Here is a 141,685-nt window from a genome sequence, read left to right as displayed (position 1 = left end):
GAAGCTTTAGTGGACCGCGTTAATCATCTGACGATAAGTTTGGAGGGCTGCCTGCAAGAAGTGAACCTTCTGCACCAAAGGTTAAACCTTCTTGCTTCCCCGCCTTTGGTTCCGGTGATAACACACAGGGCGTGGAATGTAGTACCCGAGGTTATCATCCCAGCAGAATGGCACGCCTTGCACCAAGTACCGCAACCAAGGGTAGTGCAAGGAGTCCCGGTAAGCGCTCCTCCTCAAGATACCGACGAGAATGAGGCTACCTTCTACCTCCCAAGGGAGATAGAAGAATGGCTTTGAGTGAAAACCGAGGAGCCATGGGCTGGAGAATGTTTCTACATCGGGAAGCTATTCCCGAAATTTTCCTAAATAAGTAGAACCTTTATGATAACCTTATGTACCCCTTAGTTAATTAACTATCTTTATGTAATCTCTCTATTAGCAATGTTATGATGGTTTTTATGATTTATGGACTCGTGGTGGTAATGGATGAAAAAGGGAACGAGAAAAATGGAACCATGCAGAAGAACAGAACAAACCGACAAAAATCTCCATAACAGAAGGCTCCACACGGGCCGTGCCCAACCAACACGGCCCCGTGCTGAGCCCCCTGCAGGAAATCACCCAGTTCAGGTAACTGGACACGGGCCGTGTTCAGCGGACACGCCCCCGTGTCCAGGCTTCTGTTTCACTTCTATAATTTTTGTTACTGGCACTTGACCACGGGGCCGTGCCCGGTCAACACGGGGCCGTGTCCAGAGTGCCAGTAACACAAATCTTTGTTTTTAAACACACTTTTACATATTCTAATCAACCAAAAACTTTATTTTTGGACACATTGAGGACAATGGGTAATTTAAGTGTGGGGGGGATGCTAAAACCTTGAAATTTTGCAAAATCCTAAAACAAGCCTTACACAAAACTCTATTGGAACCGCTAAACACCCCAAATTTTTTCAAAAACTTTTTCATTTTTTTTATTTTTATTTACTTGTCTTAGTTTAAGTTGGGAATAACAAGTTCTAAAAAGGTTATATTTTTACAAATTTACAACCGATAGCGTCGTGATAAAAAGAGCTAACATAAGAAAATTATGAAACGGTATAACAAGTCTAACTAAAATTCGATTATATATGCTTGGTCACATTAAAAACCCATTCCCACAAAAGTGAGTTTTGAGCCTTTATTGAGCATAAAAATATACATATTTAGATTAAATGCTCATTTTTCGTTTCTTGTGTGAATAGCCGCTCGGTCTTTACAAATCTAGAACTTGCCACGACGATACATTCCCGGTCCTTACCAGCTTAAACCCAAGTAAGTAAATGATGGAGGCATTAGGACTAACTATTTTTCTTTCAAAACCATTATTTTTCATTTTTTTTACTTACCCAAAATCCCCCTAGAAAAACCCCTTTGAGCCTAAACCTTTCATTTCATTACCCCCAAAACAATTTTTTTTACCCACCAAAAACCTTTTTCATTTTTTTTCACCCTTATTTCAGTAACAAGCTCGGATTTTCATAAACATACCCTCTACGTGACGGAAAAAAAAAATATGAATAATGAAGTCAAAAACAAACAAAAGCTACAAAAGCTTGTTTGGAGAAATACTTCAAAAATAAATGTCACTAAAAATAAGGTATTTTATGAAAACCGACACTTGTTACGATTTTCGCCCTTTTTACTAACCACTAACCAACCACCCACCTTTAAACCCGAGCCTTCACCCCAAAAGTCCTCTTGATATTTACAAAGGTAAAAAGTTAAAAAGGAGGAGGATTGATCGCTTGGCAAGCCTATGGAAAACGTAAATCCGTGCCGCTCTTGAGCGATTCACTTAAATATACACCTTCGGCCGAGTGTTGAGTGATCTCCCGTGAGGTATGTGAACTTGTATATAAATGGAATTTTGATAAGGCATGTTATGCCAAAATAAGTAGTTTATCTTATGAAAAGTTCAAAATAAATCATAACGAATAGGATTGTAAATAAAATAAAAATAAAACCTATAAAAACCTTGGATTCTCGACACTCTAGGACAAGCTAAAAAACTTCTCTTCTACCTATTCCATTTGGGAGTGTAAGCCACATTAAAAGAGTTTTGCTTGAGGACAAGCAAAAGTTCAAGTGTGGGGGTATTTGATGTGTGTAAAATGCAACATATAAAACACATCAATTAAGGCATAAAACTAACCCTTTTTAAGTACTAATGTTGGAAAAAGAGTGTTTTTGTCTTCCTTTTGTATTTTCAGGATGAAATGAGCTCAAAATCACAAAAGAAGCAAAAAGACCACTAATTCTACCATAAATACAAGAAAAGGAACAAAAGTGGACTGCCCGGACCCTCAACGGCACCTCCCAAAACAAAGAGAAGAAAACAGAGTCTGAACACGCCCCGTGTCCAGCGAACACGGGGGCGTGCCCAGGAAGCAGCAGAAAAGACAAACCAGTAGAAGCTTCCATTGCTCACCACGGGGCCGTGCCCAGCGGGCACGGGGGCGTGTTGAAAGTACAGCAGGCGCATTAATTGTAATTCGCAATTACAATTAATGAAGAGAGAGAGTGTCAGACGGGCACGGGGCCGTGTCCAGCGGACACGGGGCCGTGTCCAGCGTTCTGTCCAGCCTATAAATAGAGGAGCTTGGTTTCATTCTCCCTCATCCCTTGGCACACCACCTCTCTCACACCTCATCCACCACCCACCACCACCATAACACCATCATCCACCACCATCATCCATTGTCCATCGTAGAGTGTGTGAGTCGTCTCGGGATCCAAGATTGATCGTAAGAGTTCTTGACAATCAAGGCCATGTTTGCCTAAGTCTCTTACATCACTTGGTGAAGACAAGTGTTTAGTATAATACTTTTTATTTTTAATCTTTTGCACTTTTTATTTGGTTTTGTATTAATGACTTTAATAACTAGTTACTTATGTTGAAGGTGATCTTTCCTTATCGTTTGTCCGTGGTGTCTTGGCATTATTTTACTGTCTATATAAAATAAAAGATTTTCACCATTCATATCTCCACGGTCTATATGGAGGTATGTTGGCTACCTGGTCGGGGGTTAAGGGAACGGTTTGGTAAAGGTCTTGCCCTTGTTCAGCGTTTAGAGGTCCTGCTTGGGACCTGGGTCAAATTTAGTAGGATTTCCTTCAATGCCCATAGGTATTGGATGGCGGGGATCCAAACTCTTTGACCCCCTCATAAGTTAACTACTATTAATACTATAACCCGGCTATTTAGGACTGTATCCCTGCTGACTCAGACTACTTAGCCGAGGGTAACGTCACCGCCAAAAGCGGGGCCTACCATAATTTGCATTAATAACTTAATTCATTATCTTTCAATAATCCGACCCTTTAGGATTGTATCCTTGCTGACTCAAACTACTGGGTTGAGGGTAACGTCGCCTTCAAAAGAGGGGCCTACTACAATAACTAAGATAATCTCTTAAACAAGTGCAAAAGTGCGAAAATAATCAAAGGTCATACTAATACACGTGTCGGATCCAAGTGATTCATCTTGTCTATCTGTTTTTATTTTATTTTATTTTTCAGCATTTAGTTAGTTTTTATTTTTCTTAGTTTAAAACATTTTTCTAACTTTTTGATTTGATTAGACGTTGAGGATAAACCGGTATTAAAAGCTCTTGTGTCCTTGGACGACCTCGGTATCTTACCAACACTATACTACGTCCACGATGGGTGCACTTGCCCATATGTGTGTTTAGTGTTAGTAAATATCGTGTTTTATAAATTTAAAACTTGGCTAAAAGTGTAAAAAGGGCTTAAATATATATCTAAAATATAACACACTTCACGCACATCAGCAGTGGTGGTATAATCAAAACTAAGTATTTTGTTTATTCTAAAGAGGGACATAAGCCTCTGTGTATTGATGATCATTCGAAGTCAAAAAAGCAATTCAAAACAAGGAACAGGGGGACTATTAGGACCGGATGCAAAGCTCAACTTATGCTTTGCACTGTGGAGGTAGATTATATACAGTAAAGAGATTTGTTGATGGTCATAATCATAAGTTTGTATGTCAAAATGACATTCACATGCTCCCAGCTTACAGACAATTGTCAGATGTCCAGGAGGAGATGGTATGGGAACTTGGCACTTTAAACCTTGGTCCTGTCAAAGCTTTCCACATAATGAGGAAACGTTATGGTGGTTTTGAGAACGTTGGTGCCACGGTTGATGATTGCAAAAATTTTAGGAAGCGAATAAACAGCTATATAGGAGAATATGACGCTGACATGGTAATAAATAGGATGACTGACAAAAAAAACTATTTAGCTGATTATTCGTTTGAATACTCTGTTGATGATGGCAAACGGTTAACTGGTTTGTTCTGGGCTGATGGTTTATGCAAGCTTAACTATATTGAATTTGGGGATGTGATATCGTTCGATGCAACTTTCAAGACAAACAGGTAAGTGTTTCAAGACAAACATGTTTGTTACTTATTTTCGCATGTTTGTTTGTTAATGCAATTTTAATATCGCATTTGTAAACAAACAGAATGTGATGAATATGTCGCATGCCATACTTCTGGTTTCGCATGTGATTTTTAATAATTCGCACATACTAAATGTTGTTTCGCATGTGTTGTTTCAGGTACAAGATGGTGTTTGTTCCGTTCACTGGCATTGACAACCACTGTCGAAATGTAACAGTTTCAGCTGGGTTGCTGGCATCGGAGAGTATTGAATCATACAAATGGCTTCTGAATTCATTTTTAAAGTCATTTGGTCGGCAACCAAATGTTGTAGTGACGGATCAAGACCCTGCTATGAAACAGGCTATTGAGGAGGTTTTCCCTATTAGCAGACACGGATTGTGCATGTGGCACATAATGAAAAAAGTGGCAGATAAGGTATTTCATGCAATATTTTTATTTTAATTTTTTTTTGTTATAGGCTGATATAAAAAGCATTTATTGTTATAGGTTGGACACGAGTTGTGTAATAATGATGAGTTTAAAAGGAGGATGTGCGACATTGTTTGGACTGATTCGATTGAGCCCGAAGAATTTGAGAGACAATGGAAATTGGTGATGACTGAGTTCGGTCTCACTGAAAACAAATGGATTGATGATATGTTTGGGATGAGATCGATGTGGATTCCGGCTTTTTACCGGCATGAGCCAATGTCGGGTCTTATGAGAACAACTTCAAGATCAGAGAGTGAGAACCATTTTTTTTTGCCAGGTTGCTAATTCACAACTCACACTCGTAGAGTTTATGAATCATTTTGAAGGTGCAATGGATGTACAAAGGTTCAGTCATAGAAAAAATGATCATATTTCAAGATATACTGAGCCAGCTGATTGGAGTCAAACTACCTTGGAAAAAGATGCTGCTAAGATCTACACCAGGTCTATATTTTTTTATCAGCAAGTAGAGATACATGGAACAATTTCCGAATGTTTGCCGATGGACACCAAAGTTGAAGGTCCACGTATCAGAATATTGTTGAAGGACTTTAAAGCACATGGCGATGGTTTATTGGAGGTATTTTACATGTTTTTTAGACTTGCGATTTTGTTACATTACATATGCGATTTTAGTTTATTTATTTACATAATTTTTTTAGACATGCGAAATCGTTATGATTCACATGCGATTTTAATTTTATTCACTTACATGATGGTTTAGGCATGCGAAATTGTTATTTTTATATATGCGATTTTAAATTTTATTAATTTTTTTTGGTTATTTCTAGGTGTGGTTCAAGAATCTTGAAAATGATGTAACTGCAGAGTGTAGCTGTTTGCGTTTTGAGCAGTATGGGCTTCTATGCAAACACATATATTTTCTTTTCAAGATGTTTGGTGTTAAAGAAATTCCAAACAAATATGTTATGAAGAGATGGACGAAGGATGTGGTGCCCAATGAGTTAAATGTGAAGTACAATCTAAATATCGGTGGTAAGGATGTGCAAAACAAGGCTAAACGGATTGCTCGTGAAATCATTCACACAGGGGAGTATTTGGTTAGTAATTTGATTTCCGACATTGATCAACTTGTCTTAGTGAGGGATCAAATGATGCAGCTTAAAGAGAGAGTTGATCAGAGTCGCATAACCAAGCAACTTGATCCAAAATTTGACCGATTTTCAAAGTTGATTGGTTATCAACAACCAGTAACTAATGCTCCCCCTACAGTTCGTGTGCCGGCTGGTATAAGAAACAAAGGCCGTGGCTCGCATAAAAGGATTAAATCTAAGAAGGAACAAATGATCAGCCGCAAAGGGAAAAGGTCAAGGACATGTAGCGTATGCAATGAAAAAGGTCATGACATTCGGACTTGCGGCGAGCTTAAAGCCAAACAACAAGGTAAATAGGGAAAAAAGAAGATGAAGGGTGTCCAGATTGAAGATGGTTTGAGAGACAAAGACAATGAGGGTGAAGACGACGAAGAGGAAGATGACTTTGAAGATTACAGTAGTGAAGATGGATCTGAAGAAGAAGATCAGTGGGAAGAGGCGTCTGAAGAAGACGATGATGAGTAATTTTTTTTAAATGTAAATGCGAATTTATACGAAACACATGCGATTTTATATTCATTTGTGTATATCATTTTTCACATGCGATTTTAGTAGTATAAACATGCGATTTTATATGCATCAGTTTATATTTAGTTTATATCATTTTTCACATGCGATTTCACTTTTAATACATGCGATTTTGAGTTATCTTGTTGTTTTTTTTTGTGGCAAAGATCTCTAATTCATTCATGCGATTTTAAATTATAATAAAGCATAAGATTTTGTTCAAAACATATATCCAAAATACAAAATAGTTGTTATTGTCAAACACAACTACAACCATAAAACGATTAAACAGAAATTTAGTTACTTGAAGCAAAGATTTTGTCACGTTCAGTAGAGCTGAACTTCATCTTCTCCTTCACAGTGTTTAGAGCATCTGTCAGGAAGGAGAAGACTAAGTCATCAGCTCGAGATTGCTTTTTTATGTGATCCAAAGCTTTGTCTCTAAAGCTTGATGGTGGTTCTTGAAGTATCTTTTCCCATACTGCTTGATTGTTCTTGATTTGTTCAAGAATTTTGCCCTGAACATCAAGAACCAGATGAGAAGAGGTGACATCAGTGCTTATTTCCGTCAACGTGCGAGTTGACAATAGCTCTTTGATTGCAATGTTTTTGATTTTTTCTATATCTTCAGATGCCATTTTTGTTTGGTCTGTGTTTTTGTGTGTGTTTTAATTGGTCTTCTATGTCTTAATATGGAAGGTAGTTATCTAGATTTTTTATATTAATATAGTAAATTTATTATATAGGTAGGGTGGTAAGTTCAGTAGTATTTATTGTAAAATTCATCATTACATGTCAAATTATAGTCACATCGTTAATAAATTAAGTTTTTTTATATAAAATAATATTATTTTTAGTTTTTAAGATTGGTAGTTTGTTTTTTTTTTTTTTTTTTTGCATTTTTATTACAAAGTAATTTTTAGAGTTTTTTTTTGCAGCGTTCTTATTCAAAATCGCACTTGATTCGAAAGAAATTCGCAAACTGTAAGAGACCAACATATAAATATCCTTTTTTTCTGAAATCGCATGTGTAAAATAACTGAAATCGCACACTATATGAAGAGTTTTTTGAAAAGTTTTTTGAAATCGCATGTGCATTATCATGAATTCGCAAACTATATGAAATATCATAGAATACTTAACTTTTTTACTGAAATCGCATTTGCATATCATGAATTCGCAAACTATATGAAATTTCAAAGAATTTCCTTTTTTACTGAATTCGCATTTGCATTGTTGATGATTTTGCACATGATTTGACATTCTGCATCATCTTCTTCCATAGTCAGTCCTTCCAGAATTTCTAAATTAATCAGAAGTTCATTTTCTCAGACGAATTTGTGAATATCAATCGATCGATTTGGTGAATAGGAATCGATCGATTTTTGATTAATTGTTATAATTTCGTTTCTGGTTTTGATTTTAGGATTTGTTGTTATGATTTTTGAGGTTTTGTTTTGCCGTTTATCAGGTGTTTTGATCTTAAATTTGACGATTTTAACCTTGGCGGTCTCTTTTTTTATTAATCCTAATTTGATAAATTTAATTGTTACACACGCGCTTTAAATGAGATGATCGGACGGTTGTTGTTGTAGCGTACGTAATGTACGATTAGTGTATTTGTATGTTAACCGGGCTCTATATATGTATATATTTATATATATACTAGTCATTTACCCGCGCGATGCGGCGGGGGTGACGATTTACAATAGGATACTCATTTACCGTTAGTTTATCGGTCCTCTTGTGTTAGTTTTCTTATTCGTGATATTTTGACACTCTTTTCTGTTAGTTTATCGATTCTTTGGTTATATACTTTTGTCAATTTTTAAGATGTTAGTTTATATGGTATTATTTTACATCAAAATGTCAAATAATCAAGTTTTACAACAAGAACAAGAAGATATAAAAGATCATAAAAAGACAAAATGAAGAGTTATATTTAGTTACTCAGGATCCAATTTAGCATACTAAAAGTGTTCCATTGGATCTATGTATACCAACAAAGAGTCCAAAATTGACTTTTGAAGGTCAAATGAGTTATTTTATAACTTCAAATTCAACAGGAACTACTTTCTTTGAAAAATAAATTATAAAACTGATAACACCATACAACTGCACATAATGTATTAATATAGCTTCGTTTTTTACATCATAGAGATAAACATTTCAACGTCAAAATCAAACTTTGACTTGTACCGAGTTGACCAAATGAAATATGCCCAAAAGTGGCATGCTTTTGAGTGTTATTACCTCAGACACTCGTCTTTTTATGGCAGTTACAAGGCATTGGTCACCCTTTGTCTTCCGCTTCTGAGTTCACAGGGAAACCATCGGTATGTCTGATACAATATTCCTACAAGTAACAAAATGGTTAAAACTATAACAAAAAAGATTCAAACGTTGCAAATCGCAAACCTGTTTTAGCCAACTATTTTGCTCAACTGACCGGTCTGACGAAAAAACATAACCCGAATCGATCCATTTATTCATATATGGGTCAAAATTTCCTGCTTTAGCTCATATGGAAGAAAGCTCACTTCACAAAAGCCACCATATCTTCTATTTCCGGATAAATCGCATTGTTGACCTCTCGTATTAACGAATTCACGAATTCCCCTTGAGTCTCAACATCCTCTTTTATCTAAAAATTACATAAAATATCAATATTCAGACATTTCTACTTTGATTGTTTAACATTTTCATTATTTAGATCCTGGTTCGGTCTGATTCGATCGACTTTCGAATTGTTTCGGTGTGTCATTTGAGAATTTCGGACAGTTTTGGTTTATTCCGGTGTGAGTTTGATGTGTTCGAACAGTAAAAAATATAATAAAAAAGGTTTTCTGTTGTGTTCAAATATCTATCCGAAACAAACCGAAAATGATACGATTACACTGAAACTCGTACGATTTCGATTGTCATTACGCCTGCAAACGCAACAGCAAACGGCTGCGTTTTTACACACGTTTGCAGCGGAGAACGGGTGCAAAAACACAACCGTTTGCAGCCATTTATCGGCGCGTTAATGGCTGCAAACGCAGCAGCAAACAGGTGTAAAAATGCAGTAGTTTGTAGCCGTTTAACGGCGCATTTATGGCTGCAAATGCAGCAGCAAACGGGTGTAAAAACGCAGTTGTTTGCTGCTGCGTTTGCAGTCATAAACACGCCGTTAAACGGCTGCAAACGGCTGCGTTTTTACACCCGCTTGCTACTGTGTTGCAGGCGTTTAAATAATTATCTGCCAAATTGTCCATCACCTTCGGACCCGATGCAAAGAACCCGCTACCCAATGGAGCAAAAGGAACGATTCCGATTCCAATTCCTAATTCTCTGCAAACGATAAACAGACAGATCGATTACGGACAACATTAGCATTACAATATATCTGATTATGGGTTACCTACTTACCTGCAAGTAGGAATAACCTCTTCTTCTGCATCTCTTTCTCCACAAAGACCACTCCAGCAGTACGGCTGTGATAGGATGAACAACATGCGCTCTTCTAATGGTTGATGGACCTACCAGAATAAGGAGGTGTGCCAGAAAATTGCAGAGGTCGATAGAGGCTCCCTCTAGCAAAGCGATTGTTGTAGACGTAAGGATAAGCGGATTCACCAGACAATGGAGCATCATAAGACAGCATAGATGTTCCATTAAACAGGGATGCACCATACGGTGGTACACCGACATACATTGAAGCGGGTGCAGCAGACCCTGTATAAGCACCAGTTGAGGAGTAGCCCTGTGGGGTCAGCATTTGCCTTGGAGCAGATTTCTGTAATATGAACATTTGGTTAAAGGATTATCATAAACATAAAATGATATTGACCAAAACATAGAAAGAAAAAGAACATCAGCAAAAGGAAACATAGAAGTAAACGATTTTAGAAAACGGTTAATATCTATGTTGTCAAAGATGCAAGGCGCAGGCGAAGCGCATCGGCCTCGCCCGGAGTCTAGGCGCAAGGCGCAAAAAAAGCATGGGCTTTTTTAAGAAAAGCGCACATAGAGAAAAAAAATATAAAAAATATGTTATGCTTTGAAAATAAATAAGATTCCACATAAAAAAAACAATTATACATGCCATTTAAGATCATGTAGCTAATAGTTAGTAGCAAAAGTTTAGGACTTATATGTTGAACTCGTGCGTTCCCGCGCGACCTGCGGACACGAATGCAGCTCCGGAAACCCGGGCCCGTGTGAGCCAGTTTTTGCACTGTTTTACCTTTTTTCCCTGCACCTCAACCACGTTTTTTGCGGCTTGGCGCTCGCTTTTTGTGCCACAGAACCGTTTTTTCAAAAAAAAAAAAAGCCCGTTTTTGTGCCTAGGCTACCACCAGGCGCTCTAGGTGCGCCTCGTTGCGCCTAGGCGCTCGCTTTTTGCGCTTTTGACAACATAGGTTAATATATCAAGACACCTATGCATTCACCTTTTTCTCATTAAGGTCACTCACATATTGAAACTACTTTAGAGACCACACAAATATGTATACAGTTTCAATTATACCTAGTGTACGACTTTCTAAAATGTGTATAATAAATGGTGTGCAACTTACTGAATTATGATCAGCTGGTCTGGGTTGTGTACAGTTACGCATATTGCAAGTTGTCCTAAATGAAAAATTGACATTTCCACAGCTGGGATAGGTCCAGTCATCTTCTCTACGGCCGCCTGAAATAAAAAAAAAATCTCCACTAAGTACCAGAATTTATAATTCCACACTTCAATATAAAAGTTGGGTTAAAAAATCCGAAGTGGTTTTCACTCCTGCATTACACATGAAAGTATAATAAACAATGAAAAGTGTCACCTTTCACTGCAGCTGTGTGATCCTCCAGCCGGTGAAGCCATGGACTCGGTGAATTAACAGAAGCCACTGATCTGTCCCAAATGTGTAAGTGATTGTCGTTACCACCGCTAGCCAACTGTTGACCAGAAGCTGACCATTTTAACCCACAAACCTCCTGGTGGTGGCCGGAGTATGTTTCCACTATATGTGCTCTAATTCTGAAATCATGGAAAGAAGCTGCAAAGAATAAATAACTGTAATAAGTAAAAAAACCAAAGATGTATGGCTCAACACTCGAGAAATACGACAAGCAGTTAAAAACATAGATTTTGTAAGAAATATCTACCTTAAAAGCATTGGGGATTGTTGAATTCATGCGATCCAGAATAATACTTCCTCCCAGTGTTCCCACAATTCCACCAACAATGGTGATCCCTCCAAATAATATATCAGCATTGTTCTGTATAATGAAGTTCTATAGTAAAAGGACTGTACTCTTTCAAGTGCTTCTTCAAGAGAAGATGGTTCTGCGGCAAAAGTTATCCTCACCCACTTCTTTAGTCCCACTGTAAGTCCTGCAAAAACCAAAATAGCCGTGATTATTTACCAGTTTCAACTCATTTACACATGTGACTCATTTTGTGTCATATTTCATATCAAAAATATAAACAAAAGTGTTTCAAATGTTTAAACCTTCTAACTCGTTTTATATTAAAATGATGATAATTTTTGTTTAAGAATATAGGTTTTATAGTAGCCAAATGTGTTATTGGGACAGACTCGATTTGGCTATACTAAAAGTTCCCGATTTGACCCGCTACTCAACCCACCCGACCCATTTACTTATAAATGACTGTTTTGTGTCATGCTGTATACCAAACATCAGTAGGGCTGCAAAAGTACCGAGTGAACACTAACAACACCTTGTTTATGTTCGTTTGTTAAGGAAGTATACGTGTTCACGAACGATTCATGAACACTTACCTGACAATATTTTCTATTCGAGTTCGTTCATCAACGATATGGATGCGTTCGTATTCGTTTGTTAATTTTGGGTACTGAACGCAAACGGATGTTCGTGAACACAAACGACACAAGTTTAGCAAAGCACAGGGACCATCTGTGTACTTCACTCATATAAATAGACGCTATAAAGTGCGTTGAATCCAAAGCCAGTCCAACTTTTAGCAAACATGAATAATTTTAGCAAAGCATAGGGACCATCCGTGTACTTCACTCTTAAAAAAAAGACGCTATAAAGTGCATCGAATGCGCCATATCTGACCCAAATCCAAAGCCAGTCCAACTTTTAGCAAAGACGGATACTTTTAGCAAAGCACAGGGACCATCCGTGTACTTCACTCTTAAAACAAGACGCTCGTCGAATGCGCCATATTTGACCCAAATCCAAAGCCAGTCCAACTTTTAGCAAAGATGAATAATTTTAGCAAAGCACAAGGACCATCCGTGTACTTCACTCTTAAAAAAGACGCTATAAAGTGCGTCGAATGCGCCATATTTGACCCAAATCCAAAGCCAGTCCAACTTTTAGAAAAGATGAATAATTTTAGCAAAGAACAGGGACCATCCGTGTACTTCACTCTTAAAAAAAGACGCTATAAAGTGCGTTGAATGCGCCGTATTTGACCCAAATCCAAAGCCAGTCCAACTTTTGGCAAAGATGAATAATTTTAGCAAAGCATAGGGACCATCAGTGTACTTCACTCTTAAAAAAAGACTCTATAAAGTGCATCGAATGCGCCATATTTGACCCAAATCCAATGCCAGTCCAACTTTTAGCAAAGATGAATAATTTTAGCAAAGCACAGGGACCATCCGTGTACTTCACTCTTAAAAAAAGACGCTATAAAGTACGTCAAATGCGCCATATTTGACTCAAATCCAAAGCCAGTCAAACTTTTAGCAAAGATGAATAAACTTTGCAAAGCACAGGGACCATCCGTGTACTTCACTCTTAAAAAAAAGACGCTATAAAGTGCGTCGAATGCGCCATATTTGACCCAAATCCAAAGCCAGTCCAGCTTTTAGCAAAGATGAATAATTTTAGCAAAGATGAATAAATTTAGCAAAGCACAGGGACCATACGTGTACTTCACTCTTAAAAAAAGACGCTATAAAGTGCGTCAAATGCGCCATATTTGACCCAAATCCAAAGCCAGTCTAACTTTTAGCAATAATGAATATTTTTAGCAAAGCACAAGGACCATCCGTGTACTTCACTCTTAAAAAAAAGACGCTATAAAGTGCTCCGAATGCGCCATATTTGACCCAAATCTAAAGCCAATCCAACTTTTAGCAAAGATGAATAATTTTAGCAAAGCACAGGGACCATCCGTGTACTTCACTCTTAAAAAAAAAGACGCTACAAAGTACGTCGAATGCGCCGTATTTGACCCAAATCCAAAGCCAGCCCAGCTTTAAATTCAAATTTATGTATCCCATGATTTTTACCTCATAACATACCGTATTCATCAAGGGGAGCATCATAATCATAGCTTATAGCAATAAACGGGCCACCTGCTGTCCGCCCAAAATTAGTTCCTCCATAATACTACCAAAAAACAGAACAAGGTTAACTTATTTGCAATATGCTAACATATATCATATAAATACAAAAATGTTTGATTTACCATATAATAGTTGATAAAAGATACACCACTCTGAATAAACTTAGCTACTGAGTATGCCAAATCTTCAGCTGGTCTATAAGGCACTGCACCTCCAAACTTAGTGAACCTGATTCATTCATTTTTAAATAAATCAACCAAATAAAAAAAAACAATAGGGTATTGCGCATTTGCATTCATCATGAATTAAATAAAAAATAAAATTACCATCTTGTCCAGGCTTCGGTCCACATCTTCGGTTTAAAATTTTTGTTGGCAGAGAAATAGTCACAATAAAAACCATTGCAGGTATTTATCTGCCAATAAAAAACCAATGAAGACTGAAATCACACATTATCAAGTAATTTATCCACCATACTGAAATTAAAACCTTGTTCACATAGATTGACAAACTGTAAATTCAATTGATAAGTACGAAACTAACACACAAATATGGGAATTTATCCACTATACTGAAATTAAAACCTCGGTCACCTCCATATACTTGACGGGAATCGCATCTGGAACTCCAACCACCGAGATATAATTCTTCTCCATGATTTTGTTGTCTCCTTCCGAGTATTCTTATTATTCTTCACCAGATCTAGTCTTCAAACCATGACCTACAAAAAACAAAAATCCATCTTAAAACACAAACGTAGGTAAATCCAGTGAATACATGAAGAAATAGTGTTCAGAATCAAAAGGACGGTGTCTGTTACCCTTGATGAATGTTGCAAAACGCCAATAAAAGCCGGAAAACGGAACCAGGAGGTCAGAATCTTCATCGATCTGTTGAAACTTCATAGATCTAGTGAAATCGTTCCTGAATAGCCAGAAAGAGAGGAGCAGATCTGGTGAAATCGTTTCTGAATCGCCAGAGAGAGAGAGAGAGGAGCAGGGAAGCGGCGTTTTGAAATCTGAAACCCTAGTTTGTCTGTCGCGTTTAGTTTAGTTTAGGGTAAAGGGTATAAGTGGAAAGTGAAGATTTTTGGTGCTTAAAAGACTTGTACATCATGCTTTAAAGGTGTTTTAAAGAAATTTCAATGACCTTAAGAAGTCCTTTGGGTATGTATATTATATATAGTATAGATATATATATATAGGGCTTGGTTAGATAAGAAACCCCTTTGTTGATGCAGATTTTGTGTCCGATGCTTGTCGAATAGAATAGTTTTATTTTATGCTGAATTTGTAATAGTTAGTGAAACGGTCAAGCGAACGTGTATAGACCCGCTCGTTTGAAGTGGTCAAACGAGAGGGTTGTTGGTTTGACTGTGTGTGTGTGTTGCTAGACAAAGTTGCTGTGTTGTTATTGGTGTCGAAGGATAAGGCATCGAAGGATTATGAATATCCTTCGATGAGCTCGAAAGATACCCATCGAAGGATGGACCTCGAAGGATATCGAAGGATATCATTCGAGGTATGTGAGTATCTTTCGAAGACTGTCTGATCGAAGGATGATGTTTCGACCAGTCAGTCTGATCCTTCGACCTGCAGTGCTTGTTTTGGTATAAATACCAACACTTTGTCATTTGCAACACAAGAGTGAGAGCACAAGTGTGTGCTAGAGAGAGAATGGAGGTCTGAGACCTCACCGGGAGAAATCACCACTTGGTTTCTCCCCGGATGTATACTTCTTTGGTATTAGTTCGGTTGTCATGTAACCGGGCCGACTTGTAATGTTTACTACCGGATTAATACAAAGTTTGTTTGTTATCATCTCTCTTATCTCTTCCATCTTTGAACATGAACATGAAAATCACGGTTTTGGATCCCGAAACCTGGACCTACAATTGGTATCAGAGCCATGGTGCCCGATTTAGTAAAACTAACCGTTTACTAAGTCACATGTGCTCTAGATCTGTGATTTTTGTGGGTTTTTGTTCAAGATGTAAAAAGGTGAAAATGAGAAAAACCCAGATCTGGACCCGGATATCCAGATCTGTGCTAAACCGGGTGTTGGGTTTTATGTTTTTCTCTAAAATACTCAAGTTTTCTTCATCAAAACAACGTGTACAAGTGTTTTCGGTCAGATCTGCAGATGAACAGTCCTCCGTGTTCTTGATGTTCTTGACAGCTTAAAATTTCGAAAGATGCTGTTTGTCCTCGAAAGATTGAACAGTTTTTCGAAGGATGAAACAAAATTCAAAATTCAAATTTTCATGCTTCGAAATGTGCGAAAGTTGGTCACCTACCACATCAACTTTTCACCAACCTGTCGTACTTTCTGTCCTTGTGTCAGAACCATCGAAAGATATCTTTCGATCTCGAAAGATCATCCTTCGAACAAGGAGATTCGAAAGATGAACAGGAGTGCTCGAAAGATCATCAGTTCTTCGAAGGATCAAAAAGACTTCGAAGGATCAAGTCTGAGGTGTACGAAGGATCAGCCATGTCCAACTTCGAAAGGTGTTCGAAAGATCTGTGACATGTGCTCGAAAGATGCTCGAAAGATATGTGACATGTGCTCGAAAGACTTCGAAAGATCATCTTTCGAAGCTATCTTGGTGTTTATCTTTCGTTTGATGCAGGTGTTTCGAAGGATCCAGATGTTGTGGAATTTTATGAACTCAGACAGTGTGTTGGGGTTAATCATTTAATTCACTTGGAGTCGGGTCGGGTGTTCGCAAGGATTATTCATACCGGGCTTCAAAGTTTCAACATCAAAATTCGTACGGGATTTGGGAACACGCGGGGTGATGCAGCATGATGAACACAAGAGATGATGAAGACTTGATGTTTGAAAATGTGGGGTAGTCACGGTTACCGATGCAATGACAAACATGGTAACGTGACTATTATGGGCCAAACACAACAGTTCCGCTTGGTGGAGGGAATTGGTGAATATTTGACGACAGTTTCTTTGAAGTGGAAAGAATCTGTTAAGGTTTAGAGATTTTGCCAAAGAAATGGGGGGATAAAAATTTTTTCATTTGTTGAATTTCTTCGGTAAAATTCTAAACGCAATCTCAGGTGGTAGAGTTTATGATCTTCTGGTGATTCAAACGGTTCAGCGTGGAATGTTTTGCACAGACACTTGAAGATCAAGACTTGATGCAGTTGTTTAAGAATGGAACCTTTATCATATGCCGGTTGGAGTTTTGGAAGATCAGCGGAAGATCGGTCAATTGATCCTTTTGAGGAAATTGCACAACACTCAACACGGATACGCGTACTTTGAGGGGGAAATCTTATACAATAAGCATCAGGATGCTACTTACCTGGATCATCGGTCAAGGGGGAATTTGTCTACACAGAGAAGATGAATACTTGGCTGAAGATTGATTGCAATTGCATTTTCAGCATTCGACAGCAACGGACAAGGGGGAATTTGTTGATGCAGATTTTGTGTCCGATGCTTGTCGAATAGAATAGTTTTATTTTATGCTGAATTTGTAATAGTTAGTGAAACGGTCAAGCGAACGTGTATAGACCCGCTCGTTTGAAGTGGTCAAACGAGAGGGTTGTTGGTTTGACTGTGTGTGTGTGTTGCTAGACAAAGTTGCTGTGTTGTTATTGGTGTCGAAGGATAAGGCATCGAAGGATTATGAATATCCTTCGATGAGCTCGAAAGATACCCATCGAAGGATGGACCTCGAAGGATATCGAAGGATATCATTCGAGGTATGTGAGTATCTTTCGAAGACTGTCTGATCGAAGGATGATGTTTCGACCAGTCAGTCTGATCCTTCGACCTGCAGTGCTTGTTTTGGTATAAATACCAACACTTTGTCATTTGCAACACAAGAGTGAGAGCACAAGTGTGTGCTAGAGAGAGAATGGAGGTCTGAGACCTCACCGGGAGAAATCACCACTTGGTTTCTCCCCGGATGTATACTTCTTTGGTATTAGTTCGGTTGTCATGTAACCGGGCCGACTTGTAATGTTTACTACCGGATTAATACAAAGTTTGTTTGTTATCATCTCTCTTATCTCTTCCATCTTTGAACATGAACATGAAAATCACGGTTTTGGATCCCGAAACCTGGACCTACACCCTTCTTTTTAAGAAAACTATGGAAACCCATTCTGAACCATTGATTAGCTTACATCTAAGTTGATCAAAGGCCATGATTATTTTGGTGTTAATAAAAATAAAAGGAAATACAAAAGACTGCCAACTTGTACCATCCAAGGGCATTTTCGGTAGGTAACATAAACATCAAATCACCATAAAAGCTTCTCTTTCTCTTACCTCTTTCTCTTACCTCTTTCTCTTTCCTCTTTCTCTTTCCCATTTCTTCTTCCCTGATCTTGAAGACAACCATAGCCACAACCATAAAAGCTTATCCGGACGGTTTGAAGACCCTTCTTCGTGTTCAGGTGTTGTTGATTAGAGAAACAATAACCTTTAGAGAGAGAACGATGACAAGATAAATGTTTTTAGAGAGAGAAAGTTGATGTTTTAGAGAGAGAAACAACAATCTTCATCATGTTCATCTATAATCTTTATTTTTTAGAGAGAGAGAGATTTGAATGTTCAAGTGTGTGTGAGAGAAGAAGGTTTGAAGACCCTTCTTCGTGTTCATCGGACGGGTATAGATCCGGTAAGTGTTCTTGAAATATCATTTCACACTTGATTTTTTGTTGAAATGGTTGTTAATATGTTTTTATGTGCTGAAAGTGTTTTAGTAATGGTTAATGGGGTATCCATGGTTAATGTTCATGTATTTTAAATAAATCAAAAACTTTAGGATGAAATTTTGAACGAGTTTTTTTTGTTGGTTTGGTTGCTTGTTAGGGGCTTTTGATCTTAACAGTAGCTGTTCTTATGTTGGTTTGGGTTGCTTGTTTGGGTTTATGATCTGAACAGTAAGTGTTTTTTTTTTTGGTTGCTTGATTCGCAGACACAGGCCCATAACATGTGTTAAGCCCCATGTTAGAATCTTATATAACGTGTGTTAATTTATAGAAACAAACCCATAAAGATATTCAATTGACAAGCTTGATGGATTTAAATAAATCCAAAACTTTAGGATGAGATTTTGAACGGGTTTTTTTGTTGGTTTGGGGCTTTTGATCTTAACAATAATTGTTTTTTTTTGTTGGTTTACAGAGACAGACCCATAACATGTGTTAAGCACCTGTTAGAATGATATATAATGTGTGTTGATTTACAGAAACAGATCCATAAAAGATATTGAATTGACAAGCTGGATGGATGTAGGCGACGTTAATGCGGGGACATTGAATAAGTCACATCCTTTGGGAAAGATGTCTTCGTTCATTTATAGCATGTGTTGGTGGTTCATGCTGTAACAGAACACCCTGATGTAACGTGTAATATGAAACGAGCCATTTATGGTAACACATGTACCGGTAATTTTGGAATATATAATATTGTATTCATGTATAAGCTAGTGGTTTACAAAACACCATGATGTGTATATACTGATCTAACATGTGTTACAATTTGTCTGTTCGGAACATGTAATTGCTTAACATGTGACAAGGGTGAAAACAGTCGACGGGGGCGATGAGTTTAATGGGGAGCTTAGTTAATATCGTAATCTTGTTGTAACCCCACTTGTATACATATGATAACATGTAAGCATCCATTATAACCCGACTTGTATTCATGTATATGAAAGTGGTTTGCAAAACACCATGATGTGCATATACTGACCGTAACACGTGAACAAGTTAACATGGAACATACAAGTTAATATCGTAACACCGTATACCTGAATAAAATGTGTTAAGCCTCTGTTATACCTGAATACATGAGTATAAGCTAGTGGTTTCCAAAACACCATGATGTGTATATACATACTGTAACATGTGTTAAAGTGACTGAAAATGTATAACGTGTGTTAAGCATCTATTATAACGTGTGTTAAGACTTCCATAATGGATGAATAAACTACAATAGTAACTTAACAACATACTGGCGCCTCCACCATTATAATCTTGTTGTAACCCGACTTGTATTCATGTATATGAAAGTGGTTTGCAAAACACTATGATGTGCATATACTGATAGTAAAAACGTGTACAAGTTAATATGGAACATACAAGTTAATATCGTAACACCGTATACCTGGGATAAAATGTGTTAACCCTCTGTTATAATCTTGGTTTAACCTAACATGGTGTCATGTATAAGCTATTGGTTTCCAAAACACCATGATGTGTATATACATACTGTAACATGTGTTAAGCGACTGAAATGTATAACGTGTGTTAAGCATCTATTATAACGTGTGTAAAGACTTCCACAGTGGATGAATAAACTCCAATAGTAACTTAATAACAACAGAGTAAACCTAATATAACGTGTGTTAAGCCTCTATTATAACATGTGTTAAGACTTCTAGAATGGATGCATAAACTTCAATAGTAACTGTAACAGTAAAGGTACAAATACGGGCGCCTCCAACAGAAAATGTGTTAAGTCTAGACCGTTTTAACATCGTGTACTAGAGAAAACAAGAAGAGTCTCACATTACATATTACTAGTAAACAAAAATACATAGCACTAATACGTGTTACGTTGTACATGGGTTTCATGTCACATGTAACACATGCATGTCCTGAAGTTCAAACTATAACACGTGTTAATTGTGTTGTGCTGTAACATAAACATGGTCATGATCCTTAAGCATCTGATCCACGTTTGACGAAACCAACGGACCCGAGAATTGGATCTTGTGTCCCTTGTATCCATCACCATCCTAATAACAAAAAGATAAGATAACCGTTAAGTCGTTAACCACACATAACTATTAACACATTCATAGCCAGAAAATCTAGTAGAATCACCACCTGGTAAGGTAGCTACGGGTTGTAGTAACAGGATATGTCATCTAGTAGAATCACCACCTGGTAAGGATGAAAAAAAAAAGACAAACATTTTATTGAAAATAACATCACCGAAAATCAAAGAACTCAGAAAAAAACTCAAAAGTAATGAATCTAACATCAAATCTGCTTCAAACCCATATGTTTGAAACACATATAGATCTGAAACAACTAAGAAGACCTGATTTTTGAAGAAAGAAATTGGGCACACAAAAATTTCTTCTTGGTCTTGATTTAAAATTTTTAAATAAACAAAAGAAGCTCTGATTTTAAATCTATCAAATATCATAAAAAGTATAAATTTAAACAAATTACATAAATAGCAAAAAAAACGTGTTTCTCTCACACACATTTGTGCGTATGTTCTTGGTGTCCAGATGAACAAGATGAATATTGTTGTTTCTCTCTCCAAAACATCAGTTTTCTCTCGCTAAAAACAGAATTAAAGATGTGATGAGAGCAACACCTTACTTTCTTTTCTTGAAGAGCTTCGATAATTGCTTCGATCCTCAGATTTGGTGGCTTCAATAGAAAGTAATGAGTATAAGATCTACCCGGCGACATTAACGGGTTATATGATGGATTTGTCTCAATGGACATTAATGGAGAAAGGAATAAATGAAGAAGTAAATTGTAAATGAAGATGTGCAGGACATTAATGAAGGTCTTTCTTAGAAATGAAAATGATAGATATGGAGTTAGAAAGATACATTGGGAAGATAAATGGGTAATAAATGTTGTCAAATCATAGTAGACAAAAGTCAAGTTATCTTTTAGAGTTAGGTAGTATAATGTTGAATTTACCAAAGTGCCCTCAAAAGCAAAAAGAAAGATGGAGATGGCTGGGACACGTGGCCAATTGTAGGCCTTGTAATGGGTTTTCAAAGTTTTCTCAAAATAAGGGGTTTTCTCTAGAGCATTATCCTATATATATATATATATATATATATATATATATATATATATATTTTCGGGGGGGGGGGAGGGGGGTTTGTTTTAAGGACAATATCATATAGGATTTCTTGCCCAAGCGTTTAGTTGTTATATTTTGAGATTAGTTAATACTGTTTGACATTCAACCTTCAATCCATTCACTTAGCACTATGTGGTTTCATGTAGAAAACCCACATTGGATTGTGATATTAAACATTTGAAATTGGTGATTTGTAAAGCCGAAACTTAAACATGTGTTTTAATATATAAATCATTTGATGAAACCTAACAAGTATGAATCAGAATGTGAGTATACTCACTCGACTTGACGCTTTTGGTGATTGGGACATTGGATGTGTTAATTGTTAGGAACATTTTTACGCATGTTTTATTAGGTTTTTGCATTTTATGCATTTATTCCATTTATATCATATTCTTTAGAGTAAATTGCCAAAATCGTCCCTAAGGTTTGAGTATGTTTGTCATTTTCATCCAAAACAACTTTTTTGTACCATATAGTCCTTCACTTTTGGGACTTTCTGCCATTTTCATCCAAACGTCTGACTTTTTTTGCTAAAATCGTCCCTGAGATTTGGGATTTTTTGTCATTTTCATCCAAATGTTTGATAGAAAAAATAAAGTAAATTAGATGTTTGGATGAAAATGGCAAAAAAAACCCAAAAGTGAAGGACTATATTGTAAAAAAAAAGTTTTTTTGGATGAAAATGAAAAATATGCCCAAACCTCAAGGATAATTTTGGCAATTTACTTTTTTTCTAAATACATGTTTTAGTGGAATAATATATACTTTTGTTTGTTTTTCATTATATTTATGGGTCATCATCTCTGCTCAGAACTCAGAAGTGACTCATTATGAGAAAAAGAATTGTTTCTCGTCGTTTTGGGGATTTTTGTGAACTACAAAATCAACAAGTTATGATGGGCCATGGATCAATATTGAAAGTAGGCTTCACTATAATTGGGCTTAGTTGTGAAATTAAAGTATGGGCTACAAGAAATAAAATGGATCAAGCTAGAAGTACTCAGATGGGGTTCTGTACTTCTGTTGAGAGGATGAAGGCTCGGTGGAGAATAAATAAGAAATCATTGTGTGTCTCATCTTTTTTATACATTCAACCCGGAAAAATATTAGATTATTAACAAACCTGAGTAGTTTGATATTTATTCTAATAAAGTTCTTCAAAATTTAAAACTCTAATTAGTTTTAATTTTTTATTAAAGGAAGAAATAACGGTTTGAGTTTGTCTGTAAATTTAAATTCGTTATATTCGCACAATCTGGTTAAACATTCCGAATGGCGTGAGTGCTTAAGTATTGATTATAATCGATATTTCTATTATGCAACCCGCAAACTAAGATCCGAACGACGTGAACTTAGAGTAGCAAACTGGTTCTTATCAACAATTGTGCATGGTTAGTCTTTAGATGGAATGGACGTCAGAACGGCTCAGTGTCTATTATCGATACAAGCCGTTTAACTAAAGGATCATTGCAACATAATTGTTAATGATCGTAAAGACGGATTAAATTAAGAAATTGCCATAGTGTTGGGATGTAACACTTCAACCGACGACAGAATGTGTCGCAACGTGTAGATTGTTCATAACACATGGTACTATTTAAGCGTGATAGTTATTCAATAATACTATATTAAATATTCAAGTACAAAGATAAACAAATTGTCTCATGATATAACAAAAAGTAAAGTCTTTATTAATTTTAAACTAAGTCTCATGCTTGAAAAATGTCTTAAACTGCACTACATGTATCATGTATTGTATATAAAGTGAAGTCTTTATTAATTTTAAACTAAGCTCATGCTTGAAAATGTCTTAAACTGCACTACATGTCTCATGTATAAAATGAAAGGGTAACTAAAATAGTTGGTGAGTAAAGATAGGTTTTCACAAGTTGGAATGAAAAAAGGGGGAGTGAATTTATAAAGGGGTGTGATAAATAGGGTGGAGACGCAATAGGAAGTTTATTTGGCTAGGAAGGATAGGAAGTGATCTTGACCATCCATTAAGTTAATCAAGGGCTAAGATTAAATCAGGGAAATTGAAAAGAAGAAAAGATGCGCGTGAGTTTGTTCAAGGGCATTCTAGTCAATCCAAGCTAATAGTTTCTCTCTCCTCCAATTCCCCCCCATTTTTTAAACGTTAATAACTCTTTCATACAACATTATTTTTTTATAAAAATTGCACCAAAAAAACGAGCGTTTTTTTATCTTTAAAACGAGTATACTATTGCTATATTTAAAAAAAAAAAAATTAAACCCAGTTGCGTAAAACGCAATAGAAAAATCACCAGTTACGTAAAACGCAATGAAAAAAAAAACCTAAAAAATGACATTTTTCTAAAACACAATGCACCAAAAACACAAAGAAATGACTTATTTGTAAAACGCAATGGCCAGAAACACACAGAAATGTCTTATTTGTAAAACGCAATTGCCAGAAAACACATAAAAATGTGTTTTACCTAAAACGCAATGCACCAAAAACACAAAGAAATGACTTATTCGTAAAACGCAATGGCCAGAATACACTTAAAATGTTTGTTTTCTAAAACGCAATGGAATGAAAACACATAAAAAAGTGTTTTACCTAAAACGCAATGCACCAAAAACACAAAGAAATGTCTTATATGTAAAAAGCAATGGCCAGAAAACACTTAAAAATGACTCATTCTAAAACGCAATGGACTGAAAACACCTAAAAAATGTGTTTTACCTAAAACGCAATGACTAAAAACACTTAAAAATGTGTTTTTTTCTAAAACGCAATAGCCAGAAACCACATAAAACTCTCTTATTTCTAAAACGCAATGGACACATAAAACTGTCTGTCACTGTGAACTGTCTGAATTGTCTACGATTTACTGTCTTCGAAATGAGCCAATTTCTGGAAAATTAATTTTTCTGATGCGTTTTTAGTACAGCAATTTAATCGAAAAAAAAAACCCCAGCCAGGGGCTCTGCCCCTTGGACCCCGCCAGGGGCTGCCGCCCCTGGGACCCCACTACCAGGGGCTGCCGCCCCTGGGACCCCACTACCGGGGGCTGCCGCCCCCGGACCCCCGCAAAGATCGTAAAACGCAATGACTAAATCAAAAACCCAGATCATGAAAATGAAATTAAAGAATTTCTTACATGGATCGAAGCCGATTTCTTCATCAATTGACGAAATTTGAATGATAGAAACACTTATCAACGCTCGAATCGAGTGATTATCTCCAAAATCACCGGAAAAAACGAGATTTTTTTATGAAATTAAACTGGGTTTTCTTCAAAAAAAGCTGAAGAACACGTTGATCGGGTTCTGAATCATTGATTTGTGATGAAAATCGCACTATAATGTCGTGATTATTGAGATAGAAAGTGAAGAAATAGTTGAAGATGGTGGGTTTTGAAAATGGTGGGTTTTTGAATTTACTGGGTTTTGAAAAAGGGAGAAGAAGGAGTTGGATTGACTAAAATACCCTTTCTCTTTATTTTAAAATTTGCCACATGTCATAATCCTATGGCTTCCTATCCTTCCTAGCGAAAATTAACTTCCTATTTGATCTTTTCCCGTGATAAATATACCCAAGATAAAGATTAATGTACCCAAAAGTCAAATTTAGTAATAATTTAGTAATGATTAACTACTTTATTATATTATTATAAAGTTAAAAATAATAATTATGTTTTATTATAAAGTCAAAAGTAATAATTATGTTTTTTATCTTATTTTATTTTATAATACTTTTGTTACTTTTTATATTTTGTTATAATATTATTAGTATTAATATCAATATTAATAAATAAATAATAAAGACACTTTATTATAAACACGAAAATTAAAAAGTTTATCATAAATAAATGAATCACGAGTCTCTAATAAAAAAGTAAACGTGCAAACATTAAACAATTAATCACCTAGATCGACAAAACCACTTTCACTGTTTCACGAAGATAAAGTTGGGTACATAATTCTAGACATTTACCTATACATGGTCTACCATCCAGCATCAGACATGTTAATGTTGCAAAAATTCCAATAAGGCGTGATTGTAGGCATAAAAAATCGGACTGGCCGAATTATGAAGTTGCAAACTTTTAGTGATACAATATTTAATAAATGGGTAATAAAAAATGATACAATATTTAATAAATGGATTATAAAAAAACTGAACGATAAAAATGTAAAATACATGTTTTATTAATATATTGTTTTTTAAACCAATAGAATCAGATATAAATATTGAGCTTCATTCTCAACGAGTAGAAAATCTCTAGCTCATGAAGTTAGGCTTTTTTGAAGTATGCTGTATTTTGTTATTTATATATAAGATGTATAACTAAAAAACAATAAAAATTTAACGCTTTATTAAGATTATTACAATCACATTATTATATAAAAAAATTCAGAAACAGATTTTTTTAGTATGTTTTATTAAAATGAAAGTTAATTTCAATGTTTATATAAAAAAAGTAAGTTATGTTATAGACTCAATACCATGATTAAATGAGAAATTATTAGTTTATGGAAAGATGCAAAGTTGACTTGTGGTAAAAAAGTAAAAAAAAAAAGTTGACTTTTTGGTGTATTTAACACAATCCTTTATAAAAGTGATTGAGTCTCAAAGTGGAGTCTTGAATTTTGTGTCGTAGCTATCTTGATCGGCAACTCAAGAGGCGAACGAAGGATCCAATAATATTTGCCAGTGGTGTGGCTGTAACTGGAAAAGAGAAACCATCGCCCGATAATTATAATTGGAAGGTGAGTATGATACGTGCCCACTACCCATGTTCATGCAACCCAAGATTCCTATTATAATTCTTATTTTGTTTGTTTTCTTTTTGCAAGTGTAAGGGTTAGTGGGGTTTAACCCATTAAGTCCATTATCTATATTTATTCAGTTTGTAAGCCTTTATATAAGTAAGAATGTTTATGTAGAAAGATATACAGAAAATTATTCTCAAGTATCTCTCTAAAATTTTATTAAGTTTCTTTCTATTTTCTTAGGCCAATTGATTATTGGTTGGAACCACATCAGAGTATGCAACTCTTTGTATCGCAGCCCAAACCCTATTTGACCGACTCGATTACCAGGTGGTGCTCATATCATCTGGTATCAGAGCCTAATTCCGTTTCCACTCACATTCACTTAACCTTGCAGATCTACAGGATGGGAGATGAATACTGAACCGGGCCGTTCCAACGTTTTTGTAGACCCTAAGCGGATTATGAAGTGGATGCCCTTTTGCAAAACATATAGAGATTAATAGAAAAATTAGTTGCTAAAGTTAACCTACATTTAGGGGCTGTTTGGTAGCCTCTGAATGGTCATTAAGAGGCTACCTCTTAATGGAACCATTAAGAATTTTACCAAGGAGAATGTAGAAGAATGTGACATGTGATGATTTACCATTCAGATGTTACCTCTTAACCATTCAGACTTGAGGTTACCTCTTATTCATTCAGAAGTTTTAAACCATTAATAGGTAGCATCTGAATGGTCATTAAGAGGCTACCAAACAACCCTTAGTAATTATCCCTAATTATGCCCATAAATTCTCCTCCAATCCCAACAGACCCGACACCATGAGTGATTACCGTTAGTGATAGCCAATAACCTAGAAAATCGAAAAAGCAGGTTGCTATAGGAGGTAGGAACGATGATTGCGGATCAATTTTAGGGATTTTTGTCACTAATTCACGGAATTCGGATGATGTCGAGTGGTAGATGGTTGCTAGAGACTACAGTTTTGTCTGTGGTTTAATTTTGAAACCGAGTCTTGAATTTGGGCCCTTTTTCCTAAACAATTACAGACTGCAGTTAGGGATTTTTTGCTTTTTATTTGAGTTTGATACATATACAATATATAAAACTTCACTAAAAATTGGAGGCCCTTGATTTTTTGTGGCCCTAGGCCCGTGCCTAGATTGGTAAGCCTAACGGGCCGACCCTGATACTTAACCCTCGAACAAAAAGTTCAAGCATTGCAAGAGCAACTTCAAACCTTGACCCTAGCCCGGATAACCACCCGTAAGCCGCCCGATTTTGACCAGATAATGAGTGCCATGAAGAGGAATCATATTATGAGAAAGAATGTGATAATCCGTTTGGAAGGCAACACTATAATAACATTAAGGTTGATATCCCAGGATTTGATGGATAACTAGATCCCTGTTGATTAGCTTAGAACAGTGGAACGGGTGTTCGATTACAAGCGAACTACCGAAGACAAGAAAGTTAAAGTCATAACCCTGAAACTTGGAAAATACGCCTCGACATGGTGGGAAAATGTTGCAAAACGAGAACGACATGGCAAAGACAAAGTTCAAACTTGGCGAAAGACAAATGTTTCACTTTTTTACATAAGATTTCAGATATTGTCAATGTATTTGCTATAACGCATGTAAATTCTTTTCTTTTTACGTTTTGGTACAAATTTTGCGGTTTAACGTTTTTACGTCGATTTTGGGTCTGGTTTAACGATCCCGCCCGCAACACATGGGTCTTAAATACTAGTTTTTTTCAATGTTTTTAAAACCAGTATTTTAATCGTACCGTTTTAGACTCATAAATGGTTCAATCGGTTGAACCGGGTTGTACCAGGCAGTTCAACCGTGTAAACTAATTAACTTTATAAATCCATAAAATATAATTTCAACTCAAAAAATAATCCAAAACTACATCATTCCGTAATAAAAAAAATATTCTAAAAGTTAATACATAACCAAAAGATTATACTTCAACTTAAAAAATAATCCAAAACTACATCATTCCATAATAAAAAAAATATTATAAAAGTTAATCCATAACCAAAAGATTTTACAAAAGTTCATGATTAAGTACCCATTATATAGCAATTAACAAACACTATAACAAATAAGAACATAAGTCAAAAGAAGGTAAACCTTGATGATCGGTTGAAGAACTTAATTTGAAAAATCCAATGATTTTCTATCTTTGAGTGAGGAAGAAGTTTGATCGATATGGATAGTCAATTGTGGACGTTAAGTTTTACACTTCAACTAAGAAAGTAAATAGTCACATTTTCTTAGGCACCTAAAAATTAAAAGTTCAAAATTTTGACCTTTGACCCGGTATGAACCGGTACCGGTATACCGATATAACCCAATTTATCGGCGGTACAACTTCTTTGCCGTTTCCTTAGTTTACCGGTATGATTCATAGTTATTAAAGGCGTTAAGCGCACTCAAGGCGCATAGGTCACGCCTGTGGCCTAGGCACAGGGCGCAAAAAAAGTACGGGCATGAGAAAAAAAAAGTGCACAACAAAAAAGACTTAAAATATTTTTATATAATAGAAAATTAATACTATTCTTCAAATAAAATAAAATAAAACTAAAGCTATTATATAACAGTTTATATCGTCTATTTAGTACCAAAAGTTATAAATGCTAGTTTATTAGTGTAGAAAAATAGTTTTCGTGAAATAAAAGTAGAAATCTCGTTGGAATCTTGCCATAATTTAAAGAATTTGGCCGGAAACTCATTTGAATCTAGAAATCTCGTTGGAATATGCACATGAACCATTACCGGGAGAATTAAAGCGCAATTGCCTCGACTTAAGGCGCAATTGCCTCGACTTGCTAGGAAATTAGGCCTAGGCGCAAGAGGCGATGACTTTTAACAACTACGGTATGATTCGTGCCGGCCAAACATCCTGCATCCGATCTAACCGGCCGGGATAAACCGGTTTTTAAAACATTGTTTTTTTTTTCTTAAATGACAAGGGTGCCAAGCCGAGCACCATCACATAAACAATAGACTAGTGTACTAGAACATAAACTTAAGAATTTGTGGATAGCATCTTGCTATAATTAATAAAATACTTGTAATTTCGTCTTTGGTTTTTGGTGAATGATGTAATTATGGTGCATAGCATCTTGCTATAATTAATAAAATTTTTTGTCGGCCATTACACGAAAGCGTGATGTAATTATGGTGCATAGCAACGAACTGGGCACTTAAATATGAGATATCTGGTTGACTTTAGCGCACTCAAGATTTTTGGGAACTGTGACAAAGAATAAGAAAGAAAAATGGCGACAATCGGAGGTGACATGCACGCTTTGGTGCATGGGACAAAACAAAGAAAAAGTTACGAGGCGTCTATCGGTAGATTGACCACATACTCGTGGGGTACATTTTTTGAAGGTGTTTGGCGGTAACAATGAGATGCACTAATTCCTAAAAAGATTTTTTGAAGGAGCATGTAACAATGGCTGGTTGGTTGGAACCTGGAATAAGCACATGGATGACAATTAGCTAGAGTGTGTGAGAGCCAAAGCTTTATCTACGCTTCGTGATCTCATCAAAGGAGTTGTGGGTAACGGCTCAAAGATTGCGTTTTGGCTCGACTGTTGGATATCCAACGAACCTCTCAAATATAGGTTCCCGGAGTTGTTTAGTTTGGAATCGGATAAGAGGTGTGTGGTTGCGGACCGAGTATCTAACCAAGGAAGTGGGATAACTCTTTGCTGGAACTCGAGGTCTTCGATATCCGATCCTGTCATCATTTCGAGTCTACAGCAACTTCTAACTCTTTTGGTCGATGTGCATGTCTCGGAAGTGGAGGACCGGTGGATCTGGACTTCCGATCCGTCGGGAGTGTTCTCGGTTAAGGCTGCAAAACGGATTCTCTATGCTGACGTCGATATTGAAAATAGGTTCATTTTGGACTGGTGCAAGTGGGTCCCCGCTAAAGTCAACATACACTCGTGGAGAATGGAAATGGATAAGATTCCTACTGGTGTCGCTTTAAAGAGCAGGAACGTTCAGGTTGGGGATTCTCTGTGCCCGCTGTGTGGCTCGGACGAAGAATCGGTGGAACATATTTTTATTGCTTGCTAGGTTGCTTCGGTGATATGGAACGGTATTAGCTCGTGGTGTAAGATCCCGAATATCTTCGCTTTTTCTATTAGAGACCTCCTTGGAATTTATAAGGAGATTAGAGCGTCGGATTTAAAGAAAGAAGCAGTGCAAGGTATCATCATGATTGATTGTTTGCTGGAGTTTATGGCGAGCTAGGAATAACCTCATTTATTTTTTCGAACAAAGCGATAAAAATTGATAGAATTGTGAGTGAAGTTAAAGCATTGGGTTTTCTTTGGTTCTCTAATAGATCTAGACACAAAGGGATTGATTGGGGTAAATGGAGCTCCTTTGTAAATATGTAATTTTGTAGTTGTTCTTGTTGGTCTGCTCGGTTTGGTTCGGCTTGTGTGTTAATGAAAGTTACCCTTCAAAAAAAAGCCTTATCTACGATTTCATATATAAAGTTTATCTATGATATTTGTTTTTTGAAAGGCAACATTTCATTAAAAGGACCCACAAGCAAGAAGCTCGAGGAACAAAATACAGATATAAAAACGGAAACAAACTAAAAGTTATAATAAGTCAAAACGACTCCAATCCGTTTCATTAATGCCCAGAGATTTAGAGATTTAGCCTGATGCTTAATCCATAGAAAGACCATTGCCTTGACTTCATCGATGACACCACCAGCCGAAGATTTCGACTTTTCAAAGATTTGTTTGTTCCTGACCTTCCATATCATCCAGCAAGAGATAAGAAAGATGGCATGTATGAGTAGGGCTGTTCACGAGCCGAGCCGAACCGAGCGGACCTTTGCCCGTGCTTGGCTCGTTTACAAACCGAACCGAGCGGAGCGGCTCATTTAAAATCGAGCCTCAAATCAAGCGAGCATTTTTCGAGCAGTAAATATTCCGAGCGAGCGTCAAGCGAAGCTCGAGCGATTTGGACAACCGTGTCGCCCTAATTAAATTTGTTGAGATAGATAGTGACAATGTTTGGTCTCAAGTTTTTATGTCATTAAAAACATACACATTTCGTGACATAATAGTTTTCTTATGAATTACAATGTTGTGGCCGACGAGGCGATGATCATATTGCACGAACAAATACGTTGAGAGCAAGAGCCGATCGACTAAGGGTAACAACATGAAACATTGAGGCAATGAGGAGCCTGTCATTTATCGGTTTGGTGTTTAACTTTTAGATTTGATATTAACTTTTTATTGGCGTGGTTGGGCTAGTATGTATAGATATAGTTGTAAATCTAATAGAGTGGCATATATAAAACTATAAATTTAATTTATATTCAAGTATATATGTATGTGTAATGTATGTATATATAGAAGTGTGTGTATATATATATAATTTATATTTGTGTATATATATGTGTATATACATGTTTATAGATGTATGTGTATATGTATATGTATATATATACAAATTAAAAATAAAAATTCGAGCCGAACCGAGCCGAGCGGACCTTTGCTCATGATTGGCTCGTTTACAAACCGAACCGAGCAGAGCGGCTTGTTTACAACCGAGCGTCAAATCGAACGAGCATTTTCCGAGCAATTTCCGAACGAGCGGCAATCGAGCAACAAGCAGCGAGCAATTTAAACGGCCCTATGTATGAGCTTGCTGCCTCTCTTCGAAGTCCTCTATGATATCGTATCATATATAAAGTGAATAAAATTTTTCTAAATTAATTATATTAAAGAGGACAAATATATACAATACATGAATCACACGACATCAATATATACATGAATCACAAGACACCTTGTAGTGGATAGGCAATATACAATTACGATATATGCATTGACAACATATAAACTTTTCAACAACACAAATGACACCAAACATCTAATACGAGTATTCACACGACTTATAAGCACACTTAGCCCTTTCATAGTGGGGCAGTACATCACGGCTAGGAGCTCCATGGCGCCTTATAGCGCCCAGCCACACCAGTACAGCCGACGCTACGGATTTTTTTTATTCCTCACGAAATACATAATGCCGGACAATTGTAGTTTAAAAAAATGACCGTTGAACGATCATATGAATTAAAAAAAATTTCTAAATATATATATATATATATATATACTAGTAGGGTGCCCGCGCGATGCAGCGGGAGCGACACTTTGTATTGCGGTACTCTTTTCTAGTGGTTTTCTTATTCGTATAACATTTATTGTAGTAGATATACGTCATAAGTAGGGGTGCGAACGAGCCTAGCCGAGCCCGAGCATTATTGTAGCATTAATTTATGAATGGCGACCATGTATACATCTTTAACTAAATTTGGCGAGATTTTATAATAATACTATTGGTTCACACTTCACATTACCATAGTGTGAAATGTGAAAAACCCACCTCCTACAAAGTACAAACACACTTTTTATCTTCAAATCACACATTCATCACATTTTTTGTCTTCACGTCTCACATTCATCACAAAATTTAGTATCATAATATTAATTAATCATACTCAACACTTAAAAATGAACATTTTCTCATCTTTTTAATTTTTTTCATACCAACCCAACTTTATTTTTCTAAATAAGTGTGCAAAGTATGTTTACTTATAGAAGTTTATAGTGCTTAACTATAACTATAGTAAAGCTTGCTATATATAAATAAAGGACTTAAAAATGAACATTTTCTCATCTTTTTTATTTTTTTCATACCAACCCAACTTTATTTCTAAATAAGTGTGCAAAGTCTGTTTAGTTATAGAAATTTATAGTGCTTAACTATAACTATAGTAAAGTTTGCTATATAGGATATTGCTTAGGCATAGCCAATGTTATGGATCAAATAGGTTAGATTTTATTAAATTTTCCAATACGTATTTTTTTTTTCTTTGCTCCATCTAAAAATTGATAAATAAAATATAAACAACTCATAAACCTAAAGAATGCCTTCAAGACAACAAAACACATTAGTCTTAAAGGGATTTCAAACCTTCACTAATTTTGGGTCGGCCTCCTTAGTTAACTTCCCTTCCATTTTTATAGCCAACTTCCTTTGTCTATTTTGCTTCTCCATCCGATATGGGATGCCACAAAATCCAAAGTAAATTCTTATTTCTTTCTTGGTTCTCCTTATAAATTTAGCTTAAGGGCTACAGATGTTACTGTAAAAATTAAAAACTATTGAACTGTACACTCACTTCTGGTTAAATCCCAGTTAAAAACAACATAGAATTCACCATTTTTTTTCAAAAATACACAAAACAAAAATGACAATAAAATTAAAAGTCAATTCATTTTTACCAGCAAGTTGACACCTTTGTACAAAAGTAGCTTACAAGATTTAGTTTATCAAACCACCTATTCAATAGTTACTCATATACCATATGCAAGATACTCACCTGGATCTTCATCAGAATCAAGTTCAACTTGAATGAACATTGTAAATACTATGGCGAAGTACCTCAAAAGTGGCCTTAAGGGTTTTTTTAGTGAATGGTTTGCTAGCTAAGTTTGCCTGCTTGGTGGTCGTTACCAAATCCGCTAATGGAAGTAGAATTCAGTGACAACGTTGTTCATTTATTCAGCTCATTGTGTCTTTCTTCTTACAGATTGTATGTGCACATGATACATCTTCAGGTTTAATGGCCATGTCTTCATCCTCTTCTTATAGTCTGAATGAGAACAAAACGTGACATGTCAGCATCTAAAATCATGAAGGTAATTATTATTGACATGGTCTAACTTAATATTATAAAAGTAACTGTACCAAAAACCGCTTACAACTATAGCAATAATATTGATTAGAAAGAATAGAAATTTAAAGTTCATACAAGAATTGGTTAAGAATACTTTTCCTTAACTCAATGGATGGTGTAAAGTACTTTGATATACCAGTAGCATTGGTTGCTTCATGGGCCACACATCAACTTCATTAGCGGACACACCAGGGTGACCAGATTGTGCAGCCGTATCCAAATCTTTTCGTGCTAGCTGCAAAAAAGAAAAGATTTATTACTAACAGTAAAAAGATATAAAGTATTGCATTTCTATACACATTTGAAAATATATAAATGAAACGCAAAAAAAAGAACTTACTTTTGATCTTGTCGTCATGGCTGCTAAATAAGCAAATAAACTCTCAGCTTGGGCTCCTGTTGCAATTTTCATACACACCTTTAAGCCAAAAGGAGCAGTTATCGTAACCAAATAAGAGAGTCCGTAAACCTACATGTCCAAATTTACAAACTTCTACACAAATGCACCTCATTGAAGTCGATCATTCCTCAATCCCTTCAAACACCATTTTGGAAAATAACATTATCATTTAGAAGTTGACTATAAGGTGTATCAAATGCTACCAAAAACGAAAATGCAATAAGGATATTTAAAGCCAATAGCAAGCTCAACTTTAGAACTTGAAGTCATAGAAAAGGTCACAAATCAACAAGTTCTAGATGTTACCAAACAAAAACACCATCATTTAGAAGTTGACTATAAGGGGATGGCGGCGCAATTTGTTGCTCTTCTACCTGCTATCCTTATGTAATTCGCCCTGGTGATTGGAATGAAAAAGATCTATTATTCAAAAAAAAAAAAAAAACATAATCCATTTTCTTTTTTAACCATACCGGTTTCACATTCAACTTAAAATTAACATCATAAATTACAACATAAGCACCTAAAACGATATAATCCCAAAAATAAATATTTGATTTATAATAAGATAATTTATAATACCATTTTCTCGTTGAAGCTCAATATTGAAGCCACATTCCCACAATGGTAACACTAATTTGGTGCAAACCAAACCTGCATAATTAAAACTGAAATATCATATCCCCAATTCTCACCAATAAGGATTAGAATATAATTACGTCTTAAAATTTGTAATCAACAATCACGATACATGAACGGAATATCAACTCTCCACTTCTCAACAATCATACTACATAAAACCTTGAGATTTTCTGAAATTGTCGATTTCAAAGTCACATTTCAGATCCCCTTTTCGTAGAAGTCAGAAAGACTTTCGACCTGCAGAGAATATGATTTTTTTTTCTTTTCTAAAAGATGAACTTTATTTAAACACGGAAGAACATACACAACACACTACCCCACAAAATAATCAGGGCATCAGACAACAAACAAAAACAACTTACATCAAGGAGGACATACGTGTAGAAATAAATCAGGTCGTGAGTCCCCATGATATACATGAATGAATCTGAAGAACATACGTGTGGAGATAAATTAGTAGTTAGAACCCTTGTTTGGTCAGCCTCCGTCAGCCGTTTGAACCCTAGATTGAGTTTACCAGAACTTTTATGGCGGTGATGTTTACAGAGAAAGAGATAAAGAGCAACAATTGTGGTGATTTGGGGAGTTGCTATATGTCGGTGATTCAAATTTCAAGCTTGAAGAAAACAAACTATTGTTTTCTTCTTTGATTTAATAGTGAAGAGAGAGAGAGAGAGAGAGAGAGAGAGAGAGAGAGAGAGAGAGAGAGAGAGAGAGAGAGAGAGAGAGAGAGAGAGCAGATCTGATCATAGAGAGAAAGAGATATGTGGGTTTGAAATTTGATTTTCGGGTTTTTGTTTGTCCCGCCTGTGTTTTGCATGCTTGAAAAGGTTTTAAAAAGTTTTCAAATTTGATGTGTTTTACGTTGACTTGGTATCTCTAATAATATCAGACCTTTGAATGTGGAAAAGAGGTTTATCACTTTCTCTCTCTATCCATTTCATTATGTTATTAACTTTTGAGTCTTAAAATTAAATTCATTATCCATTTCATTATGTCATTAACGTTAAAGGTTAAAATTAAATTCATTATATCTGTTTGAAATATAATTAGCCGAAGTAGTAGTCCCAAAATGTGCATATTAATATGATTTGAGCTCTATAAACCAAATAACCTAGTTTTTTGTATCGTAGTAATCATTTGTACATTAAGGCATTACTTTTTTGTACATTTTAATCCACACATCGATGTTGAATAAAACAAACATCGAAATGTCAAAAAATTAGCAGGCTGTCACAGAATCTTCGGATGTATTTAAAACATTGTAGTTTAAAAGATATGACAAAAATACATAAAATAATTATAATTTTGTTGGAGGGGGGAGTGTTACTATTAATTAATTATTAGGATTTGGTTAAAGATGAAGGAATTAAAATGTAATAAAAAATACCTGGAAAAATATAAGTTTGTTGTGAAGGGGTGAATTGTAACTAATTATCTATTATTTTGTTAAAACCTTATGGATTTAAGTGCAATAAGTTTAGGGGCTAAAAAATAAATAGTGTTTAAAAGACCAAACTACCCTCATTTTAGGGGTCTTTCTATAAATAAAAGGGGGGAAAAATTCTTATTTTTTGGGTATCTTAAAATACCCCTCTCTCATGCATTATAATATAGTATAGATATATATATATATATATATATACATATATGGGTTGAGTTCATTTCAGAACTCCTCTGAATAACTACAGAACTTTTAGAACTCCTAATAAACAATCATTTTATATATAAGTTTTTGTATTTAGGATCTTTTTATCATCTATTATATGTATTTCTTTGATTACATACATGTTAAAAGTAGTTTACATATGTTTAATTGCCAAAATTATATATATGTGATATAACTAATTACATATATGTAGAAAAACTAGTTTACATATGTGTAATTATAAAATTACATATAAAAAATGATAAAATTACTCTTAACATTTATGTAATCGTAAAAATACACAAAATAAATGATAAAATTATCCTAAACATTAAAATATATAAATAAAAAGATTGTTTATTATGAGTTCTGCGAATTTTGTAAATATTTATGGTTTTGAAATGATCATGACCCTATATATATATATATATATATATATATATATATATATAGGGGATGGTTCAAATGAAAACCACTTTTATTGTGAAAACTCGAAAACTAACTAAAAAAGCCTAAAAAAACCTAAAAAACATACAATTTTTTTTTTTTTACAATTTTTTTTAGAAAAATCGCTACTTTTTATATATGGAAAAAAATTTCAAAAAAAAAAAAATTTTTTTGGTTGTACTGCACATGTGCACTAATACGGAAAGCCTAAACCACTTAACCCACCCCCCCACCGACACCCCCTAAAAACCTAAACCCCCACCCCCCCCCCCCCAAAAAAAAAAAAAAAACCTAAACCCCCCCACCCCCACCCTCCCGAAAACCTAAAACTAAACCCTAAACATAAACCCGAAAAAAACCTAACCCCCCCCCCACCCCCACCCCCCAAAAACCTAAACCCCCCTCCCCCCCACACCCAAAAACCTAATCCTAAACCTCCAAAAAAACTAACCCTAAAAGCTAAACTAGAATCAAAAAGCTAATTTTAAGCATGTAATGCACATTGTAGTACATGTTATATTGCACATGTGCACTACTATAATAATAGTATTGAAAACAAGACGACACCATAAATCTTTTTTTGTGTCATAAAAAATATGCTCGAATATACTTGAATGAAAGATAAGAAAATTTGTGATCTTATGGTGCCATTTTTGTTTTAAAATGATAACGTATGGAGAAATGGGAAATGTTTGAAAAGTTATATATTTTTTGTTCCAATTTTACCCCTCCTTCATTAAAAGTCTTCCCCCCCTCTTTTTTAGTGGGTTTTAGTTAGTTTTCTAGTTTTCACAATAACTAGTGGTTTTCATTTGAACCTTCCCGCGCGATGCGGCGGGGTCGACATTTTGCATCACGGCACTCGTTTCTGGTAGTTTTCTTAATCGTATAATATTTATGATAACATTATTGTGGTGGATATATGTCATAAGTGTTACACATATGTAAAGTTTTGTTTTTTAATTATAAAAATTAATAATTAAAAGACAAAAAATATTCTTTTTTTATAAAAATTAATAATTAAAAGACAAAAAATAAAAGATAAGTTGTCATAATTGTAAAGTATGTTTATTTTATTGGTTAAATTATAAAGTATAATTTTATGCTTTAACATTGAGTTAATTATATAGTTAGTCCCTGTGATTTGCACAAAATAATATACTTAGTTACTAATAGTTTAAAATCACCTTCTAGAGTATTAACTTTTCATTTTATAACGTTTGGAGGTATTAACTTCTAGGGTATTAACATAGTTAGTCCATGTGGTTTGCACAAAATAACATACTTAGGTACTAATAGAATGTGATTTTAAACCTACAAATAACGTTAATACCTCCAAACGTTACAAAAATGAAAAGTTAATACCTTAAAATATGATGTTAAACTATTAGTAGCTAAGTATGTTACTTTGGGCAAACCACATGGACTAACTATGTAATTAACTTTTTAAAATTCATAACTTTTCTTAAATATACACATAGTACTCATCCAATAAACTTTAAGTTTAAAATTTTTGTTTTTATAAAAAAAAATAGTATTTGACTCGTAAGTATGTTTTAGACCTTTAACTTAAATTGTTAAATTTCGTTTTTTTACAGTTATAAAAAATTTATATTTTTATAAATTTCAAGAACTGTTTTTATAAAAAAATAGGATGTTAAGAGTTTATATCTTTATTGACTTTATATCATACTAAGTTCAGATTTTTAGTTCCTAACTAATCTTATATATATGAGTCTACTTTTAATTTATAATATCTAAAAATATGCAACACAATCTACTATGTATCTAGTCAAGTTGATAAAGAATTCTTTTGAAACTAACTATTATTATCTATAACAATACAGTTGAACTTATAATTCCTAAAAATTTGCAACACAATTTAGTATTTATCTAGTAAAGATTGTAAATTTCTGGAGTATTTTATTTATAATACTTGTTACAAAAAATGGTTTACACATGTAAAGTTCTGTTTTTAATAAAAAAAATAATAATCAAATGACAAAAAATTAAAGCTAAGTTGTTATAGTTGAAAAGTAAGTTTATTTTGTTGGTTAAATGATAAAGTTTGTAATTTTATTCTTTAAAGTTCATTACTTTTTTTAAATATCCACATGGTACTCATCCTATAAACTTTAAGTTTAAAATTTTTGTTTTTATAAAAAAAATAGTAGTTGACTAGTAAGTACGTTTTACACATTTAACTTTAATTGTTAAATTTCGTTTGTATATATATATATAAAATTTATATTTTTTATAAAATTTTGAAAACAGTTTTTATAAAAAATTAGGATGTTAAGAGTTTATATTTTTATTAACTTTAGAGTTAACTACATAGTTAGTCCCTGTGGTTTGTACAAAGTAACATACTTAGGTACTAAGAGTTTAAAATCACATTCTAGGGTATTAACTTTCCATTTTGTAACGTTTGGAGGTATTAACGTTATTTGTAGGTTTAAAATCACATTCTATTAGTACCTAAGTATGTTATTTTGTGCAAACCACATGGACTAATTATGTTAATACCCTAGAAGTTAATACCTCCAAATGTTACAAAATGAAAAGTTAATACCCTAGAATGTGATTTTAAACTATTAGTACCCAAGTTTGTTATTTTGTACAAACCACAGGGATTGCGTCGTCGACGGATAACCTAAAATATGTACCGGCATAAGACGATGTGAAACACAGAAGGAGACTCGCACAGCTCCGATGAGCACAAAACCAATACCGTCGGGACAAGAAAGACAAAGAATGTCGTAAAATAATAATAATATGAAGCCACATAACACGTGTCTACTACCGATGAGCATAAAAACAACAAAGCTTCTACCGTTTCTTGATCCTGCAAACCAGTTCGACAATCACTTTTTAGAGAATATTATTAGATTTTTTAGAGCTACTTAATACCAAACAACACATTACTTTTCCTTTAAGGGTTATGATGAGAGGCTCAGCTCTAAATTTATAATAACACCCTTGATTTTATTTACAAAAAAGATCAAGACAAAAAGTCAGAAGACTATAAAGGTCAACCGTAAGAAGTTGATTAAATTGTATTTGTACGAATTAGCAATCTTGGATAGAGGCTGAGCAACTTCTAACTGTAGTGGAATTGAAACATAAAAAGATTGGAGATCAGATAACAACCCAAAATGGGATGCACAGTTTGACTTTTTAGGTCAAACTAACATAGATACTTTTGTTTTCTTTACAACTTAGACAAATCAAACCAATTCTGAAATTGCAAGCAAATCTGACCAAAAAGGTAAGATAGGAATTACACCTTTTTAGACAGCTCAACGAAGGTGGTTAATCAAATAAGCAAAAGATAAACAAATACATACATTTGAGAGTGAGGTTGCCAAATGCTTCCATACAAACTAGGGTGTGCATGGGTCGGTTTGGTTCGGTTTTTACTATTAACCATAACCATAACCGCTAGTCGGTTATGAAGTTTTGGTGACCATAACCATAACCAAACTTCGGTTACGGTTAATCGGTTATGAAGTCGGTTATGGTTTGGTTTTGGTTAATTTTGGTTAAGTAACCAAGCAAGGTTTGAAATAAATAGGGTTGTGCACGATTTGAACTTAGCTTGATCCTATTTTATAAGATAACGGAGACTAAACTTGTTGGTTAAACTACCGATTTGGGGGTCTTTTTAATAAGGTAATTCTCAAACAAAAAAAAATATGGACATAACACCTTAGTTCTTTATCAAAATAAATGGCATCTATATCAAGATTATTTCGTTACTAACATACTTTTATCTTAGTAAAAACCCTCTATATGGTTTTGTAAAACACAAATCCATTATATAAAGTTAACATTACAAGTTCAGTTCGGTTTCGGTTATATCGGTTAACCAATGCTTCATAACCATAACCATAAGCGATTGAGCGGTTATACAAAGTTTCATAACCATAACCATTGGTTATATTGGTTATCGGTTATTAGTGGTTCGGTTATGTCGGTTATGGTTAGGTTATCGGTTATGGTGGTTAATTTGCTCACCCCTAATACAAACGGTCCTGTTGGTGCTAGCAGATTAGTAGACCTTAAATCTGGTTGATGATAACCATGTCTTACAAAATTGAGCGGGTATAACCTGTACAATAAACATACACATAATTATACCTAGAAGTTGAGAATAAACGTTTATGTTAGGATACCGATAACATATAAAGATTTAAAACATAAAAGGATATATACCATCAAAAACATAGGCCTGGATTTGGGCCCTTGTGTTGCTGAGTTTGTAGAATGCATCACTTGCCTTATCAGTTAGAGCACGATATTGTATCGAAGCTACAACATTGACAAAAACATTGTCCTGAAAAAACAATATAAAACATTTCGCGTTACAATGAGAAATGTTTTAAAGCACATCAAAGGATTACCATGGGTGTAAGATTCAAGTTAGATAGCAAACAAATAATAACATTCAACCAAGGGTGGTTTATATGACTCTTGTTCAACCAAAAAATGCATGTTATAAGTCTTTATGGTTCAGATACATGCATTATAAACTTTGAGAAATCATCATTTAACGCTAATTTACCCAAATTTAAATCATCCCCAAATTGAGCATGTATCTGACGAGGTCACGGGTCAAGTAAATTTCATATAAGAATTTGAAAAAAAGTTGAGAGGAAGGAGATTTTGTTAGAACAGAGTTTTTAAAAAGTAAAAGATTAGTTACAAATTTGTAAGATACTACACAATTTATCGAGTCTTTTTGTTATGATACGCCGATATAGAATTCCAAACAACTCACTTCTTTAAGTTAATCCTCAACAAAGATCTCAATCTTATACTTGTTCAGCAATCACTACCGCTCGACACTCAAGTAGTTATATTTGTTTAGCAAACATAAATTCACATGGAAAAATAGATTCTATCATCAACATAATTAAAGGGCAAACATAACATTCAAAGAGAAAGAAAAACCTTTGTTTTGGTCTCACACTTGACATCCAACTGCTGAACCCTAAGAGTAAGATGTCCAGCAAGCTGACTTCCGAATATCCACGACACGCAATGACAACCCGGCTCAAGAACATCATCATACTTCCCAAAAGTTTCCTTTATAGCAACAGTAGATTGATCTACTTGAACCAAACAGAGCAAGTTCCCCATGATTTCACACTAAAACCAACACAACCAAACTCATTAACATGTCTTCCTTCATAGAGTCATTTCATCAAACAACTTGGCTACACTAATCTCGCAATAAAGTCACACAATCCCAACCAAACCCACAATCCCAAATTAAAATTATAGAACCCCGAACATCACATAAAACAAAATTAATCATGTGATTGAGTGTGAAATTGAACAAACACACGTTCTTGAAAATAGAATAATGGAAGACGACCCGGGCTGATTTCGAGTCTAGTTTTCTAGTGTATTGCGTCTAGTTAGCTTTGGTTTTTTGGGTTGTTTGTTTGTTTTTTGGCCGTGAGTTGGGTTGCTTGTTTTGTGTGCCTAGGCTTGGCCTGTCAAGTCTAGTAGTGTGTGTCAAACTTTTGTCACACCCTATTCTTTGATTCTTTATAAAATTCGTCGGGGTAACCCTTTACCATAAAAAAAAAATCAACATGCAAAACCATATCATTCACAATAGGATCAAGCACAAGTTTACAGTGTAATAATCTCAGATCCAGAAAAGCAAAATTAGATGAGATCGCACATCTTTTTTACTTCTTTAGTATACAATAAACATGAATTTATTTTAGTTATTCAAATATGAATCTGATTTTTTTTCCCTAGAATCAAACACTCGATAACAAAAAAGCAAGAACATAACCCTAAACAACCAATTTAAAAAAAAACAACGCAAATTAAAGCACCAAATCAAAACATAAACCTAAAGTAACAAAACCCTCAAACCCCCAAATCAAACCATAAAACAATTGTCAAAGTGTTACATACCAAGGAAAACCAAAGCAACGATCAAAGAGGGTGTAGAGAGGAAGTAATAGAGAGAAACTTACATTGATGAGATTAGTATATTATAGGATTGATAAATCAATTGATCGGCAGGAAACATGAAGGGGAAGATGTGTATTCGGACCGTAGGGTTTGAGTGCAGGAATTGGAAAGGGCAAAGCGTGTTTCCTTTATCAGTCGATTCAAGCAAAAGCGAATGTTTCCAGAGAAAATGAGATGTAGAAGCTTCAAGCCAAAGGAACACAGAGGATAGGGTTTCGGTGTGAAGCAGTGAAGGAAAAGAATGAGGTGACAAGAATTTAGGTTTTTTAGGTGACTTATATATCCGGGTCATAAAACGGGTCGGAATGCATTAAAATGGGGATCCGCGAATGATATAAAACCCAGCTTATTTTCCAGCTAAAAATGAATCTAGGAGGCTCTAAGGTGATGCCACATCAGCCCAAATTCTTTCATTTATTATATACTAGTATTAAGCCCCTGCGTTGCAGCGGTTGTCATAAAACTGTGTTAAGTAGTAGCAATAGTATACCATTGTCAGCGACCACCAACACCGAAAAAGCTCGTAAAAAGCAAAATAAATAAAAATGGGAAAAAAATAACGTCTAGCGAAAAGTAGACGTAAAATCTTTGAATCACGCACACTCGTTACTGAGAAATTAAACCGAAACGTAAAACATAGGAAAAAATAACTAAGTCTATCCAGGACCCGCGTGTTGGACGAACTTGTCAAACGCAGAAAAATAGATGTGACGCGACGGGCCGGTCAAACGGGAAAAAATATACGAAAAAATGTTGAACCCCACACGTACGTTGCGGTGCGTTAATTCACAAAATTTAGAACGAAACGAAAAACTTGGGAAAGATGAAAAGTATGTTGGACCAAAATTGAAAATAAAAAAGAGTTGGGATTAAATTGCAAAAGATGAAAAACTTAAGGTTAAAAGTAAAAAAAAACAAAGGGTCTAAATTGCAAAATTGAAGTTATTTATTAATTTTAGATAAAGATAAGGATAAAAATAAGTGATATCTATGTATTGGTTATTAATTAATATTAAAAGAAAATTATTAAACAAATATAAATAAAATTTATAAGGTTGAAGGGGAGAATGCCATGTGTCATTATTTGGAGTCTTTTATTATAAGTTAGATAACTAGCGGTAAGACCCGTGTGCAAACACGGGTCGTTTCTTAGAAAACCATGCATAACAAATATAAATGATGATATAGTTATATTTATATAGACTTATAAATAAAATAAATAAATAAGTCACCCGGTAAATACTTAAAGTTTAGAGTATAAAACTTAAAGTTTAGATTGTGCCGAGTCTTGTTTTTCTTCCATAAATGTCTGAAGAACCATTTTGATGATGTATTCTTCTTGAGCCTTGTCTTCTTTTGTTAATTCATCCATCTGCTTTTCTTTCCTTCTTTAATAAAGGATGCTAGCATGTGGAGAAGTGGGTCTCCTGATTGGCAATTTTTGTTGTTTGACTGGAACCACTGCTTCCGGATAATCAGGCTTTTTAGGAGCAGTGGGATCTCTCTTCCTTAAATCTTCCAACTTTTTGTAGGTAGCTAACACCTTTTCTTCTCTCCACCTTGTAACCTGGTTCCATGACCCATAATCAGCAGTTATCAGCTCTTCTTTCATTCTTTTCAGTTTCAAGGTCCTTTCTGGTACATTTTTCTTGTAATTGGCCCAAACTGGAGGAGTTTGCTTTACCTTGTCTTGAATCATCTTTTGAATTCTGGTTGTCTCCTCTTGCAGTTCACTGATGGTCCATTTTTGTATTGATACTTTTCTGCCCTGTACTTCTTGTATGCCATTATGTATTCAAGATAGTCATTTCTCATGCTTTCATCATCTTTTTCTGATAATTTCTGACAAAGGACTTTTGAGAACTGCTCTAAAGTTCTAACTTCGGTGAGCAGGTATTGATAATTTCTTTGAATCTCTTTGTCAGACTTTCCCTCTATGTCTCTTTTAGATATATCCTCTGCTTGTTGGGCCTTTATTTTGAGATAGTCTTCTATATTTCTTGTCAAATGATAATCTTGAACAAATGGGAGTTTCCTCTTTTCAGGATCATCTTCAGAGTAGAAGGATTTGATTTCCTCCCTGACTGCTGGAAGATCTAGAGGATATTGTACTCCTGCAAGGACAATGGCAGTGTTTTGATTGAAGGGTTGAACTGAAGATAATGGAACAGGTTTTGGAATGGTGACAAGGGACAGTGGTTGTGTAGATGTTAGAGTTGGGGAAGTGTCATCTTCCAGTACAATGTTTGTTATCCTTCTCCTTTTGTGCTTTGGAGAAGTTGGTGGTGTATTTGTGGGTTGAGTGGCAGTGATTGAAGTAGTGGGTATCTGACTAACAGCTGTTGAAACAACTGGTGTTTCAACCACTGTGGTCACTACAACAGTTGATGTGTCAACTGTTGTTTTCTGCTTTTTGGCAGGTGGTTTTTATGGTGGTGATATTGTTTTTGGTATGGCAGTGGATTGAGTGTGGTTTAATGTAGTAGTGATGGCAGTTGTTGAGATAACATCTGTTGAAACAACTAAAGTACCAACAACTGTTGATACAACATGTGTTTTAACATCTGTTGGTTTGGAGGTTTGATGAGAGGAATTTTTGGGATTTGAGGAGTTTGTTTGGTGGTTTTGGAAGGTGTAGTTTTAGGTTGGCTTACTTTTCTGGTAGGCCGTCTTCTTTTAGGTTTAGAAGTACCATGCTCTTCTTTTTCCATCAAAACTTTCTTCTCCTCCTCAAACCTTTTAGACCCTTTTATTTCCATTGACTCTTTCATGTTTGCCTTTAATGCAGCAAATGCATTTTGAGTCTCATCAACCTTTTTGGAACCATCTGGCCTTGGGATTTCTACCACAAGTTTGGACATTCGTTCTGGTGGCATGTATAAACCATCTTCTTTTCCCTTCTTCCCTTTAGTTTTCTCCCCCTTTTTGACATCATCAGGATTTTCAACATAGATGATTGATGGAGGAGCAGTGCCAGTAGTTTGAAGTAGATAAGCTTTAACGGCTTTGATATCTGCTTGTAGTGATGGTAATGGGTCAGGTTTGGGACGGGTTTAGGTAATCCCAAACTCAAACCTGGTTAGATAAGCTTGTCCCAAACCCGTCCCAAAACCCGTCGGGTTTGTAGCAGGTAAATACCCATCGGGTATCGGGTATACCCGCGGGTTTCGGGTAAACCCGTTAATTTAAAAAGATTACTCGTTGGGTATACTCATCTCAAAACCCATTGGGTATCTATCGGGTAACTACTAACCGGTTACATTTTGTATTATCATTATAAAAATATATATCAAATAACTACAATGTATATGAAATAGAATACATATATGTGTAAAAAATGGATGGATCATATATATACATATCTAATAATATAAAAGAAATTATATCAGGTATACAATCGGGTAAACGGGTACACTTTATCGGGTAATTAGGTCGGGTAAAAAGGTATATCACTAAATCCCAAACACGTCCCAAACCCGCGAAAAAAATAAAAACTATTCCCAAACCCGTCCCAAACCCGATTAACCGACCACAAACTCGTCCCAAATGTGTCGGGTTTCAGGTTTACCCAGTGGGTTCGGGCTTGATTGCCATCCCTATGCTTGAGTATCTTTGTACCTAGCTTCCATGACATTTCTGACCATTTGAAGTTGAACTTCATGCTGTTGATTTGTATATTGTCTTTGTTTGTGAAGCAGAGGTTGAAACAGATGCCATAGCTCAGCAGCGGATGGAGCAGATGTTGCAGATGATGCAGCAGTGGGTGTAGCCTTGAGCTTGTAACAACTATTGCAGCATAGTTTCTGCAACAGATGTGTCTAGTTTATCAACCCTCTCCGTCAATTCTTTGTAGTTTAAACCATCACCCAAGTTAATGGGATCATCTGATTTCCCACCAGTGGTGGTTGTATCAGTGGTTGACTTAGGAAAAGTTTCCCAAAAATCATCCACTGATGCCCCTTGTTCTCGGTACTGGGGACTTCTTTCTTCAGCAGAGCTTACCATTTTAAGGTCACCAGTGTATAATGGAAACACACCAGTGGACACTATGGTTCCCAAAGAAGAAATTGCCTTCAAGGGAGTCTCACAAATGAAACTAATGTCCAGGTGTAAACTAGTGGGTTCAACACCTGTAGTAGCTGCTCTACTTGAACTACTGACAGGAATTACTTGTAATTCCTGCAGTGTAGCCTCCTCAACTGTTGGTGGGTTAGCAGAGATAGAGACACCTGATTCAGTCACTTGTTGTGGTATATTCTCATTGACAGGTGATTGAGAAGAACTGATTTTTGTCTGAGCTATATCAAGTGCATCCAACAGAGGTATCATTGATTGTGGTGTCCCTGTTGATACAACCTGTTCCTTTTGAGAGGATGCAGGATGAGTTTTAGGCTCAGGTTGAGATCTTTCTTCCATCTGCTGTGAGGAAGTAGCAGCAGTGGTTTCAGGTGACTTTTGTGTTGTCACAGGTGTTACCTCTGGGATCTCGTCTTCCAGAGTCACCTTTTTGGTGGGTTTGGGGGGCTTTTGGATAGTTTTCTTTTTGGTCTTTTTGGTGATTTTTGGTGTGGGTTTCACAGATGGGGTTGTGCTTCTGTGATCACCAGGAGCAGTGGGCTCAACAACAGGGGCCTGAGGAGCAGTTGTTGCAGCTAAATTCTGCTCAGATACCTCTGTTTGGGTTTTGAAGGTTTTGACAGCCTTGTGAATGTTTCAGAAGTTAGACTGTTTATTTGAATAGGATTTCCTTGGATAAGCACATGTGCATTATCCTTTGAAAATTTCTTTTGAAGATAAAAACTTAAAAACATTAGAAACAATAAAAATGATTTTTTATTAACATTCTTAACCATATCATTGAAAATCTCCTGAGAGTAGTTAAAATTTTCTTCAGCCATGATAGCATAGCCCAGGTATTGGATTTTCAATGGTATTTCATTAAAAGCTGTTGTTTTATTTGACACACACATCAGGAGGGTATGGAATAAAAACCTCGGAGCGGGTGGAAAACTGCCCTTTTGTAAAGTATCCTTTTTCATTTCTTCTTCATACCCTCTCTCAATGAAATCAGTTTGGTACTCTGTTTTTGGGAAAGAGCTTTTACCTGTAAGATCATTGATTTCAAAAACCTCTGAAATGGTTTGAGGTGTGATGACCACTGGAATTCCCCTTATTGATGAAGTAATAGCTAAGGTCTTTTTGTCCTTAGTTTCAAGCTTTTCATTTTTCCAGAACTCTCGTTGGGTATCCAGGTAGATGGTTTCATTGCAGGTCAACAAAGTTTTATACTTTGAAGATGAAAGTGCATCAATCACGGAATGAAAACCTATGTTTTGACTTGTTTTTGCAAGTGTACACACGTAGTTATGACGGGTTTTGAATGGAAGATCCATGATAAATCAAAGGTAGTTAAGAACGAAGGAAGAAGATGAGTGATTTGAGAGAATTTGGTGAAAACTGCTTTTGAAAGGAATTTTGAATTCGACTCGACAGTCAAAACCCTGTTTGGGGTTTTGATCAGGGTTTTATAGGTGGAAAAAGTGAATGCTGACGTGGCAACGGTTACAAAAGATCTGACGGCTAAGTATTGTCCACGTGACAACCTCTGATGAATAATGGATGACAGTTGTTAGGAAACCACTGATGAATCAATATCAGTAGTTTACAGTGATGAAAATGAAAACAATAGCTGACTATAACTATTAGTGGATAGCCTATCAGTGGATTAAAACACTGAGCTTTAACAACAGTCATTATATAACAGTGGTTCAAGCATGTTCCTTCTCCAAAAAAAACTATATTTTAACCCAACAGTCGTTTCAAGCCCCTTCAACCTCCACAAAACACTATTTTAACCCAACAGTGGTTTTAAACCACCATTTTAACCAAACAGCGGTTTCAACCACAGTTTTCTTAACAATAGTTCCAAACATCTGTTTTCATCCATCTGTTGACCAAAGTCAACTGATGTATCAACCACTGTTTTATTTTCAAACATCTGTTCCTAATAACAGAGCTTTGATCATTTAAACATACCTTTGCCAATATTACAAGCTTTTACACTCTCAAACATAAATATTCATTTACTTAATTTAAATAACAAACATGGTTAATAATTTTAACACAACTAATTATATAAAAACTACAATTGTCAAAACAACAAACAACATTCAATAAAACACATGATACTAATTCCTAATCAGTTGGTGAAACAGTAGTCTCGATAAGTAAAGCTCCTTTCGGACCATTGTAGTTGTCAACATGTTGGAGGTATTTTAGAAGTTCGTTGCTCAGATCAACTTCAATCATATTCCCCCAGATGCTTGTTATTAGCTACTTGTTGTCTTCAATTATGTTAGTCCTTCGGCGCCTATCTACATAATCAACTACACGAGGATTATTGAAAACAAACACCTTCATCCAGCCTTTTTCTTCTTCATATCTGAGCAAATCAGCAGTTAGCTCAGCAGACTTTCCAATAACAATCAAATGCAACCTCTTTGCGATGGTCAAAAAATGCCCTTGGCAAGCATTGACTACAATACTCTCTGGAAAACGAAGCATTCTGAAAGTCTCACTCAGAACATCAAAAGCAACGATGTTCCTCTTACCTAGTGGATACCAATAATTTGAAACCATAAAATATATGGTTTTATCAGCATAAACTCCTGTAGACCATGAATAACCACTTGAACCATAATTGTTTACGCTACCGAAATTTATTGTTCTCCATGACTAACGACGTCGTGAGTAAACACGAGCAGCAGTTACATTACGGTAACATCTGATGTTCAGCACTTTCAGATCATTGAACTGATCAAAATAAATTCCACCAGTATCTGTCACACACCGATATTTCCACGTATTACCGGTGGGCCCAGTGGGGAGTATCGTGACATAGTTTATCAGATATCATCAAAGTCAAATAATCACAGTTCAATGCACAGCGGAAGTCTAAAGTAAATATTTTACAAACCGATTCAAAAGTAACATCAATTATTACAATCGGATTGTAAGATGGATCCACAGGCGGATCTTAAAACAAAAAAATAACACTGTTCAACAGACTTTAGACGTTTAGAACTTGCAAGATTCCTTATTAACGCCCTGCGCTCCCAGCCAATTATGTACAGTACCTGTCAGTTAATCTTTTTTGGAAAATACGTCAGTTTACACTGGTAAATACAATTAACTAACTCTTTTGAAAACATTTATGAAAATTGATTTAAATGCACAAGGCACAAGTATCCTTTTATACTTGGGACAATTATATAAAAATAATCTTGTATACAGATTTACATGTTCGTTATACATTCAGGGCCCGATGTAGAAACCGAGTCAAGATTAACTGTGACAACTCGTATTTCAGAACCTATTTACGTGCTTAATGTAACCTATTTATGTGCTTAATGTAACGCATGTGAACTTGGCATGATTATCTTATATGTTGACTTAATGAATGTTATGTTTGATATGTGCTATGTGTAATATATGTATGTATGCAAACGAGCCCAAACGCACAATACACACCCGATCGCACAAGTCAATTCGGGCTACACTCTTGTATTCGGATCAAAGGGGCAGCCCAAGTGAGGGTTCAGCCCAGTTCTTCTTTTACACGCATAGCATTGGGAGAAAGGGGTATACTTCTCATTCATTTGCTAAACACACAACACCCCTCAAACCCTAGTGCTCTCTCTCTCCCTCACGAACTCGATGGCAACACACACCTTCTCTATCGAAGATCTTACTTGTTCGGATCAATCATTTATTCCATCCTCCTCTCAATCGGTTAGTGTTCATGTTGTTATGATTCCATGATTGATATAATGATTAAGTGTTGTATATTATGATGAACAATGATGTTTATGTGATTATGCTTATGTGGATCGGATGTTATGATGTTAATCTAAGAACCGAATAGATGTTAATTGATCATCATATCCTGTTTTCGGATTGTTGTTTAATGATTTGGAGAATGCTATATGATTGCTTTTGATTGCAAATCACTAGGGGCTGCTCATGTAGATCAAATCACTTGAGTAGGGTGCTTAAACCGAATTAGGGTTGATGTTTATGTGATGATAATCTTGATTCAGATTCATGTAATCGGCTGTATATTCATGAAATCGGACCAAACAATAGGATTTGATAAGTTATTGTTCATGTATGGACTATGTGGTCATTAGGATTCATATGAATGGAATGATTAAAAACCTTGTTTGATCGATTATTGGTTAAGTTGAAACTGGTTAGTTGTTGATTGTTAACCACGAAAATAGGAAAGTGCTTGATTACTTTGACTGATTTAATGTATGATTGGTAACTGTTGATTTTCTATAAATGATATGCATAATATCCGGATAATGAAACTAATCGCACAAGACCGAATACACAAGTGCAGTCGCACAAGATGATCCAGTCGCACAAGAGGTCCCTAGTCGCACAAGACTGTTGGATCGCACAAGTTGTTATGTTTGCTTAACTGTTGGGCCGGATATATTTGTTGGGCTAGACTAGTTCCAATCGCACAAGACTTTTGCATGTTATTAGATTGGGCCATGTATTTTATGTTTGGGCTTTTGACTATTTGGGCCGGGTGTTTATCCGAATCGCACAACATGATGTGGGTCGCACAAGGTTGTGCCGACCGCACAACATGTTGGGCTGAAGTGTCTAGTTGGGTTATGTTAGTGAACTTCACAAATGGTTCGGCCCAATACATCTTAAATCATACAAGTGTGAAAATGCTATGTTCTTGACTATTATGTGTTTGCCATGATCTATATGTGTCCCTTATATGTTAGCTTATGTGATACGTACGTGCACTACTTGAAACCAGAACCTGACTTGTATGGTAACCATGTTAGGACGTGGTTGACCACTAGCAGCTAGACTTGACCTTTCTGTGTATCTGCCGAGCAAACCAAGGTGAGTTCACACTCTTACCAAGGCATGGGATTCCCGGTGGGTAGGGAATGGGATTGAACAAATACTTGTACTTACACTGTTACTAGACTATCTACCATCGTCCTCGGATGCGAAGGATACATACGTAAAACCTACGTGTACTTGTACTCATCACTGTCCTAAGGATGCGAAGGACACTTACGTAAAACCTACGTAAACTTATATTCACTACTGCCTCGGGTCATGACAGGCACTTACGTAAAACCTACGTAAACCCCCGCGTACCACTGTCCTCGGGTTGAGAAGGATGCTTACGTAAAACCTACGTAAACCTTATACGTACTACTGTTCTCGGGTTAAGAAGAACACTTATGGTTACCTCTAGTCTAGTACATATCACATGGGAAACCCCCACTAATTGAACATACACTCATGGGAAGTCCCCACTAAATGAACATACAATTGACATAGTTGATAACGCATGATGACGCAACGGACCTACTATTACAAACTTACTGACTGTGAACTCGCTCAACTAGTTGTTGACTCTCTGTTACATGCCTTGCAGGACCATAGGTACTCATGGAGCTTGCATGGGAGGCGCGATCGTTGTGGGCACATGGACTGTTGAGTTCTATGTTAAACATTTACATTTTCAGAACTTGATACTTATGTTGGGTTTTTACATTAATGCTTCCGCTACACACTTGTTTATGTTTGGTTTTGAAAACACCTTTCGTATTGAAGAATGACATTTACTATTTACATATACGTTCAATATGATTGGTGGCTTGATCCTGGTCATGTCACGCCTCCAAGCGGTGGTACTCCGCGTGTGGATTTTGGGGGTGTGACAGATTGGTATCAGAGCCATTGGTTATAGAGAACTTGGTTTTAATAAGGGGAAAACGTTTTATTAAAACCAGACTATAACCTGTACAGTGCTCAACGAACCACAACGACGCCTCGCTCCACGTGCAAGACTCAGCATTCTAGGTAATGTGGTATATGTTTTATTGCCTACTTGCTAGATTACATAGAACTTTGCTCATGGTATGCTTAGACACACATAACCACTATTGCTTGAGAACACTTGTGTGCTTACTCTCTTCTGTCATCGCACTTTTCGCGAACCTCTCCCTCACTTATGTTACCTTTGCTATGAAGATCATGTCTGGAAGTATTAACATGACTCAAGCCCAGTTGACGGCTCTCATTAACGAACAAGTTGCTGCGGCACTTGCAGCCGCACAGGCAGGAGGTCAACACGCTCAGCCACCTGTTTGCACTTTCAAGAATTTCATGGACTGTCGTCCAAGCACGTTCAGTGGCACTGAAGGAGCAGTTGGACTCCTCCATTGGTTCGAAAAGCTCGAGTCGGTATTTGAAATGTGTAAATGCCCTGAGGCTCGCAGGGTGAAGTACGCCACTGGTACTCTAGAAGGCATTGCGCTGACTTGGTAGAATGCGCAAGTTCAGATTTTAGGGCTGGCAGCTGCTAACGCCACCCCTTGGAATGATTTTAAGGAACTTATCAAACGAGAATACTGCACACATGATGACATCCACAAGTTGGAAGTGGAGCTCGTTCATCTGAAAATGACAGGGTCAGAAATTGATGCTTATACGAAGCGGTCAAACGAACTGGCCATCTTGTGTCCAACTATGGTGGACCCTCCAATCAAGTACATTGAGTTGTATCTCAAGGGGCTAGCGCCAGAAATTCAGAGCCATGTGACATCGGCTAACCTTGATAATATCCAGGATATTCAGCGTCTTGCTCATCGCCTCACGGATCAGGCAGTGGAACAGAACAGGCTGCCTAAGCGCATCAGTGCTACTACTACCGCTACCATTTCTGCTACTCCTGCTACTCCCAGTGACAACAAGCAGAAATGGGAGGGGGACTCCAGCAAGGGTTCAGCTACAGTTCAGTCTCAGGTTCAGCAGCGAAAGACTGACAACTACCAGAGTCCCAGTCAGCAGTCTTCTGGTAGTCACGGGCAGAAAAGATATCAAGGAAATCACCCAAGGTGCAATAATTGCAACAGACATCACAGTGGCCAGTGTAACAAGGGTCGTTGTCAGAGGTGTCTCAAGATGGGTCATGAAGCCAAGGATTGTAGGAGCCCACGGCCTGTAACTCAGAATTAGCAGCAACAGCAAATGCAGCAGAATCAACAACAGGGTAACAAGGGATGTTTTCATTGTGGCGCTGAAGGTCACTTCAAGAGACACTGCCCCCAGTTAAACCGAAACCAGAACAACAACAACAATAATCAAGGCAATGGGAACAACAACGGGGGAAATAACAATGATGGGAACAACGGCGCTAGGGGTCGTGCATTTGTGCTGGGGCAGGGTGATGCCAGGAATGATCCTAACGTAGTTATGGGTAAGTTTCTTCTTGACGACTTTTATGTTACTGTATTGTTTGATTCGGGTGCGGATACCATTTATATGTCTTTGAAAGTTAGTCAAATGCTCAAGCGCACACCCACACTTTTGAACACCAAACATGTCGTAGAGTTAGCTAACGGTAAAAGTCTAGAGGCCACACACATAGTTCAGGGTTGTAATCTTATCCTCGCTGGTCAGACTTTCTCTATTGATCTCATTCCCATAGCTCTGGGTAGTTTCGACATCGTCATTGCAATGGACTGGTTATCCCAACAGCACGCAGAGATCCTATGTAAGGAGAAGATCGTTCGTATTCCCCGTGCTGGTAAAGAACCTCTCGAAGTTCAAGGCGACCAGAGTGGTGCTGTGGTAGGCATCATCTCCTTCCTGAAGGCCCAGAAGTGTTTACGAAAGGGTCATACTGCCATTTTGGCACTTGTTACTGACGCATCAACAAAAGAGAAGAGATTGGAGGATATCCCAGTTGTACGTGATTTTCCTCAAGTGTTTCCTGAAGACTTACCTGGTCTACCGCCTCACCGCCAGGTCGAATTCCAGATCGAGCTAGCTCCTGGAGCAACACCCATAGCTCGTGCACCGTATCGCTTAGCTCCATCAGAACTGGAGGAACTGTCCAAACAATTGCAAGAACTCTTGGAAAAGGGTTTCATTCGTCCTAGCTCTTCGCCTTGTGGAGCTCCAGTATTATTCGTGAAAATGAAGGACGGTACCTTCAGGATGTGCATTGATTATCGTGAACTCAACAAGGTCACCGTGAATAAACGCTATCCTCTTCCACAAATTGATGACTTATTCGACCAGTTGCAAGGGTCGAGCTACTACTCCAAGATAGACTTGAGGTCAGGTTACCATCAGCCGAGAGTCCGGGATGAGGACGTCTCCAAAACAGCATTTAGAACTCGCTACGGCCACTACGAGTTTCTTGTCATGCCATTCGGGCTAACGAACGCACCGGCAGTCTTCATGGATCTTATGAACAGAGTGTGCAAGACTTATTTAGACAAGTTTGTGATTGTCTTCATCGACGACATCTTGATCTACTCCAAGAGTCAGGAGGAACACGAGCAACATTTACGACTTATTTTGAATCTTCTTCGAACAGAACAGTTATACGCCAAATTTTCGAAATGCGACTTCTGGCTTCGTGAAGTCCACTTTCTAGGCCATGTGGTAAACAAGGATGGGATTCATGTCGATCCATCCAAGGTAGACTCGATCAGGAACTGGCCTGCACCACGTACACCAACGGAAATTCGCCAATTCTTGGGTTTGGCAGGTTATTACAGGAGGTTTATCAAGGATTTTTCCAAGATTGCACAGCCGCTTACGCTAATGACACAGAAAGGTGTCACTTATCGCTGGGGCAATGCACAGGAAACAACTTTTCAGCACTTAAAGGATAGATTATGCAGCGCACCTACTCTCTCATTGCCAGAGGGCACGGACGATTTTGTGGTCTATTGTGACGCATCAATACAAGGTCTTGGTTGTGTGTTGATGCAACGGGATAAAGTCATTGCCTACGCTTCGCGCCAACTTAAGGTTCACGAACGGAATTACACGACGCACGATTTAGAGCTGGGAGCTGTTGTTTTCGCGCTTAAGATATGGCGACATTACCTGTATGGTACCAAGTGCACTATCTACACTGATCACAGGAGTCTCGAGCATATCTTCAAGCAGAAGGAATTGAACATGCGTCAACGTCGATGGGTTGAACTACTGAATGATTACGAATGTGCCATCAAGTACCACCCAGGCAAAGCCAATGTCGTGGCTGACGCCCTTAGTCGGAAGGACACTACACCTAGGCGTGTACGAGCGTTGCAGCTTACTATTCAGTCTAGTCTTCCTGCACAGATACGAGATGCTTAGGTGGAAGCATTGAAACCAGAAAACGTCAGGGCAGAAGCCCTACACGGCTCAAGGCAACGATTAGAACGGAAGGAAGACGGCGCCTATTATGTAACGGGGCATATTTGGGTCCCACAATATGGAAACTTACGCGAGCTGGTAATGGACGAAGCTCATAAGTCTCGATACTCGGTACATCCAGGTTCGGATAAGATGTACCACGATCTCAGGACTACGTATTGGTGGCCTCGCATGAAAGCTCACATAGCAACATACGTTAGCAAGTGCTTGACTTGGGCGAGAGTCAAGTCGGAATACCAGAAACCATCAGGCCTACTTCAGCAACCCAAGATACCACAATGGAAATGGGAGGAAATTTCCATGGATTTTGTTACTGGACTACCTAGATCTCAACGTGGGAACGATACCATTTGGGTGATTGTGGATCGACTCACAAAGTCTGCACACTTCCTGGTTATTAAGGAAACGGATAAGTTCTCCACTCTAGCAGACGTGTATCTTAAGGAAGTTGTTTCAAGGCACGGAGTGCCAACTTCTATTATCTCTGATCGTGATGCACGATTCACATCAGAACTATGGCAAGCAATGCACAAAGCTTTTGGCTCACGGCTAGACATGAGCACAGCATATCACCCTCAGACGGATGGGCAGTCTGAGCGCATGATTCAAACCCTAGAAGACATGCTTCGGGCATGTGTTATTGATTTCGGCAACAGCTGGGAAAAGCATCTCCCGTTAGTGGAATTTTCGTACAATAACAGTTACCACACCAGCATCCAAGCCGCTCCATTCGAGGCATTGTACGAACGTAAATGCCGGTCACCTCTCTGTTGGGCAGAGGTGGGGGATAGTCAAATTACAGGTCCGGAAATGGTAGTTGATGCTACTGAACGGATTGCACAGATACGGCAACGCATGGCGGCGGCTCGTGACCGTCAGAAAAGTTACGCTGATAAGCGCAGGAAACCACTCGAGTTCCAAGTTGGGGATCGAGTACTACTCAAAGTCTCACCCTGGAAGGGTGTGGTTCGTTTTGGCAAACGAGGCAAACTCAATCCGCGATATGTCGGACCGTTCGAAATCATAGAAAGAATAGGCAAAGTTGCCTACAGACTAAACCTACCAGCAGAACTCGGTGCAGTTCACAACGTTTTTCACGTGTCGAATCTGAAGAAGTGTCTGTCAGATGAGACCCTCATAGTTCCTTTGAAGGAGCTCACTATCGACGAGCAGTTGCGATTCGTCGAGGAACCTGTTGAAATCACGGACCAGGATCTTAAGGTCCTCAAGCACACCAGAATACCTCTTGTTCGAGTTCGTTGGAACTCGCGTCGTGGCCCAGAGTTCACCTGGGAACGCGAAGACCAAATGAAAGAAAAGTATCCCCAATTGTTCGCAAACAGTACAACCATTGCTGAGGCTGAAGCTACCGCGGAATTTCGGGATGAAATTCTAGATCAACGGGGGGAGGATGTGACACCCCAGGAAAACCATGCAACTTAACTAGCTTCCTCAGTGAGTACGTACCCAAATTTCGGGACGAAATTTCTTTCAAGTTGGGGATAATGTGACAACTCGTATTTCAGAACCTATTTATATGCTTAATGTAACGCATGTGAACTTGGCATGCTTATTTTATATGTTGACTTAATGAATGTTATGTTTGATATGTGCTATGTGTAATATATGTATGTATGCAAACGAGCCCAAACGCACAACACACACCCGATTGCACAAGTCCATTCGGGCTACACTCTTGTATTCGGATCAAAGGGGCAGCCCAAGTGAGGGTTCGGCCCAGTTCTTCTTTTACACGCATAGCATTGGGAGAAAGGGGTATACTTCTCATTCATTTGCTAAACACACAACACCCCTCAAACCCTAGTGCTCTCTCTCTCTCCCTCACGAACTCGACGAAAACACACACCTTCTCTATCGAAGATCTTACTTGTTCGGATCAATCATTTATTCCATCCTCCTCTCAATCGGTTAGTGTTCATGTTGTTATGATTCCATGATTGATATAATGATTAAGTGTTGTATATTATGATGAACAATGATGTTTATGTGATTATGCTTATGTGGATCGGATGTTATGATGTTAATCTAAGAACCGAATAGATGTTAATTGATCATCATATCCTGTTTTCGGATTGTTGTTTAATGATTTGGAGAATGCTATATGATTGCTTATGATTGCAAATCACTAGGGGCTGCTCATGTAGATCAAATCACTTGAGTAGGGTGCTTAAACTGAATTAGGGTTGATGTTTATGTGATGATAATCTTGATTCAGATTCATGTAATCGGCTGTATATTCATGAAATCGGACCAAACAATAGGATTTGATAAGTTATTGTTCATGTATGGACTATGTGGTCATTAGGATTCATATGAACGGAATGATTAAAAACCTTGTTTGATTGATTATTGGTTAAGTTGAAACTGGTTAGTTGTTGATTGTTAACCACGAAAATAGGAAACTGCTTGATTACTTTGATTGATTTAATGTATGATTGGTAACTGTTGATTTTCTATAAATGATATGCATAATATCCGGATAATGAAACTAATCGCACAAGACCGAATACACAAGTGCAGTCGCACAAGATGATCCAGTCGCACAAGAGGTCCCCAGTCGCACAAGACTGTTGGATCGCACAAGTTGTTATGTTTGCTTAACTGTTGGGCCGGATATATTTGTTGGGCTGGACTAGTTCCAATCGCACAAGACACTTGCATGTTATTAGATTGGGCCATGTATTTTATGTTTAGGCTTTTGACTATTTGGGCCGGGTGTTTATCTGAATCGCACAACATGATGTGGGTCGCACAAGGCTGTGCCGACCGCACAACATGTTGGGCTGAAGTGTCTAGTTGGGCTATGTTAGTGAACTTCACAAATGGTTCGGCCCAATACATCTTAAATCGTACAAGTGTGAAAATGCTATGTTCTTGACTATTATGTGTTTGCCATGATCTATATGTGTCCCTTATATGTTAGCTTATGTGATACGTACGTGCACTACTCGAAACCAGAACCTGACTTGTATGGTAACCATGTTAGGACGTGGATGACCACTAGCAGCTAGACTTGACCTTTCTGTGTATCTGCCGAGCAAACCAAGGTGAGTTCACACTCTTACCTAGGCATGGGATTCCCGGTGGGTAGGGAATGGGATTGAACAAATACTTGTACTTACACTGTTGCTAGACTATCTACCATCATCCTCGGATGCGAAGGATACATACGTAAAACCTACGTATACTTGTACTCATCACTGTCCTAAGGATGTGAAGGACACTTACGTAAAACCTACGTAAACTTATATTCACTACTGCCTCGGGTCATGACAGGCACTTACGTAAAACCTACGTAAACCCCCGCGTACCACTGTCCTCGGGTTGAGAAGGATGCTTACGTAAAACCTACGTAAACCTTGTACGTACTACTGTTCTCGGGTTAAGAAGAACACTTATGGTTACCTCTAGTCTAGTACATATCGCATGGGAAACCCCCACTAATTGAACATACACTCATGGGAAGCCCCCACTAAATGAACATACAATTGACATAGTTGATAACGCATGGTGACGCAACGGACCTACTATTACGAACTTACTTACTGTGAACTCGCGCAACTAGTTGTTGACTCTCTGTTACATGCCTTGCAGGACCATAGGTACTCATGGAGCTTGCACGGGAGGCGCGATCATTGTGGGCACATGGACTGTTGAGTTCCATGTTAAACATTTACATTTTTAGAACTTGATACTTATGTTGGGTTTTTACATTAATGCTTCCGCTACACACTTGTTTATGTTTGGTTTTGAAAACACCTTTCGTATTGAAGAATGACATTTACTATTTACATATACGTTCAATATGATTGGTGGCTTGATCCTGGTCATGTCACGCCTCCAAGCGGTGGTACTCCGCGTGTGGATTTTGGGGGTGTGACATTAACAGACACACCACAAGTATAGGCCCACAAGAGAGTGAGATACCGTTTTTCTTACGCAACTGTCAGGTGTATGCCTACACCCCGTGCTTAAGACGTGGCCATTTCTTAATAATGACGCCAAGGATATTCGGGACATGGTCATTAACCCCCAAAGGCTTTATTTCAAACAAGACAGATTAAAACGGGTTACCTCAATAATTTAATCACAATCCGATTAAACACTCAATACCGACCAAGCGGTATTATTATAATACCGTATCCCAAGCCCGTATAGGGAAAATAAGTTAAAAGTATTTACCTAAGCTAAAATGTAATTTTATTCTCAGCCGTATATTCAAATCAGAAAGAACAAGTACCTCTACTGGGGCTCTCAGTCTGGAACGAAGGTTTTATTAACCTATTAGATTCCTAACGGGTCTTACTTAAGTTAAACTTAGACCGGTTAGTTTTACGAAAGGTTTACGGTTCAAAACGCAAGATTAAGAGAAGACCGGATTAGAATGTGATTTAGACCCGACAAGTATGAAGACTTGTATAATATGGGTAAACTAACCACATTCTGGATTTGGAAGTAAAAGTGATAAGGTTTAACCCGTTTCGGTTAATTTATGCAAACTAGTTACATAAACCGTACCGAACGCGAAAAATGCATAACAGGTAACCAAATGAGTCATATACAGGCTTCATAAGTTAATATGCCTTAATTATGTTGTGATATCAGTAGGATACATTCCATTATGCCCAAAACGGATTTAAAATCAATTTAAGCCCCGTAGGGGTATTTTGGTCATTTTAAAGATTATAAAAGAGGTTAAATGATAATCTGAGGTTCTGGTCTAAAATGATCAGTAAAAATATTTACTTTAGTAGTTTATATCAGTAAGATATCATATATGGGTGAAATTTATCATTTATGGCCGAACTATGCACCATAGGGGCATTTTGGTTATTTCACATAAGCCTTAAAGGTCAAATTTGGAAATCTGAGTTCAAAACTTTTACTTACTATTAAAGTATAAAAATTTATTCATAACATCAGTAGGTAACAAGCTTTAGGTGCCAAATATGGTTTTAAACCATACTATGCGCCTAAATCGCGTAAAAGTCGGTATTTGACGGTATTCGGGTTAAATAAGTAAATCTGAGATTTTGAACAACCTTTACTGTTTATAATAATTTATTTAATATATAAAATCAGTAGAAAAAGCTTTGATATATGAAGGATGTGTAAAACTTATTTTATAGCAAAAAGGGCATAACCGTCAATTACCGAGTCAATGCAAGAACCCTATGTTATGATCGGTTTAAAATTCAATAAAAATCTTCAAAAATTCCTAAATATTATATTACATCAGTGGGCAAAAGCTTTGGTGTTAAAATTTGGGTTTAAATAGGTTTTATGCCGAAAATGCCGTTTAATTAATAATAATAGGGAAATTGGCCTGTAATAATCCCACCTAGACCTTATTGGCCATTAATAATCCCACCTCAGAATATTCCCCTCACCAGTCCCACCTTTCACCTATATTTTTCCTACGATGGTCCCCCGTTAAAAAAACTTAACGGAGTTAAGCTATTTTCTAAATTACAAACAGATTTTTTAGGGCTTTTGATAAGAACGAGGATACGAGTCCATTGATGTAAAACTTGCCTCGAAACGGTGCTCCAAACGATGAAAACGGCGCTTCAATTTGGGTGTTTACGTTTCTAATTAACCAAAATCAAGTCACTTGGAGCACCATTTCGAAGTAAGTTTTACATCAGCGGACTCGTATCATCGTTCTGATCAAAAGCCCTAAAAAATCTGTTTGTAATTTGGAAAAAAGCCTAACTCTGTTGAGTTTTTTTAACGGGGGACCATCGTAGGAAAAATAGGTGAAAGGTGGGATTGGTGGAGGGAATATTCTGAGGTGGTATTATTAATGGCCAATAAGGTATAGGTGGGATTATTACAGGCCAATTCCCCATAATAAAAAGGCTTCAATTTACGATATTGAGCATAACTCCTAATTTAGACCTCAAACTGATGTCAAATTTTTAGGACATGTTTATAAATCAGTAATGAAGGTTTTTGTCCTCTGACATTTTCAAAAATCTCGTTTTAATATCAAAAGGGCATAATGGTCAACAATTAAGCAACTAACGGAACATGCATATGAATCAGATTTAATAGGAACCATATAGTATAATCTCAGAGGGTTATACTAACATGAAGTATGGTCCTAAAGGAATCCTAAGGCATATCTAACTAAGCTAAATCGGGTTAGAACTGAAAGTCAAAGCAAAAGTCAACTTTTGCGACTTTCGGTTGCGAACCAAGCCTAAACTTAGAATTGTCGGGTTGAACATGCCTAGACATGTTCAATTAATATTTACCAAGTTATTAAAGTGACAAAACTGATTTTATTGCCTTTACATCATTATTTATGAATTTTATTTACAAAACCGACTCGTTTGACTTTTATTTTAATTACTTTGACCCGACAATTAACTAAGCAAACGTGGTAATTAGGAGGTGCCCTTTTGAGGGTTTAATACCTACCTAATTACGATCACGTAGCCATGTCCGTTGCGAATAATGGCTCGATCACTTAAAAGTCAAAGCGTTTATCGCGAACGCTTGACTTTTCGGCTTTAAGAGCCAAACAATTGAACTAAGCACGAAAGGAACACTTACGAGTGGTCCTTAGGACTAAAGGAGGTTCCCAATTTGATCAGGGTCCTCTTGAAATCAGAGATATAGCAGATTTTGGAAAGATGGTGTGAATTGAACAAGTGAAACCCACCTCTATATATAGTTTTCGGGATCCATAGGATCTGACAAGTGTCGGAAGGTATAACCAGATCATAACAGGTGTAACATGGTTTTATAAATCAGGTAGCAAGCCCCTAGATTGAGTTATGAGTGTATGGAACCCAGATTTGATAAAAACCAGCAAAAGAAACAAGTTTTTGCAGCTGAACCTGTCTTCACGGCCCGCGTAGGAAGCCCAGGTGGCTTACGCGGCTCGCCTAAGCTTCTGGCCCAGACCAAAGTTTGGCAGAATTGCTGAAATGGTCCCTGTCTTCATGTAAATGCATTTCTGACACATTTAAGGCCCGTCAAGCCATTTTTAAGGCTCTATAATGATGCCTAAATATAGGGAACATAAAACATGCTCAAAAATATGCCGGATGTCGGTTCGTTTGGTCGTACGGTTGCGTGGTTCAGCTAATTACGATGAAACACGAACGGATGCGAAAAACGATCCAAATTAAACGACTAATGGAATTTTATCATGCCAAACACTAAAATAAGATATTTTAGTGATTACATAAATTTTTGGATGTCTGGATATATTCAGAACGTAAGATATGCGCGAAAATGCAAACTTGTGCACTTTTTGACGCTTTTAGTCCCTGCTGGACTTAAAAGTTCATTTTTGCGCACCAAACACCTCTAAGCCTATATCTAAGCTATGTAAAGGATATTTAGGGCATGATTAACTTATGATCATATTCCGTAAGGTTTGATACCATACGAATTGGTATACTTTTGCAGTTTGACGCAATTAGTCTCTCTAATGCGCAAACTTGCGCATATCATCGTTTAATAGCATCGAAGCCTTATCTATCCATATTAGGCATTCTTGAGAGTATTACTAAACACCACGATGCTTCGGATTCGTAAGAAGGTCATTCAGAGGTATAATTAAACATATTGTCGCTTTTAACCCCTTAAACTTGCAAAGTTGCGCGTAACGTCACTTAAAGGCATAAAAACCTTAGACGGCCAATAATTGGCATTCCTGGGAGTATAATCAAATATCATGAAGTTATCGGTTTGTTAAAGGGTCACTCAGAGGTAAGAATTAACATGTTGACGCTTTTAACCCTTCATCGCGCAAACTTTCAATTAATTATGCAAACGGCTACACTCGATCAACAAGTGGCTCATTTGTGAATATGATTACCGTGTAACGTTATTCAGAAACTTATTTTAAGCATGTTATCACTTCCAGTCCTCCTATAATCAAAGTTTTTGACTTTTCGAAAAATTAGTCCCTTAAATTCAGCGTTTGACTTTATTAGGGTTTTGTACACGTGTCAACACATCATTGGACGTGATTTTATGAGGTGTTACATCCTCACCCCCTTAAAAGAAATCTCGACCTCTAGATTTGCTCAAAATATGGAAGTATTTTCTGTCTTACAATGGACTTATTCTTCCATAACATATCTGGGGCCCCTCCAGGCACCCAAGATGTCCTTTATAATAGGTACATGTATTCTTTTGGTGCTTCTAATCTCGTTGATCCTCAATCGATGCTGATTCGCCACAAACTATAAGTTTTTATTAATCCGCACGTCATTATGTGACAATGCCCTTGACCTATTGTCTAGCAATATCTTTAAGTCACAGGTGTGGAACACATTGCGAGTTCCACCAAACTTCTTAAATAAGTTTTAGCTTATAAGCTATTGACCTTGATATCTTCAACTTCCTCGAATTATCCTTTATACCCAGAGCTTAACAAGCCCGTTGTATTAAAATTTCAGCACACCCTTCTTAGGGCGATACCTTCAATTGAACTTTTGTTCCTTATTAAGGACTTAAGAGGGTTGCGACTTTTATCAATCCTTGATTTTCCGCCACTGGCAACTTTCAGACGATTACGAATTCGTATGATCTTATTCGTTGTTTCCAAGGAAATTTTCAGATCCTAATAATTGGACTTACCAAACTTCTGTCCAATAATAGATGTCTAACATCCCATCTATACAAGGTCTCCAAAGGAGCAGCCTTGATGCTTACATACTAACTATTAGTTATAAAATAGCTTATTTAAGGTGAGATGGTTATTCCAACTACTGCTTAATCCAATCTTAAGGAATAGCCAATCCTTACAGTTAGTCGAACAAATCGACGATCCTGGGCAGCTGATGGCGATTCTTAATTGTTGCCTAAATAGGGTTGCGGTAATCAATGCATAAGCAAAATAAACCGTCTTTCTTAATTGATAATATCGAAGCTCTTAGAATTATGAATTAGGCTTTATGAACCTTTATCTTTAAACTCACTTAATTAAAGTTTCGATTGTTCCAATAATGATGGTACTAATCGTCATGGAGATTTCACAATAATGCAGCCCTATGCGGGATGTAAATCTTAACTCTATTTGCCTTTCAGGAGGTAGACAGGGTTGTCTTTGGAAAAGACAATCAAGACGTAAGGAGATTACAGAGATTTTTCCAAATCTCAAGCCCCGATTCTACTACCATTTCCCGTGTCAAAAAAATGACACATTTTCAATATGAATCCATGGATACCTTAATCAGTGACACTTACTTGGACATTTCTGTTCTGGATATCTTCTTTGAATACCATTAGCTGACTTTAGTACAATATGACTGAAGAAACACATAACTAAATTTAAGGTGTATTAGTTTGGTTTATGTTTCTACCATAAGGGTTAATCTTCTTTTAACTTTCTGAGCTCCTTAATGATCCAATAATCCTGCAAAACAGAACACCGTTAGCTCGTTAAGAGGGGAATATGGGGTTTCCCTCTTAACCAGACTCCCGCGTGAGAATAAGTAGCTATTTTGAGGAGATAATTGTGCGGAAAGAGTGAGAGTAGAGAGAATAGAATGGTTTAACCTGTGAATGAAGGGTCCTATTTATAGCCGGAGAGGTGTAAGAGGAGACGGGCTGATGGGCCTTAGGCCGGAAGGCGACAACTTAGAGGATATGCTCTTTGTCTCACTGGTGTCGACCGTTAGTGGCTTCTAGAAGTTCTCCGGTGCTGGCGCACCATGATTGGAGCCACGTGTCACTCTTGTCGGCCTTGTTGTCCCTCTTCCATCAGTAGGTAAGTGGAGATCGTGGGACAGGTGTCGCCGCCCCCTGATTGGTGCCACGTAGGCGTCCTTAAGTACTCTCTGTCTCCTGCACGTCAGACAATCGTGGAGCACGATTGAGCAGAGCCTGGAGGACGCGGACTGGCCCTTTTCTTCCGCCACTTGTACCTCGTGTACTTTCTGAAGTGTTCCTGCGCCATAGCCCTGCGGGACCCTTGCTGAACACGTAACTAGCCCGTGCAGGGTGTGGGTGGTTGAAGGCTCTTATTCAGAATGTTAAGTATAAAATTGATGCTCTTTTCTTGTTCAGACCTCGCACGAGGTTAATCCTTGTTGAAGTAACCCGTGCGAGCCTGGGATTGAACATCTTGCTGAGTAAGGAGTATGGTCTCGCACGCGACCTATAGGAAGGTTCGCACGGCTTTTTGGGACCATACCCCTTCAAGTCCCCCCAGTCCAGTGCTGCACCATGCGCGGAGTAAGTGGTTGGAGCTCTGGACTTAGAAAAAAGAAAGTTACTAGTTATGAAAATGCTTGCTTGGTTTTGGTAGACGGCGCGTGTGTAACTGGTTGTCAGTTAATACGGCGCGACTACCGGACTTGGCTGATGATGATTCACTGCTTTTTGGGTGTAGCCGTGCAGGTTCGTTGGTTAACTACGTATATTGTGCAGCCTGAGTAACCTCTGCATGAAGTTTGTAGTAATTTTGGGCGGGAAAAACCTCGAATTTCGAATTCTGACAGGTTGGTGAAAATGTCGTCGAAGGCGACGTTTGAGTTGACTGCGGACACGGTTATGTTGACGCTGTGTTGGTGCATATGTCTGTCGACTTCGTCTTGTATCGAATCTTGTATTAGAATCAAAAGATCTAGTCATGTAGTTCGAGAAAATCAAGAATCATGTAGGATGGAACCATTTCGCACGAAATGGGAAGGCCAATTCATACGAAATGACAATGTCCATTTCGCACGAGTTGGGCATGTCCATTCCACACGAAATGGATTCCCTATAAATAACTGACTTGATCATTTCATTTGTAACTTTCTGATTCCGGTGCCAAGGTGCTGCCGAAGTGTCTCCAGGCTGTAAAACGTTGTTAAATCAATATAAGAGACAATTAAAGCGTATATCAAGCTGATTCAACATCAACACGTTTGTTTCCGCCTCTCGTATTGATCAAAACCCTTCTGAATGACTCGTTTGGTCGTGCAAACGATCCTACAAGTGGTATCAGAGCTCAGGAGGAAGAGTTCTTGCAGATTCAGCTTGATTTCATCCGAAATTTCTCACTTCTACTCATTTTCTTCACATTTTTCCAAAATTAAACGAGTTTTCACGGAAAAAATGGCTTGATTTTCACATATAACGTGCGAAACACTGTTTTAACAAATCCTTGAAAGAATCAGACCTAAAATCGAACTAAAACCAAATCAATTTTGTCAAAAACATGGTCGACAGCATGACATCAGCATCATCTCGTACGATTTGAGTCCCAGGTCGTTTGAATTAAACAATCCATTTCGCACGGATTGGCTAGATTTAGGTTCATTTCGCATGAATTGATAAGATTTAGGTCCATTTCGCACGTATTAGCAAGATTTGAACCCGTTTCGCACCAAATAGGTCCAGGTCGCTTGAAAAGGTTACCAATTCGTATCAAATTCTCCAGGTCGCACCAAAGTTGTCCCAATTCGTTTGAAAGCTTCCAGTTTGCTTGAGAATAGGTCCAATTTGTTTGAGATACAAATACCAGTTCGCACGGATTGGTTGATAAGCTTCCAATTCGTTTGAGATTCTCATTTCGTTTGAAAGTGTTGTATTTGTGAATTTTCAAAACCGAATCATGGAGAACGAATTCTACAACGCGTTTGCTACTCCGATTACTATTACTCAGAACACGATGTTAGAAAATGAAACAGGCACTATGCAAAAACCGCCTAAGCTAATGAGTATCGATGAGTATAGTGGATGGGAAGAACGTTTTGAAAATTGGGTTCAAGCAAATTACTTGGATGCATGGGAATGTATTGAATATCGATATATTAGACCGGTTAATGACGCAGGAGAGAAGGTTGCTATTAAAGATCTAAGTGTTGATGAGAAAAAGAAATACAAAAGTGAAAAGATGATGGTTAGTCTCTTACATCAAGCTATTAAGGAAGAAATCTTGATTTTACTACAACACAATGGAAGTGCATTTTCAATATGGAAAGAACTAAAATCGAAGTTTATTGGAAGTAAAGAGATGATCAAGAAAAAAATGTCGCTTTTGAAGAAAGAATTTGATCTATTTAGTGGATTAAAAACTGAAAACACCAAGCAGATTATAGAAAGATATTGCAATTTGGTGATGAATATGAAGAGATTGAACATCAAGAAAGATAATGATGAATTGATTGAAAAATTAGCCGATGCATTGTCACAAGATGTTTGGGGCACGTATCTTTTGATGTTGAAAAATAAACCTGAATTTGACAATTTAACGCTGAGCACATTTGTTGAACAACTCGAAGCTCAAGAGATGGAACAACGAAAGATAGCAAGAATGAAGGACTTTGATGGTGAACAAGATATTTGTCTGTATTACAAAGGAGGTACTAGTGATAAAACCCACATTGCACCAAAAATTGAAACTGCTTTCAACGCAAAAAGTTCTTCTGGAGGGTCATCTCAAGGATCAAATAGCAAAACTGGATTCTCTTCATATCCATCATTCGATCCAATTTTTTCAGCAACCAAGAGTGGCAAAGTTCTACAATGCAACATTGCTTTAAACCTTGAGAATGATCAAAATTACTCTGAAGAAGTAGCCAAAAGTCATATGTCTTTGTTGGTGACTGTGTTAGAGTCTTATGGGAGTTTAGTTGCGGGAAGGATCGGAAATCCAATGTTGACAAAAGAGGATTACGATCAGATTGATGCTGAAGAAATGGAACTTATGGATATAAAGTGGTGTTTGGCCAGTGTGTTGAGAAGAGCTGAGAAGTTTAAACAAATTACGGGAAGAGATGATTTCTCTGATGCTAATGTTTCTACTTTAGGATTTGATAAATCTAAAGTTACTTGTTCTCGTTGTAGGGAAAAAGGGCATTTCAAGCGAGAATGCACAAACCGCGAAGCAAGTGGAGCTCAAAATCCTTTCAGAAACAATGATTATTATCGGAAAGCGATTTATCATCAAGTTGCTCAACAACCGTATCAACAACAATCGCCACAAACTGCTCATGCTAGGAAGGAGATTGAAGAATCAAAGAAAGCTTATCTAGTTAATCAAGATAACGAAAGATCGTCAAAAGGATTTAGCTGGGACAAATATATTTCAGCTGAGAGTAAAGCATGTCTGACAGATCAAGACGATTAAAGGCTTCCAAAAGGGTTCAGTTGGGATGATTATGATCCTAACAGAATTTAAGATCATAAAGCTTTTGTTGCTCAAAATAAGGAGGATAGTGTTGATGATTATTATGCAGAAAGTATGAAAGAGCACTTAAAATATTTAGCTGAGAGAGATGCAAATCTTCGAGTGACAAAGAAGAAGGTTAAAAAACAAGATGATAGAGATGATGATAATTCGTATTATGCAGAACAAATGAAAGAGCATTTAAAATTTCTAGCCGAGAGAGATAACAATGGTGATGAAGATGTCCGAGTGATAAAGAAGCAGGTCAAAGAAATTCCAGCTTTTAAGATTGAAAAGAAAGCTGATGCAGAAAAGATGTCTGAGAATTGTGAAAACTGTGAGACTATGAAAAAGCACAACAACGAGTTGATTCATAACATGAACAGATTGAAAGAATCATATGATGTCTTAAACAAAGCCATTAATCAATATAACGAGTCAAGCAGTGAACAAGCAACAGCTATGAAGACACTCAATGGAGCATACATGACAAAGCAGAAAATCGTCAATTATTACATTGAGATGTGTGCTGAGCTTGAACAGAAATTGGAAACCCAGAGGATAGAAACTGAGAGAGTAAACCGATTATTGAAAAGTTACTCATGTTCTTCTTATGTGATTGACAGGATTTACCCTACAGTGGAAGGCATGAAAGTGTTTGAAGAAGAAACATCTGAAGAGAAGAATGTTGAAATAAAAGAGGATTGAAGTGAAGAATTCTGGTAAGAAACAAAGTGTTAGTTATAACAAGTGTTCACCCCCGCTTGAAAATGGATTTTCTCCACGAAATCCTAATTCAGAAAGAGTCAAAAAGGCAACCAACTTACAGTGGGAATCTGAGTCTTCAGATAACTTGCCAGACAGCATTGATGTCACTTTTACATCATCCGGCACTGATCATGAGTCTGAGTTAATAAAGAAAGTGGTCGATCAGGTGTTGGATAAAGATGAGACGGAGGAGTCAAAGTCTGAGTCCGACACGTCAAATCCAACAGTCAAAAAGGGCAAACGGGTTTATAATAAAGAATTTCTGTTATCACGAAATAATTTGAATGATGAAACATTCAAAGTAGCATATACTTTGAATGATTCTAACAAATTATATTCTGATGAAGAATATCCAATAAGAGGTGTTAAAACTGAAATGATCAACAAGGTTTTCAAATTAACAGAAATTAATATTTCTGAAATAAAAGATATAAATCTTTCTGGAAAACCTAAACAATACACCTCAAGAGTTCAACAAAGGTTAAACAAGAAAAAATGTTACAGTTCTGGTTCTGGTTTTCAAAAGAAACCAAACCATAACGGTAATTTCAAAAAGAAAGGTCTAGGTTTTATTTCAGCAGAAAATCATAAAAATGAGAAAGTTTATAAACCAAAAACTGTTTTTGTTTCAGGAACCTCATCTGAAGAAGAAAAAGAGCATTTGTTCAGGAAGCAGACAAACAAAGAATTCCTTGCTAAGAAGCAAGAGGGAATGAAGAAGGAAGTTGCTCAGAAGAAAGAGACAAGAACTTGTTACAAATGCAGAAAAGTTGGTTACATTGCCTTGAAATGTTCAAAGGTAACCAACACAAAACAGGGAGTCTCTGAAAAACTCAAAGAAAAGATGGTTGAGAACGAACCACCAACCAAACAATTTAAAGTTTTCAAAAATTCAAAATTTGAGGTTGGTGAATGTTCAAAAAGTTTTTACAAAAGAAAAGCAAACCTTAACAACCAAAAGTGGGTTATTAAAAAATCAGATGATAGTTCTAGCAATGATTCTGATTTGTCAAAATCAGAAGAGCTATTTTCTAGAGATGAATCTGACTCGTCAAAGTCAGAGGAGCCACAGATTGTGCTAAAGAGTGAAAGTTCAGTTCCGCCAATGGATGATGTCAATTTTCCACCATTGCGGACTGAAAATTTTAAACAAAAAGTTGGAAAAGTCGAGATTTCAAATCAATTCTTTTCTGAAAAGAAAGAATTTGATGTTGAAAAAGCCTTTAATCCCACAGTTCAAAATATTTTTGGAAAAATGATTGACGGGAAGGTCAAAGGGGTAAAGGAATTTTATGAGAAGAAAAAGAAAGGAAACAAACCAGATGAAGATGGTTCACCCATGTTCGTATCGTCATGGGATAGAACCTATCACGAGTAAAATCCGGACTTGCCGGAGCTCCCAAGTTGGTAATCGTGGAGCATGAATTGGCATCTTTCTCAATAATCTCTAAAATTGTCATATTTCACTTTACAAATGGAATGGTTGATAAGTGAACCTACAACAGGTTGGAAAAAGGGGTTTTCACCTACAAGTGGTTAATCAAGGTCATTAAGTTGAACTTGATTTAACTTTCATACAATTGGTAGTTGGAAAACAAAATGATGAGTTTATCCCCGATTTTTCAAGTGGTAACAACAAAACTTATTTTCCGGAAAAACCATTTTGATTAAAACAAACTTAAGTGTTTTGAAATCATAATGGGAAAATATTTTGTTGTCAGGGGAGTTCTGATTGTTTATACAAAGTGGATGGCGTATTGAAGCAATTCACATCAGTTCGTCAGTTTATTTTGTACAGTTTGTTTTCAAATTTTCCTTGAAAAATCAAAAATTGAAACATATTTTTGATTTTAGGGGGAGTAAAAATTTTTAGAAATTTTGAAAATTTGAAAAATCCAAAAACATGATAAAATCTAAAAAACCAAAAACATGAAAAATGAAAAAGAGTTTTGTTGTGAAAAAGAGGAAATGATAGTACATCGGTAGATGATCAAAGCACGCTAAAGAATTGGAAAGTCAAATGTGATAAACGATCTCACTGAGGATATGCTAGTAGGTTTTTATACATTCAGTAGATTGTTTTCGAGATATAAACCTAAAGATCAATACTTACTTATCTCGTAGGGAACATCTCGGATATATGGGTAACCCCCGAAATCTTGTTTGAAAGATTTTCTATTTCTGACATACTAGGTCTTTGTGCGTGGTGATATCTGGGGTATTATACCAGGACTTCTGATTTTGCGGGAGCAATAGCCTAGTCCTCGTATAATACTCTGCACTGCTTTAATCTTAAAGCTTACCCTCAGCATAAAAAATGATGAAACATTGAAAAATGCTAATCATGTGCTGTTGAAGAAAAGATCCCCAAACGGGAGACACCTAAAGTCGAGCCATCGTCTCTTTGTCTGAACAGAAGTTCTAACCTGAGCTCTCATGGTCTCGCATTACCCGTTTTCAGATATCATTAGTGTACATTCACCTGTAAGACTGAATATAGGAGTCTGGATACGGGGGTATATTCTGAGGTGGGACACGCGAATAAGTTTAAGTCCATTAAAACACTAATCTCGTATCTCGAAACTGTTGAACTTTGTGTGAAAATTTAAGTGGATCAGTATACTGACAATCTAAGTGAATCGTTTAGAACTTAAAATGTTTACAGCTTAACAGTGTTGGTGATTTGTCTCAAAAACTGATATGATCCTCTTACACAAACTCACAAAAATATTGTCTATAAATATTTCTTTACTGCTTTCCATTTAAAACAAAAATCCAAAAATATTGTGTTTTAGCATTAAATATTTGAAAAATCAAAAAGATTTTCGACAACTGATGATTGAAAAGCTGATTTTCAAAATTCCGAGTGCTAAACATGATGAACAGGGTTGGGAGAGTTTGTTTAGAAAAAAGCTTTTCTTACAAGTGGTCATCTGAGATTATAAATGAAAAATCATTTTGGATGATAACTACAAGTGATGGTTTGAGATTGAGTTTACAGGTGGTGAAGAGAGATTAAATTTGTCAAATTTTAAATTTGTAAAATTTACCTTGAGGTAGAGATTGTGCAGGCAGAAGCAGCCAGGTTTCAACTCCTGAAAGATATGCAAAAGCCAGGTTCTGATTCCTATGAACTTTCATCATGAGGATATGCAGATTTAAGAAAGGTTCCAGATACTGTTGCTACGGAAAGCCAGGAAAGGTTGTGAATTCCAGAAAGCGATCCCAGCTTATCGAAAGGGGGAGTTTGAATGGTAAAGAGCCAGGTTTGAATCTTACTGTCCACGCAAGCTACTGATGCTGAAGAACTTAAGGAATCAAGAGATCTGATCAAGATAAGATAGAGTCAGATTGAGATTCTGAAAAAGAGAGAAAGAAGAAGAGAAAGAGATTGAGGACGCTTACAATGGAGAATTCTTTGAAGAGAGCAAGAAAACTGATAAAGACTGAAGAGTTGACATGCTGAAGACTCAACACTGAAGACTTCGTCACATCCAAGGGGGAGTCTGTTGGTGCATATGTCTGTCGACTTCGTCTTGTATCGAGTCTTGTATTAGAATTAAAACATCTAGTCATGTAGTTCGAGAAAATCAAGAATCATGTAGGATGGAACCATTTCGCACGAAATGGGAAGGCTAATTCGTACGAAATGATAATGTCCATTTCGCACGAGTTGGGCATGTCCATTCCACACGAAATGGATTCCCTATATATAGCTGACTTGATCATTTCATTTGTAACTTTCTGATTCCGGTGCCGAGGTTCTGCCGAAGTGTCTCCAGGCTGTAAAACGTTGTTAAATCAATATAAGAGACAATTAAAGTGTATATCAAGCTGATTCAACATCAATACGTTTGTTTCCGCCTCTCATATTGATCAAAAACTCTTCTGAACGACTCGTTTGGTCGTGCAAACGATCCTACACGCTGTTCCTGACGGTTCGGCTTTCCGTCAGGCGAGTGAGGCCCACGCACGCGTGGTAACCGTCACTCCGAGAATCCCGCCTTACGTGGCGTCTTCTGATTGGTCACATGCGCGGTGATCTTGGCACGTTTACCCATCGCATTAAATGCGATGGGTATATATATCCGATGAGGGGTGAGAGAAGATCACCTTTCTTCTTCTGTTGCTATCTTTTCCTTCTATTTGCTCTCAAACTTTCTTTGAATCTTCAACTTTTGAAGAGCCCACTAGCAGATCTTCGAAGATCTTCAAGCTTTTCAGAAAATATTTCAAATTCCTATTTGAATATCTATGGCTGAAGAGAATCCTTAAGAAGAAAACCCAGGTGAAGAAGGTCCCCTTCGCGTATTGAAGTGGGATCTGGGTTTGTTTGAGCAGATCACGAGGGGATTCCGGTTTCCACCGGAGTGGGATGCTCGATGCCCCGGCCAGAATCAGACGGCTGCCGATGTACCGCCGGGATATATTACCCTTATTGAGGACTTCTTCTTACAGGGCAACTTCCGGTTGCCGGCGACGAACTTCATGGCCCATATACTTCAGTATTATGGGTTTCATATTTCACAGATGAGCCCACCCAGCATGGTTAGGGTGAGGCATTTTGAGTTTTTGTGTCGGGCCCATGATATAGAGCCCACAATGGAGAAATTATGGGTGTTCTATCAGCTCATCCGGAACATGGGGTCCTATTCCTTAGGTAATCGGGGAGCTGCTAAGAAGATCTTGTTGAATCTACCCAAGAGTTTCCATGACTGGAAACAGAAGTTCTTCTTCATTCGCGAGGAGGTGATGCCGATTGCAATGACCTTCCGTCCACCGGATGTGATCGAGAAGGAGGAGCTGGCGATTCCCAAGAAGGAGGGTTGGTATATGAAGCTCACTCCTACACCTAATCGAGTTTTCGGTGAAAACGTTCTGGTAGCGGCGCAGATGAGTGATCAGTGGCCGGTGGAGAGCAAAGAAGTTCCGATTTTGAAGTTTCAAGATAGAGGTTAGTTACTTCTTTGCTTATGTTTTTTTTTCTTTTTGTAATTTTTTTGCACTTAACTTGACGATTTCGAGTGTAGAAGCGCATCTTTGGCAAGCTGCCTTCCCCACCTTTGATGGGTCCATGGGCGTGCGCCTGCTAGAAGCAGGAGAGCAATATTGGTATGAAGAGATTAGAGGTCACTTTATGTATCCAGTTGCTGGAGCTTTTGCCAATCCACCTACTGCAACCGAAGGTACGCATATACCTAACCCCCAGCCTTTGCGCGCTATGACTGCTGTTGGGAAAGAGATTGTCTATCTTTCCAGTGAGGAGTCTGTGGGGTCTTCAAATGGAGAGCTAAGTTCCTGGTCTAACATCTTTGCAGGTGTGTTGTGCGACCTCGAGATTGACACAGAGGAGAAGAAGAAGAAGTCAAAGAAGAAGAAAATTATTACCATCGATCGATGCTGATGTGACCAGCAAAAAGGGTGGGAGTAGCCGCGCGACCTCCGGTGCTGCTGATAAAGGTACTCTACGCTTTCGTCAGAGTAACTTGGAAGATTACGTTATTACCAGTGACTCACTTAAAGGTTTGTCGCGCATAGGCGAGAAGAAAACCGGCGCCGCTGGTTCGAAGAGCTCTGGGAGCGCGGGTTCTTGGAACCCTGATGCTGGTGCCACTCCGTCCTCTGTCGCGCTTGAAGACGAAGACGAGGAAGAAGAAGAAGAACATGCTGAGAAGTTGATAAGCAGGAAGAGGAGTCGGGAGACCACAGCTGGTGCTTTTGTGGCGCAGAAGGCTGGTGGAGCTCCCGTAATTGGGAAACAGAGCAACCTCCGCGCTCTCTATAAATTTTCTCCCGGTTAGTTTCTTGACTATCTTGTTCTTTGTTGCCACCTCTTGTTAACACTTGGTTTCTGCAGAGGCCAAAAAGAAGACCCCTGAAAAGAGGAGTGTTGTTTTCAAAGATCCCCAAGAGTCGGCGCTGAAAAAGACCAAGGTTACCATCAAGCCTTTCAAGACTGCTGGGTCAGAGGCTGAGAAGGAGAAAAGCAAGGCTGCTGAGAAGCTTGTTGACAAGGCTGCTGAGAAGGAGAAGGAGGGGGAGAAAAAGAAGGCTTCTGGAAAGCCTGTTGGTGATGATCCCAAGGAGACCAGGCCCGCTGTTACAACTGCACATGAAAAAGCGCATGGTCCAGAGGTCGTCCATATCACGGGGCTTGACCAGCTCCTTCATGAGAAAAGGAAGGAACCCGAGGTTACGAAGCCGACCAAGCCTGTGTAAGCTGATGCCCCCGTTCGGACTGTTCAAGTAACTTCTACTACTAGGGGATCAGGTTCTGCTATCCATAAGGAAAAAACCGCTGCTGCAGGTGGTGCGAGCTCTAGTGGCGCTGGAGGGTCTATACCATAGTCTCCCATCGGGCCTAATGATACTGTGGGCGATGTTTATTATAAAACTTATACCGAGGAGGCTCGCAGCGATGCTCCCCACCAAGCTCCATGGGGTTTAAAACAGAAGGATACCTTCTTGGAGTTCGCTCCTTGCCGCGATTGGTTTTTGAATTCCTTCCATCCAGGGGAAGTTAACCGGCAAAGGGCGCGAACTCATGATACCTTGTATCATGCGTATGTAGTTGGAGAAGCCAACACTCGTGCCGCCAACCACCAGATCGTGCGTGAGTGGCGCACGATGGTTAAAGAGTGGGCTGAGTGGGAAAAATATCGTGAGCGCTTGTTGAAGCAGATTAAGGAGTATGAGAAGGCTAAAGTTGCCTTTGCTGAAGAGAAAGCCAAGTTTGATTCTGATAAGAAATCAGAGGAGTGGGGCCGTGAAGGCCTTAGGGGTAAGCTTCGAGCTGCTGAAGATCGTTTAGCGAAGGAGCGCGCAGAGTGGAAGAAGATATTTGAAAAAGACAATCAACGTATGTATGTCGCGCGCATTAAAATCACAGATCTTGAAGCTCAAGTTACTGAATTAAAAGGGAAGATTGAAGATGAGCGAACCGACAAGGAACGCGTTGAGGTCTGATCAGTGTTAACCCTTCTTCCCTTTATGCTTTTTGCTTGTGAAATTATCTAAGTCTGTCTTTCCCTCTGCAGGCTGAGTTGAAAGCGCAGGTATCCAGTAGGGACAAAGACCTGGCGGCTAAGGACGTTGAAATTGCAGAGTTGAAACGTCGTTTGCAAGAGCAAACCGACAAAAGTGAGTCCTTAGAAATCGATCTTGAGGCCGAACGAGTGAAAGCTGCTACTGTTGAGGAGGCCAAGCAGAAAGCTGAGGAGGCACGAGACATAAGTACATATGCCCTCAATGTGGCGCAAAACAATTACTCTGAGGCTCAAGGCATCGTTGACACGCAGGTCGCCGAGGCTGAGTGGATGCGTGGCAAAGGAGTAGTTCTGGTATGGTTCTCTTCTTAACTTAGGCTTTATTTGTTAAAACCTATTTCTTATCCATTGCATTTGCTGTAGATGGCCAACTCTATCCTGAATGCTGGAGAACTGGATGGAGTTGTTGCTGCTCTCATAGATGCCTCACGCGCGGTTGGTCACAGTGGAGGTTATCTAGAGTGTGCGCAACATATTAAAGAGGCAATAGGACAAGAGTTCGATGTTCGTCATTGCTCAGTGACCGATCAGGCTGATGCTGCGTTAGCCCGCGCTGAAAAGGCTTATGACCATCTATCACTGCCTGTGATGGATTTGGTCGCAAAGGCACTGGAGCATGACGACTGGTGCCAACGGTTAAAGCAGATTCTCAACCCTCAAGAGACCGTGGAGTTGTCTGATTAAGAACCAGCTAGGAATGATGGTGATGGTGATGGCGATGGCGATGGTGATGGTGATGGTGATAAGCATGACGATGATGATGGTGGTGACGGCTATGAGTAGATAGCGTTGACAGGCTTTGTTCCTTGTAAATTTATTTTTAGATGTTAAATGTAACCCGTTGCGCAGTCGCGCTTATTTAGATTCGAACTGATGATGTTTTGTTATTTTATCATGTAATCATTGCGCTGTTGCGCTTTTTGATAATGACGTTTATGTTTGCCTTCCATTTGTCAAGTTACAATTATTGCATTGTTGTTAGAAACTTTGGTTAAGTTAGCGCGAATAAATGTAAGTGTGGCTCTTGTGTGAGTGTAACTGCCCGGTCTCGCGCTATGTTCACGGAGGACCTTGGAGGCATAACTCAAGAGCTCGTAATTTACTGAAGTGTTTTCGTGCTAATCAAAAGTTTAACATGCATTTGTAACATAGAAGTCGAGTTGATAAAAGAAAAACATAAGGCATATGCTTTCATTAAGTAGGAAACAGGCGCTTTGGCCAACTTACATCATGGAAATAAAATAAAGGGCGTATAGCCGACATAGGAAGTTACAAAAGGCGCAAGGCCAGCATAAGTGGATAAAGACGCAAGGCCGAGAGTAGTCACATATAACATTTGCGCAATTGTTGCGCATTCCATGTGCGCGGGATGATGTATCCATCCAATGTGCGCAGCTTGTATGCCCCCTTTCCTAGCACCTCATGTACCAAGTATAGGCCTTCCCACTTGGGTGCTAGCTTTGCGGGGCGTTCAGCATTCGAGGCTTCATTGTCTCTGAAGACATACTCTCCTGGAGTGAAGGTACAAATGCGCACTCTTGCATTGTAATACCTCTCCAGTTGTGTCTTGTACTTGGCTTCTTTGATTCGCGCTATTTCGCGCCTTTCTTCGAGTAAGTCCAAGTCAAGACGGCGCTCTGCCTCATTATCAGTTGTGTTGACTGCAGTCAAGCGCGGCGAGGGCAGGCCAATTTCAACTCGGATAACCGCCTCTGAGCCGTAGACTAGGCTAAAGGGGGTTTCGCCAGTGCTTGTCTTCGGCATGGTTCGATGAGCCCACAAGATGCTCGGGAGCTCATCTACCCAGCCTCTTCTCTTCGTGCCCATACGGGCTTTTATCCTTTCGACGATACTCTTGTTGACACTTTCTACTTGGCCGTTGCCTTGAGGATGCGCAACGGAAGAGAAAGTGTGTTCAATATTCATTTCTTTCATCCATTTTTGGAGATCTTCAGAAGCGAAATTGGTGCTGTTTTCTGTTACGATCTTGAGTGGGAGACCAAACCTGCAAATGATGTGCTCCCAAATGAACTTACGCACCATCATTGTAGTAGTTGAGGGGAGTGCTTTGGCCTCCACCCACTTTGTGAAATAATCCATGGCAACAATTATAAACTTCACGGCTCCAGGAGCTTCGCGGAAGGGTCCTACCATATCAATTCCCCACTGCTGGAAAGGCCAGGCAGTGGACACAAGAATGAGATCATTTTGGCGCAGGGTTTTCGGGGCGTGCCTTTGACAGGAGTCGCATTTGCGCAATTCCTTTAGAGCGTCAACGTGCATCCCTGGCCAATAATAACCAGCGTTCATTATTTTTGCGACAACCATGTGCGGGCCCGCATGGATTCCGCAAATGCCTTCATGAATCTCTCTTATCAGGTAACTTGCGTCTTGGGGGTCCACACAGCGTAAAAGTGGCCCCAAGAAGGATCTTCGATACAAGATTCCATCGTTCATCTCATAGAACAAAGCCTTGTTCTGTATCTTTCTAGCTTCCGCTTTGCTTTCAGGGAGAATTCCCTCTTCAAGGTACTGGATGATAGGGGCCATCTAAGATGGTTGCTCTATCTCGATCACGTTCACTTGACGCAGCAAAACTGATGGATTTTTGAGTACTTCAATTCTTACATCCTTGGCGAGATGTTGAAAAGATGTTGAAGCGAGCTTGCTCAAGGCGTCTGCTGGTTTGTTCTCTGAGCGATTGATGTGAACTACCTTGTATGACTTGAATTGTTGAAGCAATTCTTTTGCCTTGTCCAAATACAGAGCCATAACTTCACCTTTCGCATCATACAACCCGTTGATTTGACTTGATATTAGCAATGAGTCAACATGTGCTTGTATGTTTTGGGCTCCCATCTTGATGGCGAGGCGTAGGCCTGCCAAGAATGCTTCGTATTCCGCCTCATTGTTGGTATTCTTGAAATCCAACTTGATGGCGTATGTAAATTCATGTTTCTCAGGGCTTACAAGGCGCAATCCGGCTCCTGCGCCATCTTTGTTTGAGGCCCCATCAGTGTATAGCAACCACAATCCGTCTGATGTATCCTTAATGGGAGTATCCACAACTTCACAATCTTTGATTTTATCCTCTGGGACTTCTGTGATGAAGTCTGCTAGAACTTGACCCTTGATGGCTGGGCGCGGCCTGTAGAGAATATTGTGGCCCCCAGCTCGATTGCCCATTTTGCTAGGCGGCTTGACGTTTCTGGCTTTTGAAAAATTGTGCCGATGTGGAAGTTAGTGAGTACCGTGATTACATGCCCTGTAAAGTATCTGCGCAGCCTCCTAGAGGCGTGTAGCAGCGCAAGCACTAACTTCTCCATTGTTGAATATCTCGTTTCTGGATCTGTAAGCACCCTACTGACATAGTAAATTGGAGTCTGAACGCCATCTCTCTCAACCAACAATACCGACCTAACTGCCTTGTCCGAAGAAGACAAGTACAGAATGAGTGGTTCTTTTTCAAATGGCGCGGTTAGGGTAGGGAGCTTAATCAAACACTCCTTCATTTGCTGGAAGGCAGCTTCTGCTTACGGCGTCCACTTGAATTCTTGCTTCTTCACATAGTTACGCAGAGTGCTAATAAAAGGATATGACTTTGCAGGGTGGTTTGATAGAAATCGATTAAGCACGGCTAGACGGCCGGCCAATCTTTGCATCTCTTTGATCGTGCGCGGTGATGGCATCCGCTCTATGGCTTGAACTTTCTCTGGGTTAACTTTAAAGCCGCCATTTGTGACCATGAAACCCAAGAATTTTCCCTCTAACATTTGGCTGGATTTAACTTCATATTCACCTGTATGGCGCGAGAGAGTCTATCTTTTTGTCGATCTCCGGCAATGAATAACAGTCTTTGGGGCATGCCTTTTTGAGATCGGTGTAATCGACACACATTCGCCATCCTCTATTTGACTTCTCGACCATGAGAGGGTTCGCGACCCAGCTCTGATAGCACACCTCTCTCAAGATTCCTGCTTTTAACAGCTCACACACTTGTTCATTCATCGCTTTATTCTTATCCGCCCCTAGGCTGCGCCTTCTTTGCACTTTTGGTTTAACAGAGGGATAAGTGTTCAGACAATGTTCAGTAACATCGCGCGGGACACCGGTCATGTCTGCCGGAGTCCAGGCGAAAATGTCCATGTTCCTGAACAAAAGTTGTTTGAGGTGCATTCTGGTGTTCGGTGAGATTGCGTGGCCTATCGTCACCGTTTGCTCTGGGTATTTGCGGTTTAAAACCCACTTCTCTGGTTCAGTTGTTGAAACTTTCGTCGCTCTGGTTAGGCGCGTATCCTCTGCAGACATTACTTTTTTTTGCATATATAATCGCCACACCTGTCTCAGTTGGAAACCCGATGGCTGAGTGGGGTGTGGAGGTTACCATGTTTAGCTCGCCTTGGGTTTCTCTCCCGATCAGAACATCATGCCTTGACTTGACCGACATTACCATGAAATTGACATCTGTGGTTCTCGAATGCTTTCCGCCAGACAGCGTGACGGGGAAGCTGATTTGGCCTAGTGGGAAGACCATTTCGTTACAGAATCCTGACAGAGGATAGTCAACCGGCTCGAGTCTCGCTTTATCTTCATCGTCAAATTGATTAAAGCATTGCTCGTAGATGATATCAGCTGTACTTCCCGGATCAATGAATATGTATTTTGTTTCGTAATGACCGATAATACCGGTAATGACGACGTGGCGCGTGGCGCGTGGACCCCTGCGTACTACCGGGAAGATAACCTGTTGTTCTTGCCATGCAGGTTCGAATGGTCGCTTGCCTTTATCTCTTGCGCTATATCTTGGTCCGTTGACCATGTACGTTTCCAAACATCTAACCTTTTTCTGGTTTCCATCATCGTTGCGCTGAATCTGACGTGTCTATTTGCGCACATTTTTTACCAGATGACTTAGCTTTTCGCTTTTCAGTGCTTTTTCAATTTCTTGCCTTAAGCTGATACAGTCATCTGTCAGATGACCTGTATCCTTGTGAAAGTCACAGTACAGGTTGGGGTCCTACCCCTTCTTGTTCGTCATAGGCCTTATAGCCTTGGAATCATGGTTCTCCGTCATGAGCACCTCTTTTGGTGTCTTGATGAGCGGAGTCCGTTGCTTTTCTCGATTCTCGTTCCTAACTGCCTTTCGATAACTGATTCTGTCAATTGTTTCTCGCGCGTCCTCTCTGAAGCGAGGTCGTTCATCATAACCGCTGGAATGGCTGGCTTTCCATCCAAGGTTTTTGCCTTTGTTGCGCCTGTTGTTATCACGCGAGCTTCCTTTGGAAATCGATCTTCAGTGTAAGAGTTCTTGTTACCGGCCAATGACTCTTCAGTTTGCGCAACTATTTTCGCAGCTTCCATTAGCTTATCCCATTCCTTGGGCATTCCATCTTTTCCAGTGATAGTCCTGATGAGGCTATCACAGCGAATGGCTTTCTTGAAGTGAGCGTGCATGAGCTGTTCACTTACACCACCGATTTCCAAACACTCCTTATTAAAGCAAGTGATGAAATCTTCTAAACCTTCGTTCTCTTTGCGCCAAATGTCCGTTACCTCATCTGTGTCGCGCTGGTAACGTCTTTGTTAACTGAAATGGTTGACAAATTGGGTTCTGAAATCGACCCATGATGTGATTTTTCCGGGTGGAAGGCTGTCGAACCAAGCGCGAGCAGCTCCTATGAGAGTTTGGATAAACAGATGGCACCACATAGGCATGTTCCATCCTCCCATGCAACCAACGCTTGTGAATACTCTGACATGATCGTCAGGATCAGTTAAACCATTAAACTTTCCGACTGTTGGAGGCAATTTTTCTTTCGATAGCGGGGCTAGAGCAATCTTTGGGATGAACTTTGAATGTTCTGCAGCTTCAGCTGGTCGATAGGCGAGGCGGAAGTCGCGCTCTGCTTCTTCGTTGTACCTGATGTGCTGCCTCGGTTTGTAGTATTCATGCTTCTTCTGCAAGCGGTTGAAGACTGATGACCCTTCGTCATCTTACCAAGTTGGATCGTTTGGATCTGTGTCATCCCACTCGTTGTTCATGTTGCGCGCCCCGAGCCGACTATGAACTGGACCTCTTTAATGACCATTGGGATATCTCAGTGGTTCCATGCATTAAACCTCCATACTGATCAGGCATGAAAGCAATCTATGGAACATATTAAGATACACCAATCCTCATATGGCACTTTCATCATACAGTCTGGTATTCGCAATTGATAGAAATCGAAGAGATATCAAACTAACATATATACTGACATATTCCATCTGGAGAGAGAGTATTCTTAGAATCTTACGACTGAAGATTTCTGATAGGACAGAAGAAATGGTTCCTATGATTCCTGTCTGTAAGTTTTACCTTACTCTTAATCTCTGGGATTCTTATTAAAAGTTTGCTATACTTACAATTTATGAATGATTTATTGACATCCGAATCAAAACATAATTCTTAGCATTTATACTACTGATGAATGATAAGGAATGTACATGATGTCATTATTGATATGAACTACCTCTGGCATCCATCAGGAGAGTTTAAGCGCTCTCATTCTTAGGCTTTCTATCGTTAGCCGCACCTCCCTTGACATATTTAGGGCATGTAGTCTTGATGTGGCCTTTCTCGTTACAGCTGAAGCAAACTGCATCTCTTATGTCCTTGCAATCCAACGTTTTATGCTCACTTGATTTGCATATCTCACAAGCCCTAGGCCGCGATTGGGATTTTGATTCGAACCTGCACTTCCCTAGATGGCGCTTCTTGCAGGTCTTGCATACAGGTTTCTGGTTGGACTCTTGCTTACCCTTTTTCTTAGAACTCTGGGAGTTATCTTCCTTCCTTTTCCTTTTTAGTTCATCCTTTGCATTCGAGGCATGAACAAGATCCTTCTCGTGAGTAAGGAAGTGTGGTTTTTGATGGGATTTGGAGCAAGTAGCATTGGGATCCTTGAACTTTTTCATGACCTTTCTCACAGCTTTTCCAACAATCGCGTCAGTCATAGCTTGGAGAATATCTTTGTCAATTGTGAGATTCACAATTGCAGCATCATTAGCATGTGTCGCATCATCAATGGCGCGATCGACGGTTGTCTTATCCGAGTTTGTCATACTCGAGACTTGGTTCCTAACACCAAATGAAACAATTACTTGGTTGCAATCCAACAACCGCTATTCATCATCCTGATGACCTAACATATACTAACCATGATATCATTAAACCGTACAAGCTAATATAGTACGAACATTCCTAATGAATGTTATTAAATATTTATCAATTATGTTTAGCCTAGGCCATAAAAAGACCATCAATGGCATTTAAGGTTAGGACCTAGTCCATTACCTTTTTGACAGAGGATCAAAATGTCACATCTGTCTTGATCATATGGATGATTTTGGATAGCTCGAAAGCTTGCCATAAGGATATTTGAGAAGAGTGACTAATGGGTATAAAGCATCCATCTAAAATTGTTGAAGCAGTCTCTAAAGTATCGTCGGCCAATTCTACCTCACGTTATATGTCTAAAGTCCTAATAGGCGGGTACAATAGCTTACAACATTTATTGTCCACAATAGACTTTTCTGCGCCATAATCAAACAATTCCCGCATACACATCATTGATAAGGAAAGGTACCTGTTATGATATTATCATTTTGTACTGCCTCCTGGGTGTTCATCTGGAAGACTCATGCGTTTGTTTTCTTGGCCTCTTCAGGCTTCTTTTGATTCTTAGGGCAGTTAGTCCTGATATACCCCTTCTCGTTGCAACCATAACAGGTTGCGTCTTTCAACTTCTTGCAATCCAAGGTCTTATGTTCCTTAGACTTGCAGATTCCACAAGGTAGAGGCTGAGATTCAAATCTGCACTTCCCGAGGTGGTATTTCTTACAGGTTTTGCACCTGGTCTTTTCACCCGACTGCTGGTTGTCCTTCTTAAACCCGAAACTCTTCTTATGATCAGAGTTCCCCTTTTTCCTCTTATCGGAGCGATGAGGATTCTCATCCTCCCTTTTACGCTTTCTATCATCAGAAGCTTTGACAACCTTGTTTCTGACCACATCAAGTGTGAGAGATAGTGATAGATCTGCCGCTGACCTGAACGTAGTAGGTCTCGATGCTTTCACACTTGCCTTGATTTCTGGGGCCAGACCCCCAATAAAACGAGCTATACGCTTCGGTTCCGGTGTTATCAAGTAAGGAACTAATCGAGACATGGTATTGAAACTTGTAAGATATGCCTGACAATCTAAGTTCTTCATGACCACTGTCAAGAAATCAGTCTCAATTTTCTCAACTTCATGTTGAGGACATAAATTTTCTTTGATAAGAGCAACAAACTGATCCCAAGTCAAGTTGTACAACGGGATCTTCCCTGTAGCTTGGATTAGTGACCTCCACTAAGCTAGAGCTTCTCCTTTAAAAGATTGTGAAACAAACTTCACAATGTCTTGCTCTGCACATCCACTAATATCAACAACGGTGTCCATCTCATCGAGCCACGTCATGCAATCGATGGCTCCCTTTTCTCCTGTGAAGTCTCTGGGCTTGCAGGAGACAAAATATTTATATGAACAGGTTTTAACACGTGGCTCTTGATTAAGCACAACCTGTCTAGACGGAACACTCCTCTGATTCGATGAGTGATGAGAATCGTCCTTGTGAGATACATGCCCTTGGGAAGGTGGTTTTGCATGAGGTACAGACTGGGTCTTGGTGCATTTACCACTTGATTCATTATACTGTCTATCAAGAGCTCGAGTAACAACATTATCTATTAACGCTTGCAGTTCTGCACCGGCTATATTAACTCTGGTAGTATCATTATTCTCCCTCGGGTGGCTGTTAATCTCATCTGATCCAGCCATGTAGCTTGATTGCTACATAAATATTGACAATGATTTATTCAGAAGTCTATTATGGAATTGTCACTTATGGCAATTCATTAACCATGGAAATTTTAAAACATATTGGTTAATTTAATTTATTTAAATTTTTATTATATTTTATCCTAGTTATAAACTATTAAGGATATTGAAATGGCACAAAAGGCCTTGTCACGAGGACAGTTTTGAATTTATAAGCCATGACCTTATAGGATCGAGGCATTAAGGTTTGAACACAGTTCGTTACCTTTCTTGACAGAGAGTCAAAGACTACAACTGTCTTTTGTCTTTTAGGACAATAGATACAGCCTGTAGGTATTTCATCACTAAGGGATGTTTATGATATGATCATCTTATCTGATGATTTGAGCCATGATTTCTTAATCACTAGGCTAGATAAGAAATTGGAAGAATCCAATATAAGGATGACTTGGGTGATTTTATCGAATCACATTTGTCAGGAGTGCTAACATGTTTTCAGATGTTAACAAGGGTTTAAATCTTAAAAAGGTTTTACCATCTAGGCCATGTCTAAATGACATATAGGCTAGGTTATACCTTCAAGATTTTCTTTCAATATTCAAAGGCAGATCAATTTCAAAAGGAATGATATTTTGATTTATTTTATATGTTATATTCATACATATAAGGACAAATGAAACTTTAAATTATAACATTCCATTAAATGGAAAAAGTACATAGATGCCCTAAACGGGACTTTTAAACAAGAAATTTGTCACACCCCAACCGATGGCGGAATCATCGGGGCGCGGCACTGAGCGAAACAGATTGTCCAGAAGTTTCCACAACAACTATCATACAATTCAGTTATATAACACGTCCCATACCGTGTCCCAAATAATAACAAGTTATCATAGAAATCAACTAAACAATATGGGAACTGTTCCGACAACTCAAGTTCTTAATTATTACAGACCAAATTTAAATATTGTTTTAAGACTTCTAGACGGCTAACTATAGATCTTACTGACTACAGGTGCCAGTACAAGATCTACGGATAATTATGGCCCTGGAGCAGGTATATGGACACTGTCCTAAGGTCACTGGCTCCTAGAAGCTTATTATTGCCTCGCTTCCCTAGCACGCTAGTAGCTTAAACACCTGTCACATACGTTAAAATAAAAGTCAATACATATAATGTAAAGGTGAGTACACAAGTTTGATATAGCATATAAAGTTCGAATAGTTTACGCATAACCAAGCACGTACACAAGGGCAAACGATGCATGTAAATTATCAACATGGGACCATCGATACCAATGACTTCAAGTTGACTGTCCGAGACAGTTCGCAATACATGATTACCACCGTAATCCATGCAAGTAATTGTCCTTAGCAACCCCCGTGTGAACGGGTGCTGAGTCCAAACTATAGTACTACGTTGCTAAAGCAGGCAGATAGCACTCCACGTGTAAACATAATAAACAGCAATCATTTAGACAAGTAATACATGCAAGTAGGTTAGCGTTCAAATAGTTTGTGTTGTTTGTGAATTTGATAGATTACGTATGTAACACCCAAAAGTGCTGAAAGCAAAAAGGGATCGAGTATACTCACAGTGGTTGATTGTGGATTGAAAGGAGCACTGAGAATAGGTTAGCCTGAATAGTTCGATAACACAACGATGAGTAACGCGGAAAAAGTAAACAATGTACTTGGATCGAGTAGGCCATTCGATCGGACAGCAGTTCGATCGAGTGGGCTGTTCGATTGGTTTGAAAGTCCGTTCGAACATCCATTCGATCGGCTGGCTGGCTCGATCGGCTGGTTCCTTCAAGTGGATTGTTTCTTCCTTTGATGAGAAGGATGTGTTTGTGTATGATGGTTTGTACTACCTTTCAAGTCGGCCGATCGAACAGCTGTTCGATCGGTTAGCCCAACCGATCGGCTAGCACTTCATTGTTTTCAGATATGTCACTCGATCGGTTGGCATGCTCGATCGGGTGACATTCCAATGTTTCGAAAAGTCTAAGTGTTGAAGTGTAGTATCTCATGATTCGAGCAGTAATGATTACAATCGAGTGGCGTAGTCGATCGAACAGTACCTCGTCAATACTACACTTTGTGAGTTGGTGGGTCTAAGTGCTAGTCGATCGGTTAGCCTAGTCGATCGGCTGGCGTAGTCGTTCGGTTGGGCTGTTCGATCGAACAGCCTAGCCGTTCGGCCAGCTTCTCGATTCGGTTAACCTATCACTTAACACTTGGTTATTCCCGTTAATTGTTGATGTTTTAGAGATATTTTGACTACGAGTTGAACCACAAAACTGAAGTCCCTACTTAGTCTACTGACTCGAGCAGGAATCACCCAAGCTCGGCCAGAGGCGGTTTGGAACTTAAGTTTAACGTTTAACCCGAAATCGGTATATCTCTCGGTAGAACCCGAATCTTGAACCATGTGTTTGTTTAGGTTGATTTGTAAATCGGTTCAAGTCTCATTTTCACCTCTTTGAGTGTAAAAGAGTTGAAAGATAGATGAAAACCCATCTTCCAATCCTTTTCCACCGTGAAATGTTAAGATCTTTGGAAGATTTTAGGTTATTTATGTGGAAATCGGTTAGATCTAAGTTATTCATGGTGGAATGATGCCAAAACTTAGTGTTCTTGAAGAACACATGATGACATCACCCAAGAACACCTAGATCTTGGTGATTTCATGGATGAAATTCAGATTTTGAAAGATAGAAAGATGGAGAATCGATTAATGAACAAAATCGTACAAGGATTAGAGCGAAATACTTACCGGTTTGAGAGAAATCTGAGATTTAGTGAGAAGAAGAGGCTGGTCGGTCAGAGCTTTTCCAAAAGTGGAAAGTTTGACAAGGACAACCCTATTTATAGGCTTCCAAAAGAGGAAAGGGTCAGCTGATCGAACAGCATCCCTGATCGAGCAGCTGTCCGATCGAACAGCCTGTTCGATCGGCTAGCCTGTTCGATCAGGTTGCCCTGTTCGATCGGCTTGCCTGGTTTTGAGTGTTTCGCGACGATTTTTGATATTTCGAGTTCGATGAACGATGATTTGAGAATGATGGAATTCCTAATCAAATTACTTTTAGTCTCAACTACTATATCTAACATACAAGCATCCTTACAACCATTTCGGGTTCGATTTCCATTGAGTTTGATTCACCTTTGAGTCTTGATTGATTTTGATTGATTCACCACACACTTTAACATAAAAATAAACATGCACAAGTAACACATAAGGCACACACACACGTATAAAAAGTACTAAAATCCCCACACTTGAGTTTGATGATTGATTTGATTAGCTTGATTATTGATTGACTAGCTTTATTGCATTGTTACTTCCTATCATTCACAGTCGTTCGTTGATTCACAGTTCGATTATCGACCGATTAGTTTGATTATACAACACTTACTCCAAATAATACGAAAATCAAAATGAAACTAAAATGAAATTAATCTTTATTAATCTTTAATTCCAATAACAGTCAACTCTTGACTTTGACTTTGACTTTTGGAAAACACGGGGTGTTACAGTCTCCCCTCCTTTAGGGAATTTCGTCCCGAAATTAGGCCGAGAACCGTACATCGCCGTGTGATTTTACCAATTTGATGCTTCAGATCTATCTGAACAACTGCGGGTACTTGGCCTTCATGTCACTTTCGAGTTCCCAAGTGAACTCCGCGCCTCGTTTGCCTTCCCATCGTACCTTTACAATAGGAATGCGAGAGCGTCTGAGTTGCTTGGTCTGTCGGTCCATGATTTCGACAGGCTTTTCCACGAAGTGTAGCGTCTCATTGACCTGAAGATCGTCGAGTGGTATTATTGCGTCGTGGTCGGCTACGCATTTTCGAAGGTTTGAAATATGGAAAGTCGGGTGGACATTGCTGAGTTCCTCCGGTAATTCAAGTTTGTAGGCAACTTTACCGATCCTTTCCAGAATCTTAAAAGGTCCAACAAATCGAGGCGCAAGTTTCCCTCTTTTGCCGAATCGGACTACTCCCTTCCAAGGTGATACCTTTAGGAGCACGTAGTCGCCAACTGCAAATTCGCGGGGCCTGCGTCGTTTATCGGCGTACATCTTTTGTCTGTCCCGGGCCTTTACCAAGTTTTCCCTTATCTGGTGGATCTTGTCAGTCGTTTCTTGTAGAATCTCGGGCCCAGTCAATTGTGAATGACCGACCTCGTGCCATACAATAGGCGAGCGACATCTCCTACCATACAAGGCTTCGAAAGGTGCCATTTCGATGCTGGAGTGATAGCTATTATTGTACGAAAATTCGACCAACGGTAGGTGTTTGCTCCAACTACCACCAAAATCAATAACACACGCACGGAGCATGTCTTCAATAGTACGAATCGTTCTTTCAGTCTGCCAGTCGGTTTGCGGGTGGAATGCGGTACTCAAATTCAGCGTCGTACCAAGAGCTGCTTGAAAAGTTTCCCACAATCTCGATGTAAACCGAGCATCGCGATCCGAAATGATGTCTCGAGGCGTACCATGATTCTTAATGATCTCGTCGGTGTAGATTTGGGCTAGTTTGGCCACCTTATAGTCTTCTCGTATTGGCAGAAAGTGGGCTGATTTGGTTAGACGGTCGACTATAACCCAAATACTGTCGTGACCTGATGGCGTGGTCGGAAGCTTAGTTATGAAATCCATAGCTATGCTTTCCCACTTCCATACGGGTATCGGCGGTTGTTCGAGTAAGCCTGAAGGTCTTTGGTGTTCAGCCTTGACTCTTGCACAAGTTAAACAGCTACCAACATATAGAGCAATATCCCTTTTCATCCCAGGCCACCAGTACTTGTAGCGAAGGTCCTGGTACATTTTGTCCGCACCGGGATGAATGGAATATCGGGATTTGTGGGCTTCGTTCATGATGATCTTTCGCAAATCTGTCCTCCTCGGAACCCAGATTCGGTCCAGATAATAGAATATCCCGTTGGCTTTGCTCACGAGCTGAGTTCCATCGTGATAGATTCGTTCTTTCTTCAACGTACGCTCGTTAAAGCAAGCGTGTTGTGCTTCGCGGATGAGAGCTTCGAGGTTATACTGAGCCTGGATGTTTCGAACACCTATCACGTAATTCTTTCTGCTGAGGGCGTCTGCAACTACATTCGCCTTGCCTGGGTGATAACGGATCTCACAGTCGTAATCGTTGAGGAGTTCTACCCATCGGCGTTGACGCATATTGAGTTCTCTCTGGTTAAAGATATGTTGTAGGCTCTTGTGATCGGTGAAGATCGTACACTTTGTACCATACAGGTAGTGTCGCCAAATCTTTAAGGCAAAGACAACTGCGCCTAGCTCGAGGTCATGGGTTGTATAGTTCTTCTCGTGGATTTTGAGCTGTCGAGATGCGTAAGCTATAACCTTGTCTCGTTGCATGAGAACACAGCCAAGTCCAAGGTTTGAAGCATCACAATAGACAACGAAGTCATCGCTTCCGTCCGGCAGTGTAAGAACTGGTGCATGGCACAGCATGTGTTTGAGGGTTTGGAAAGCAGTCTCCTGCGCGGCTCCCCACACAAAAGGCTTGTCTTTATGAGTAAGGGAGGTAAGCGGTACAGCAATCTTTGAGAATCCTTCGATGAATCGCCGGTAGTAACCAGCTAATCCGAGAAAAGAGCGAACTTCTGACGGATTCTTTGGCGTAACCCATCCCTTGACTGCCTCAATCTTTGCAGGATCAACGTGTATACCCCGACTATTCACAATATGACCCAGAAATTGAACCTCCTCCAACCAGAACTCACACTTGGAGAATTTGGCGTAGAGTTGGTTTCCCTGAAGCAACTCGAGAACCAATCGCAAATGCTGCGCATGTTCGGCCCTCGATCTGGAATAGATCAGGACGTCGTCGATAAATACAATGACGAAACGGTCTAAGAACGGTTTACACACGCGATTCATCAGATCCATAAAGACCGCGGGTGCGTTGGTCAAACCAAAAGGCATGACAACAAATTCGTAGTGGCCGTATCGGGTTCGAAAAGCGGTTTTGGGTATGTCTTCCTCTTGAATCCGCAACTGATGGTAGCCTGAACGTAGATCAATCTTGGAGAAACACTGAGCACCTTGTAGTTGGTCAAACAGATCGTCGATTCTTGGTAAGGGGTATCGGTTCTTGATGGTCAGCTTGTTCAATTCCCGGTAATCGATGCACATTCGGAACGACCCGTCCTTCTTTTTGACGAAAAGGACTGGTGCGCCCCATGGGGAAGTGCTCGGGCGAATGAAGCCTTTTTCAAGTAACTCTTGGAGTTGGTTCGAGAGTTCTCGCATCTCAGATGGAGCGAGTCGATACGGAGCTTTGGCCACTGGGTTGGCTCCTGGAATAAGGTCGATTCGAAAGTCGATATCACGACTAGGAGGTAATCCAGGAAGATCATCAGGGAACACCTGAGGAAATTCTCGGACAACAGGAACATCCTTGACTTCAACTTTCCTTTTCTTGTCCGTCTCAGCTACAACAATGTTGGCCAAGAAGGCTCGATATTCCTTGCGGAGATATTTGCGAGCTTGAAGACATGACATGAGCTTGAGGTCTTTTGCAGTAGTTTCACCATAAACACATAGAATATCACCACTAGCTAGCACAAAACGAATCATCTTATCGGAACACACAACTTCAGCACGGTTTTCACGAAGAAAGTCCATGTCTACTATGACATCGAAACTTCCGAGCTGCATTGGAATGAGATTAATCGGGAATATATGATTGTTGAGCTCGAGAGTACAATCACGGAGCACAGAATTGACAGCAATGGTTCTTCCGGTAGCGACTTCTACTTCGAAGGGTGACGAAAGATAAGAGCGCTTACGTCTAAGAAGCTTCTCAAATTCAAATGACACAAAGCAGTTATCGGCTCCAGTATCAAACAAACATGATGCATAAATACCATTCACAAGGAACGTACCATTGACCACGTTGTTATCAGCTTGAGCCTGGCGTGCGTTGATGTTGAAAGTTCTGGCGTGAGCGGCTTGTTGTTGAGGCTGCTGTTGTTGTTGCTGGGGTTGTTGGGCTTCTTGTTTCACCACCCTGTTCGGGCACCGGTTTGCGAAGTGGTTAGGGTCACCACATGCAAAGCAGGTCCGAACATTGTTTGCCGGGGCCTGTGCAGCTTGAGGAGCTTGAGGAGCAGGTAGCAGGGCTTGGTTAACAGCGGCTTGAGCTTGCGTTTGACGAGGACCATAGCGGCAATTCGCAGTGAAATGCCCGTAAACGTTGCAGTGGACACAGAAACGGCAGGCCACACCCACCGGGTGATGATAAGAACATGTAGCACATAGTGGGTGGGGGCCGGTGTACGCACGCTTAGCCGGCGGCGCATTGATCACTGGCGCAGTGCGCTGTGGTTGTTGCTGTTGTGGCGGTACTGACTGAAGAGGAGCAGCATTGGTTGCGGCGGCACAACCCTTGTTCTTCTTTCTTCTTCTCGAGGACTTGGAGGCTTGAGCAGTAGGGTTGTCGGTTGATGCGGTAGTAACTTGATGCAACGACTTGGATGGCTTATCCCAGACACCAGCCTTAACTCGCTTGTCGTTAATCTCGGCAGCGAGTAGGTAGGTTTCCTCGATTGATGCGGGTTTGGCAGCGAACACATAATCTGCAACACAATCCGGAAGAGCACGGATGTATTTCTTGATGGTCATCTCGGGAGTCTTGACCTGGTCTGGACAGATAATGCTCAGTTGCTTGAAACGGGCGGTGAGACCAGCGTTGTCGCCCTCCTTCTGCTTGATGGTCCAGAACTCATCCTCCAACTTTTGGCGTTCGTGGGGAGGACAGAACTCGTCCAGCATGATAGCCTTCAGTTCCTCCCACGTCAGCTCGTAGGCAGCGTCGTTCCCGCGCTTATTCCTTTCGGCTGTCCACCAGTCCAATGCCCGCGACTGGAAGACACCGGTAGCATTGAGAGTTCGAAGATGATCCGGGCATCCGCTTTGACGAAGGGTAACTTCCACAGAGTCGAACCAGTGAAATAAGCCTGTAGGGCCCTCTTCACCGGTGAACTCCTTCGGTCCACATGCCTTAAATTGCTTGAAACTGAACGAAGCTTTGCTAGGTTCAGTGAGGGTTCGGGATTCTTCCGACGACTTGCTGGTGTTTTCGTACACCTCACTGACAGCTTTTGCTACAGACCTCGAGATGAGCTTGGCGAGACGTCGGTCTCTCTTTTCCTGACGGGTAAGGTTTTGGCGAATTCTTGATGATGACGACATGGTCTGCAATAGACATCGCCATAGGGCTCAACACAACGAATTCGAATCTCGCACGTCTTAGTTTACTAAAGCTTAGAATCACGTCGCATCTCACGTCACGTAACACATATAAACACATAAGCACATAATCATAGAGGCACATAAGCACAGAAGCAATTAAAGCACATAAGCAATTAAGCAAATAGAGCACTTAATTTCCTAAACACGTACGCACTTTTATCACAGAGGATGTCAGAAAACAGAAACCTATAACCACAAGTCGAGTGTCGTTCGTTTTGCATATCGGGTAGCATCACACTGTGTCGTCTAACTTAGTCGTATAGCGTAGCATAGCACACTGGTTTCGTTTAGATCACATCAACAGGGATTCGAATTGAGATAGGATAGCAACAAAAGTCACGCAGATTGATAACAAATGGAGCAATCAACGAATCTTAAAAACACGTAAACAGGTAAATCATATAAAATCAACGAAGCAACACTCAAAATCGGAAAATGGATTGTCTGCGGCTACTAGACTTTGACTAACCATGGCAATTTAACTATTCACAGTTGACTTGTCGTCACTTTCGACTCTAGGGGACATGCTTCTGCCTCGATTCTTGGGCATTATGCATGCGCATTCTAGGCCATACTCGTGAGTTCAGGTCGTTGGAGTCCGTCAATTGCCTTGGCGAGATTAAAATAAAGTTGGAATAACTGCCAAGGTTAGGGTTTCACCCCTAGCTCAGCAATTTCTTCCTTGTTTTAAGAAAATTTAGAGGAAAATTTTCATCAAATTACGGGTTTCAGCCCTAATTTGGTATAATTCTCCCCCGTTTGTTGGTAGAAATTTGCACAAAGTAATTGGCAAAAATTTGTAATTTAGGCAGGAATTCGCGGGTTTCACGCCTAATCCCGTCCAAATTACGAAATTTGGCTCGGAGTTCGGATGTAATGATAGAATAGAAGGAAACAATCATAAAATAAGCACATAAACTTGGTCTCTTGGTTCCTAACTATAGTCTAGGTCTCTAAGACAGCGATCCGGACTAGATCGTGTCTAACCTAATTCCCTATAGTTATGGCTCTGATACCAATCTGTCACACCCCAACCGATGGCGGAATCATCGGGGCGCGGCACTGAGCGAAACAGATTGTCCAGAAGTTTCCACAACAACTATCATACAATTCAGTTATATAACACGTCCCATACCGTGTCCCAAATAATAACAAGTTATCATAGAAATCAACTAAACAATATGGGAACTGTTCCGACAACTCAAGTTCTTAATTATTACAGACCAAATTTAAATATTGTTTTAAGACTTCTAGACGGCTAACTATAGATCTTACTGACTACAGGTGCCAGTACAAGATCTACGGATAATTATGGCCCTGGAGCAGGTATATGGACACTGTCCTAAGGTCACTGGCTCCGAGAAGCTTATTATTGCCTCGCTTCCCTAGCACGCTAGTAGCTTAAACACCTGTCACATACGTTAAAATAAAAGTCAATACATATAATGTAAAGGTGAGTACACAAGTTTGATATAGCATATAAAGTTCGAATAGTTTACGCATAACCAAGCACGTACACAAGGGCAAACGATGCATGTAAATTATCAACATGGGACCATCGATACCAATGACTTCAAGTTGACTGTCCGAGACAGTTCGCAATACATGATTACCACCGTAATCCATGCAAGTAATTGTCCTTAGCAACCCCCGTGTGAACGGGTGCTGAGTCCAAACTATAGTACTACGTTGCTAAAGCAGGCAGATAGCACTCCACGTGTAAACATAATAAACAGCAATCATTTAGACAAGTAATACATGCAAGTAGGTTAGCGTTCAAATAGTTTGTGTTGTTTGTGAATTTGATAGATTACGTATGTAACACCCAAAAGTGCTGAAAGCAAAAAGGGATCGAGTATACTCACAGTGGTTGATTGTGGATTGAAAGGAGCACTGAGAATAGGTTAGCCTGAATAGTTCGATAACACAACGATGAGTAACGCGGAAAAAGTAAACAATGTACTTGGATCGAGTAGGCCATTCGATCGGACAGCAGTTCGATCGAGTGGGCTGTTCGATTGGTTTGAAAGTCCGTTCGAACATCCATTCGATCGGCTGGCTGGCTCGATCGGCTGGTTCCTTCAAGTGGATTGTTTCTTCCTTTGATGAGAAGGATGTGTTTGTGTATGATGGTTTGTACTACCTTTCAAGTCGGCCGATCGAACAGCTGTTCGATCGGTTAGCCCAACCGATCGGCTAGCACTTCATTGTTTTCAGATATGTCACTCGATCGGTTGGCATGCTCGATCGGGTGACATTCCAATGTTTCGAAAAGTCTAAGTGTTGAAGTGTAGTATCTCATGATTCGAGCAGTAATGATTACAATCGAGTGGCGTAGTCGATCGAACAGTACCTCGTCAATACTACACTTTGTGAGTTGGTGGGTCTAAGTGCTAGTCGATCGGTTAGCCTAGTCGATCGGCTGGCGTAGTCGTTCGGTTGGGCTGTTCGATCGAACAGCCTAGCCGTTCGGCCAGCTTCTCGATTCGGTTAACCTATCACTTAACACTTGGTTATTCCCGTTAATTGTTGATGTTTTAGAGATATTTTGACTACGAGTTGAACCACAAAACTGAAGTCCCTACTTAGTCTACTGACTCGAGCAGGAATCACCCAAGCTCGGCCAGAGGCGGTTTGGAACTTAAGTTTAACGTTTAACCCGAAATCGGTATATCTCTCGGTAGAACCCGAATCTTGAACCATGTGTTTGTTTAGGTTGATTTGTAAATCGGTTCAAGTCTCATTTTCACCTCTTTGAGTGTAAAAGAGTTGAAAGATAGATGAAAACCCATCTTCCAATCCTTTTCCACCGTGAAATGTTAAGATCTTTGGAAGATTTTAGGTTATTTATGTGGAAATCGGTTAGATCTAAGTTATTCATGGTGGAATGATGCCAAAACTTAGTGTTCTTGAAGAACACATGATGACATCACCCAAGAACACCTAGATCTTGGTGATTTCATGGATGAAATTCAGATTTTGAAAGATAGAAAGATGGAGAATCGATTAATGAACAAAATCGTACAAGGATTAGAGCGAAATACTTACCGGTTTGAGAGAAATCTGAGATTTAGTGAGAAGAAGAGGCTGGTCGGTCAGAGCTTTTCCAAAAGTGGAAAGTTTGACAAGGACAACCCTATTTATAGGCTTCCAAAAGAGGAAAGGGTCAGCTGATCGAACAGCATCCCTGATCGAGCAGCTGTCCGATCGAACAGCCTGTTCGATCGGCTAGCCTGTTCGATCAGGTTGCCCTGTTCGATCGGCTTGCCTGGTTTTGAGTGTTTCGCGACGATTTTTGATATTTCGAGTTCGATGAACGATGATTTGAGAATGATGGAATTCCTAATCAAATTACTTTTAGTCTCAACTACTATATCTAACATACAAGCATCCTTACAACCATTTCGGGTTCGATTTCCATTGAGTTTGATTCACCTTTGAGTCTTGATTGATTTTGATTGATTCACCACACACTTTAACATAAAAATAAACATGCACAAGTAACACATAAGGCACACACACACGTATAAAAAGTACTAAAATCCCCACACTTGAGTTTGATGATTGATTTGATTAGCTTGATTATTGATTGACTAGCTTTATTGCATTGTTACTTCCTATCATTCACAGTCGTTCGTTGATTCACAGTTCGATTATCGACCGATTAGTTTGATTATACAACACTTACTCCAAATAATACGAAAATCAAAATGAAACTAAAATGAAATTAATCTTTATTAATCTTTAATTCCAATAACAGTCAACTCTTGACTTTGACTTTGACTTTTGGAAAACACGGGGTGTTACAAAATTTGTCCACACAGGAACTAAAAAGATAAATATGTCCTTATAAGGGCTAATAAAGAAATGAAATGCAACAAAAAGAATTTCATCTTCACTTTATTTCTGGAAATTTTCTCCTTGGTTCTCTGTGTGAGGTACGAATACTGAAGGTTTTGGTGTGTAGTCGAAATCTTCTATTCTAGGAATCCTTGCAATAGTGGAATCCAAGGATTTTATGGTTAATGAATAATGCGAATCATGAATAAGGTCAGGACAGGTATAATCTAAGTTTGGGATTCCAAGACTTGGAGGTAAGAAATATGAGTCCTTTGGGTCAATAGGTATTATCTTTAGAGCGAGAGCTTCAGGGACAACTGGTGTGAACTCCTCCGATGTTGGCTTCTCATTTAAAGTTTCAAAAGTCTTGGGTATAGAATTTGAAATATGGTTAATGGGTTCAAAAGCTCCTTTCTCCATACTGGTCGTATGGTAATTCGAGCTGTAGTACGAAGCTTTACATTCTTAAACTTCGGATTTGGAGAGCCTCCACCAATGGCAGCTTTGCTCGGCGACACGATCCTGAGATGCATAAATATCGAAAACAATGTATACATATAATAGGGATGAGATCATTCCTAGTTCATGTCTAGACTCGGAAGTCAAGGAATGTGCTATTATGTTATTGAGATTAAACACAAAAGGCTAGTGTTTAATTCACTCAATGTTGGCTCTGATACCAACCTGTCACACCCCGATATTTCCACGTATTACCGGTGGGCCCGGTGGGGAGTATCGTGACGTAGTTGATATCATCACAGTCAAATAATCACAGTTCAATGCACAGCGGAAGTCTAAAGTAAATATTTTACAAACCGATTCAAAAGTAACATCAATTATTACAATCGGATTGTAAGACGGATCCACAGGCGGATCTTAAAACAGAAAAATAACACTGTTCAACAGACTTTAGACGTTTAGAACTTGCAAGATTCCTTATTAAAGCCCTGAGCTCCTAGCCAATTATGTACAATACCTGTCACTTAATCTTTTTGGAAAATACGTCAGTTTACACTGGTAAATACAATTAATAGACTCGTTTGAAAACATTTATGAAAATTGATTTAAATGCACAAGGCACAAATATCCTTTTATACTTGGGATAATTATATAAAAATAATCTTGTATATAGATTTACATGTTCGTTATACATTCAGGGCCCGATGTAGAAACCGAGTCAAGATTAACAGACACACCACAAGTATAGGCCCACAAGAGAGTGAGATATCGTTTTTCTTACGCAACTGTCAGGTGTATGCCTACACCCTGTGCTTAAGACGTGGCCATTTCTTAATAATGATGCCAAGGATATCCGGGACATGGTCATTAACCCCCAAAGGCTTTATATCAAACAAGACAGATTAAAACGAGTTACCTCAATAATTTAATCACAATCCGATTAAACATTCAATACCCGACCAAGCGGTATTACTATAATACCGTATCCCAAGCCCGTATAGGGAAAATAAGTTAAAAGTAACCTGAGCTAAAATGTAATTTTATTCTCAGTCGTATATTCAAATCAGCAAGCACAAGTACCTCTACTTGGGCTCTCAATCTGGAACGAAGGTTTTATTAACCTATTAGATTCCTAACGGGTCTTACTTAAGTTAAACTTAGACCGGTTAGTTTTAACGAAAGGTTTACGGTTCAAAACGCAAGATTAAGCGAAGACCGGATTAGAATGTGATTTAGACCCGACAAGTATGAAGACTTGTATAATATGGGTAAACTAACCACATTCTGGATTTGGAAGTAAAAATGATAAGGTTTAACCCGTTTCGGTTAATTTATGCAAACTAGTTACATAAACCGTACCGAACGCGAAAAATGCATAACAGGTAACCAAATGAGTCATGTACAGGTTTCATAAGTTAATATGCCTTAATTATGTTGTGATATCAGTAGGATACCTTCCATTATACCCAAAACGGATTTAAAATCAATTTAAGCCCCGTAGGGGTATTTTGGTCATTTTAAAGATTATAAAAGAGGTTAAATGACAATCTAAGGTTCTGGTCTAAAATGATCAGTAAAAATATTTATTTTAGTAGTTTATATCAGTAAGATATCATATATGGGAGAAATTTATCATTTATGGCCGAACTATGCACCATAGGGGCATTTTGGTCATTTCACATAAGCCTTAAAGGTCAAATTTGGAAATCTGAGTTCAAAACTTTTACTTACTATTAAAGTATAAAAATTTATTCATAACATCAATAGGTAACAAGCTTTAGGTGCCAAATATGGGTTTAAACCATAGTATGCGCCTAAATCGCATAAAAGTCGGTATTTGACGGTATTCGGGTTAAATAAGTAAATCTGAGATTTTGAACAGCCTTTACTGTTTAAAATAATTTATTTAATATATAAAATCAGTAGAAAAAGGTTTGATATGTGAAGGATGTGTAAAACTTATTTTATTAGCAAAAAAGGGCATAACCGTCAATTACCGAGTCAATGCAAGAACCCTATGTTATGATCGGTTTAAAATTCAATAAAAATCTTCAAAAATCCCTAAATATTATATTACATCAGTGGGAAAAAGGTTTGGTGTAAAAATTTGGGTTTAAATAGGTTTTATGCCGAAAATGTCGTTTAATTAATAAAAAGGCTTCAATTTATGATATTGAGCATAACTCCTAAGTTAGACCTCAAACTGATGTCAAATTTTTAGGACATGTTTATAAATCAGTAATGAAGGTTTTTGTCCTCTCACATTTTCAAAAATCTCGTTTTAATATCAAAAGGACATAATGGTCAACAATTAAGCAATTATATGGAACATGCATATGAATCAGATTTAATAGGAACCATATAGTATAATCTCAGAGGGTTATACTAACATGAAGTATGGTCCTAAAGGAATCCTAAGGCATATCTAACTAAGCTAAATCGGGTCAGAACTGAAAGTCAAAGCAAAAGTCAACTTTTGCGACTTTCGGTTGCGAACCGAGCCTAAACTTAGAATTGTCGGGTTAAACATGCCTAGACATGTTCAATTAATATTTACCAAGTTACTAAAGTGACAAAACTGATTTTATTGCCTTTACATCATTATTTATGAATTTTATTTACAAAACCGACTCGTTTGACTTTTATTTTAATTACTTTGACCAGACAATTAACTAAGCAAACGTGGTAATTAGGAGGTGCCCTTTTAAGGGTTTAATACCTACCTAATTACGATCACGGAGCCATGTCCGTTGCGAAAAATGGCTCGATGGCTTAAAAGTCAAAGATTTTATCGTGAACGCTTGACTTTTCGGCTTTAAGAGCCAAACAATTGAACTAAGCATGAAAGGAACACTTACGAGTGGTCCTTAGGACTGAAGGAGGTTCCCAATTTGATCCGGATCCTCTTGAAATCAGAGATATAGCAGATTTTGGAAAGATGGTGTGAATTGAACAAGTGAAACCCACCTCTATATATAGTTTTCAGGATCGCATAGGATCGTGACAAGTGTTGGAAGGTATAACCAGATCATAACAGGTGTAACATGGTTTTATAAATCAGGTAGCAAGCCCCTAGGTTGAGTTATGAGTGTATGGAACCCAGATTTGATGAAAACCAGCAAAAAAAAACAAGTTTCTGCAGCTGAACCTGTCTTCGTGGCCCGCGTAGGAAGACCAGGTGACTTACGGCCCGCCTAAGCTTCTGGCCCAGACCAAAGTTTGGCAGAATTGCTGAAATGGTCCCTATCTTCATGTAAATGCATTTCTGACACATTTAAGGCCCGTCAAGCCATTTTTAAGGCTCTACAATGATGCCTAAATATAGGGAACATAAAACATGCTCAAATATGCCGGATGTTGGTTCGTTTGGTCGTACGATTGCGTTGTTCGGCTAATTACGACGAAACACGAACAGATGCGAAAAACTATCCAAATTACACGACTAATGGAATTTTATCATGCCAAACACTAAAATAAAATATTTTAGTGATTAAATAAATATTTGGATGTACGGATAGAACGTAAGATATGCGCGAAAATGCAAACTTGTGCACTTTTTGACGCTTTTAGTCCCTGCTGGACTTAAAAGTTCATTTTTGCGCACCAAACACCTATAAGCCTATATGTAAGCTATGTAAAGGATATTTAGGTTAGATTAACTTATGATCATATTCCGGAAGGTTTGATACCATACGAATTGGTATACTTTTGCAGTTTGACGCAATTAGTCCCTCTAATGCGCAAACTTGCGCATATCATCGTTTAATAGCATCGAAGCCTTATCTAATCCATATTAGGCATTCTTGAGAGTATTACTAAACATCAAGACGCTTCGGGTTCATAAGAAGGCCATTCAGAGGTAAACATATTGACGCTTTTAACCCCTTAAACTTGCAAAGTTACGTGTAACGTCACTTAAAGGCATAAAAACCTTAGACGGCCAATAATTGGCATTCCTGGGAGTATAATCAAATATCATGAAGTTCCCGGTTTGGTAAAAGGTCACTCAGAGGTAAGAATTGACATGTTGACGCTTTTAACCCTTCATCGCGCAACCTTTCAATTAATTATGCAAACGGCTACACTCGATCAACAAGTGGCTCATTTGTGAATATGATTACCGTGTAACGTTATTCAGAAACTTATTTTAAGCATGTTATCACTTCCAGGCCTCCCGTAATCAAAGTTTTTGACTTTTCGAAAAATTAGTCCCTTAAATTCAACGTTTGACTTTATTAGGGTTTTGTGCATGTGTCAACACATCATGGGACATGATTTTATGAGGTGTTACAGTATCAGAGTTTTGATCATGATTGTAATTGAAGTAGTCATCAGACAAAACCTTATAGCGCCTGGTAGTTGGATTCCAAAGAATCAGCTGACAACAAATCCCTTCATTGCAAACTAACAACAAACCATTAAATGACGATAGAATACGTAAGAAGCTAGGGTGGACATTGTTAGGAAAACTTAAGGTTTTGATTCTAACAACATCCAAATTACCAGCAACTACGTCGTCAACGACAATTGACGTGTCTTTAAAGGAGAGTACTTTCTTTTGTACTGAATCTCCACTTCGAAGAGCATGCATCATCTGAAATCCATGACTTGACAATTCCCTATAAAAATTCTTGGAAAGACATTTGAAAGGGCCAATATCTTCTGCATAGAGCCTTGTGAAAATCTCGTCAACAATCACTTGAAACCCAAATTTTTCCATTTTGCAGTGAACCAATGCGTCTTTGAAAGTAAAAGAAATTGTAATGATATTGATAAACAAAAAACTTTTGAAGATGGTTGAGTAGATGGATGAAAACGGTAATGATCAAAACCTTTGCCCAATGTATTTTATATACCCAATGAAGGCGGTTATGACTAAATACATCGTCAGACGAAAGAATATGATGCGACAGTCGTTAGGCTTTTAATACATTTCCATGGTAAAAATATAAAATTAAACACGTTATTATAATTACAATTAACCTATTCATTTACCTATAAGACGCCTTTACCATAAGACAGAAGTGATTGAGTGACGTGTATCAATTGCAAATTACATATCCCAGGCATTTTGAATTTGAAATTACCGACAATTTCAAAACCACTGCTATGGTATATGTTTGCCAAAGGAAACATCTGCTAAGTTATACTTTCTTGGCTATGGGCAGTAGTTTGCACTCTTGAATGTGGGCCAGACCTTTGACATTTAAATATAGAGCAGTAGTTTGAAATTAAATGTATTTTAACTCAGATAAAAAATCTCAGATAAAAAATTGACACATCAGCAATCATCATTTAGTCATAACTCAGATAAAAAACTATTCATTTGGAATACAAAGATATTGCGAACATCTGTTAAAGCCTCTCCTGTTCGCAACAGTAGCAAGTCAAACAGATGTTGGCAACAACAGATGTTTAGCAATTGAGAGGAGGAAATTCTTTGAAAAGCTCTATTAGGCAACAACAGATGTTGGCACCAGTAGCAAGTCAAACAGCCGTTAGATCAACAGATGATGATTTAGAGCAGATATTCTCTTTTGGCAAACTTTAACTTTGACAGATCTATACACTAACAGAAATTGATACAACATCAACATAATCTAATTAAACTCAGAGACAATTTCACTTCTACATCAAAAGTACCAATCTGCAATAATCAGATGATATTAAAAATTACATAATAATACTTATTCAGCTTAAAATTACAAGGAAACTTTAAAATCTAACAACACCACCAATAAATTTACGAACCTAACAGTTCAAATTTAGTGCTTTTAGCTTAAAATTTAGTGCTTTTAGCTTTAAACTCCATAAATGTATATCTTCGACATAATCTAATTAAACTCAGAGACAATTTATAATACCTCAAATTCTCATATGACCTAAAAGTATAATGTGTAGTGATATTTTAATAAAAATAAAAATAGGATTATGTCAAAAAATAAAAGTTAGTAGAAGAAAGATGGTTAAGTTAGAAGGTAAAGTACTAAAGTGAATGGGGATTAAATGATGAGGGACTAGACGTGTAAATAAGGTTATAAAATGATAAAAAAAAACCAGATAAGTCTGGTGTGTGTGTGTGTGTGTGTGTGTGTGCGATCGTGAGAAGCCAGGAGGGGGATTCCTTCCCTCACAAAACCCTAAATCACTAGATTCCATCAATTGAAAGCCAGATTAATGGAAAATCAAATGCATGAGCAAAGAATCCTGATTATCTAAGTGTTCTTGATCTCAAGTAAGTGAAATTTCGTGATTTTATGATGTTTGATTATGTGGGTTTTGTGTAATTCGTGAATGTAATACAAAATTCAGCATGATTAATGGTTGCTATGAATGTCTAGACATCAATAGATGCTAAATTTCGAATATGAGCATGATTAGGGCAAAACCCACTTGCATGTCAACTAATGTTTAGCAATTGTGAAGTTTTATATGTTAATTTGATTGTTGATTGATGAAATTGTTATGAATAATTGATTTGGAACCATTTGTTCATAGTCAAAATAGTAAGTTATGGATTAGGGTAATGATTATTGTTATGAAAGATTATGATTAACCATTGATGAGATTGGATGGACATGCCATAACTTCTTGTACATCATGCCTTGTAGATAATATGCACACCATGTGTTTGATGAAATGTCTAAGTGAATTTAGATACGATTTTGTATGAAAATTTGCTAAATTGATGAGGTGTAATTATGGTGGGAATGTATGTAAATTGTAAATATCATATTGAATCATAAAGAATGAGAAAGTAATGGGAGCTAAATGAATAAAGTTATGATGTTCAGGAAATAAGAAGGAAGAAGGAACAAGTCACTCCAAAGCACAAGGAGCTCAGGATCACGGTAAGTTCATGTGAACTTAATTCTTCTTTATTTAGTTCTGCGGATGATAGCTAGTTAATAAATCTTAGTGTTGAGTTGTATGTTTGTTTATGATAAAGTTGTGCTAGAAAAACGGTTAAGTAGCAAGATTGTATCGAATGTATATTAACTACTCAAGTGGTACTAAAAATTGTTCGGAAAGAAGAATGTGAAAGGGCTTAGTAATGACTTGTTGTAGACGGGTCAAAATTGATAAAGTTATGTCAAGTATGTAAGATAAAGTTTTCGTTGCAAACGGGATGATTTAGACATGTATGATGAATAGTGATATTGTTTGAGTATGGACTCATTATTTATGGGTCGGATGGATGTATGTATGAATGATGTTGAAATGTTGGAAAGAAAGAAAGTTAACGGAAATAATGTAAAACGAAGAGAAATGCTTTACACAAGAAATGTCAACAAATGGGTAAATTGCAAATGGCTCGAATAAGAGTATGTGATAAATGTTATGGATTTTTGTTTGGTATTATGAACTAACGAATGCTTGTTGTTGTACATGATAGGTAAATCACATGCTTGATTGTGGCGCGCTCGAACCGAACACACACACTATCTCGCCTTATGCGCTTCCGGTTCAAGATATCTTTTGAAATGGGTCAAAATCATTTTGTGTAGTAAATGTGAAACTAGTATTTAGGATGATCGTAGTAGTTTGAAGTTTAAACTTTATTTTGAATATTTTGGATACAATGTTTTGGTAAAATGTGTATGGTTTTAATTTTAGTATCTTTTGAAAAGTGTTGTAGAATGTATTTTGAATGATTTTGTTAAAAAGCAGGAAATCGTTTACTTTACAAATGGCTCATGTCAAAATTTTCCAAAAATTTGTATGAAGTTTATGTTATTTGTCAAATGTGAAAATTGGGCGTTTTAAGTTGGTATCAGAGCCGAAGTTTGAGGGATTCAAGTATGTGAGTCAAATGCTTGAACTCAAACTAAAAGCTCGTATAAGGTGTGTTCGTTCCGAAGCGCTACGCAAGTAAGTAAATTGTAAAATTATTGTGTTGTAGTTAGAAATAGAATAGGAATTATAGGTTATTTGCTTTTAGACCGAGTCTTACAGCTAACGAATATGCTAAACGGGTCCGCAATCAAATTACGGACGCGTAGGAAAAAGAATCGGACAAAACGGACTTGTAGAACTTGAGATATGATGTTTTTAAGGTTTAAGCTTAAGAATTTAGGGAGCTGGGCATCAACAGCAGCAAAACAACAACATTCTGTCGAAAATTGATGCTCGCGCCGCGCCATGGCCGGGCCCTATGTTCGTCGCACAGCGCGACGGCTGCTGGCGTCGCGCAGCGCGACGGCTGCTGGCGTCGCGCGACGGCTGGGCGGGGAGGCCCTCGCGCCGCGCTAGCACCCCACTTGTTTCAATTTTTTTTTTTGTTTTGATAGTTTTGAATACGGGACTCGTCCTAGATGATTTTAAAGGCTTTGTAAACAATGTTTAATGCAAATTTGATAATCAAATGATGAAGGAAAGGTACATGAGAATGATGAGAAGGAAATTTGTCATGATTAAAGAACTCGGTCGAAATGATACGATATGATTGTCAATGACGATAAAGCACGAAGTATGAATAATGAATGGAATGTGTTATGATAAAATGATGTTAAAACGTGATGATGGGAAGTATGAAATGAAATCTAATGAATATAATGAATGTTTTATGTAGATGGCTGATGTGGTGAATGTAAACGATGATGATGAAGCACGTCGAAATGAAATGAGAGCAATGATTGTAGAAGAAGTAGAGAAAGTGATTGAAGCTAGTAATTCCCGACTAGCTCAAGAGGTGGAAGGTCAAGTATTGGGAGTAGTCGATACTCTAGTAACGACCAAAGTAGAAGAACTAAAGGAAATGATTAGTGAACTACAAACAAAGAAAAGTACTCGAAGGTGCACGTACAAGGAATTCATGGCATGTAACCCCTTGCCGTATAAAGGGGAAATTGACCCGATAGCTTATCAAAGATGGATTTCAAGCACCGAGGCAGTGTTTGTAAGAAGTAGATGTGAAGTGGAGGATCAAGTAATGTTTGCCACGGGCCTCCTACAACTCTAAGCAAAGGATTGGTGGGACGCACATTCGAAGGAATTGGGGGATGACAAAGTACAAACGTTAACATGGCAAGAGTTCAAGGAGCCATTTCTGAAATATCATAGCCCACAATCCGCACTTGATAAGATTAAAGAAGACTTCTTACGTCTTCGACTAAAGGATGAAACGATTGATGAAATAACGAATAAGTTCCTCGAGAAGGTGAAATTTTGTGGGGAGATAGCGGGGACTGAAAGGTTGAAAATCATACGTTATCATGCTATGTTAAAAGCTGAATATCGGGAGTTTGTAAATCCCTCTAAGTGTGCAACATTGAATGAATTAATCGACTGGGTAAGAGATAGGGAGATTGAGATAAAAAGGCAGGTTGAACGGGGAGAGAAAAGGGTGGCGGAGAAGCCTACCAACACAAACCCATCGAAAAAGGCAAGATATCAAGACCAAAACCGGAAAGGGAAAACAAGTTGTGGAATTCCGACTTGCAAGACATGTGGGAAGCATCATTCGGGTGAATGTTTGTCGGGAAAGAAAGGATGCTACAAATGTGGGCAAGAGGGACATCCGTATTATAGGTGCCCCGAAAATCCAAAAGCGTGTTATAATTGTAATCAGACGGGGCACATTAAAGAGGAAAGTCCGAAACTACAACAAGGGGCAAAGAAAGATGGAAAGAAGGATGAGTCTTCCAAGGCTCGCGGGAGGATGTTTCAGTTAACCTCGGATGAAGCCAAGGCTAGCCCGGATGTGGTCTCAGGTATATTCTTGGTTAATTTTATTCATATGAATATATTATTTGATTCCGGGGCTAGTAGATCATTTATTTCTAATGAATTATTAGTACATCCATCGTTTAAGCTTGAAAAGATGTTAGTACCCTTAGAAGTGGAAGTTGCTGATAGTAAAACCTATTTGTTACATGATATTTGTAGAAACTGTAAGATCTTAATCGAAGATGAGGAATTTAGTATAGATCTTGTCCCGGTGTACATGGGGGAATTTAAAGTAGTTGTAGGAATGGATTGGCTAGCCTAAAACCACGCTGAAATTCACTGTGAAAAGAAAGTCATTCATGTAGTAACCTCGGGGGGGGGGGGGGGAGCGGGTAATTGTTCAAGGAGATAGGGTCATCAAGTCGAAATTGTGTTCTATAATCAAAGCTGTCAAACATGTGAAGAACGGAGGTAAGGCGTATCTATCTTACGTGATTGACACCAAACGAGGTATTCCAAAGCTTGAAGACGTGAATGTAGTGAACGAATATCCAGATGTATTTCCGAAAGATTTACCGGGTCTTCCGCCCGAACGGGAAGTAGAATTCAAGATAGAGCTTAACCCGGATGCAAAACCGGTAGCTAAAGCTCCTTATCGGTTGGCCCCGACCGAAATGAAAGAATTGATGACGCAACTTCAAGAGTTGCTCGATAAGGGTTTTATTAAACCAAGTGTTTCACCATGGGGAGCGCCCGTATTATTCGTGAAGAAGAAAGATGGTTCGATGTGAATGTGCATCGACTATCGAGAGTTAAATAAGTTAACAGTAAAGAATCGTTACCCGTTGCCCAGAATTGATGACCTATTTGACCAGCTTCAAGGGGCAAGTTGGTTTTCGAAAATCGATCTGCGGACGGGTTACCACCAACTGCGTGTACGAGAAGAAGATGTGCCGAAGACTGCGTTTCGAACACGGTACAGACATTACGAGTTTTTAGTAATGTCCTTTGGGCTAACGAACACGCCAGCTGCGTTTATGGATTTAATGAATCGGGTGTGCCGACCTATGCTTGATAAGTATGTAATCATTTTTATTGACGATATACTAATATACTCCCGAAGTGAAGCAGAGCATGCTTCCCACTTACGTGATGTATTGGAAACGCTTTGCAAGGAAAAGTTATATGCAAAATTCTCGAAGTATGCCTTTTGGCTTAGAGAGGTACAGTTTTTGGGTCATATAATCGATGCGGATGGTGTCCATGTGGACCCGTCCAAAGTAGATGCGGTAATGAATTGGGTACCCCCGAAGAATCCAAGCGAAATAAAAAGTTTTCTAGGCTTGGCTGGGTACTACAGGAGATTTATCCAAGATTTCTCCAAGATAGCCTCACCTATGACAAAGTTAACAAAGAAAAGTGAAAAGTTTATATGGGGCGAAGAACAAGAAAAAGCGTTTCAGACTTTAAAGGAAAAGCTCTCTAATTCTCCAGTGTTGACATTACCGGATGGAACGGATGATTTGGTGGTGTATACTGATGCATCCCACCAAGGTTTAGGTTGCGTATTAATGCAAAAGGGTAAAGTCGTTGCTTATGCCTCAAGACAACTCAAGCAGCATGAAAACAATTACCCAACTCATGATCTAGAATTAGCGGCAGTCGTATTTGCCTTGAAGATATGGAGGCACTACAGATATGGGGTGAAATGTACTATTTACTCGGATCATAAAAGCCTCAAATATTTTTTCGAGCAGAAAGATCTTAATATGAGGCAACGAAGATGGTTGGAACTCATTAAGGATTATGATTGTGACATTCATTACCATCCCGGGAAGGCTAATGTAGTGGCGGACGCTCTAAGTCGAAAGGAGTACCCGCCCCCGATTTGGGTAAAATCTATGAAGATGGTAGTCACACCTAAACTCCTTGATGAAATTCGAGAAGCTCAAACAAAATCTTTAAATGCCGGCGACTCAAAGAAAGAAAGGACAAAAGGATTTATTCATGAATTGGAAGAGAATGTGAATGGTATGAAAACGAGGTATGACCGAATCTGGATACCTCGGGAATGTGATGTGAAAGAATTACTATTGAATGAGGCTCACAAGTCTCGGTACTCCATTCATCCGGGAGCTACAAAGATGTATCGAGACTTGAAGATGGATTATTGGTGGCCGGGAATGAAAAGAGACATTGTCAACTATGTTGCTAAGTGTTTGACATGTTCTCAAGTAAAAGCCGAACACCAAAGGCCGTATGGAAAGTTGCAACCCTTGGAGATCCCGGTGTGGAAGTGGGAACATGTAACGATGGATTTGGTGACTAAATTTCCTAAGACAAGGAAGGGGCACGATGCTATTTGGGTAGTCGTTGACCGACTAACCAAAAGTGAACATTTCTTACCTATTCGGGAAACCTATAATTCGGAAAAGATGGCAGAAGTTTATACGAATGAGATTATATCTCGACATGGGGTTCTGGTGTCTATAGTGTCCGACCGGGATACCCGGTTCACATCTCGTTACTAGAGGAAGTTTCACGAAGAATTGGGGACCCAGTTACATATAAGCACCGCCTACCATCCACAAACTGATGGTCAATTGGAACGAACTATCCAAACATTGATTGATATGCCTAGGGCGTGTGTTATGGATTTCGGAGGAAGCTGAGATGATCACCTACCTTTGGTAGAGTTTTCATATAATAATAGTTATCATAACAACATAAAAATGGCCCCCTACGAAATGCTCTATGGAAGGAAATGTAGAACTCTGGTTTGTTGGGGGGGGGGGAAGTGGGTCAACGAGAACTCGCGTCAAGAGAAGTAGTAGCCAAGACAAATGAAAAGATTGATATGGTTAGATCAAGGATAAAAGCAGCGGAAGATAGACTAAAGTCTTATGCGGATAGGCGAAGGCGACCAATTGAATTCCAAGTGGGAGATTATGTCTTATTGAAAGTTTCTCCATGGAAGGGAATAATTCGTTTTCGCAAACGCGGAAAATTAGGTCCTCGATACATTGGACCATTCAAAATACTCGCTCGGGTCGAGGCGGTAGTGTACCAGTTAGAATTACCTCCCGCGTTGGATGGAATTCATAACACTTTTCATGTGTCGCAATTGAGGAAGTGCCTAGCGGATGAGACGACATACGTGCCTTTGGATGATATTGAAGTAGATGAGAAGTTAAATTATGTTGAAAAGCCCGTGGCAATAAAAGATTCTAAGGTGAAGCAACTCCGCAATAAATCCGTTCGGCAAGTGTTGGTCCAATGGCAACATTGAAAAGGATCGGATCTTACATGGGAAGCGGAGGATGAAATGAGAGAACATTACCCAGAGTTATTCGGTACGTATTCAGGTTTCGGGGACGAAACCTTCTTTAAGGGGGGTAGACTTGTAACACCCCAAATTCTCATATGACCTAAAAGTATAATGTGTAGTGATATTTTAATAAAAATAAAAATAGGATTATGTCAAAAAATAAAAGTTAGTAAAAGAAAGATGGTTAAGTTAGAAGGTAAAGTACTAAAGTGAATGGGGATTAAATGATGAGGGACTAGATGTGTAAATAAGGTTATAAAATGATAAAAAAAAAAAAAGAAACCAGACAAGTCTGGTGTGTGTGTGCGATCGTGAGAAGCCAGGAGGGGGATTCCTTCCCTCACAAAACCCTAAATCACTAGATTCCATCAATTGAAAGCCAGATTAATGGAAAATCGAATGCATGAGCTAAGAATCCTGATTATCTAAGTGTTCTTGATCTCAAGTAAGTGAAATTTCGTGATTTTATGATGTTTGATTATGTGGGTTTTGTGTAATTCGTGAATGTAATACAAAATTCAACATGATTAATGGTTGCTATGAATGTCTAGACATCAATAGATGCTAAATTTCGAATATGAGCATGATTAGGGCAAAACCCACTTGTATGTCAAGTAATGTTTAGCAATTGTGAAGTTTTATATGTTAATTTGATTGTTGATTGTTGATTGATGAAATTGTTATGAATAATTGATTTGAACCATTTGTTCATAGTCAAAATAGTAAGTTATGGATTAGGGTAATGATTATTGTTATGAAAGATTATGATTAACCATTGATGAGATTGGATGGACATGCTATAACTTCTTGTACATCATGCCTTGTAGATAATATGCACACCATGTGTTTGATGAAATGTCTAAGTGAATTTAGATACGATTTTGTATGAAAAATTGCTAAATTGATGAGGTGTAATCATGGTGGGAATGTATGTAAATTGTAAATATCGTATTGAATAATAAAGAATGTGAAAGTAATGGGAGCTAAATGAATAAAGTTATGATGTTCAGGAAATAAGAAAGAAGAAGGAACAAGTCACTCAAAAGCACAAGGAGCTCAGGATCACGGTAAGTTCATGTGAACTTAATTCTTCTTTATTTAGTTCTACGGATGATAGCTAGTTAATAAATCTTAGTGTTGAGTTGTATGTTTGTTTATGATAAAGTTGTGATACGTTGATTGCTAGAAAAACAGTTAAGGAGCAAGATTGTATCGAATGTATATTAACCACTCAAGTGGTACTAAAAATTGTTCGGAAAGAAGAATGTGAAAGGGATTAGTAATGACTTGTTGTAGACGGGTCAAAAATGATAAAGTTATGTCAAGTACGTAAGATAAAGTTTTCGTTGCAAACGGGATGATTTAGACATATATGATGAATAGTGATATTGTTTGAGTATGGACTCATTATTTATGGGTCGGATGGATGTATGTATGAATGATGTTGAAATGTTGGAAAGAAAGAAAGTTAACGGAAATAATGTAAAACAGAGAGAATGCTTTACACAAGAAATGTCAACAAATGGGTAAATTGCAAAAGGGTCGAATAAGAGTATGTGATAAATGTTACGGATTTTTGTTTGGTATTATGAACTAACGAATGCTTGTTGTTGTACATGATAGGTAAATCACATGCTTGATTGCGGCGCGCTCGAACCGAACACACACACTATGTCGCCTCGTGCGCTTCCGGTTCAAGATATCTTTTGAAATGGGTCAAAATCATTTTGTGTAGTAAATGTGAAACTAGTATTTAGGATGATCGTAGTAGTTTGAAGTTTAAACTTTATTTTGAATATTTTGGATAGAATGTTTTGGTAAAGTGTGTATGGTTTTAATTTTAGTATCTTTTGAAAAGTGTTGTAGAATGTATTTTGAATGATTTCGTTAAAAAGCAGGAAATCGTTTACTTTATGAATGGGTCATGTCAAAATTTTTCAAAAATTTGTATGAAGTTTATGTTATTTGTCAAATGTGAAAATTGGGCGTTTTACAATTTCACTTCTACATCAAAAGTACCGATCTGCAATAATCAGATGATATTAAAAATTATATAATAATACTTATTCAGCTTAAAATTACAATGAAACTTTAAAATCTAACAACACCACCAAGAAATTTACGAACCTAACAGTTCAAATTTAGTGTTTTTAGCTTAAAATTTAGTGCTTTTATCTTTAAACTCCATCAATATATATCTTCGACATAATCTAATTAAACTCAGAGACAATTTCACTTCTAAATCAAAAGTACCGATCTGCAATAATCAGATGATATTAAAATTAAAAATTACATAATAATACTTATTCAGCTTAAAATTACAACGAAACTTTAAAATCTAACAACACCACCAAGAAATTTACGAACCTAACAGTTCAAATTTAGTGCTTTTAGCTTAAAATTTAGTGCTTTTAGCTTTAAACTCCATCAATGTATATCTTCGACAATCGCCATGAACTCCACGAAAGTACTCAATGCATCCAAATCAGGTTTCTAGAAACATGATCTCTCGTGAACAGACAAAGATGCAGTACATGAAAACACTTCTTCAGCTGTTGAAGAGTAGCCCTGTCCTCATATACTTAATCCTTAACTTTGTTCATAAAGAGCTACTTTAAACTAAACTTTATGCTTCTTTTAATACAAAAAAGGCAGGAAAGACCATTACTCTAGTAAGGTAGAATCTTATCTTACAGCAGTTGCAGATCCTTTCTTGCGTTTAGTAGGAACTACTGCGGGTTCTACATCATCATCATCTGCCCAAAATCATATATAATCATCATTTAGTCATAAGCAAAAATTATTTTAAATGTACATTTAATAATCTTTCTTTGTGTTTAATTTAACTTTATGCTTCTTTTAATACAAACCTATAATAACCCGCAGCAGATTGTATGAATTTCAAACAACTGTGATTAGACTGAAATATAAAGTGAGAATTAGAGTATATCACTTCAAAATTAAAAATTAAAAATTTCAAAACTGGAGTAGCAAAAAACACATACTCTAAACGATGTTGGAACAATGACACTGGAAACAACCGTAGAACAATCATCATCATCATCATCTGCAGCAGATCATTCACAATCATCATTTAGTCATAACTCAGATAACAAAACTTTAGTAAAAATCAAAAATCAAAAAAAAAAAAACAAACGTAATCATATATATCACATTACCATGATCAAGGCAAACCACATATCCCCAACAATTTTTCTGAAAGTGGGACAAAGAGAGCTTCAGTTTTCTCTTATCCTTTATGAACAAATGGCGAGTATTGAGAAGAAGGGATTTGAGGGAGAGATACATTAGAAATGTGGTTTGAAAATACAAAAGTAGAGAACACGTTTATATAAGAAGATGATTGACAGAAGTGAGTGAGTGGCATGCATTAATTGAAAATTACATATCCCATGCATTTTGAATTTCAATTACCCGCAATTTCAAAACATCTGCCGCTAGGTATACGTTTGCCAAAGGAAGCATCTGCTACTTTCTTATAGAAGGGCAGTGGTTTGCCCTTTGGAATGTGGGCCAGACCTTTAACATTTGAATACACAAGGCAGTGGTTTGAAATTAAATTAAATCTATTTTAAAGTGATTTATATATTAGACTTTATGATGTAATAATGACATAAGAAAAACCTTGTTGGACAGCCTCTCCTGCTGACACATCAACTTTTCTTATGTCATTGAGATTTTTCCTTTTATAGAAAGTATAGATAGATAATAGATAATAGATTTATTTTAAAGTACAATACAAATAAACTACGGTTATGTAGTTTTTTTTTTTAATTTTTAGGTATATGTCAGTTACATGGAAAACATTACTTGAGAAATCTGACTTAGAACGACCTTCAACAAATATACGAGGTGCATTTAGAAAAATATAGAATACCCGACATGATTGGTAGTTTGGACTGTCGTCAATGGCGTTGGTATAATTGTCCAACCGTATGGCGAGGTCAACATACACGCAGTGACCAAAAAGGACCAATGTTGGTTTTACAAGCGGTTGCGTCATACGACCTTTAGGTTTGGTCGGCTTTTTTTGCTCTCGCCGGGTGTATGAACGACATTTCTGGCACGATACCAAAAGCCGGGTTTCATGCAAATGGGAACGACTACGAGCATGGATACTATTTGGGTGATGCTATATACCCGGAGTATTCAAATATTGTGAAGACGTTTTCTAAAACGCTTGATGTGAAAAGGCAATATTTTAAAAAACCACAAGAGTCTTCGCGAAAGGACATCGAGAGGTGTTTTGGTGTTCTTCAACAACGATGACATTTTATTAGAAATCCTTGTCGTATGTGGAATAAGGAAAAAATCCGAAGGGTCATATATGCTTTACGATGGAAAAGCAATATGTAAAAACTATTTTCCAGAAGATGTCGTTGAAGGAACGCAAGCAACAATTGAAGGGAGAATCTTAAATGCTCAACTATTGCGTTTTAAGGAAATACATAATGCGTTAAGGCGGATTTGGTCGAGCATGCTTGGGCGATTCGCCCAATTCAACCCGATGGCGACGTCGAACAAAACTCCGAGGAAGAAGTAGAAGAATTCGAAGTTGGGGACTTTGAAAACGGAGGTTTGAATGACAGATAAAACGAAGAGGAAGAAAGAGACAACGACGATAAAGACGAAGATTAAATGTATTGTTTTTTATAATTGTAATGTTTTTGTTAAATATAATAATGTTTTTTTAAATTTAATAAAACTGTATTTTAATAAATTAGAGATCAAATAAAAGAATAGAAAATTAATATAGTATAAGGCTTTATAACTACATATAAAACCTCATAAAACTCTTCCTCCACCATTTTTCATGGTGTTAGGAAATATATATGAATGATACAAACATTCAAACAACACCATAAAATAAACGTTACAAAAATTAACATTCCATATCTAATGTATTTGATTTATAATCCTAACTCAAAATAATTTGGGCGATTTATCCCGAGTGAGTGACACGGGCGCCGAGCACCCGTTACTCTTTTTGAAAAATTTCTCGCTCTAGGGTTTCAAATTATCTGTCAATCATCCACCACATTTCCTTCAATTCTTTCTGTTTTCATTATAATAATTTCAATTGAATTTCATGCTATAATCCAAATCACACAACTTTATTACCTCATCAAACCCTAATCACTCATGAACTTCACCGATCCAGCAATGTCACTCTTGGCCGCTACCGGCGGCGACACCGTCAAGCTCTTCGACGTTTCAATAGATCCCGGCGATCCCTGTGTTCTCAGCCACACGCCGTCACCTGGTTCTCAAGTTAATTCTGTCAAGTGGAACCACACCAGTAAGAATTTGTTGTCTTTTTTGTGGTTTGTGTTGTTTTATTGGTTAAGTTTGTGTTTTTTAGGTAATGTGTTGATTAGTAGTTGTAAATTGGGATAATTGGTTTGAGTTTGATCAGATTTGGTGGTGGCAAGTGCTGGTGATGATAAGCGGATATCGTTGTGGCGGAAGAATGGTCAGAGTATGGGGACTATTCCTGCTGCTGGTACTGATAGTGGTGATAATATTGAGGTGACTTTGGCATATGTGTTTTTTTTGTGTTTTGAAATTGTCACTTGAATAGTTGAATTCAGTATTGACACTGATGAGTGGATATTGTGTGCGGTTTGCGCTTCATCTGTTTGTTCGATTGGCATTATACAGTTTTAGAATCAAGATTTATGGAGGACTTGAGATTTGTTTAGAAAAGTTACAGTTAATTATAGTTAGGCGCTGTCGGCCCTTGTTGTTTTGAAAGATATGCTAGAGCAATCACATCCCAATCCCTATAATTTGGAGACAATTATAAGGTCCCATTCTGGGTTTAAAAAAGCGAGCTTTAAGCGTGAAGCGATGAAGCGTTTGGAATAGCGCTTTTTTTGGTCTGAAGCGTCACAACACGTGAAGCGTTTTGAGGCGAGTTTTAAGCGCGAAGCGACCATGGTTTGAGGCGACGCTTCAGCCCAATCAGGTCACATTTGGGCCATTTTTTAGGCCCAATAGTCTTTAAATAGGGTTTAAATGAGGCCCTACTTCTTTACCCTAATAATCAGCCGCTATCTTTACTTGATTATGATGATTATTGATTAAAGATTATTTTTATGTTTATGTTTTAAGTGTGTTTCTTATGTTTAAGTGTGTTCTTTAATCATGTTTTTGTGTTTATTATTGATTAACAAGTAGAATAGGTCATATTGATGTGTACAATATTTTTTTATTTATTTTGAGCGATTCGTATACGTAAAGCTCTCGTTTCGCGCTTGAAGCTTCGCTTAAAGCTTTTGGAACCAAAACGCTTCGGAGCGCCTCACGCTTTTTTAAACCAAGGTCCCATTCCATAAAATAGGGATTGAAATTAGGTAGCAACTTCCCATTTCCTATAGGCTATATTTAGGGATTCACTATTCATTCCCCATCTAGTTTTCCTCATGTTTTGTGAGTGGAAAAAACGAGAAAACAATCAGAAGGGAATAATAAATTATTATTTAATTAAATAGAGATAGAAATGGGAAATGAGATATAGGAGGTTTTTAAAAGATGAAGAAAATTTAGAGATAAAGATGGTTTTCGCTAAATTATAGGGATGAGGATGAGGAATCCATTGTGAATGCTCTAAAGTTGTCTGAATTTGTTTATTTTTACTGGCATCCCAAGTTTTGCATTTTACGTATATTTATCTGGTAATTAGTCTCAATTGTTTCATGTTAATCGTTACGTTATGATTTATGAATGAGACACGCTGCTCTTTAACCTGCAGGAGTCTATTTTCACTATCAGCTTTAGTACCAAAGCGTCACGTTACATTTGTTCCGGTGGAAGTGGTCAAGTTGTGAGAATATGGGATCTGCAGAGAAGGAGATGTATAAAGTGGTTAAAAGGTCACACAGACACAATAACAGATGTCAAATATAATTGCAGAGATGAACATTTAGCTTCCATTAGTCTCGGTGGTGATCTTATTATTCACAATCTTGGATCGGGTGCAAGGGCTACCGAACTCAAGGATCCTAATGGGCAGGTGTGTGTTCTTATTCATCTTTTAGTTCTTATTGGTGTTTGTGGGTTATATATATTTCTGTTTTCTGATGTGCTAGATTTCTGTATGATGGTTCAAGCTCAGGTCTTGCGGGTGCTTGATTATTCACGGGCTAGCAGGCATCTTTTAGTGACAGCTGGCGATGACGGTTCTGTTCATCTATGGGATACAACGGGTCGCAACCCAAAAGTTTCTTGGTTAAAGCAACATTCTGCACCGACAGCTGGCATTAGTTTTTCGCCGTCTAATGACAAGGTTTCTACTAGTTATTTCATACTTTTTCTATGGTAGAAAAATAATCAAAAAGGTATCTTATATAAAGTTTTGGAGTTTGGCAGATAATCGCTAGTGTCGGACTCGATAAAAAGTTATACACCTTTGACTCGGGAGTTAGAAGACCCTCGTTTTGCGTGCCATACGAGTCACCTTTTTCTTCAGTGGCATTTCATGATGATGGAAACACACTGGCAGCTGGCACAACAACTGGACAGGTGGTATTTTACGATGTGCGTGCAAAGCCACAACCTATTACCGTTCTTCCGTGCTTATGCTAATTCTGAGGTAAATCTTTCTCCGGTTAATTTTTATTGAGTAAAATGACATTTTTGTCTCTGAGCTTTGGCCAGTTTTGCGACTTTTTCCAAAAGATTTGTTTTTCCACATTTGGATCCAAAAGGTTTGAAATCTTGCCATTTTTATTCGGCTTGTTAACTCCATCCTTTTTTTTTCTGTTAAGTTGGGGTATTTTCGTCTTTTTTGTTAACTTAAAGGGCACTTCGGTCTTTTTCACTTTATGTACAAGCATTTAGCATAGCGTACAAGTATTGCCCTTCATGTGGAAAAGACCGAATTGCCTTTTAAGTTAACAAAAACGACGAAAGTACCCCTGATTTAACGGAGAAAAATAGATGGAGTTGACGAGCTGAATGATAATGGTAAAATTTCAAACCTTTTGTATCGGGATGCGGAAAAACAAACATTTGGACGAAAGTCGCAAAACTGGCCAAACCTCAGGGACGAAATGGCATTTTACTTATTTTTATTTGATATACATATAAAATAAGTTTCGATGTTATTTGTTTACATAGGCTGTCACAAGTTTATGCTGGCAAAGATCAAAACCGATTTTTGTAAACGAAAAGACGTGTACACCTGATACGGCTCTCATGGGTGGTACCGTGGATGATTCGATTGTTATGCCGGACCCGCTTCCGTCATCAACAACATCTGCTACTTTAATTTCCGGGTCCCGTAACTCTGGTAATGATTCATTTGCAGCAGCGGAAGAAACGCCATTGAGAAGCTCTTTAAGGTTGGCAGATTACACGTGTCGCGTGGTTTTAATATTAAAGATGACATGGAGGTGTTTTCTCCACTTGTGGAAGTTCAACCGATTACACCGTCCTTTGATAAGTTATTTGAAGGAACAAAAACGATTTTTAATAAAAAGACTGCTCTGTTGTTTCCTTCGTCGAAAAAGATTTTCGCTTGCAACCGATGTTGGCGGTGATCATCCTCACTCGATTTTTGACTCGAAAAGATTCTCGCTTGCAACTGATATTGGCGGCTCAACTTTGGCACAGGTTTGCTAGTTAATACTCCAGTATATGATATATTTTAACTAACACAATATTATGTAATTCAGTTTGAACTGGACCAAATTCATAAAAAAGTAACAATTTACTCAGTTTTTCATTCTGGTTATTCAGTATTTTTTTTTTCACTCGTAAACAGTTACAAAAGGACAAAAAAAAATCATTTTGTTAGTAAAATGCCATTTTCGTCCCTGAGGTTTTGCCAGTTTTGCGACTTTCATTAAAGGTTTGTTTTCCCCCATCTGAATCCAAAAGGTTTAAAAATCTTGCCATTTTCATCCGGCTCGTTAACTCCATCCATTTTTCTCTGGTAAGTCTGGGGTATTTCCGTCTTTTTTGTTAACTTAAAGTGCAATTCGGTGTTTTTCACTTTATGTACAAGCTTTTGAAAATACACTTACTAAATTAAAAACAGAAATAATATATATAAACAAGTAGGTAAAAAGATGAAAATACCCTTGGCTTAACAGATAAAAATGGATGGAGTTAAAGAGACAAATGAAAATGGCAAGATTTCAAAACCTTTTGGATCCAGATGTGGAAAAACAAACCTTTGGACGAAAGTCCGCAAAACTGGCCAAACCTCAGAGACGAAAATGGCATTTTACTATTTTTTTGGGTAAAGGTCACTTACCCTTGATAAAAATGTGTATGGGTTAGTTACATTTTTATGCAATTAATCCTATTAAAAACTAATAATTATTAATTTCAATTCATAATCATACAGGATGACAACCACAATTCTGTATCTCAACCATTATCATCTCCCGTATCATCAAAACCCGATGAACCGTCATCGATAACTCCTCCGGAAGCTTGGGGTGGCGTGTCAGATAAATTTATGCGTCCACGTCAACAAGGGACACTACCCTCTCGCTTTGCCACATTGGCATCTTCGTCTAGTTTATCTTCAGGATCCATGATGGCGGGCCTCAAAGACCTAAGTTTGGGTCAGGGATACTCCAAGTCAAGAGAGTCCGTTGTCAGGGAAATCGTTTGGCTCTACTCCTCTTTCACTTGGTTTGAAAGGGAATTTAGACTCTTCTGGACACTTGACCCAAAGGAGATTTAGAAGCTATGATGAGAGGATGAGTACTTTGCGGCTTACAGTGACGGGACATCTATTGCTAGGGGTCCCAAAAACAAACAAAACAGGGCATGAAACGAGAGAAGAAATGAATAGCTTTACAAAGGCAAAGAAACGTCGGCTGAACGGAATCGAAATTACTCCATCTGCAAATGTAAGAGAATAACTTGTTCACGAACTGTTCATGAACACTTAATTAATAGGATTTTTTGTTTAAGTTCGTTAATTAAGATAAATGTTCAACTGTTTGTGTTTGTTCGTTAGTTTTAGGTTCATGAACAGAAATGAACACATGTTCGTTCATGTTAGAAATGAAAACAAACAAACACAAAGAAATGTTCGTGAACGAAAACGAACATATATTGAATATTTTATTAAACATAGGGTTCTATAATTTATTAAATATTTATTAAATAGAATTTTGAAGTATTTAAATAAAATATAAAAGTTTAATATCTAATAAGCTATGGAACATGTTACCGAAAAATCACGAACATAAATGAATGAAACATGGCCTCTGTTCATTTCGTTCATTTGTTAAACGAACGAACCAAATGAACTTTCAGCCGAACTGTTCACGAACTGTTTGAAACGTTCGGTTCGTTTGCAACCCTAGAAGCGGTTCTAGTTGCTTGATTTGCCCTTTTTCAAAAGCTTTTTTTTTATCGATCTAATTCGTTATGTTGAACTATCAACAGGGTATGGACACGCAACCCCAAAAATCACCGTTGCATCCTAATTCACAGCAGCAGCAACAGGGATCTTCTTCTTTCTCACTTCAACTATTTCAAGGCACGCTTGACGAAGCTCTTGCTTCTTTTCAGAAATCCATTCATGAAGATGTTAGAAACCTTCACATTGAAGTTTTAAGGCAATTTCATATGCAAGAGGTCTCTAACATACTAATATATTATGTGATTTTTTTATAATTTTTTATGTTATTTTTGTCACTCATTATGTGTTCTTCATCATGTAGGTGCAAATGTCAAATGCAATGAGCTCAATTTTGGAAACACAAGCAGAGCTTATGAAGGAAATCAAAGCATTACGCAAAGAAAACCAGGAACTCCGCCAGCTGCTGTGAACATTAGCTGTTTACTCGCGTGTCGTGTTTTTATAAATCATTTAAATTTGCTTTTTCATTGCAAATTAACCCATGCTTTCTTAGTGTGATTTTCTTTGTAATATTAAAAGATACTGATGGTTTTTTGTGTAAAGAAAAGTTAAGTGGCATGGTTTCAAATGGGTGAAAATTCATTTTCAACATAAAACAGGTGTGCTAGGTTTTTTTTATTTTTTTTTTATTTTTTTTATTTTTTATTAGTATTATTTGTGGGTGGGTGAGAAAGTCAACTTTGACTGTATTCAGCAGAGTGATAGGACATGTACAGGAGATGTTGACCTTGGCTTGATTCACTTAAAGCTGATGAGAATTCATGCACGGATGATTTAGTGCTGAATATGTTATTATTCTAAACCATTATTATTAGTCTATTCTGTATCGAGAAAATTAAGCGATCCAATCAAACTGTATTAAAACATGTATAATGCGATACTTTTTGTAATCATAGTTAACGCAGTGCGTTTAGCAGCCTCTTTATCCATATGGATAGAGGTAAGATTTGCCTACATCCCACCCTCCCCAGACCCCACCAATAGCTTTGCTATTTGTGGGACTTACTGGGTTCAGTTGTTGTAGTTAACGCAATGCGTTTTATGAAAATCTGATACAAAGAAAAACCGAACAAATGGTCTTTTGTCATTGTGAAACACATTAACAGAATTAAACATTCGTTTAACAAATCGAAATGTATATTACAAGTAACATGAGAATCTTTGTATATAATCTGTTCTAATCTTGCTAGAGAATAATAGAGATAGCAAGAGGATTTGTCACAATTATGTCTTCACTAGTTTTAGGACGTCACCAATCAAATGTAACGAACCAGTAACCAAGACCTAATATGTTGAACAAATAACAAATAAATATATGTATATAATATGAAAATTAAAATTAAAATTAAAATGCAAGCAGAATCAGAGAATTAACTTAACAACAGAATAAAATGTATCAATTCAAAAAAGTACCTGCAGTCGAATAGACTTATTTTGTTCAACAGTTTCTCGTAACCATTTAATGGCCAACGGAAGGGATGAGAACACCATACTGTTTTCGCAACTTATAACACTCGTGTCATTATCATATTCACCCACACTGGAAACCGGGTCAAGTTTTTCGGATTTCCTGAGAATCATATAATAATATACATTTTAATCAAAATTTTGTTTTAAGTAACCAATTTATTTTACCCAAAGAAAAACCACAAGATGTTATACCAAAGTCAAACTTGGTCAACACGTCAGTTGCCAATTGCCATGTCATCATCTTTTACCAAATAATATTCAAAATACCTTAAATAGAAAATTTTGAAAGTTGGTTACCTAAAACCGAAATTTAAACAAGATTGGTTACTTTTTTCTTATGCATTGAGCCCTATGTAAATATAGAAAGCAGTTATAATAAATAACTTTAATATGATAATGATAGTTTTGGAAATGTAACATACCTCTTTTATTACGTATGATATCCTCCCATACGGTTTGAAGGTCCTTTGCCATGAATAATCAACTTCAACACCAATCGGTAGCGAGGATGAGCTAGATCCAACTTTCGTGTAGAGTGACATGTTTGGTACAAACAATGCCTTTTTGAAATTAATACCTAAAAGTTGAAATATCAATATCAGTGTAGCCCTTACATAAAAAAGATTTAGGTAAGCGGGAAACGGGAAACGGGTCAAAGCGGTTCCCAAAGTCTATTTTTAATAACTCCTAGATCGTAAGTATTCGAAGCTTTATAATATTATTGTAACAATGTTGTTTTTGTAATCACAAAAGCTAAAGTGCATAATTAAACCGAATATAAGTCACATCCGATACAAATAATGCTTGTAACTGAAATACCTTGACAGGCACATGTGTCCAACAGTCGTGGAAATAGCAAATGTGGGTCCCTCACTGACATACAATTGAACAATAATATCTGCATTTTCAGTCAAGTTAATAGGATAAAGAATGAACCATTTTTTTAGAAACAGACAGCAACATGTTCCCATGATAGCAACTTTCTGTTTCTAAATCGGTTTATATTTAAGATAAATTCATTTTCTTGTTGTTTCTAACCTGTGACGAGTCCTTCAAGCAACTTTCTCGTTCGCGATCTTCTTTAACTGCAAGAGAAAACCAATTTGCGCAAACTTCCATGCTTTCAGGACTATGTGCTCCATCTAAATAAAACACCAGATCTCCTTGACTTTGATTATCACAAGCCCGGTCAGCAATAATCTGGGCCCGCCCTTGTAGACTTGCGGTTGTTAACCCTTTAATATATGGCTCAGGCAAACGACTCTGTATCCAAGCATACATAACGGAACTTCTCAAAATGAATCAAATATTAAAGGTGGCAACTTTAAAATTTATGGGTAAACAGGTCGGTTTGGGTTATATTTGACTCTGAGTGGCATAAAGCAACCAAAAGTGTAGGCATGTAAATGAAACTTACATTCATGAACTGTTCGGAGGGAAGTTCATTTATGTTCATTTATTTAAATAAACGAACGATTGAACGAACATGAACAAATTTTTTTGTTCCTTTAATTAAACAAACGAACATGAACACACGTTTTGTTTGTTCATTTATATTCGTAAACGTTCGTTCATTTGTGTTCGATTATTTACGTGCGTGTATGTTCGTTTAAATTTTAATAAATACATAAGTAGTTATATTTATATAAATATAAAAATCAAAACGGATTTCTAACTACTTGTGTAAAAATAATAAATTAGTAAGTGAGGTTCTTAGTAATAAAAAATGGGCTTTCGAATTGAACTTACCGTAATTAATAACTAATTTATATAAAAACTACTTCATGTTCGTTTATGTTTGGTCAATTATGTTCGTTGTGTCTATTTAATTATGTTCGTATAAGTTTGTTTATGTTCGTGAATTATTAACGAATACGAACATGCTCAATTTCTTAATGAACGAACATGAACAAAAAATGTGATTGATTATATGTCTGTGTTCGTTCGGTTCGTTTACAGGCCTAAAACAGTGTATTCCTAATGCATAAAAACAACGTAAACCGGTTTATTTCAAAAAAAAAAAAATAATAATAATAACAGACTAACTGTAGTTGAACCACCTGACCCGATTCATTTAAACCCAAACTAGAAAAGTACCGCGTTTCCCTTTTACGGTGCTTACAGTCAGATCTACAGGGTTGACTTTAGAGTGACCGGTCCGTTGAAGCCACGTAGAGCTTAACATGATAGCAAGTCCAGCATTAACGTATTGATGCTCTCCTGCAAGCCCGAGATGCAACCCATTTAACAAATTACCATCCAACTGGTTTGCAACTTGAAGGCACACCTGCGACAGGGCAATTTGGTAATTTCCATTACAGTAAATTGTAAGTTCCACTGTTAAGAGAAACCAAACTTACATCTAACTGGGAAGCTTTTTGTTCTAGTACTTGCATAGCTTCAGGTGGTTGAGAAACGGTAAATGCAGGAACACCTTTCTGTACAAAAACAAAATAAATTATAAGAAAAAAATGCAACTACTTTTTTTAATTCTGAGATACATGATTTGTAAAAGCACCTTAAAGATACCAGCCTTCTGGCCCGCAATCTCTTCAAGAGTATTTCCTGGACATACATATCATATTTATATAAAACTAGTATTTTGACCTGTTGCACGTTGCGGCGGTATGGAAACTTAAAGTAACTCGAACTTATACTGTCAAATATTTGACCTGACTCGTTTTTGAAGAAAATTTACGACGTAGACCAACTGAAAACGCACATGAAAATAAGCACGGAAATGTATTATATTTAACCTGACTCATTACCGAGAAAATTTATGTCGAAACGTAAACCAACTTGGATTTATAACGTAATGTACTTAAAAATAAGCACATAAGAAAGTAGTGCTTTTTTACGTTAAAGAATGGTACCACGCGTTGCAGTGGAGTTGAAACATAAAGTAACTCGAATTTATATTGCCGAGTGAAAACGTATTATATTTGACTTGTCTCATTTCAAACAAGACGTAAACCAACAAAAAACGTACATAAAAATAAGCACGAAAACATATTATATTTACCCACGTACATAAAAATAAGCATGTAAAACTCGAGGGGGTCAAAATGATATTTTACAAAGTTTTTAGAAAGCTGAGGGGTGTAAGTGGCAATGCTAAAGCCTAAAAGTTGAAGGGTTGAATACACAAAAAGAGAAAAAAAAACATGGGTTGGATGGCATTGTTGTAAATTTGGCAAAGAAAAACAATAAAAAATAGAGGTTGTGTCTTAGGTACTATTCCTAAGACACCCTCTTTTGTTATCTTAATTTTATATAAAATATGAATATTATAATATTCAAACGTCGGCTATATAATGTAAATGCTACAAAGATATATAAACTGATTTTTGAATAAAAAACAAATCTTAAAATAAATTGATGAATGGCCATACCAAGGATTTCTGTGTGGTCATACCCTAGCGGTGTGATGCCACATACTACAGGTGATTGAATCTGAAAACCGAAATTTAACATCATATTAGACACATTTTTTTGTATGCAACAAATGATGAATTATGCGTTAGTAGATTTGCATACCACATTAGTCGCATCCCTTTGTCCGCCTAATCCAACCTCAATAATAGCAACGTCTACCTGCAATCAAATGTTATGTGTTTGTCAGTAGAAGAAACATGACGACAAATTGACGATCATATATACTTCTGTTACAGAAAAGTGGTAACGTACTAGCTCTGTTGCAAAAATTTTGAAAGCGAGTAAAGAAAGGAAGTGGAATAAAGTTGGCATTGGCATATCATCACTGCATTTTGCCTGCATACAGAAACATAAACAAATAAAAATTAGTTAACGAATTATAAGGACGAAATGAAAATGTTAATTTAATCTATAATAACTCAGATTAGAAAGCATGCCTTGAGTCTATCCCAACACCACCAGAAATATTCCAAAAACTTTTCTATGCATATGTCCTCTCTGAAACAGAAGAAAAAATAGCAACTTAAAAAGAATATATTTGAACAAATAAATTGACATCATGATACGATGTTTAAATTGTAGTTTAAAGGCTTCAAAGACTGACCCGTTCAATCGAAATCTTTCTCTAACGTCAATGAGGTGTGGAGATGTGAAGAGGCCAGTGTGAAAGCCATAATTGCGTAGTATAGCTTCTGTGAAAACACATGTTGATCCCTGTAACGAAGCAAGTTATGACATTAATCAGAATAACATCAATCATACACACACACAGAGTTGTTTTTATACCCAGATTGCTTCATGTAAATATAACCTGAGGAACAAAAAAAGAGGAAAGACAATACAAAAATAATCAATTCACCCTTTTACCATCTTACATGAACAAGTGTACTCATTAGTCAACATAACTAACAGGATATGTGTCAAATTCAAGCCATTGTATTAGCATCATGACACCATTTGAAGACTATAAATATGACTCTACGTTGTAATCCTACCTGCCTCAACTATATTGAAATTTGTCCTATTAAGAATAAAATAGACCTACCTACAAGACTACAAACTACATGATACTGTCTTGAGTCACAAATAGGGGTGTTCAGAATTCGATTCGAATTAGAAAAATTCGAAATTCGACTCGATTCGAATTCGATTAAAAAGATTCGAATTCGAGTCCAGTAATCGAATTAGAATCGAATACGAATTTATGATTTTGAATTCGATTTCATTCGAAATTCGAATTCAATTTATATATAATTTTTTGATATATGTATATACACACACAAACATATATACACACATATAACTTCTAAACTTGGCCAAAATATGAACTACCTCCATAAGTGATAAGTTTATTATTCATAACATTACCAAACCTACTGAGAAATAGTCTTTGCTACTTATTTCTAAATTTTTGCCTAACTTAAATCGCTACCGGTAACCAACCTATCTTCTAATTTTTGGTGTTTTGACATATTGATAGATAATTAATTTTGCAGATTATTATATTTTATGTTGAATATAATTAGTTTGTAGTATTTTAAAAAATGAAAGTAAAATAATTTATTATTTAGGGTGAATTTGAATTAAATCAAATTTATTCGAATTCGGTTTGAATTCGAGTTTCAAATATTAATCGAATCGAATCGAATACGAATTCATGTAAAAATAATAAAAATTCAAAAAAATCGATTCGAATAATTCGAAAATTCGTTATTTGATTCGATGAACACCCCTAGTCACAAAGTATAAGGATGGTCAAAGCCATAGTTGTTAATGGCGTATAGCGACAAATAGCGATAAGGTACGGGCGGCTATTTTATAAAGAGCGATACACTAGATTTTTTTTAACTATTTATATGTATATTATATCAAAATACCCTGGTATATATGCTATTTTACATGTATATTTAACAAAAACCTAAAATCCAGCTATTTTATGGCTATATTTAATTGCTATTTATATTAAAAAAACAAAAAATAATTTAAAATGTCGCTATTATCACTATCTATCGCTACAACCCTATTAGCACTACAACGATCGCTACGCTCGCTATCGACAACTATGATCATAGCTAATAATCAACAAGTTACCTTTCCCTTTGTGCCTGCAACATGGATGATCTTCATCTGGTTAATCGGCTCCTCCAAATCCAAAATCTAATTAAATGGAACCATAAATCATCAAATGCTTCTTAACACTACTCATCCAATTCCAACAACATATGAAGAGCAAAACTAAACTAATTCTTCAAATTTCAATTTGAAATGTTACCATATCTGACATTAAAATTCAAACTCTAGCTATCTTTTTGGAAAAAATATAAACTACAATATAAAAGAAAAATGGTTAAAAATGAGTGACCTTAACATAGTCAAACATCCGGTCAAATCTCTGGTCAGCAACTGGTTTACTAGAACGACTCTTTTTGGTGATGAGAGAAGACAAAGCATCCATGGCTTCATCATAAGCTGAATTCAATCCACAAGTTAATCTTACTTCAAATTGAAATGCAAACAATAAGGAATTCAATAATGAATGGAACTACAAACAAATGAAGAGCAAGAGTACCTTGTGCCATTGAAGGAAGCAGGAGCTAGGGTTCCAAAACCTGAATCTGAATATTATTTATTAATATGAAGCAGATGTAAAGTAAAGGGTTTGAGTGAGTGAGGCGTGGTGGAGGGAACGCCCTATTCGTCCACCATAGATTCCGTTTGAAAGATGCCTTTTGAATTCTTTTTTGCATACAAATTAATTTTTTTTAACCGCCAACTAAATTATAGGATAAGCATTTGACACGCTCTTAATCGAGCAAATGCATTCCCACTTTTATAACGGTCAGAATTGCATGTATACTCAAGTCACCAGTTACGTGAAAAACTCATCCGTCCGAAAGCCCACTGTAGTAAAACGTGGTTTGGCTCGGTTGCATTTAAATTAATGCTAGTAAAACAAAATAATAAAGTTTTTTTTATGAAAATATACAATATTTATATATATTTTAGATTATTATTTGTAGAATTATGAGTGCAATAATGAATAATGTAAAATGACTATATCTTAAGAAAAGTTAGCTTTTGTTAAAAAGCTAAATAAGTTTATAACAAGAAAGTAGACCGTAAAGTTAAGTTAAAAAGAAAGGGTCGAAAGAAAAGAATAAAATACCAGAGAAAAAGAAGTTATATTAAAACAAAATAAAAAAATAAATGAATAAAAAATGTTTTAGACTAGGTAGATTGACAGAACATTCTCTTTTTTTACATCATCTCTTAGGGTGATCGGGGCGTAGGCGGTGACCCCATGCGGGGACCTCATCCACCGAAGAGTGGGGGTGCTGCCGACAAGGCGGTGAGGTAGAGAGAGGGAGGAAAGCGGTGGGAAGTCACCGAAGAGAGAGGGAGGAGAGAGGGAGGAGTGGACCAATGAAAATTTTTTTTTTTTAATAAAAACCAAGTCACCTAAGAGGGGAGTGCCGCCATCAATTTAGGGTGTTAGGGGAGTTCAAGAGGGGAGTTAACGTGGCACACGAGGATTAGTTATGCGTAAGAGAGGGGACTCCCCTCTTAGGGGAGTGCCCCTTACACCCTTATCTTTGTGTCTGTGTGGTTTACGCTCTTGTAACAACCCAAGGGGAACTTCGGTCACCCTATAAACAAGTGTACAACCCTGATTATATCCTTCCAAATACCATCACTTTTATCGTTTAAACTTTAAAGTGCTGATAGAGAGAAAAATGCCCGGATAGTTCCTGTGGTTTCGCATTTTTTCACCTATAGTCCTCAACTTTCTAAAATTACCTGAATAGTCCCCAACTTTTCATTTTTTGTTCCCAGATAGTCCCTGGGTCTAACTTCAGTTTGTTTCCTCTGTTAAGTGGGTGTAAAATGACAAAAATACCCTTTCCTTTAAAAGGCCAAACCACAGGGACTATCCGGACATCTTTTTCATTTTTAGAGAAAAACCCCACCACCACCCTTCATCTTCAACCTCCACCCACCATCACCCTCCTCCACCTTCCACCATCACCACCACAGTCACCTGAACTGCCATAATCCTACCATCAACAATATCGCCTGAAACATCACATCGGCTGAAACATCATCATGTCCGGCGAAAAAAAGATAAAAAGGAAAAAGAAAATGAGAAGTAAATAAAAATGAACTGAAAAGGGCTCACCGGAGCCTCACTGCAGAATCCCACTGTCGTAAACAGTCGTCGGTCGTCGCCAGAATCCCACCGGCGACGTCGTCAACCATCATCATGTCATCATCATCGACAATATCATCATCTGTCATCCGTACAATGTCGTTGTCGGCTCCGCCGAAGCTCCTCCGTGATCCGACACACCTGGTCGGTCAGAGGTTTCTTGAGGGAGAGAGTAACCGAGAGGGGGGTGCAGCTAGGTTGGGTTTTTGCAGGTGTGCGTGTTGTATAGAAAAAAGGAGGTGCGGGTGTGGGATGTGGTTGCCGGATAACGGCTGGTCTTGTCACCGGAGAAAGATAGAGGGAGCTGGGTTTGTGCTTGTCGCTAAAAAACGAGGCCACGACGGTGGCCGGTCCGACATCATCGCCGTTGGTAATCATCAGAGAGAAAGAGAGAGGTGATGAGGGGGTGTGAGGTGACTTGGGTGTTTTAGGGTTTCTTCAAAGAAAATTGCAGAGAAGAAGGTGATGGTGGAGGGTGGAGGAGGGTAGGGCTGTGAACGAACCGAACGTTCAGCGAACGGTTCGTGAACCGTTCGGCGGGGAGTTCGTTTATATTCGTTCGTTTAATAAACGAACGAACATGAACAAGAAATTTCGTTCGATTAGTTAAATGAACGAACATGAACAGAGGTCTCGTTCGTTCGATTGTGTTCGTGAACGTTCGGTAAGGTGTTCGTGAACATGTTCGTGAACATTGATTGATTTGCGTTCATTTATGTTCGTATCTTTGTGTTTTAATTGAAGATCTTTATACTTTCTTATATTTTATTTGTACTTTTTATATTATTATTCTTTTATTTATTTTATTTCCCTAACAATTAAACTAGGAAACTCACTTCCACCTTGTTTATGCATCATTTTCCTTTCATTTCTCATTATTTACCTCCAGAATACAATCGACCCCCGTTCCACAATAAGGGATTCAAGTTCGAGTGCCACTCTCTGGGCCATCTATCTTTATCCTTTGTTGCGTTAGCCAAATTTAGTTGTGTTCGTTTGTGTTCGTGAACCGTTTGCGAACACACTCATTTCCTTAATGAACGAACACGAACATAAAATCTCGTTCGGTAAGTGTTCATGAACCGTTCGTGAACACATTTATTTCCTTAACGAACGAACACGAACAAGGCCTTGTTCGTGTTCGTTCGGTTCGTTTACAACCCTAGAGGAGGGTGATGGTGGGTGGAGGTTGGAGATGAAGTGTGGTGGTAGGGTTTTTCTCTAAAAATGAAGAAGATGCCCGGATAGTCCCTGTGGTTTGGCCTTTTAAAGGAAAGGGTATTTTTGTCATTTCACACCCACTTAACAGAGAAAGCAAGTTAGACCCAGGGACTATCCGGGAACAAAAAATGATAAGTTGGGGACCATTCAGGTAATTTTAGAAAGTTGGGGACTATAGGTGAAAAAATGCGAAACCACAGGGACTATCCGGGCATTTTTCTCGCTGAAAGATGACTTGCATTTAACTATTCAACATGGCAGTGTGACTTGCCAGACATCTTGGATTTTTACAAACTCGATCCACAATGAAATGAGTCTTACTGATGTGTTATCTGAAAATTCGAATAAAACTCTTGTTTTGAAAGGTTTAAGGGTGATCTAATATATTAAAAGAAAACCTTACCTATCTCCATAGCACAATGGATCATTATACCTCCATGCTTTTTGTTACTTTACAACTTGGAAACAATAATGTTTTCCACTTTTTTATGGTACCAAAATACCACTTAATTCTTGAATAATTTGTTAGAGATAGAGGAGTGGGGATGACTCTCAACGAATAGAGGAAAAGAACGAAGGTATTGCCTACCGACTTGATTTGCGCGAAAGATTTGAAGGTAAAAAAATTGATGTTTTGTAAAGGATTATATTATAACTATAATTTATATAGATATAAAAATAGATAAAGTATTTTGTTTTTAAAATATTACTGAATTTGTTAATCAAATATTTATAATATTTGTTTTGTGACAAGAATACCATTCAACTATTTTCTTGCTTAATCCTTGCTTGTGGCCTAGTGATGACCTAAGTTTGATACTTACTTGTGTAATATTTGATAGATTAATGCAATGAATAAGTTTGAGTTAGGCCTTGTTTTGATGGAGTAAAGCAATGAAGGATTTGAGTTAGGCCTTGTGCAAGTTTGTCAGTTTAAATTCTTAGTCCACTCGGTTTTCGTCCCATCATGTGTTACGCCAGAGAGTTCTGCTCTTGTGGTGACACAACGACTCTCAAGTGGCAGCCGACTGTATGGTTTTCTAGGGGAACGTCCAAACCAAACTCTGAAGCCAACGTAGACCCGGTTAAGACAACATAATCTGGCTGAAGTGAGCCAGCGGAGCTCTCCAATTTGAGAAGTATCGTGGCAAAAAAATACAATAAAGTCGACGTTTAAAAAAAAAAACCTATCTTCTTGCTCTTTATATAATGAAAAAAAAAAAAAGAAAAAAAATTGGGAAAGAACGTGCGTGGCCATGCCTAGTGGTAGTCTGGTTGAGTCAGTTGGTTTGTTTAATTCTCGTAATTAGGGCTTTTATTTCCTTCTTCAAACTCCCCATTTCACCATAACCAAACACTCAATCAAATCTCCATCAATATGCACTGTTAAACCCCCATTTCATCACCATCTTCTCCTTCTTCTTCCACTCACACACACACAATCCAATGGCGGAACCGTCCTACACCAGCCTTCCTACCAGCCACTTGCCTGGTTCCGTTCCGGTACGTTTCATCTTCTTACTTCACTTTAACTTAACCCTAATTTACCATCACTATCAGAAATCTCCTACCGATTGATGTTTCTTCCAATCGATCGATTCGTTTCCTTTCCTTTCCTTTTGTTGTTGCGTGTGATAAGTTGAAAGTAATCGGATTATTATTTTTCACTTTTGTTGTAGTTATTGATATAGGTTTCTGAACTTTGTTATATTGATTTTTTTTTTATTTTTTGTGAGAGTGGAAGTTAGGTTATGTTCGTTTTGTGGTCGGAGATACCAATGTACAGTAGTCATTCCGTTCACGGTCTGTAACCGACATTTAGTTAGCAACCGTTTTTTGATGTTAAATGCAACTTCATTGTTCATTAACCTGTCAAGTGTCAACTAATTTATGAAATTAAAATGTATTTTTCATTTGTTAATTTGCGAAATGTTTGTTTCTGTGGGGCGGTGGGAGATCACTGGTTTATCTGAATGTTTACGAGCGGATATATATGCGTTTACTTTTACTAGCTGTAGTGTGACTGTGTGAGTATATATACAGGTTTGATGTAAACACATGAAATGTTAATTGTCGTTTAGTTATGAACTTATGAAGTGATAATGTGATTACGTTGTTATGTTCAGGCTGTCATCACTGAAGAAAGGGCTTCAGCTGTACAACACGGTAGGACTATTTGAAGATATGGTTTTCTTGCTGTTGAATTAATTTTTGAAGTGTACATGATGAACTCAAAGCATGCACCACATTTACCTGTTGTTTGAATGTTTTGCAGACCCTGAAGCAAATATGCAAATCTTTCCTCCTAACAGTGGTGGTGGTGGTGGTGGTAGCAAGGGGGGATACCAGACTCTCACAAGTCCAAGTGGTATGTTACATTATACTCTGTAGAATGCTATGAAAAAAATAGTTGACTGAACCTTGTGGGAAAAGTAGTTATATAGTAGTCTGTATCTACAGCATATCTTAATCTCTTACTTCTATACGGCTTTAATTTTTTGCAAGGAGATGTATTGTAGCGCTAACCCTTTCTAGTGTGACCTATAATGGTTCTAAATCTGCTTACCATAGTTACTCGAAAACAAGAGGCTGATTTATTGAAATATTAAGATAGTTGGCCCGATTCGAGAGGGGCTAATCTCCAATACAAAAACACTAGATAATCCAAATAAACAAGACATTCCCAACTAGAACATGAAATGAAATACTTAAATGAAAAATAAAAGAGTAACTTCCTAAACTTCAGCCCCTAAATTCAGCCTTTTGACTTTGACTCTCCTAAAATTCAGCCCATCCAGATTTGAATTAGCAGGTTTGTACAATACTTCTGGCCCGAAATAAATCGACTTGTCCTCAAGTCGAAAAGAAGGTGAAACTGGGATTGCAGTCAATAACAAATTCCCTGAAGGCCGTCAACAGTTGTTTCTTTTTCTGCTTCCACCTATGAATTGCAACTTTTTCATGATCGTTAACCTAAACCTTGTAGTCACCATCATAAGAAGAATGGACAGCCATATGCTGATTAGTTAACCATTTCTTCTCTACGCTATCTCTTACCTTCAATCAAACACCACCTCTGATTCCATAAACACCATCGCGAATCTTCAGTTGACCACCCAAGACATGATAGCTGATCTTCAATTGACCACCCAATATGTGCTCAAATCGATCTTCGTCGATACTATCAAGATCTTCCTCTTTGACCGGACCTGGGAGTGGTCCGTGAGGCTCATCCTCGGGTTCTTTGGTTAATTGTGTTTGTCTTGCTAGCCAAGCTTCCCTGATCGCTGCAATATCATTCTTCAGGGATAACAAGGAATCGAGTTTTTCTGAAATGATCTCCAATTGTGCAACGATTGAATCATAAAAAATTTCGCTGCCTCCAATCTGGTTGCTCCGGGTCTGCACCATAGTTGTTAATTGCGACCATAGCGGTCGCTATAGCGCGCTTTATGGCGAAGCGTCCAAGTGTCGCTAAGCTGTTCATGGCGATGACTAGCGACCTTTAGCGAATATATATATATATATATATATATATATATATATATATATATATATATTTTAGAGTTTCTCACCTCTCGTCCTGGGCCTTGGCTTTAATACAAAAAAAAAAAATAATAAAGGTTAAGCTGTGAAAAAACTGGCCCACGCGGGCCTGGGGTTTTCGGAGCTGCATTCGTGTCCGCAGGACGTGCACGAGTTCAATTAAATTTCAATTCAGAAATTCATTTTTTGCACCCCCCCCCCCTGCGCGCGGGTAGGACTTGTGGTAAAACATGTCATAAAGCTACTACGGAGTAGTAAAGACTTTACCTTATAAACAACCACTAACTTTGTTAACACACCGATGTGGGACAAAGTATTTACCACTTTTGAGACTTTCATTCACACACCCAACATATAAGTCCTTTGCTACTAACTATTAGTTTTTGTTAAATATATATGTAAAATAACATATATACAAGGGTATTTTGATGTAATATACATATAAAAATTTTCAAAAATCTTTTTCTAGTGTAATCGCTATTTATAAAATAGCCGTCGCTATTTGTCGCTATTCGCTACGTAGCCTAGCCATGCCTTGTCGCTATTCACTATCGACAACTATGGTCTGCACCATCAGGTTTCCCGGCAATGGAACCATTGATAGATACTCGAAAACAAGAGGCTGGTTTATTGAAATATTAAGATAGTTGGCCCGATTCGAGAGGGGCTAATCTCCAATACAAAAACACTAGATAATCCAAATAAACAAGACATTCCCAACTAGAACATGAAATGAAATACTTAAATGAAAAATAAAAGAGTTACTTCCTAAACTTCAGCCCCTAAATTCAGCCTTTTGATTTTGACTCTCCTGAAATTCAGCCCATCCAGATTTGAATTAGCAGATTTGAATTAGCAGGTTTGTAACAGCTTCCTTAAGTCTTAACTCTTAAGACATCTACACTTGACAGAGTAATATCGAAATATGTAATAGCATTTGATTCCACTTTATCTTTTGATCAGGTTCATATGAAATACCATGTTATTGCCTAGTGGTGTATGCCTCTATGAAACCCTTTTCTTGTTTTCCATATTTTTGTATTGGATGACGAGTTAGATACCCGATTGTGCTAACATACAATTTGTGGTTCTAAGAAGTGGCATGTCATTTACTATTAGCCATTGATTGTATCAATGCAAGATATTAGGTTAAAAGTGATGCTTAGATAGCATTCATAGTCAGATATTATGCTATTAACAATAACCATTTCTAGTAGAAGAAAATTTGTATAGCTAGGTAATCAATCTTAATTAAGCGATTGATAAGCTGTGTGGTGTTAGGTTGTTGTTGGGTTTATTTCTGTTTTCAGTTTCAGCCCATCTTGATCTTTTTATATTTGTTTTTTTTAAACGGTCTTAATCTCTATCGGGAATGTGTTTTTTTTTTTTGTTTTTTTTAACATCTACAGATGGGAATGGACCAGCACCTGGCAACAACTGGAATGGAACATTCAGTGTTTCATCTTACACACAGTACTTCAATGTTGACACAGATGATGTTGTCAACAGATTAACAAGTTCGTTGTATCCCACCGGTGACTTTTTCCGGAAAATCGAAGCTAACCCAGATCTGTAATTTCTCTTGTTTTTCACCTTAGCTTATCATATTCTTCATTTTATAATTTTATTTTCATTCTATTGATGTTTGTATTTAGATACGGGCTTATCTGGATCTCCACCACATTGGTGTTTGTGATAGCTTCATTTGGTAATTGTGCCACATATCTCACGAGTAAAAAAACCGATTCTACCATTTCTTGGAGCTTCGATGTGAACTACTTCCAGGTTTCAGCAATGGCAATTTACGGTTATGCGTTTATCGTTCCACTTGGATTTTACTTGTTGCTTCAGTATTTCGGTTCAAGAGTTGGCCTTATCCACTTTTGGTGCATGTGGGGATACTCTCTCTTCATTTTCATCATCAGCTCTGTAAGTATCCATCTTACTTGTGTTCTTTAACTAATTTGAAACCACCACTTAAGTTTTACCACACGCTACATTTGATGATTAATTAATAAAATTATGAATAATATTATTTTGATATGGGGGTGTTTGGACGTGCATTATGAAGCTTCATATTACTGTGACTCCAAGTCACGATAATAAGTGTTTAGTGTTCGGATAAAAGGATATGCTATTAAAGATGTTTAGCTCCATTCTATCTTCAACAAAACCGGTTATTTAAAGGAAAACATAAGATGACATATTTATAGACAACAAATGTATATAAAGAATCTATAGATTATATGTTTTTTTATTAGAGTAAAATGCCATTCTCGTCCCTGAGGTTTGACCACTTTTGCGACTTTCGTCCAAAGGTTTTCTTTTCCGCATTTAGATCCAAAAGGTTTAAAATCTTGACATTTTCATCCAGATCGTTAACTCCATCCATTTTTAATGTTAAGTCAAGGGTATTATCGTCTATTGACCTATTTTTTAATGTTTATAAGAAAAGTCATAACTAGAAAGTCAAGAGAGGTGTATCTTTAATTCTTAATAGTGTTTTTTATTTTAATAACAAATGTCTTAAAAGACGGAAATACCCCTCATTTAACGGAGAAATATGGATGGAGTTAACGAGTCAGATGAAAATGACAAGATTTCAAACCTTTTGGTTCCATATACGGAAAAACAAACCTTTGGACGAAAGTCGGGAAAGTGGTCAAACCTCGGGGACGAAAATGGCATTTATCTTTTTGTATTATACACTGTCCTATTTTAAAAATAAGTGTTTCAACAATGTATAAGATTATCTTATTGTCTTTAAGCAATGCCAACACATTTCCAACACACTATTTGATCTTTGATTATTCCATATATAAAAAAATTAGTTTGATAGTTTCAAACATATAGCCCCGTCTCTGATACAGTTTGGTTTGTGAATACATCCAGCTTTTATTGGTTATCCCGGTGGATTTTGTTAGATGGACCATCACACTTGTCACAGGTGTTGCATCAGCTGCTTTCGTTGGTTTAAACCTCAAGTCTCACGTAGAGTTAAACGATCTGACCATCGTGTTGGTTGCTGCATGTGTCTTGCAATTTGCTCTGGCAATCTTCATCAAATCATGGTTTTTTCATTAAACTTTCTGAAACTCTATGATGTTGCCTCATTGCAAGTGAATTTTGAAAGAAAAAGGTGTTGATTGTCATAGGATTACGTGTCGTAGATTGGGACCATCGCGATGTGGTTAGTGTTTAACATACAGTTTTGGTTTGTAGAAAGAATGCAAGAACAAAGTGTTGCAAATTTGTTTTGTTTTGTCTTTGTATTTGATTTGGATCAACACTTGGATTTGCTTGTAAAATAGTCACAATGCTTCCTTTTGGGTGAATATGTGATTTGTAGTCTTTATTGATAGAATCCTGTTTATTTTTTGAGTTAATTACTGTTTTCGTCCCTGTGGTTTGTCAAAAATCACTATTTCAGTCCATTAGTTTAAAAATTGCGACTTCAGTCCCTGTGGTTTCACTTTCGTAACCATTTCAGTCCCTGTGGTTTCACTGTCGTAACCTTTTCAATCTGTTTATTCTGTTAGTATAGGGACTGAAATGGTTACGAAAGTTAAACCAGAGGGACTGAAATCGCAATTTTTAAACTAATGGACTGAAATAGTGATTTTTGACAAACCACAGGGACGAAAACAGTAATTAACTCTTATTTTTTTAAATCGACATTAGCGCATCGTGTGTGGAGCTTTAAATCTTTGGTATATGTTAGCAGGGCTGTAAAGGAACCGTTCAGTGGGTAAGTTTGTCTACGAACATGAACATAGTTTGTAACTAATAACGATTGAGCTTCGGTAATTAAGTTATCCAATATGTTGGTTTTTTCCTACATCGCTTCAAAATATTGAAAGTGATTATTCCTATTTAATACCAGCCTTATTTTTTATTTTCTTTCCTTTGTTTTTTTATCAACTTATCATTATAGAAATTTTGAATCCATAATAGATGTATCGGTGAGCTTTAGTAATATGCCCCCAAAATAAGCTGTATGCGCATTACAATTTTTGTTTTACAGTGGTTTGGAATTTTTTTATTATTATTACTAGTATTAAGCCCCTGCGTTGCAGCGGTTGTCGTAAAACTGTGTCAAGTAGTATCAATGCTATACCATTATCAGCGATCACCAACACCGGAAAACTCGTAAAAGCAAAATAAATGAAAACGGAAAAAAAATAAAGCCGAGCGAAAAGCAGACGTAAAATCTTTGAATTACGCACGCTCATTGTAGAGAAATTAAATCGAAACATAAAACATAGAAAAAATAACTAAGTTAATCCAGGACCCGTGCGTTGCGACAAACGTGTCAAACGGAGAAAAATAGATGTGTTTTGACGGGCCAAACAGGAAAAATATACGAAAAAATGTTGAACCCCACACGCACGTTGCGGTGCGTTAACTCACAAAATTTAGAACGAAACGAAAAGCTTGGGAATGATGAAAAGTATGGTGGAAAAAAATTGAAAATTAAAAAGAGTTGGGGTTAAATTGGAAAAGATGAAAAGCTTCAGATTAATAAGTAAAAAAAACAAAGGGTCTAAATTGCAAAAGTATAAAAGTTTTGGGTAATATTATTAATAAGTAAAAAACAAAGGGTCTAAACAAAGGATATTAATAATTTATTAGATATTAGATTTAGATATTTATAATATTATTAATTGGATTTATTAATATTAAAAAAAGATAAGGATAAAGATAAAGATAAGTGATATTTATATATATATTAGTTATTAGTATTAAAAGAAATATTTTAATTAAATAAATATAAATAAAATTTATGTGGTTGAAGGAGAGAATGCCATGTGGCATTATTTGTAGTCTTTTATTAATATTTAGATTAGATTATTAAAGAGTTAATTACTGTTTTTGTCCCTGTGGTTTGTTAAAAATCACTATTTCAGTCCATTAGTTTAAAAATTGCGATTTCAGTCCCTGTGGTTTCACTTTCGTAACCATTTCAGTCCACCTCGTAACCATTTCAGTCCATGTACTTAACAGAATAATGGATTGAAATGGTTACGAAAGAGAAACTTCAGGGACTGAAATGGTTACGAAAGTGAAACCACAAGGACTGAAATCGCAATTTTTAAACTAATGTACTGAAATAGTGATTTTTGACAAACCACAGAGACGAAACAGTAATTAACTTATTATTAAGTTTACATTAGAGTTAAATGACTGATTGGTCCATGTGGTTTACAAATATTGCAGACTTGATCCCGGTGGTTGTAATTTTTGCACTCGGGTGATCCTTATCACTAACCTA

The 141,685-nt window shown here is 37.8% G+C and overlaps 7 protein-coding genes, 4 long non-coding RNA genes and 1 pseudogene across 22 annotated transcripts; 4 read left to right on the top strand and 8 right to left on the bottom strand.

The window, feature by feature from the left end:
* Nucleotides 1-10,071: 10,071 nt before the first annotated feature.
* On the bottom strand, nt 10,072-11,350 carry LOC118479390 (ranBP2-type zinc finger protein At1g67325-like). Its single transcript, XM_035975962.1, has 3 exons — nt 11,347-11,350; nt 11,126-11,241; nt 10,072-10,344 (listed from the first exon to the last, which is right to left on the bottom strand). The coding sequence occupies exons 1-3, from the start codon at nt 11,348-11,350 to the stop codon at nt 10,072-10,074; spliced, it is 393 nt and encodes a 130-aa protein (XP_035831855.1).
* A 2,482-nt stretch (nt 11,351-13,832) lies between these two features.
* Nucleotides 13,833-14,544, bottom strand: LOC110872634 (beta-galactosidase 4-like). Its single transcript, XM_022121476.2, has 4 exons — nt 14,473-14,544; nt 14,215-14,303; nt 14,011-14,116; nt 13,833-13,931 (listed from the first exon to the last, which is right to left on the bottom strand). The coding sequence occupies exons 1-4, from the start codon at nt 14,542-14,544 to the stop codon at nt 13,833-13,835; spliced, it is 366 nt and encodes a 121-aa protein (XP_021977168.2).
* An 18-nt stretch (nt 14,545-14,562) lies between these two features.
* On the bottom strand, nt 14,563-14,916 carry LOC118481247. The gene is made up of 2 exons (XR_004865034.1): nt 14,709-14,916; nt 14,563-14,609 (listed from the first exon to the last, which is right to left on the bottom strand). It is a non-coding gene; the product is annotated as an uncharacterized LOC118481247 (long non-coding RNA).
* Nucleotides 14,917-20,347: 5,431 nt separating this feature from the next.
* LOC110871027 lies at nt 20,348-21,683 on the bottom strand. The gene is made up of 3 exons (XR_002553434.2): nt 21,262-21,683; nt 20,755-20,811; nt 20,348-20,663 (listed from the first exon to the last, which is right to left on the bottom strand). It is a non-coding gene; the product is annotated as an uncharacterized LOC110871027 (long non-coding RNA).
* Nucleotides 21,684-33,717: 12,034 nt separating this feature from the next.
* LOC110872632 lies at nt 33,718-36,159 on the bottom strand. 12 transcript variants are annotated; one of them, XR_002554576.2, is made up of 8 exons: nt 35,715-36,153; nt 35,462-35,589; nt 35,293-35,364; nt 35,017-35,107; nt 34,784-34,845; nt 34,651-34,706; nt 34,447-34,545; nt 33,718-34,258 (listed from the first exon to the last, which is right to left on the bottom strand). It is a non-coding gene; the product is annotated as an uncharacterized LOC110872632 (long non-coding RNA). The 12 variants fall into 12 exon arrangements; XR_004865032.1 differs by having other exon boundaries at nt 34,784-35,107; nt 35,715-36,158; XR_002554570.2 differs by having other exon boundaries at nt 34,651-34,909; nt 35,715-36,157.
* A 4,403-nt stretch (nt 36,160-40,562) lies between these two features.
* LOC110871026 (hypersensitive-induced reaction 1 protein) lies at nt 40,563-42,657 on the bottom strand. Its single transcript, XM_022120019.2, has 4 exons — nt 42,401-42,657; nt 41,663-41,783; nt 41,477-41,558; nt 40,563-40,830 (listed from the first exon to the last, which is right to left on the bottom strand). Exons 1-3 carry the CDS (start codon nt 42,587-42,589, stop codon nt 41,536-41,538), a joined length of 333 nt encoding a protein of 110 aa, XP_021975711.1. The 5' UTR covers nt 42,590-42,657; the 3' UTR covers nt 40,563-40,830; nt 41,477-41,535.
* Nucleotides 42,658-81,926: 39,269 nt separating this feature from the next.
* On the bottom strand, nt 81,927-82,490 carry LOC110869862. The gene has a single exon (XM_022119068.1). It carries the CDS (start codon nt 82,488-82,490, stop codon nt 81,927-81,929), a length of 564 nt encoding a protein of 187 aa, XP_021974760.1.
* Nucleotides 82,491-107,578: 25,088 nt separating this feature from the next.
* Nucleotides 107,579-109,117, top strand: LOC110869861. Its single transcript, XM_035975961.1, has 3 exons — nt 107,579-107,596; nt 107,699-108,055; nt 108,119-109,117. Exons 1-3 carry the CDS (start codon nt 107,579-107,581, stop codon nt 109,115-109,117), a joined length of 1,374 nt encoding a protein of 457 aa, XP_035831854.1.
* A 3,316-nt stretch (nt 109,118-112,433) lies between these two features.
* Nucleotides 112,434-113,893, top strand: LOC110871025. Its single transcript, XR_002553433.2, has 3 exons — nt 112,434-112,568; nt 113,134-113,190; nt 113,747-113,893. It is a non-coding gene; the product is annotated as an uncharacterized LOC110871025 (long non-coding RNA).
* A 3,164-nt stretch (nt 113,894-117,057) lies between these two features.
* On the top strand, nt 117,058-123,009 carry LOC118480943 (annotated as a pseudogene).
* Nucleotides 123,010-123,595: 586 nt separating this feature from the next.
* On the bottom strand, nt 123,596-130,169 carry LOC110872630 (folylpolyglutamate synthase). Its single transcript, XM_035975960.1, has 18 exons — nt 130,009-130,169; nt 129,802-129,908; nt 129,531-129,596; nt 128,044-128,153; nt 127,877-127,937; nt 127,692-127,775; nt 127,542-127,598; nt 127,397-127,457; nt 126,523-126,569; nt 126,365-126,442; nt 126,127-126,291; nt 125,043-125,267; nt 124,824-124,902; nt 124,427-124,581; nt 124,333-124,353; nt 124,208-124,245; nt 123,948-124,104; nt 123,596-123,818 (listed from the first exon to the last, which is right to left on the bottom strand). The coding sequence occupies exons 1-18, from the start codon at nt 130,016-130,018 to the stop codon at nt 123,759-123,761; spliced, it is 1,581 nt and encodes a 526-aa protein (XP_035831853.1). The 5' UTR covers nt 130,019-130,169; the 3' UTR covers nt 123,596-123,758.
* Nucleotides 130,170-134,097: 3,928 nt separating this feature from the next.
* LOC110872629 (protein YIPF1 homolog) lies at nt 134,098-139,774 on the top strand. Its single transcript, XM_022121472.2, has 6 exons — nt 134,098-134,370; nt 134,994-135,033; nt 135,143-135,235; nt 137,823-137,985; nt 138,069-138,342; nt 139,306-139,774. The coding sequence occupies exons 1-6, from the start codon at nt 134,314-134,316 to the stop codon at nt 139,495-139,497; spliced, it is 819 nt and encodes a 272-aa protein (XP_021977164.1). The 5' UTR covers nt 134,098-134,313; the 3' UTR covers nt 139,498-139,774.
* Nucleotides 139,775-141,685: the final 1,911 nt, after the last annotated feature.

This window comes from Helianthus annuus, chromosome 8, assembly GCF_002127325.2.
Source record: "Helianthus annuus cultivar XRQ/B chromosome 8, HanXRQr2.0-SUNRISE, whole genome shotgun sequence".
Lineage (NCBI taxonomy): Eukaryota > Viridiplantae > Streptophyta > Magnoliopsida > Asterales > Asteraceae > Helianthus > Helianthus annuus.
The sequence above is the reverse complement of the archived record's forward strand: the minus strand, read 5'-3'. Positions and strand labels throughout refer to the sequence as shown.

What these genes read in the sequence shown, in the direction of transcription:
- LOC110871026 (XM_022120019.2), bottom strand. Translation starts at nt 42,589, where the DNA reads ATGGGGAACTTGCTCTGTTTGGTTCAAGTAGATCAATCTACTGTTGCT. An exon ending in AGTGTGAGACCAAAACAAAG is followed by an intron (nt 41,784 to 42,400) that starts GTTTTTCTTTCT and finishes TTGTTTTTTCAG; the next exon opens with GACAATGTTTTTGTCAATGT. An exon ending in CCAGGCCTATGTTTTTGATG is followed by an intron (nt 41,559 to 41,662) that starts GTATATATCCTT and finishes TTTATTGTACAG; the next exon opens with GTTATACCCGCTCAATTTTG.
- LOC110872629 (XM_022121472.2), top strand. Translation starts at nt 134,314, where the DNA reads ATGGCGGAACCGTCCTACACCAGCCTTCCTACCAGCCACTTGCCTGGT. An exon ending in ACTTGCCTGGTTCCGTTCCG is followed by an intron (nt 134,371 to 134,993) that starts GTACGTTTCATC and finishes TGTTATGTTCAG; the next exon opens with GCTGTCATCACTGAAGAAAG. An exon ending in GACTCTCACAAGTCCAAGTG is followed by an intron (nt 135,236 to 137,822) that starts GTATGTTACATT and finishes TAACATCTACAG; the next exon opens with ATGGGAATGGACCAGCACCT.
- LOC110869862 (XM_022119068.1), bottom strand. Translation starts at nt 82,490, where the DNA reads ATGGTCAACGGACCAAGATATAGCGCAAGAGATAAAGGCAAGCGACCA.
- LOC110872630 (XM_035975960.1), bottom strand. An exon ending in AGAAGGCTGGTATCTTTAAG is followed by an intron (nt 126,443 to 126,522) that starts GTGCTTTTACAA and finishes GTTTTTGTACAG; the next exon opens with AAAGGTGTTCCTGCATTTAC. An exon ending in TCAACCCTGTAGATCTGACT is followed by an intron (nt 125,268 to 126,126) that starts GTAAGCACCGTA and finishes GCTTGGATACAG; the next exon opens with AGTCGTTTGCCTGAGCCATA.
- LOC118479390 (XM_035975962.1), bottom strand. An exon ending in GACCAGCTGATCATAATTCA is followed by an intron (nt 10,345 to 11,125) that starts GTAAGTTGCACA and finishes TTCATATTACAG; the next exon opens with AAATCTGCTCCAAGGCAAAT.
- LOC110872634 (XM_022121476.2), bottom strand. Translation starts at nt 14,544, where the DNA reads ATGGAGAAGAATTATATCTCGGTGGTTGGAGTTCCAGATGCGATTCCC. An exon ending in AGTATATGGAGGTGACCGAG is followed by an intron (nt 14,304 to 14,472) that starts GTTTTAATTTCA and finishes TTTTATTGGCAG; the next exon opens with ATAAATACCTGCAATGGTTT. An exon ending in ACCGAAGCCTGGACAAGATG is followed by an intron (nt 14,117 to 14,214) that starts GTAATTTTATTT and finishes TGAATGAATCAG; the next exon opens with GTTCACTAAGTTTGGAGGTG.
- LOC110869861 (XM_035975961.1), top strand. An exon ending in GATGTGAAGTGGAGGATCAA is followed by an intron (nt 108,056 to 108,118) that starts GTAATGTTTGCC and finishes GCACATTCGAAG; the next exon opens with GAATTGGGGGATGACAAAGT.